The 144,179-nt window shown below is 46.4% G+C and overlaps 1 protein-coding gene across 1 annotated transcript; it reads right to left on the bottom strand.

Annotated features, from left to right (window-relative positions):
- Positions 1-43,235: 43,235 nt before the first annotated feature.
- OSGIN1 (oxidative stress induced growth inhibitor 1) lies at positions 43,236-110,099 on the bottom strand. The gene is made up of 6 exons (XM_086948893.1): positions 109,967-110,099; positions 78,407-78,509; positions 57,388-57,524; positions 49,782-49,973; positions 49,136-49,227; positions 43,236-45,550 (listed from the first exon to the last, which is right to left on the bottom strand). Exons 2-6 carry the CDS (start codon positions 78,471-78,473, stop codon positions 44,530-44,532), a joined length of 1,509 nt encoding a protein of 502 aa, XP_086805019.1. The 5' UTR covers positions 78,474-78,509; positions 109,967-110,099; the 3' UTR covers positions 43,236-44,529.
- Positions 110,100-144,179: the final 34,080 nt, after the last annotated feature.

Here is a 144,179-nt window from a genome sequence, read left to right as displayed (position 1 = left end):
GAGTTTGCCCTTCTCCCTCGCCACTCTCAAAGCAGTGTCTCTGTCGCGATAGTTGAGCAGTTTCGCGATTATAGGGCGAGGTGGCATGCCGGGTTGAGGCTGCGGGCCCAGTGTGCGGTGGGCGCGTTCCACAATGAACATGGGGGAATAGACTTCCTCACCCAAGAGTATTTTCAGGAGTTTCTCCACGTATAGTTCCATTTTCCCTGTTTGCGTGGATTCCGCCACTCCTGTGATACGTAGGTTGGATCTGCGAGAGCGCGCTTCCAGGTCCTCTGTCTTGTCCCTGATGACAGTCAGGAGTCTATCGAATTGCTTGCGTTCTTTGTCCCACTCCATTTGGGCTTCCTCAGCCTCAGTGAGCCGGCGCTCCGCCATGTCAAGGCGCTCCGCATGTTTGTCCACACGTTCTGCCATACGGTCCATGCGGTAGGACAGAGCGTCTATCTTGGTGCCCACCGCTGCAATACTATCTTGAATGCCTTTCTCCATGGCTGCTAACATGTCCCGGAGCTCTGTTGGCGCCTGGGTCGGCGCCGCCGTCGCATCCTTCGGCGACGCGTCCGGCGCTGGCACCTCCGATCCCTTCAGACGGCGCCGTTCAAAGGAGATCTTCCCCTGGGTTGCATCGTTCTTCCCCATGGTATTCTCCGATGAGTGACAGCACTGAGCAAGGAGGCTCACCGCTCAGGCCGTGTAAGGATCTGCTCCGTTTCTCGATACCTTGCCGCCAGTGGTCGGGTATCCGGTGCTCCGAAAATGGCGACAGCAATGGCGGGCAGTACTCCGTAGTCCACAAGTTTTCAGAACGTCCCCGTGCCAAAGGTGGCCAGGTCCTCATCAACAGCCCCAGGCAATCTGGCCCTCAACAGGATGAGGGCAGGTGGCAGAGCCTCATGCGACCGCTGCAAAACAGCCAGGCTGCGACACCGGGCTCGTTGTCGCCCCACCACGTGGCGCGGTGCTTCTGGTTAATGTGCTTCACCGCTCCGCCGCTTCTCCAGTCCCCTGTCCCACAGGGTCTGTGTAGAGTAGGAGGTAGAGGACTTTGCGATCCAAAAGTTGTCTCAATCGTGCATCGGCCTGCACGTCGTCCGACAGCCGCCGGTTTTGAGGCCGCACGTACAGTGACGTCGCCCGGCCTCTATTCCAGGATAGTGCGCTGCTTTCGGCCTAGTCCGCCACCGCCGCGCCACCAGGCACAATGCTCCGGAATGTTCAGGAATTCATGCCCTGCAGTCGGCCAAAAAGGTCTTCAATCGCAGCCCGGGGTGCCAGCAGAGGTTTCTGGGCGAGCTACAGCCAATACGAGCACATCAAGGATAGTTAAGCAGGATAATTCTGGAGCTTTGCGAGGAGCCGAAGGCTCACGCGTCCGCCATCGACGCCGGCTAGCTCCGCCCCCCTATGAACTGCCATTTAAGTGCTGCATGCAAGCTGCATGGTACAGGTTAGAAAGTTATGTTTTTTCCCAATCTTGATGTTTCTTAGAAAGGTTTGTTTCCATATAAATTAATTCTTGTTATCAAAGTCAGCCCTATGTTCTAAATTCTGAGTTATGCTTCTCCAAACCAAGCATTCTTAAAAAGTGCCGACCAGTATGGATAACATGAATCCTAAACAGTTGTTCTTGTGGGACAATGTTGTTGTTTCTTATTTAGGATGTATTAACCCCTCTCACGCTTGTGACGTCACCAACACAGCCCCTCGGGTAGGCTGTGTTGGTGACAGAACGGTTCCGTCACGGCCCGCTCGCCGCGCCTGCGCGGCGCGTTCTATTAAGTGGGCGGGGCCGTGACGGAACTGTTCCGTCACAAGCACAGCTCACCCGAGGGGCGTGACGGAGCGGTTCCGTCACTGGCGCGGGAGCGCCGCGCGGCCCCCCCCACCCCTTAGCACTGCGGCAGAATAGCCGCTGCAGTGAAAGGGTTAATTAAAGGTTAGGGAGAGGTTTTCGTTATTGTTTCTGGTTTTTCCCTGCGCTCCTCTCCCTACATTAACAACCACAGGGATCCTCTTTAGTTTTTCTAGTGACATGAATCCTACACCTTGCAGTCTGCTTTGCCTAATGTAATTTTTCCTACAGAAGCATTATTCATTGTCTCTGTATGCGTGTGTGATGGATTTTGAAAATGTGGAAAGTTTTGTTTTAGGAGCAGAGGCTAATGGAGTCATTTTTAAATGTAGGCTGTAACATCTGCATTTGTAAAGCAAGCGTTCCTGCATTTGGGCATCTGGCAGTTAGATAAGATGTTTGTTGCTAGTAAGATAAGTTCCACACAGGATTCCCTAATAGGCACACTATGTTATACTGTTTTTAATTCTGAACTGTTTTTGAGGCACCATATTTGTGTAGAGAGTAAGCTGTGGTGGTACAGGGCGTTACAAGGCAGGTGAGGCTGTGTCTGACAAAGGGCAGGGGTTTTCGAATTTTGAATGAATGCATGGTGATGCAGAAAGCGCAATAGTTCTTGAGATGCATGAAACCCTAGAGGGATGATGCTTAATGGACTAACTCCGGAATGTTATGTGGAGTGCATGTTGACAACTTACTAAATATTGGAGCGAAATAAATGTTGTACTTTAACTGAAAAGGAATGTGTATCAAGCAACAAAAGGGTGTACACTTCTTCTGAATAAGATGTCATTTTCTAGTATTAATAGTTTAAGAACTGCCAGAGTATAAAGAAACTGTAATCTGACTTATTTTGGCTGTATTTCCATGCTTTGGCTAGGATTCATTTGGTGGTCTGTGTTAGATTTTTTTTAAAGTGCATTGAGAGAGCATGAAGGAGGATCAATAGATGCACTGCATCAACATTGAGAAAAGCACAAGGAAGTATTTTTCTGCAGGACCCTGCTGACCCCCAAAGTCCAGGGCAAAGGTAGCCCACATGTGTACGGGTAGTAAGGGCCTCAGTATGGCTAGAGTAGGCAGGGCAATGAGACCGGCAGATTGGTCTGATGCCCTTTTACTGTAAAGTCGTGAAAGTAGAACAGAAGTTCAACAGACTACAAGTATATATTGGGAATGCTGGATGGTCACTTGCGTTTCACCTTTATTTAGCATGCACAGTGAGTGTACATTTGAAAGGAAGTAAAAAGAGCAGGTTGTGCTGTGAATCCATTAGATAGGGCTGTTGAATATCGTAGGTTAATGATGGAGCCTATGTAGCAAATGTTATCTTTGTGTGTCGGCACTGGCAATATATTGAGATTAACAGGACTTCTACTGTAAATGCAATGGGAAAAACAGGATTGGGTCAGCTTCCCATAAACCTGAGCCCGACATGAAAACCTGAGTAAGTATATGGGGTAGTCCATTCACATATATGAATTTTTTGCTAATATTAGTACCCGCTATTGCTTTATTACAATAACAATTTGAAAGCTAGAGAATATCTTTTAATTCAACCCAGAATACGAGGAAGTCACCACACTTTGGCTCTTTGTTCCATTTCAAAACATGACAAATCCCACTGAAAGACTCAATTGTGTCTGCCAGCTCAGAGTCAACACCACTTCGTATCTTCATCGATTTCGCTGATGTTGTGACCCAAAAGAAAGAAATAATTTACAAAAAGGGGGGGGGGGGGTGATGAACAGAGTGTCTGAGTTAAACAGACCACTCTTACCCAGTCCAAAGATCAGGGCTTGATCCATCACCGTTATTTATCTCACTGCCCCATCCCAGTTCAGAACCTGGCTATATGCAAATCAGTCTGTCCCTGGCCCAGTGCATCATGGGAACAGGGCAGACTAAACTACCAAGCCAATTCTTCACCAGAAAGGAGACAAGCTACCGGGGACCGGTTTCTGGCATTTCAGCCTTCTTCGGCCCGGCTTACTTGAATCCTGATGGAGCAGTGAGAAAGGGACTCATGTCTGAGTATACCCTGCCACACCTATAGTGGCCAAAAACAATTTACAAAAAGGGGGTGGTGATGAACAGAGTGTCTGAGTTAAACAGACCACTCTTACCCAGTCCAAAGATCAGGGCTTGATCCATCACCGTTATTTATCTCACTGCCCCATCCCAGTTCAGAACCTGGCTATATGCAAATCAGTCTGTCCCTGGCCCAGTGCATCATGGGAACAGGGCAGACTAAACTACCAAGCCAATTCTTCACCAGAAAGGAGACAAGCTACCGGGGACCGGTTTCTGGCATTTCAGCCTTCTTCGGCCCGGCTTGCTTGAATCCTGATGGAGCAGTGAGAAAGGGACTCATGTCTGAGTATACCCTGCCACACCTATAGTGGCCAAAAACAATTTACAAAAAGAGGGTGGTGATGAACAGAGTGTCTGAGTTAAACAGACCACTCTTACCCAGTCCAAAGATCAGGGCTTGATCCATCACCGTTATTTATCTCACTGCCCCATCCCAGTTCAGAACCTGGCTATATGCAAATCAGTCTGTCCCTGGCCCAGTGCATCATGGGAACAGGGCAGACTAAACTACCAAGCCAATTCTTCACCAGAAAGGAGACAAGCTACCGGGGACCGGTTTCTGGCATTTCAGCCTTCTTCGGCCCGGCTTGCTTGAATCCTGATGGAGCAGTGAGAAAGGGACTCATGTCTGAGTATACCCTGCCACACCTATAGTGGCCAAAAATAATTTACAAAAAGGGGGGTGGTGATGAACAGAGTGTCTGAGTTAAACAGACCACTCTTACCCAGTCCAAAGATCAGGGCTTGATCCATCACCGTTATTTATCTCACTGCCCCATCCCAGTTCAGAACCTGGCTATATGCAAATCAGTCTGTCCCTGGCCCAGTGCATCATGGGAACAGGGCAGACTAAACTACCAAGCCAATTCTTCACCAGAAAGGAGACAAGCTACCGGGGACCGGTTTCTGGCATTTCAGCCTTCTTCGGCCCGGCTTGCTTGAATCCTGATGGAGCAGTGAGAAAGGGACTCATGTCTGAGTATACCCTGCCACACCTATAGTGGCCAAAAACAATTTACAAAAAGGGGGTGGTGATGAACAGAGTGTCTGAGTTAAACAGACCACTCTTACCCAGTCCAAAGATCAGGGCTTGATCCATCACCGTTATTTATCTCACTGCCCCATCCCAGTTCAGAACCTGGCTATATGCAAATCAGTCTGTCCCTGGCCCAGTGCATCATGGGAACAGGGCAGACTAAACTACCAAGCCAATTCTTCACCAGAAAGGAGACAAGCTACCGGGGACCGGTTTCTGGCATTTCAGCCTTCTTCGGCCCGGCTTGCTTGAATCCTGATGGAGCAGTGAGAAAGGGACTCATGTCTGAGTATACCCTGCCACACCTATAGTGGCCAAAAACAATTTACAAAAAGGGGGTGGTGATGAACAGAGTGTCTGAGTTAAACAGACCACTCTTACCCAGTCCAAAGATCAGGGCTTGATCCATCACCGTTATTTATCTCACTGCCCCATCCCAGTTCAGAACCTGGCTATATGCAAATCAGTCTGTCCCTGGCCCAGTGGATCATGGGAACAGGGCAGACTAAACTACCAAGCCAATTCTTCACCAGAAAGGAGACAAGCTACCGGGGACCGGTTTCTGGCATTTCAGCCTTCTTCGGCCCGGCTTGCTTGAATCCTGATGGAGCAGTGAGAAAGGGACTCATGTCTGAGTATACCCTGCCACACCTATAGTGGCCAAAAACAATTTACAAAAAGGGGGTGGTGATGAACAGAGTGTCTGAGTTAAACAGACCACTCTTACCCAGTCCAAAGATCAGGGCTTGATCCATCACCGTTATTTATCTCACTGCCCCATCCCAGTTCAGAACCTGGCTATATGCAAATCAGTCTGTCCCTGGCCCAGTGCATCATGGGAACAGGGCAGACTAAACTACCAAGCCAATTCTTCACCAGAAAGGAGACAAGCTACCGGGGACCGGTTTCTGGCATTTCAGCCTTCTTCGGCCCGGCTTGCTTGAATCCTGATGGAGCAGTGAGAAAGGGACTCATGTCTGAGTATACCCTGCCACACCTATAGTGGCCAAAAACAAGAAATGGCACCTTTTGACACTCAAAAAGTAGAGGTGTGCTACAGTAACCATTGGCAGTCTGCATGGTTTTGTATACAATGTTATACAATGTTAACCTGCAGAAGATAATATATGCAATAAAACATCCCTTGTATACTATTTGTTAACAAAACGCCAGTTAAAAAAATCACATGCATGTGTTTGCAAAGTTCTCTGTATTTCCTCACTGTTATGTATAGTGTACCATGCCATGCCCTAACCCTTTTCTCTGTATTTGAGACATTTTAGTAGTAGAACTGGTGAGTTCAGCTCAAAAACAAGGAACTAAGACAAATATGCCTTTCCTTACTGGAAAACCCAAAGATCCAAAACAAAATTCAATATTGAACTTGTTCACTAAAAAAGGGAGTACGAGTACCAAAGACCCTCCGTCAGGTTCTAATTGAGGCAAGAGAGCAAAACAATTGTCTGATGCTGCTTTGTCTAGCAGTGAAGGCACATCTTCATATTTTTATGACATCCCTGCAACATCATCTACTGCCATTGCAGGTGCTTCTCCCTGTGCTGACGATAGTTCTGCCATTGTTGACATTAGTGATATTTCTTCACATGCTGACAGTGGTGAGTGTTCATTTCACACTGAGATTGAAGATTCATTTCCATGTGTTGGCAGCTTAAACAGTACTTCCCTCTTTTTGTGGGGGTGACATAATAGAGGCACAGTGAATCAAAGAAACTAAGCAGACACCAACATCAAAATCCCACCCGCAAGGGAATTCTTGGCAGGCGACTTGTGACTGAATCATCATGGAGACCCAATGCAACCAAAACTTCAAACATTCCCCTTACCTTCATGTCATAGATTTGATGGAGATTACAAAATTCATCCTTGGGTAGAGTATTCAGTCCTTAAAGATGCTGTTTATTGTTTTGCATGCAGGCATTTTAGTGTTGTTACTGTGGTAAGACGAGGACTTAAACCTGGCAATGTTGCATTCGTTGATATTGGCTTCAGTAAGTGGGAAAAGCTTACTCGTTCTGTGTCCAAACATTCATAGTCAGAGAAACATAAATCGTCAGTATTGCTTGGACCAACTTCAAACAATTACAGCAGCCTACAAACCTTCAGCAGTCAGTTTCTTCCATACTAGTAAGAGGTGTGGAGCAGGAAATTGAGGATAAAAAACAACATGTGGCGCATCTGCTGTTGCAGGGATTCTGCTTAAAAACAGAACTATGCCTGGGATCACAGAATGTAATCATGTAGCGTCTTAGTCCCCATAGCACACCAGTACCAATTTACCCAAATCCAGACTAACTCATAGTGCCTCACCTACCCTCCTAACCTTCCAGAGAGACAGGTAAATTAGAACCCCAGAACGCAACACTCTGAAATCTCTCAGTAGTCGCAGTAACAGATCATCACCTTTTGTTCTCTCACTCACACATGTCCATAATTTGAAGGAAGGTGACTCAAAGAAAGATTACAATGTTTATTGAAACTAGCTTGGTCTCTCATGAATAAACTGTGCTGCAATTGTAATGTTATGTTACGAGTTTGTTGAGGCGCGACAGCTGCCCCAGCAACAGGGCGTCCCGGCGCTGAGAAACCATAGCATAACCTACTGAGGGGGGAGGGGGGGGGGGGGGGGAGGCCGAAGGCTTAATGCAGTGGAAACAGGTGGGTTTTAATTGCCTTGCGGAAGGCGGACAGATTATCAAGGCGACGAATGTTCAGGGGAAACGAGTTCCAGAGTTTTGCTCCCAAAACTCTGAAGGAGCGGCCCCCGATACAGCAGAATTTCGTACGGGGGACCACTACCAGATGTTGTCCTAGGGAACGCAGATTGCGCTGGGGGGTATAGGGTAGTAGAAGTGGACGGAGAAGTACAGGGCCCTCTGTTTTGAGGATTGGAAGGCAGTGATGAGGGCCTTAAATTGGATTCTGGCTTCCACTGGGAGCCAGTGGAGTCTGTGTATGGTGGTTCTAGCAGAGCATCTTCTTGGGAGGCCGACTATAGCCCTGGCCGCAGAATACTGGATTCATTGAAGCCTTGTTGTCTCTGCTTTGTTAGCGCCAAACGGTAGGACACTAGCATAATCTAACCGGGAGAGAATGATAGATTGGACTATGAGCTGACGTGTTTTGGGATCGAAGAAGCCAAGAATGTGGTTGAGACTTCTCAGCAGGCCCACACACGTAGCTGCCACTCTTTTGGTGTGGGTTTGGTAGCTCAACGAGGAGTCCAGCCAAACTCCCAGATTTTTTACCAAGGTTTTGGGGGGAGGGATGGGGCCCAGCAAGGAAGGCCACCAATGGTCGCTCCAACAACTGGGGTTCTTACCAAGGAGCAGCACCTCGGTTTTCACTGCGTTCAATTGTAAGCAGTTCCCCGTCATCCATTGGGCGACTGGGGCCAGTCCATCCATGAATCTCGTGGCAGAGGTAGAGGGGGCCTCAGTAAGGGTAATCACCAGCTGTGTGTTGTCGGCGTACGACACCAGCGTGAGGTCCCATTCTCTGGCCACTGCCGCGAGGGGCTGCACATACAGGTTGAAAAGGGATTAACTGAGTGCCGAACCCTGCGGGACACCTTGGCCGATTGAGTGAGACCGGGAGGTGAACGGGGTGCTGAGACTCGGAAGGATCTGCCCGTCAGGAACGAGCGGAACCATTCGAGGGCCAGGTCACTAATCCCTATATCTTCCCGGCGTTTCAGCAGGATGTTATGGGAAACCGTGTCAAAGGCTGCGCTGAGATCGAGCAGTATCAGCGCAGCACTTTGACCGGCATCTAATGTCTTCCGAAGATGTTCGGTGGTGGATAAAAGGGCAGACTCCGTACTATGCCCTGGCCTGAACCCGTTCTGGGATGGGTCCAGGATATTATTTTGGGCCATATGGTCTGATAGAACGGTGTTAGCATGGGCTTCTGCTAGTTTGGACACCCAGGGGAGCAGTGAGATGGGCCTATAGTTCTCCGGCTTTGTGGGGTCGAAGGTCGGCTTTTTGATAATGGGGGTGACCCATGCTTGTTTCCAGCAAGTAGGAACAATTGCCGAGGAAAAGGAGAGGTTGAGAAGTGTGGCCAGGGATGGAAGAAAGAAGTCCAGTACCTCTAGAAATTGAGCTGGTCTCATGGGATCTGAGGGGGCACCGGATTTAACCTTTCTGCAAAGTTTGACTAGATCCCCATGGGAGATTTGCGGTAGGCATGAAAGTCTGGTGCCTTTAAAGGGAGAGTTGGAGGAACTAATGTAATCGGAAGGGTTCTGTGAGAAGGTGTTATAAATTTTCCTTACCTTTTCATTAAAAAAGGTGGCGAGGTCCTCACACTGCTGTGTGGAGGAGATACACGAGGCAGGATTGCCACAGTTTTGCAGCTTTTGAACTAGTTTAAAAATGGTTTTTGTGGGGTTGGGGCTGGAATCAATTTCTGTGGCGTAGAAGGATGCGCGGGCCGCGCGTATAGCTTTATGGTATGATTTTAGTTTGGACAGGTAAAGAGCTTTGTCCTTGTCCTTATAATCCTTTCTCCAGTTGCGTTCTGCTACTTTGCATTCCTTTCTTAAGAGTTTCAGACTTTCATTGTACCAAGGGTTAGACGGGGTGCTGCATCCTCTAGTCCATTTGGCTGGTATGAGGGTGTCAAGTCCTTTAATGATCCAGTCCTGAAAAGAGGCATAGGACGTATTAATGTCTTTAGTGGTTACGAGGTTGAGTTCCACTAGGATAGCGCAGAGATCCTTATTTTGGAGTTTGTGCCAGGGCCGCTTAAGACAGGAGGGAGGCGGATCATTATTGGGCTGGATGTCAGCCGTTATCACAAATTTAATGAGAAGGTGGTCGGTCCAACCCATGGGTTTGGGTGGATCGGCTCTGGCCTCCGGGATATTGGTAAAAACAGGGTCAAGAAGATGACCAGCAGATATGACATATGCAAGTCAATAATGTGATTAGCACAAATAATAAACGGTACACAATGAAAAGCCCTGTAATAGCAAATGACACATCAGCCTAAGCCTACCCTAACTATGAAAGCACAATGGTATACTAAAGATCCTGGGATTAGTGCTGGACCCTATACCTGACGGTCATAATCAGTTGGTCTACATCTCAGGCACGCAGCTCTTTCGTCTCAGGACCTTTTCTCTGCAAGTCTTGTTCTTCTCTGTTTTTAGAAGGGCAACTCTCGGCTTATATAAGAATTGTTCTATTTGAAAAACTGCAGCTGGATCTCTCTATTATGTCTAGGTGTTAGTGTCTGACAACAGAGAAAATCAGGCCACAATGTTTGGCCTTGCACAAGATGTGGAGACATAATCTCAGCAGAAAAGCTAAATAACAAAACATATGCAGCACATTTAGAAATTACCAGTGTGGCACAAAAACAAGTGTTTTACTTCATAACATGTGCAAAGCAAAGGAGAACTATTAGGTGTGTAGTTAGGCTAACATAAGAGAAAACTACAGTGGGTCCTATAGGGGGCTCACAACACCTCCCCTTTGGTCTAGGCAGTAACGCAATGACTAACTACATACTAAAAGACTCAAAACACTGCTTCAGGTAGAATATTTCTTAGGTCTTCAAGGTCTTGCATTCCGTGCCACGGATGAAATTGAGGATTCTTAAAATAGGGGAAATTTCATTGACCTGTTAGAGATGATTTCTTAAAAAGATCAGAGGTTGAAAGCAAAAATGTACAGGAAGTATGGGCACTGTACCTATCCTGATTACCAAAATGATATAATATCTGTGGTGGCAACGCTTGTCTGTGACCACATAGTCACAGAAGTGACAAAATATTTTGCGGTGCTAGTTGATGAAACCAAAGATGTTTCACATAAAGTGCAGCTGAGTTTTATTATCCACTTTGTTGATGGTGATGGAAATGTTCAGGAGACTGCACTAGGATGTTACCAGATGGAGACGTTAGATGCCTCCAGCCTTGCTGCAGCCATTGTTGAAGAAGTACAGAAAGCTGGACTTGACCGTAGGAAATGTGTTGCACAGTGCTAAGAAGGAACATCAGTATTGAGTGGCTGTTTTAATGGTGTCAAAGAAAAAATAAGAGAGATCGCATCACAAGCAATTTATATACACTGCCATGCCCATCGCCTAAACCTTGTGTTAGTGCAAACAGTATCTAACATACAACCAGTAAAACATTTCTTTTCAATATTGCAAGCAGGTTTTTTCCCACAAATTTCACTAAGGCATGAGCTCTTTATGAAAGCTCAGAAAGACAGCAATCTGTATATAACGGGGCTAGAAAAACTTTCAGGTACGAGGTGGGTTTACTGGTACTCTGGGATTAGAAAAGTAGAGATACAATTTGAGTCTATCATCATTGTTCTTCGTATATTAAAATCACAACAACATGACAAGGAGGCTAGTTCAGAAGCCAATGAAATTCTTAAGAACATTGAAACTTTGGTTTCTTACTTACATTGTAGTGTATGGAACTCATTCTCCAAATCTCCAAAAGACTCATAGTCTATCCGAAGAACTACAGAGAAAAGACCTTGACGTGCTTGAGAGCATGTGAGATAATTAAGTTAACAAGAAGTGATTTAGTGAAACTCCATCAAGGGGGAGCCTTACAGCTAGAGCAGTCGATCTCGAACCTGGGGAACAGTGTTCAAGTCTCGGCAACGACACTTAACATCCTGTGATTCTGGGCAAATCACATAATCTCCCCATGCCTACCAAAAAAGGTCTGTGTCCATCTGTAATGAAACAGGTGCTTATGTAAAGCGCTCTGATATCTGCAGGTCTAGTTTGTGCTATATAAAACTCTAAAAATACAATTTTTAAAAAGACAGTCAGTTGACCGAATTGTTAAGTCAGGCTAAGGACTTAACAGAGCAGTGTGGAATTGAGATCCAAGAAATAGGCAAACCTGTGAGAGACCATAAATTGAGTAACAAACATACAGATTATTATGTCAGTACATCTGTAGGGAAATATCCAGCCATTTTGATATCTCAGAAAGTCAAACTCCACTGTCTCAGCACTTACAGGAGGAAGTTTATTTCTCTACTTTAGGTACATTTGTAAATGATTTTGATACTCGATTCTATGGAGGAAAATGTATAGTAACAAAGCCTAATTAATTTTGGTGAAACAAAGTGTATAGGTGACTGACACAGCAAGTTTACAATTAACAACTATACATTTTCCTCCATAGAATTCGTATTTCCTAATTGAAATGGAGGGCTAATGTCTTCGGTTGTTACAGGTTGTATCGTATTCAACCACTTTTACTTTTTTACTTTTCCCACTTTGGTGGTGGTGGTGTTTCTTTTGTTTCACTACTACTAATGCAACTATTGAAAGAACAGAGGCCCTGACAAATGCCATGGGATTAAATACCCGATAGGCAGAAACATGTTGGCCCGTTACTAGACAGATATTTGTTGACTGTCTCTCTTGCACTGTTCTAGGTTTTTAATTAGGAGGTGTGATTCGTCCACAGAATAAAGTTATTAGTAGGAGGACACTGCATCCTATTTTAAAGTCACTATATTTTCAGTTGCATTGTTATTCACTTGACCATCAAAGATCAGCCATCACCGACGGTTCGTTTATGTTGGTGGACCAAATCCTTAACCAGCAACAAATGGTGCGGTGTTTGATGTCCCAATGATCAGGGGACCAGCATTATATGCACCTGGGTTTGGCCAAATGATAGGACTGATCATTGAGTCAATTTGATGGAAACCCTTTGCTAATTGCTCTGGATTTGTCAACCATGTATGAATGATCTGTACTGTGTCGGCTTTTCCTATACATATAGTGTTCACCTTTTATTGAAATATGCTGTCTTCATGTGATTCATACACCCCGAGATCCTGGTGACTCGGATTGACAGTGCAGCCACATAATTAAGCTGGTAGACCCCCTGTGTTTTTGTGTTAGGTATATACTATACCAAAATGAGGTATAGTGTGCACAGAGTCATGTGGAACCCCAAAGGTAAAAGTAGATAGCACCTTACTCTCGATTTGTGGTAGTGTGGGCGAGTAGTAAGGTTTTCTCAGAGGGTAGTGTTAAGCATTTGCTGTACACACTCAGGCAGGAAATTATGTCACACACTCAAAGACTGAACTCAGACCAGTTTGTTTGTATCAAAAATATTATTAAGTTATTTTATTTCTTAGAACCAAGCCAAACCTGATACAGGTAAGAGAAATACATGTTTTGCAAAATCTTATGCAATGTTTTACAATTGAATGCAGGTTCAAATTCAGTTGATTGAATTACAGGTAAGTCAATGTTTCAAAATTACTTTTCAGTTGCTTTTCAGATTACTATACATGTTATTTTTTAGATTACTTTTCAGATTACTTTTGCTAATCAGTGTGATATGCGTAGATATCACACAGAGACATCTCCTAGACAAAAGGTAAGTAATTCACTTTTAGTGCATAGGCAGTTTTTCAATGTTCCATACAAACCAACTCCACACTTAGAACAATTTTTAGGGAAAAGAAGTCAATGCAATCCTATGGAAGGAAATTGAGTTTGTGGGAGTTGGTATTCTGGCGTTTGAACCAGGGTTCCCCCAGCATCAAGGATGTACTCTTAAAACACCCTTAGCGGCACTAGGACAGCCGGGTGCGGAGTGTTGAGGCCCAATGTTATCCAATGTGAATAGGGGGCCTCCGGTTGGTGGCTGCTCATGAGCAGGCCACAATGTGGTGGGAGCAAAGCTCCTGGTGTTAGGCGCAGGGCAAAGAAGGATCAGAGTTAGCACCTAAAGTACACCCACAGCGGCGCAGGGGCAGCTGGGTGCAGGGTGCTGTTTTGGCATCAGGTGGCCTGTTGTTTTCAATGGGAATTCTCCGGTTGCAACAAGGACTGCAGGCTCGGGATGAAGATCTTCTGGACGTGACCACCTATTGGAGAGGTAAGTTGTGATGCCGAGGGATGCTGGGACACCATTGGTTGGGCCACCCAAGGCCGTGGGACGTTGGTGCAGGGGTGTCTTTAGGTGTCAGGGTTTCTTACTAGCTCCGGTCGTGGTCGGTGAATCCTCCAGAAAGAGGCTGCAGGCTTCGCTTGGAGATTCGAGGCAAATCATAAATCACCAGATCTCAGGTCACGAATGCCGGGGAGACCTCTTCGTGGTGTTGGGCCACTCAAACTCAGCCAGTGGGCGTCGGGTGCAGAGTGTTGTAGACTTGCTGTTTTGGCTGGGGCCTGAGTCTGTGCGTGAGTAAATCCGGTGTTCAAGGGAGACAAAGCCTTTGGCTTGGAAGGCAGGGCAGGTTCTTCGGGTTCCTGGGGCTGCTAGCTGCAGGACACACCGGGATTTTGCTGGAGCAGGTTCGAGGTGGGGACAGGTCGATAGGGTTGGGATCAAGTCAGTGGGCTTACTCCTCTTCTTAGTTTCAGCACAGCTTCTTCAGTCCTTCTTCTTAATTCTTGTCTGAGGAGGTAAGGTTCAGGTTTTCTCCTAAATACTATATTTAGGGCTGTTACAGGTAAGTAAAGGTTGAGACCAATGGGTCCCTTCCTTGGGGTGTGTACACCCCCTATTATGCCACCCTCCAATGGTAGGGGGCATATGCCTCACTCTGGTTGGCTGGGTTTCTCACATTTTCAAGATGGCGGGGACTGAGTTGTGCTTCACTTCTCCTCCCCCACCTGAGGGGTGGGGTTGGCAAAGGTGGCAACACCTCCCTTCCTTGCTTGGCTTTCCCTGCCGATTCTCCCACTCAAAGTGGGGGGTTAGAACCGGTGGGGGCCAGTTGTTGGAAGCAGCAAAGGCCTGGGGTAGATCACAATGGTGGCAAACCTTTGCAGCTTCCCCTTTGTGGATCCTGCCCATCCTGGGGGAGGAGGCTTGGCTCCTCGTCCCAGGATGTGCATTGTTTCAGACCCCTGAGACCAGCAGGCTCTCAACCCAGGGGTTCAGAAACATGTCTGGTTGGGGCAGCTGGCAAGCAGCCACTCAGCCTGGACACTAGTGTTAAGTTGTTTTTCAGGGGGCATCTCTAAGATGCCCTCTGAGTGCATTTTTCATTAAATCCCACACTGGCATCAGTGTGGGTTTAATTTGTTGAGAAGTTTGATACCAAACCCAGTTTTCAGTAATGCCATTATGGTGCTGGGCAGTTTGTTATGACAAACTCCCAGCACCATATACTCTTAATGGCATTACTGCACTTACAATGTCTATGAATTGGCTTAGAAAAATGTAGGGCTAAAGGGCTTATTCACCTGTACCCTCACCCTGGTATAGTGCACCCAGCTAGAGGGGTGGCTGGCCTATGCCAGGGCAGTGGGTTGTAGGCATGGCACACAGGGATGTGTGTCATGTTGACTCTTCACTTTGTTCTGCACCATGGCAATGGCAGTGTGTGTGTGTGTGTAAACGTACAGGGCTTCCAAGGGTGGCACAATAAGTGCTGCAGGCCACAGAAGTCTTACCTGGCCTCAGTGTTCTTGCTACCTATGGTACCATTTACAAGGGACTGACATGTGGCCAAAGAGTGCCAATTGAGTTTTGTTTTTAATGCAGTTTAGGGAAAGAAAATAGGCCCTGGGTACGTGTTTGGCAGGAACCCAGGGCACACTCAGTCAAAATGCATCTGCAGTTTGGCAAAAAAGTGGGGGCAACCATGCAAAAAGATGGCACTTTCTTACAGCCAGTGATCGCAGAAGTCAATAAACTATGCAGGAGCACACAGACATCAGTTACCATGCTGCCAAGCATATCCACCTCCTCAATATTGCCAGGCAAGCAACTGCTGCTCTCCAGTCAATCTGTTTTCACCTTGAACATTTAGTGTTTTTTTTCCAAAATATATTTCATTGATTTTATGAACATCAATACAAGATGAGTGTACGATAAAGTGTACGATAAAGGACATGTGAATAAAAACAGTTGTAAGCATAGAGAAGTGACATTTCACAGCATATCCAATATCAAAGGATGATATACTTTGCACATAAACGACAACAAAAACTGTATCAGAACCATTTAGTGTTTGAAAACATCAGCCAGTGATCACAGAAGAACGTATCTTCTGCTTTTGAAAGAAGACAGCATCTACCACTCTACCATGCAGTATTGCCCTTCTCCTGGTGGCCAGGCACACAATAGTTACTCCTATCCTAAATCAGAGTCTATTTTCCTTGAGGCCTATGCCACCTGAGGAAATCCACCAGTGATCCCAGAAGTCATTAACCTATGCAGGAGCAAGAAGAGAGCAGCCACCACGCTTCTAAGCACTATTGGCAAAGCACCAACCTGCTGTCCATTTCGTTTATTTCTGTCACAGTGGATATGCAGCCTCATCGCATTAGCTTGTCATCTGTATAAATATGGAAACTGTATTACAAACACTGTTAGCCACTTGGGGGCAGATGTTTCAAGCCTTTTGCGACTCGTAAAGCCGAAATTCGCAGAATTTCGGCCTTTGCGAATCGCAAAAGGTCTTTTTGCATGTTTTGGCATGCTTCAAGAATTTGCAAAATAAGAAATAGCAAAAATTTGCGATTCCTTATTTTGCCATAGCATTTAAGGAATCGCTATTTTGCGATTCCTTAAAGGCTATGTATGTAGCATTTTTGAATTGCGATTTTTGTTTAAGAATTCGCAAATTACCACCAAGTTGTAGTTGATGGTAATTTGCGAAGTCTATAAAAAATGCACAATTTAGCATTTTTGATGGTGGCATGTGACGCACACACATGCCCATAGGGCATGTATGTGCGCCATATGCACACACATGTACATTTCAGCGGTGCAGCAGGGTGTCTTTGAGACACCCCTGCACCCTTGAAATAATTCTCAAATTGCGATTAGCAAATTGCGAATTCGCAATTTGAGAATTACTTCACAATCATTCCAATGGGCCTCCTGGCCCATAGGAATGCATGGGAAATTATTCCTTATTTGCGAATCCGCAAATAAGGAAGATTAAGGAATCGCAAAAAAATAGCGATTTTTTTCATACATTCCATTTTGCGAATTCTAAATAGCGATTCCTTAAAAATCGCTATTTAGGAATCGCAAAATGGAATCTTGATACATCTTCCCCTTGATTTCCTGCAGCCAAGCACTTGCTGTCCACTTATTTTTCTCTCATTAAGACTGGCAATTATCAGTACAGCAACTATTCTTTCTACCAGACGGTATCCTATTCAGAGATCTGTATAAGGTATCTGCGGGATTCCGTTGTACAGGGGCCTGAATACTGATGACCCATGTGGAGGGGAGCACTGCGTACTACTCCATGCAAGCCTACGTCTGTCCTCTCAATTATGTTGCTAATTGTACACAACTATAGACATTTCCCTGAAAAAGTAGGTGGAATCAATGCTACGTTATCTTAATTGTATATCGGAAGATACGACCTGAATCAATGTATGTCGGTGCATTTTCAATAGCATTTGAAATATGTCTGTTTATGGGGTACTTCTTTTGCATCTGTAGATATTTTCCAGCCTTTGTGTGCGATGTGAGTAGCCAAAAGTTAGATGCATCACTTCCTGCTTTAAGTACCAAGCAAAAGGTCATGAAATATTGCATTATTTTATTTTATGGGGTGCAAAGTTCACATGATGTCACTTCCTAAGTTAAGGGCAATGGGTTGTATACATGGGGCACAACACTACACAGAAAAAGACAGGAAATTCACCAGTAACAACAGCACTGTGAGCTACATTTACACCTTTTCCCTGTAATGGAAAATAGATTTGAATGAAGTACTGAATGAGTATGTTGCATCCTGTTTCCCCTTCCATTATAATATTTTTACCATTAAGAGGGGTTTATTTGGTTTATAACCCAGTCTTCTTTTCAATACTACGCCAGTGGACCTACTGAATAAAGTTATTTTGCCCCCCTGCAGGTAGTTTTAACACAACACTGCATTTTCACTAGCACTCTATCCCTCACTGACCTCATTTCCATCGCTAATCTAAACACCTCCGCTCCTCCCAACTAAGGGAGTCGTAGCCCACACCATAGACCTCACGGTGCAGGTGTGAGGAGGGGACCCAATGATGAAGCATGTCACCCTCGGGTGAGTGAGGGTTCTCATCCTAAGAAGGATTTCTACCCTTCAATTATGCCATGGTGAGAAACCTTGCTTCAGCATAGCTCTGTCACTGATTTCTCCTCCACTCTCGCAACTCACAGCCTGACTTCCTCACTCACAGTCTACCCATAGGGGTTGCCCGAGCCTTGTGAATGATGCTGAGTCACAGTGAACCCAGTGCAGCAGGCAGGTCACAGGTCTGTGCTGCAATGGAGCACATGATCTACACTCAGCTCAGAGAAGGGTCCCTATAGGGTATTGTCTGCTATTAAACTCAATCCTCTTCTGTGATAGTATTCATAAAATTCCTCTTGGCTACATCACAGTGTGGATATATGGAGAGTACTGCATTTATTAGTGTTTATGGGGTCGGGCTATCCCTTTAATTCCCCTTCATTGTATCCTTATCTGCAGGGGTGATGCTCAAGTGGCCCTCTAAGAGGTTTAATCGGGTGATAGGGGAGGCATGCTATTTTAGCATGTGCTCTGTTGCTGGTCCGGACCGGTGCCTTGCTCCCACCTACATGTCCTCCAGTCTCATCTCATGTAAATGTCATCACCTCCAGACCCCACCACTGTGGGTGTTCTCTACTTAGCTGCTTCCAGCCTCGCCGAGGGCTGGTGTGGTCACAAAGCCTTAGTTCATCCCTAGATCTAGAGCCAACATGATTGCACTTACCACCTGTTGGGTGGCATCTCAACCTGGGTAGCCCACCTCAGCTGCTCATCGCCCACCACGGCACGTTATGCCACTTCCTGGCCTCTCTGCTCCACAGCTCCCATCTCCTCTGGACATCAGGCACTACTGCGTTGCCCCCTGAGCTAAAGTCGACCAGGTCTTTGCACCGCAGCACCACTTCACTCTGGGCAGTGTCTAAGCCCACCTCCGACTGCCTCCTCTTATGCATTAGGCCTTATGTTCGCTCCTAGATGGCTACCATCGTGTCTACCATCTCAGCCCCTCAGCCTCACTTAGGAAGCTGCCATGCTTGTTTCTCTCAAGGACAAGCATTCCTAAGGGGTCATGTAGATGCTCCAGCTTCAGTGGCGCCTCTCCAGAATTTGGTCGGGAAGACGGGGGGGATTCTGTTGTACAGGGGCCTGAATACTGATGTCCAATGTGGAGGAGAGCACTGTGTACTACTCCATGTAAGCCTACGTCTGTCCTCTCAAGACGGGAGTAGAGAAAGTACACTATGTCTGACCCCCAACCGAGCAGGCCCTGCAGTCCTACAGAGCAACCAGTGATCAGCAGATGAACCCCCAGATAAGCCATTGGGAGAGAGCAGTAGAGAATGGTAGGGAACAGGGACCACATACCCGCTGAGGCCCAAAACCACGTAAAACAGCCAGACACCCAGCAATATCAAGGGAGGGGAGTAACAGGCTGCCGGGCCCCACCGCAACACATCCAACCAGGAGACACCAAAAAGAGACAAGACACCACAGGTCACACAGGGGGGCACAGGAGGCAACCATCTTAAAACCGGACTACAGGAAGCCGCCAGGTTAACAGCAACAAGAAGGAGGGATGCAACAAGACCAAGACACAACAATATAAATAGTCTCAGTGACCCAGCACAATTCTGGTATATACCGGGAGGCACCCAAACAACGCATCCATGGCAGAAAGGTCTCACACCTGGTCCTTTTCCCTGCTTACTTCCCTAGACAGCTGAGACCTAGCTACTTTTGTATGATGCCCGGTGGAGCTACCTCGCGAGCTATAGGGGAGATTGACTTTGGACTCCCTCCTTTGACTATCACCTACCCAGCCGGACTTCGGGCAAACGCTCCTGCGTCTCTCCTGACTTTATCTTCCCCCTCTCCCTTCCCCCAACCCTCTTCCCTCTCCGCTTGTACTCTTTCCAGCTTCTGTCCTCTGCCCTCACCTGCCCCTGCCCTTTGTCCCCACACTGTTTTTCTGTGAACCTCTTCCCTCCACACTTGAGACCGAACTATTTTGTCTGATGCCCGATGGAGCTACCTGGTTTAGCTATAGGGGAGATGGGCCGTGGATTCCCTCCTTGGTCGTCACCTACCCAGTCGGTCTTTAGACAGACTTCCTTTCGTCTCTACGGTTACTCTTCCCTTATACTCCCTTTCTCACCTCCCCTGCCCCCTCCACTACTTTTCTCTCTCCTCTCCTAATTTGTTGAACTTTTTCTGTTACATTGTTGATTTTCATGTTAAGTGCTCTGATACCTTCGGGTCTAGCCAGCGCTATATAAAACTCTTTAAATAAATAAATAAATAATTGTACGCAACTATAGATATCTGCCTGAAAAAGTAGGTGGATAGTGGATATTTAAAAATAAGTACATGAATGAAACCATTTGAAATTGTAGACAAGATCAGTTAGGTTTGATGTAATGTTCATAGGTTAGTATTTTTTCCTCATATCAGTGTACGGAAAGGCTTGTAGTGTTAGATGGTGTTGTGTTACACATGTTTGCCATTTAAAAACATCTCTTTTCATCCATGTGTTTTTATTTTTAATGATATTTGAAATATTATTTGTTACGTATTACTGAGAAAACTGTGTTTAATGTTGGTAAGAGTGTGTGACAGGGTGATAGTTAAACACGCAGCAGTACCTTAACTAGTGATTTTGCCATCTTTCTAGGTGTTGTGTTATCCTCTTGTTGTCAACTCTAACTTCTCATTATCTCTAGTTTTTACGGGGAATGTTCTTTATTAGGTTGCAGCCTGCAAGACAGCACAGTTGTCTGTATGCAAAAGACTTATTGGGGACATGCTGATAGCTGACAGACAGCAACTCTGCCCCTTAGTTTCCATTGGCTTTTTGTTTTGTCACTCCTATTTTCTTGCTTACTATTCTAAAGTGCTATTTATTTTAGCCGGTCAGCCTAGTCTTGTCCCTCCTGTGGAGCATAGCCTGGTTACTACTTCTGATTGGCTCCTTTAATCCTTACATAAGTGCATGTGCTTCCCCCATTCTCTTTGTTTTTCCACTTCTCACATTACATTTCTTTTCAAATCGTTATAAAAATTTATTTTTTCACAAGCACAAGTTTATCCTCGGAGCTGCTCTTGCATATACTTTACCTTTAATATAACTTTGGCTGGAGTCCTGCTAGTCTCTCTGCTGGGTGAGGGGACATCCCCCAAGGAATCCAAAACACATGTTCCGGAGCCTGTAGCAACAGTGCCTGCCTGCATACCAAGGCCAGTGTACCCTGTGAGAAAGAAAGAACTGTTGGAGGGAGTTTGGGCCAGTGGGAATTCCTGTTGACTGGACTCTCATCGCAAGATGTGAGGAAACGGCTGTTGCACCGGTCAGGTCGTTGCCTGTGTGCAGGACATAGTCAGTGACCCCCGTATGCAAGGGGAGGGCCTGGGGCAAGAGTGAAGTGAACCGGGGTGAACGCTGTGCTCATCGGGCAGGAACCCCGTGCAGCTAAAGATCGGCAACCCTGAACGCCAGGAGGGGCTTGTGCATGCGAACTTTGCTGAATGCTGTGCCGATTGGACCGGAGCGTGTGTGCAGCTAAGGATCGCAAATCCTGTATGCCAGGATCCACCGTGCCCACACCTAACATGCCAAGTGAGCGGGTGCCCATGTACAGTTGAGACAAACTGACCCCTTATGCCAAAGAGGGGTGACTGGATCTAACCCAAAGTATACTTACTCATATCGTCAGAGGAGTGCACCAGCCATGGGAAACTCCTCCCCGTGCATCTACCTTCAGATGAGGAATCAGCACCAGTAACGTCTTATCATCCCCCCCACCCCTCCTCATAGAGGGAGAGACCATAAAGACCTACTTTCAACAAAGAGCCGCGCGAGGAACCTCCAGCCACCACAGGATTGTGACTGCATGTGAGGAGTTCAGGGATCAGTGAGTGCAGCTTGCATCGCCAGATCCGTTGAATTCACCTAGATCTGCCGTCACGCCCTCAGAGAGGGTGTACTACGGATCTCCGGACCCTCCGAGCCTACAGGTGCTGATAGATGGCATTCGGGGAAGTGGGCCCCGGGTAACGTGTTGGCTAGACATTACTTCAGCACTGGAACTCATTTGACTTTAGAACAGATTCAGATTGGTTTCTGGAGACTGGCTACTAGTGGGGCATACCATGGATATTGCCAATAGTGCATGGGGTATAACTACAATCACTACAGCAAGACGAAAGTGGGGCAGGGAACCGGCAAGGAAACACTAGAGCCCCGACCTCAGGAGGATTGTGTAGTTGTTTGTGAATGTCGTACTTTTCCTTTGTGTTCATAAGCATTAGAAATAAATATATCTCTTTTTTCACAAAACTTACTATCTGGCTGGGCAATGATTTTTTGCACTGTAGGCAATTTGAGTTGTGAGTCTGTGTTCACTACCCTCAACCTTCACCCCCACACACCCAACGAGGGAGCGTTGGAATGCTCGACTACATTACCACTGAGACTCAAGTTTAGAAGGGATACTTGCCCGAGATGCATATTAGGTCAGGCACCTGGACATAAGTATTAATATGCCTCAATCTCCACAGTTGGGCCCATGGCTCTCTAAAATGGCTTCTGACAGTTTCCTTTGCTGGTTGCTTCATCTGGTCAGCTCTCCTGTCAGTTTCGCCTACTCTTGCTCCTGTCCTACCTCACTCCGGCTGCCTGCCTTCTGTCCTTTCTCTTCCTGTGTTTCTCACTGTGGGACGAAAGTGAGTCCTTTTCTATCCATGTGTTTTTCCTGGTTTCCGCATATGTCCCTTCCCACTTTTTATTGGGTCCGTTTTCTTTTAGGAGTTGGCGTCAAGGATTCAGCCTTTGCTAGTGCTGGAATCGCCGGTAAATATGTAACCTCTTCCTGTTCCTGCTACCTCCCACGTTTTAGGGTTTTTAGGTCTCAGCCTAGCGTACACTGCGCAGCAGTGTCGCACAGCTGAGATTTTATGTTTACAGTATAGGGGGCTTGAACCCGCCCCTCTTCTTCATTGGCTGGCTTCCTAAACGGAGGCCAGCCAATGGAGGAGAGGGGCATCACTCCGTTCAAGCCCTGTCTTTTTGGGATAGAGGGGTGTGTTTTTGCTGTTCTTTCTCTACCTATCGGTAGAGAGCACGCCCCTCATCACGCTGCCTGCAAGCGCAAGTCGGCTCTCTGATTGGTGTTCCTTATTAACCAATCAGAGGGCCGACTGGCGCATGCAGACAGCGTGAGCAGACCCGTGTCCCTCGTGTGATGTTCACTCATTAAGGAGCATTCAGGGATAGACGTGGCGTGGCATGAGATCGCTTTTATCTGTTAGTCGGTCCTTCTGTCCTTCTGTCTTGAAAGTTGTCTTTTTAGTGGTGAGATAGTTAGATATGCATGCACAAATGACTTTGAATCAAACCCCCTTCACATTCGCTTCCTAAAGTCTCACTCTAATATTATGCACTTTAATAATCTAAGGAAAGTCATTTTAATTTTGTGAGGAATCTAAAATCTCTGATACCCTTATGCAAGGCATTGTACCAGCAGCTAGTCGGGAAACAGCATCTAAAGCCCTGAAGCGCCTAGAAAGCAGAATTGTAACTTCAAGGTGCCCCACATGTTGCTTCAATCAGTATGCAGTGTCGCTCGTCTCAGCCACAAGTATCTTAAGGAGGTTCCGAAACGTGCAGGTGAGGGTCTTAAAATCTGCAACGCGCTGCCACCTTAAAACTTTATTGTAGATTTACCAAGCCTTCCTTACCTCGAGGCAGGAAGTCCACGGGTGAAGTCCCCAGAGGTGTGGACGCGGGCTCCTACAGTGCACGCAGTGCCCCTACTCGCGCATAGGTGTGCACGTTGTGCTGGTACTTGTGCAGAGGTGTGCACGCTGTGCTGGTACTTGTGCATAGGTGTGCACGAGGTGCCGGGACTCGTGCATAGGTGTGCCCGTGGACTGCTGCAGCTCTGCTGGTGTGTTTGTTGTTTTGGGTCCAGTGTTGCGGTCTGGAGCGCAGCAGCAGACGGGGGTGCGAGGAAGCAGTGTGCACACATATTTCAAATATTCCTGTGGTTCGGGGCTCGGCTTTCCAGGCCTTTCCTTCTGGCCTCTGCGCGTTAACACTGTCACCGCTGAGGGCGCCGCGGTGGGGGGAGGACGGAAGGAGAGTGTGTGCCTGCCAACTGTGGCACGAGGGAGGCCGGAGGGGGCTGGCCGCTGGCAGAGTCTCATAATCAAGAAGGGGAAAGGATCACTAGTCCCGCTTAAACCAAGGTTTTGCAGGTCGGTAGTCGGTATCTCCCAAAAATGACCCTCATACATGTGTATGTTGGAAGTATCTCATAGCGGTATATAATGTGTCCCCGCTTTAATTTACACGTGCATGCGTAATCTTTGGGTCGTTTCTTGTGTGTGCACCCTCCACCAGGAGGTTTTACCTTCGGTTTAAGGCAGTAGTGATCATAGAACAGTGGTGAGATGGGTGGTGATTTAAAAAAAAGTCCAGACAGCCAGAGAGGGAATTTTAATAATTCTGGATTCGGACAATAGTTAAAATTATGCGTGCAGCTTTAGAATGAGTTAGGAATTCGAGCGCACTACATTTGTGAATTAAAAAAGGTCAACATGTTTCAGCCTTACGTTGCCAAAAGGTCAATAGGCCTCACACGTACATCCCCTTAATGTCATCCGTGCCCTCTTCCAACCCTACCATCCTCCCTCCACCACTCGTGTCAGTCACCCCTGTCTTTCTGTGCCCTCTGCCAACCCTAGCATCCGCCACACTCGCCTGGAGCGTGGGTGCCAGTCTCCGCTGTCCTTTCTGTGCCCTCTGCCAACCTTAATGAATGAATGAATGAAATCCATCTTATATTGCGCAACTTAGCCCAAAGGGCGTCAAGGCGCCTAATCAAAAAGATATCCACATAGCAAGCTTATTGGTAAGCCTTAATAAAACACCACGTTTTTAATGCTTTTCTAAAAAGAGACAACGAAGGTTGCATCTTTATGTCGGAGGGGAGGGCATTCCACAGGCGGCAGGCCACGGTGGCAAAGGCCCTGCCTCCCCATCTGACTTTCTTACTACGCGGGATGCACAAAAGATTCCTGTTGGAAGAACGAAGGTTCCTGCTAGGGGAGTAGGAGGTTAACAGAGAGCCTAAGGCGTCTGAAGGTCCTGCCAGAAGCGCTCCAAAAACCAGACAGAGGATTTTGAACACAATTCTTTGCTGGATCGGGATCCAATGGAGGTTCTTCCTGGCTAGAGTAGCAGAGAAAGACTTGGGGGCGTCCAACATAAATCTCGCTGCAGCATTCTGCACGCTCTGAAGGCGTTGAATATGGCCCTTATTATTATCTGCATACAGAGCGTTGTAGTAATCTAGTCGAGAAGACACCAACACGACTACAATCTGTTTACGTGCCTGAAGGGAGATATAGTGGACGATTCTCCTCAGAATCCTGATGACTCCCCAACAGGTAGCCACAATTCGATTTACCTGCAGGTTCATAGCCAACGAGGTATCAAAGATGACTCCAAGGTTCCTGGCAGAAGGCGATGGTGTAGGGCAAGCTCCCAATGATGGAGGCCACCACTCACTGGACCAGACATCCTGGTCCTTACCAAAGATCAACACCTCAGTTTTATTGCCATTCAGCTCAGGGAATTACGAATCATCCATTCTGCAACTACTTGCATGCAGTTCCTGAAGCTGGACGCAGTGGTGCTGACCGAGTGGGTCAGGGACACCATAATCTGTGTATCATCTGCGTATGATACAGCCTCCATCCCCTGCGATTTAACTAACCTTGCAAGAGGGGCCACATGGATATTAAACAGGGTCGGACTTAACGCCGACCCTTGACGGACCCCACATTGCAACGGTTTAGCAGAGGAGAGGAACTCTCCAAGCTTAACCCTCTGCTCCCTGAGTTATAAAAAGGAAGACAGCAGGCTCAGCGCTGGGCCCTGCAACCCTACCTCCCTCAGACAACACCCCCTCCACTCGCTTGGAGCGTGGTTGCCAGTCACCTCTGTCCTTTCTGTGTCCTCTGCCAACCTTAACACCCCCCTCCACTCGCTTGTGTGTGTGGCTCTGTGTGTGTGTGGGTGGCTCTGTGTGTGTGGGTGGCTCGGTGTGGGTGGCTCTGTATGTGTGTGTGGGTGGCTCTGTGTGTGTGGGTGGCTCTGTGTGTGTGTGGGTGGGTGGCTCGGTGTGTGTGTGGGTGGCTCTGTGTGTGTGGGGGTGGCTCTGTGTGGGTGGCTCTGTGTTGTCGGCTCTGTATGTGTGTGGGTGGCTCTGTGTGTGTGGCTCTGTGTGTGTGTGGGTGGCTCGGTGTGTGTGTGGGTGGCTCTGTGTCTGTGGGTGGCTCTGTCTGTGTGGGTGGCTCTGTCTGTGTGTGGGTGGCTCTGTCTGTGTGTGGGTGGCTCTGTCTGTGTGTGGGTGGCGCTGTGTGTGTGGCTCTGTGTGTGTGGCTCTGTGGGTAGCTTTTTTTGTAGGTGGCTCTGTGTGTGTGGGTGGCTCTGTGTGTGTGTGTGGGTGGACCTGTGTGTGTTGGTGGCTCTGTGTGTGTGTGGGTGGGTGGCTCTGTGTATGGGTGGGTGGCTCTGTGTATGGGTGGGTGGCTCTGTGTGTGGGTGGGTGGCTCTGTGTGTGTGTGGGGGTGGCTCTGTGTGTGGGTGGGTGGCTTTATGTGAATGACTGTGTGGGTGGCTCTCTTTGTGTGGGTGGGTGGCTTTGTGTGTGTTTGGCTCTGTGTGAGTGCAAATGCAATAGGTCTCACTTTTGCGAGCGATTCAGCTATTGGCATTGTAAATGACAATGCCATTTATTTATGTTTTAAAAACAAAAACATAAATAAAAATAATGTCATGAGCAATGCCAATAGCTCTAACTTTATGCCGAGACCATTGCATTGTAAATGCTTGTTCTATCTTGCATCGTTTGTTTCCTCTGCCAACATGAAGTCTTATCTAGTCTGCTTTTTACTTAACTCCTGGTACAGCAGTTCAGGCAGGAGTTGTGTTACAAAGCATAATAGCAACCATTTTCTTCCAACAAAGAGGACACATGCTGTGTTGCCAAGAAAAACTGTGCTTGAAAGTATCATGATTACCTTGCAATGACGTCACTTAGGACAAGTAACATTCTACCCAGATATCCAAGATGGCTGTTGCATCTCCAAACTACCTTAGACTGTCATTCCAGACAGCGCCAACTCTGCAAGGACCGACAGCCTTCACTTCCCTGAGATGGTTGGAAGTATTGCTCCCCCATAAACAGTAGTCTTAAGCAGTAAGCCATGCCTTTTGATACGCTTCCTGACAAGGTTGTATGCAGCTGGGCTTGGATGACTGAGGTTTGGGTGCAGGATCTGAACTCAGGCAAGTTGCAGTTGGTATGTAGCAAATTCCGTGCACATGGATGTGCGCTTTGATGCTTGGATGCCCACGTGGATGTTTTTGGCACACAGTCTCGCTGAAGACCAGGTCCTAAGGCTATCCCCTGCAAGTGGATTCCACCACCCCTGTATACCCACACTGACACCTCTCCTCAACTCCTGCTCATCTGCATACAGACATAAATACTCTGAAAGTCTCAAACCAGACACCCATTCTAAAACATCACTGGCAGTAGCAGGACTTCTACTTTGAGGCACACAGACTTGCAGAAGATTCGACTTCAGTCATTCATACAAAAGAGAGCATTAGGTATAGAAAAATACATGTATTGTGCATTCTGCAGCACCATTCAAAGAGGAAAGTGCCTCAAAGGAATGGTTTTCGGCAGGAAGGTAGTCCTTCCTGCGCAAATACTATCCTCACCAGGACGCAGACACCCTTGCACTATGGGGACAGGGTGCCTGTGCTGGGGCTAGGCAGCCAAAAGTGTGCCAGTCCACTGAGAGGACAGAACTGTGCAATTTCTTCATTTCTTTTAAGATGTGGCACAGTTCTGCTCCCTCCAGCTGACGCATGCAGCGCAGTGCCGCAACCGCGTTTCGCCACTTCTTTGTAAATGTGCCCCAGAATATATAGCAGCCCTCCTGAGAAGTGTTCATAGGTAAAATGTAACAGCCCTGTTTAGAAAACAGCATACAAGCACAATTAAACTATTCTCCGACTATGACGTGCTAACAGTGCACAATTAAACCTCCAGCAGCTTTGTTTCGAAGTGCTAATTTTGTACCATTCCGTGCCAGTCAGCCCTTTTGGAAGTGTCCGTCCTGTTCCATTACATAAACACCAGCCCTGCTAAGAAGTGTTAGTTTTGTTCAATATAAAGTACAATAGCAAAGTTGAAAAGTCATGGCTTGGTTCTATTCAAAGTGCAGCTGCCTTGGTATTGCTGTGTAGGGTTGTAACTGCCATATTACACTACAGGCACAGAACACTCCTGTCGTCAATGACATGCCCGCAGAATGAATACTCCTCTTTACACCCTCATCTTTCTATCACCCGTTCATCCTCGTCTGATGATAACTTTGCCACTTACTTTTCCACAAAGGCCTAATTGGGATGTACGTTGTTACAACGCATTCGTTTACCATGCATGCCTTTACAACGCAGGTTTTTCAACGCAAGTCGTTACAACGACTTGCGTTGGGGGGTGCTGTATAGTGAATAGTTTAATTTACTATTCCAACTTTAGTCCCCGTGGAAAGTAGGGAAGGTGTTGGATAGTAAATTAAACTATTACCTATCCTACAGCGCCCCCCAGCGCAATTCGTTGTAATGACTTGCGTTGAAAAACCTGCATTGTAAAGGCACTGCGTGGTAAAAGTTGCGTCGTGAAGGATGTTTCCCGCCTAATTGTGCAGCAATACTACCAAATCTCGCTTCTCTCTCCTGTATTTCCCCATTCTTCTTACTCATCCCGCTACACTCCCTTCCTTCTCTTATACATCTCCCTGGGAATTAATTTCTGGTCTACAATCTTCCAGGTTCTACTGTGCACCATCTGACCTTTTCAGTCCCCAAATGACCACATTAATGGCACACTCTAATGTACTACTTTCTGACATCTCTCTTCAATATTCTTTCCACAAAAGGAACCAACCTTCCTTGTTTTAAGAATGCAGTTGTTTCATCCATACTAAAAAAAAAAAGCAAAATGCAGATCCTTCAACTCCATGCAAGTACTGCCAGCCCTGGCTGCTCCCTTTTTAGCAGTTCTGGAATGATCAATCTATTACCGTCTCACTCCTTCCTCTATACTCACAATGTACTTGATCAGGTGTGTTGCACTCCACAAAAACTGGTTTCGGATCCTGTTGGAGCGACTCATTGGCAGGATCCTCTTGGAGAGACTCTCAAACTGGGCACAGGAGCATAATATCCTGTCTGACCTGCAATATGGCTCAGGTCGGGACGGGGGCGCTGTTGAGCAAAATTTGAACCTCTATTTGCAGATTTGCAAGTATACCAAGGCCAAGAGGGAGGCAATCCATCTGGCCTTCATGCACCTCAGCTCAGCCTTCGATAGAGGTAACCATTCCAAGCTGTGGTCCATGATGGCTCAGATCAGGGCCGGACTGGGAACCACAACTGCCCCTGGCAAAGTGCTCATCCGGCCCCCCTCCCCACTCGGGGGGGGGGGGGGATGGAGGTGCCGCCGAGCTCCTTGCCAGGGCTCGTCCGGCCCTGTACCAAAATCGGCCCCCAGGGGCCCAAAACCGGCCCCCACCCATGCAGCGGATCGGGGGATTGCCCGGTGCCCGTTATGGCCAGTCCGGGCCTGGCTCAGATGGACATAGAGCCCACCCTAGTATATTTTTTGGGCAATTTGCACCGGGACCTCACAGCATCTACCAGATATGACCCCAATGGGGAATGCACACCGCACTTTAAATTGAACCAAGGGGTTCACCAGGGTTGTATACATGCGCTATTTTTATTTTTTATATTAATCAATTAGAATCATCTCTTACAGACCCTCACCTGGACGCACCTATGGCTGGTGGCCGCTTGCTCCCTGCTCTGCGTTATGCAGACGACACACTATTAAATTGCTCCGATTGCCAGGGGGCTACAGAAACTTCTAGATTTGTTGATTATATTAACAGAATTGACGTGTCCACCAATTTCTTAAGATCACACGTGATGAAGTTTGGCCCGCCCAAGACAAAAACATGAAATTCATAGTAGATGGTCACCATATTAGCCAAGTTGATATGTTTCGTTATTTGGGTGTCCAATCAGACTCTGGTCTCAGCTGACATCTTTTTATAAATCATAACGAGGCAGCTTTCAATAGGGCAATGTTTAGTATCAGAGACTTCTCCCGGTGGCTGGGACTCAACCACATAAAAACTGTTTGACATATTCCAGGCAAAGTGCATCCCAATAGCTAGCTATGGGTGCGGTATTTGAGGATATGGGCCAGGTACTCTGATTCAAGTGGCCGAAAACAAATTCCTCAGGGGCCTCTTAGGGGTCCCACTAAGTACATCTTCTGAGTTGGGCATAGGCCATGTGATTGATTTTATCCGGCTCTGCCCTCTGTTGCTTTGGCTTTCAGTCTGGTGCAAGGAGAAGCTAGGCCTCAGATTGAGCATGCAAGATTGCATGAATTTGGATAACTCTTTTTGGATCCCTTGACTAACCTGTCTCCTTCACAACGAAAAATTAGAAAGACCAGAACTCGATCATGATCCAAGTGGCATTGTCCAAACTGATAAAAGATGAGTTAAAGAAGCGTTTAGAGATAAGATGGAGGCAGATCGTGGAGCTTCAGCACTGAAGCAGATTTTAGAATGTCATTCACTTTTAGTGAAAACTGTAAGTGGCTTGGAGCCATACCTTACCTTGGACATGCCCTGTCACCAGCAACGACTGCTGACATTTTTCAGCCTTAATGTATTCCCGATTTTAATCATGGTTGCTTTCAATCAATCAATGACATTTATAGAGCGCGCTACATACCCGTAGGGTCTCAAGGCGCTGGGGGGGGGGGGGGGGGGGGGTGCCGCTACTGCTCGAACAGCCAGGTCTTCAGCTTCTTCCTGAAGGAGAGGTGGTCTTGGGTCAGGCGCAGGTCGGTTGGGAGGGAGTTCCAGGTCTTGGCGGCCAGGTAGGAGAAGGACCTTCCTCCTGTAGTCGCTCTTCGGATGCGGGGGACGGCGGCGAGGGCGTGGTTGGCTGATCGGAGGTGGCGTTTGGGAGCGTAGAAGTTGATCCGGCTGTTGAGGTAGCGCGGGCCTTGGTCGTGTAGGGCTTTGTGTGCGTGGGTGAGGAGGCGGAAGGTGATTCTTTTGTTGACGGGGAGCCAGTGAAGGTCTCTCAGATGTCGGGTGATGTGGCTGGTTCGTGGGATGTCGAGGATGAGTCTGGCTGAGGCATTCTGGATCCGCTGGAGTCTCTTCTGGAGCTTGGCGGTGGTACTGGCGTAGAGGGCGTTGCCGTAGTCCAGTCGGCTGGTGACGAGGGCCTGGGTGACGGTCTTCCTGGTCTCGGTGGGGATCCACCGGAAGATCTTCCGTAGCATGCGTAGGATGTTGAAGCACGCCCAGGAGACGTTGTTGACCTGCCTGGTCATGGAGAGGGAGGAGTCCAGGATGAAGCCCAGGTTGCGTGCATGGTCTGTCAGTTTGGGTGCGGTGCCCAGGGCGGGAGGCCACCAGGAGTCGTCCCAGGCGGAGGGGGAAGAGCCCAGGATGAGGACCTCCGTCTTATCCGAGTTCAGTTTCAGGCGGCTGGTCGTCATCCACTCGGCTACCTCTTTCATCCCTTCGTGCAGGTTGGCTCTGGCGGAGGCGGGGTCGTTGGTCAGGGAGAGGATCAGCTGGGTGTCGTCGGCGTAGGAGATTATGCTGAGGTTGTGTTTGCGTACGATGGCCGCGAGGGGGCTCATGTAGACGTTGAAGAGGGTGGGTCTCAGATGATCCTTGAGGGACGCCGCAGATGACTTCGGAGGCCTCTGACTTGTACGGTGGTAGGCGGACTCTCTGTGTTCTTCCGTCGAGGAAGGAGATGATCCATTCCAGCGCCTTGTCCTGGATTCCGATGTTGCTGAGGCGCTGTACTAGGGTGCGGTGGCAGACCGTGTCGAATGCCGCGGAGAGGTCTAGGAGGATGAGGGCCGCTGTTTCTCCATTGTCCATCAGGGCTCGGATGTCATCGGTGGCGGCGATGAGGGCGGTCTCGGTGCTGTGATTGGCTCGGAAGCCGGACTGTGAGGGGTCGAGGGATCCGTTCGTCTCGAGGAAGGCAGCCATCTGCTTGTTGACGGTCTTCTCGATGACTTTGGCTGGAAACGGGAGGAGCGAGATGGGGCGGTAGTTCTTGAGTTCGGTGGGGTCCGCTGTTGGTTTCTTGAGTAGAGCGCTGAGTTCGGCGTGTTTCCAGCTCTCAGGGAAGGTGGCGGTGTCGAAGGATGTGTTGATGATGTCTCGCAGGTGGGGAGCGATGACAGCGTCGGCCTTGTTGAAGACGTGGTGAGGGCAGGGGTCGGTCGGTGATCCGGAGTGGATGGAGTTCATCGTGCGGATGGTGTCTTCGGTGCTGATCGGGGTCCAGTCGTGGAGTGTGGTGGTGGGGGGTGATTGTTCGGTCATGGTGTGCGTTGGTTGGTTGTTGAAGCTGTTGTGTATGTCCGCGATCTTGTTGTGGAAGTATGAAGCGAGTGAGTTGCAGAGGTCTTGCGATGGGGTGATGTCGTTGTTTCCTGCACTGGGGTTGGAAAGCTCTTTCACGATGTTGAAGAGTTCCTTGCAGTTGTGTGCGTTGTTGTCCAGCCGTTCCTTGAATGCTGTTTTCTTGGCGGCGCGGATCAGCTGGTGGTGCTTCCGGGTGGCAAGCTTGAAGGAGGTCCTGTTGTCCGGTGTAGGTTCCCTTCTCCAGACTTTCTCGAGGGCTCGGCAGTTCTTCTTGGAGCTCTTGAGTTCGTCGGTGAACCATGGGGCTTTCTTGCTGCCGGGTCTGCTGGGTGGGGTCCTCAGCGGGGCGAGCTCATCCGCGCAGCTGCTGATCCACTTCGTGAGGTTGTCGGCGGCCTGGCTGGGGTCCTCTGAGCTGGCAGGAGGGTGCTGGCTCAGGGAGGTGGCGAGCTGGTCTGCTGTGACCTTGTTCCAGCTTCTGCGGGCGGTCTGTTGCTGGTGGTGGTGGTGGGTCGTCGTTCTCTTGAAGGTGAAGTGGACGCAGCTGTGGTCCGTCCATTGAAGCTCTGTGGCGTGGCTGAAGTCGATGTCTGTGCTGGAAGAGAAGACTGCGTCGAGTGTGTGTCCGGCGAGGTGGGTGGGGGTGCTCACCAGCTGCTTGAGTCCAAGGTTGGCGAGGTTTTCGAGCAGGGTGCTGGTGTTGCGGTCGTTGTTGTTCTCCAGGTGGAAGTTGAGGTCCCCCAGGAGGATGTAGTCAGAGGAGGGGAGGGCAAGTGGGCTGACGAAGTCGGCGATGTCCTCGCTGAATTGTGTGCGTGGTCCAGGGGGTCGGTAGATCAGGGTGCCTCTGAGGGTGGTGTTCGGGTTGGTGTGGATCTGGAAATGCAGGTGTTCGGCGGTGGTCAGGGTGTTGTCGGTGCTGGTCGTGAGACGGATGGTGTTCCTGTGGATGATGGCGATGCCTCCTCCCATCTGGTTGGCGTTGCGGTCCCTCCGGACGATCTTGTAGCCCTCTGGGATAGCGATGGCGATGTCGGGAGCTGAAGAGGCGTTCATCCAGGTCTCCGTGAGGAAGGCAACGTCAGGGGCTGTGGCGTCAAGGAGGTTCCAGAGTTCGATGGCGTGTCTGTGGACATAGCGGGTGTTGAGCAGGATGCACTTGAGGTGGGTGCTGCTGGTGTTCGGTTTGGCGGGTGCTGGTGTGAGGCAGGTCCGGATGCAGGTGAATTTGCAGGCGTGGCAGCTGAAAGGTCCGTGGGTACCTCGTGGAGTGGCTTGGTGGCATTCTGGGGGTCGGACGGTGTTGAGTTCGTTGAGGGTGGCGGCGGAGTACGTCAGGCGGGTCGGTCGGGGTCCTCGTGGGCCAGGGGTCCTGGCGCTGGTCGCGATCCGGTCGCGGACGGGCGCAGACGGGCTTACCTTTGGCGCGCCTTCGGCGCACAATCGGCGCGTCCGCTGCGCGTTCGCACGGTCGCCATTTAAGGCGAAGTGCGCGGGTGGGCGGAGCAGCTGGGAGGCGGGAGCGAGGAGGTAACAGAAGAGAAAGGGGCGGGGCTAATGGCGGTGGCGGGAAGCGGGAGCGGGGAGGGAGAGCGGGGGCGGCGAGGTAGGCGGGCAAACAGGAAGGAGACAAGCACAAATGCAGCGATGGAGGGCAAAACACGAAGAAAAACGGCGAAAAAATACAGGCACAAATGCAGGTCAAAACGGAGAAAAAAACAGATTAACAAACGCTCATACGGCACACAGAGAAACAAGCACAAATGTAGGTCAAAACCAAGGGGAGCGATCAGGCGGCAGCGAGGCCGGCGCTGAGGCAGAGGCAGGCACTGGGGCACACGCAGCAGTTGTTGGTGATAGTCGCAAAAAGATCTAGTTGAAGTTGAAGATTCGGAGCCTTTATGAGATAATCATCCAGGTATGGATAAAATGGTATGCCTCGTAGGCGTAGAAAGGCAGCTACCGGGGCCATGATCTTGGTAAAGACCCTCGGTGCTGAAAGGAGGCCGAATGGTAGGACCTTGAATTGGAAGTGCAGGTGTCCGACTGTGAAGCATAGAAACTTCCTGTGTCTGGGGTGAATTGGTACATGGAAATATGCGTCCTGGAGGTCGATCGTTGAGAAGAATTCCCCTGGATTGAGGTCATTCAGGATTTGAATCAGAGTTAACATCTGAAAGGTTTTGCAAAAGATGAATTTGTTCAGGGCCCGTAAATCCAAGATTGGACGCCATTCTCCCGACTTTTTCTTTACTAAGAAAAACCGGGAATAGAATCCCTTGCCGCGTTGACCTAGCGGCACTACCTCGATGGCCCCTTTTTTGATCATTAATTTTACCTCGGCCAAAAGTTCTCTGAGGTGGGGGGAGGGAGGCCCCGAAGGTGGATGAGTGGGAGGAAATTTTGTGAACTCCAGGGTATGACCTTTGGAGATAACGTCCAGGACCCATTGGTCGGAGGTGATTTCGGACCAATTGCATAAGTATTTTGAGATGCGACCTCCAAGATGCAGTCGGCAGACAAAAGGAACTGAGACTGTCAATGTTTCTTGTTGTTTGCGCCACCTCTAGAAGTTGTTTTCCGTTGGTATGGTCTGGAGGAAGACTGACGATTCTGGTTTTTGTAAGAACCTCTCTGCCGATTATCGCCGTAGGTATTGTATGAGCGATACTGGCCTGATCCACGAAAAGTAGAGGAACCACTGCCTCTACCTTGTGCCCCCCGAAAGGGCCGCTTTTTGTATTGGAGAGTAGCCAAGGACTTTGCGGTGTCAGTGTCCTTTTTGATCGCCTCAAGAGCATCGTCTACATGCTTGCCAAATAAAAACTCTCCATCGTAAGGCAAGTCGAGGACTTTTGCTTGTACTTCTGGGCGAAATGTTGTAGATTTCAGCCAGCCTTGACGCCTCAAGACTGCAGCCCCAGCTAATTGGCGAAAGCCTGTGGATGAAATGTCAAGCGCACATTCGATAATTTCAGACGAAATTACCTCTCCCTCTTGGATAATTGCCTGCGCTTCTGCACGGATGGCCTCAGGCATTTGAGGAATCAGTGCGGCAATCTCGGACCACATTTGGCGGTCGTAACGGCCCAGAATTGCCAAGGTGTTTGCCGCTCTGTCAGTAGTGGCCGCCATGGTAGTAAACTTTTTTCCTTTAGAGTCCAACTTGCGGCCTTCCTGATCAGGAGGAGACGTGAGTGGTGTAGCTGGATTACGAGATCTTTTCTGTGCTGCCTGAGTAATAACCAACTCTGCTTTTGGCTGGGACACTAAACAGGCTGGAGCGGACGCTGGAGCCTTATATTTTTTGTCTAATCTGGGCAAGACTGCAGGTACTGAGTTAGGATGTTCCATGAGTTTAAGACCCTCTGACCAAATAAAGTCAATAATTGGAATTGTGTGGGATTGTCTTTGTGAAACGTCCTTAAAATCATAAAAGAAGCATACACTTTCATGTTGCTGTTTCTCGACAGTGAGATGAAAGCGTTTCGCTGTACGCACCATTAAATTATGGAAGTTTGCAATGTCCACTGGAGGCGATGCAAGAGGTGAGATGTTTGAGCCCTGTAATTGTCCCACTCATTCATATCGACATCGTCATCATCAGTGTCGTGAGGAGCAGGATCCTCGTTGTCAGTGTCAGGTCGAGTTCTTTCCTGTGACGCGGGTGGAACCGGAACAGGTGCTTGTAGGGGTTGAGGTTGAGGCTGGGGAGGAGGGTGTGATGCTGGGGAGGCAGGTGTAGATGGAGGAAACCTGTGGTTATAGTCATCAAGCATGTGCTGTAAATATTTGACTAAAGATAAAGGTATTTGTGTAACAGGTTCTGAAGTTACTGTCTCTGCTTCGTCAACAGGAAATAAATCATTCCCACTTTTGACGTATTCCTCTTCGTCACCCTCATCACTGTACTCCTGGCACTTAATGTGCAAGTCAGATGGACTGGTTGCCTGTCCAAACAGTTGTTCCATCTCCAATTCATGGCCAGATTCTTCTCCACCTGATTGAAACCATTTTTCAGGAAGACGTGCTCCACTCCTTATTGGACTTATTTGAATGAGAGGCACAGTCCACAAGGTAGAAGCAGTAATCACTGTAAAAGTGGTAGCTGAGGCCGGAGGAGGATGAGATGCTAGTTCTAGAGGGAACTGCAGCCTGATTGGCTGGAATTTGGACCAAAACATAATGACACTGATATGTTACCAAGTTGAGTTTTTCTCCCCTAGGCTTTCTATGGGCCTATGCAGTTCTATGGTACTTTTCAGTTTACTGTATATATATATATATTTTTTTTTTTATAATTATAATAATTTTACTTATATATGCATATATTACTGCTATTTTATGTACCGTGGGACTCCCACTTCGACAACGGGGAATATTCAAGCATGTGAATCTATGAAAGACACCCTTAATACTGGAGAAATATACTTTCACGCCTGAAGTCGAGTTTTAACCAAGCGAGATATGCATTATTGTTCCTTCAGTTTTTAACCACCCCACAGTGTGCTATTTTTTATATCTCGGTTTCTTTCTGCCATTTTAACACCTTGGCTGCTAAGGGTTTTCCCCTCCGGTGCTGACTTTTTTGAAAGCTCATTTATTCATGACGAGCTCAGCTCGTCATAAGCACAGCTCAACTGTGCCTCATGACGAGCTGAGCTCGTCATGAGCATCGAAGGGGTTAAAGTCAATCTAATTGTAATGTATTTGATTTTCATGAAATGCATTTTACTGTGCAGGGCTTTTATGATTTTATCTTTCAAAATCGAATAAAGAATATGTTGATTTAACTGCTTTCTCACATTTAGATCAACATAATCTCAGCCCATCACAATCGCCACTTTTACTTCCACAGCAGCCCACTAATTAGCCCCAACCATCCTTAGAACCACAGATGTTTGGGTCAGCTGGTTTTCATGTTCGACTGGTCCTTTGCTGCTTCGTTAGGCTTCTTGTTTTCCACATTCATGCCTCTACCCACAAGGCTCAGTCCTTTGTCTGCACTTCACCCTTGTTCATATTTTGATCTCCTTTAAATCATCATGTCATCTCCATGAAGAGGATACATGAATCTTTCTTTCAATTCCCACCTTGATTACTGATCTCCAAACAAGATTCTAACTGCCTCATGGCCACTACATACTTTATGGCAGTGTGTTCACTCATGTTAAATTCACGCACAATTGAATTTATCTATTTTCCTGCTGCATCGTCCCCTTCCTCTCTGCATAGCCTATCCATTGTCCGCGAGACATAGATCATTACAGCCGCAGGCAGAAACCCTGTGGTATCCTGGAATCCCTCAATGAACCTTGAAACTTTCATAGCCAACACAGTCACATCAGCCAGCATAAAAATACTAAACATAGGGAACATTTCACACGGGCACTGAACTCCCCACTAATTTTTTCTAACCTGCAACAGTATATTAATATGAGGTCTTCCCTTCTATTCGTTCACTCCCCTTCACAGGGTTCTACATTTTATGTCACTGACCCTATACAATCTTACGCTACACCCTCCCACCTCTCAAGTGTTGGCTTCAAAACATTTTGCTGCCGCCAAAAAACAGAGCTCTTCACAGACTACTCATCATAGTGTTCATAAAAACGAATGGCTCTTCTTCAAGTTACCTACCAATAACCTGAGCAGACACATCCATACTCACAAGTGAAGCTCCGCCACGAAAAGCCTCCTAGACCTGCCCAAACCTCTATGCAGAATCAAGATTCTGACCTTCTCACTGATCAGTTCCACTGCACCAGTAAGTTCTTCTTCCAGAACTGTTTAATCCGTCAAAACTACTCTCAAAGAAGTTCCCTTCTTACAAGGTGCACACTAAATAACTTGACTCCACACTAGTTCTGTATGTATATATATGTACATAGCTTACATGTATGTATTACCATGTTATAGTTTCAAAATTCACCGTACTTTAAATCTGATCACCTTCTCCATGAATCCACGCGCAGCTGGGAATATCACATGTACCAAGATACGTTTTTCTATGTAAAGCTTTTCTTGTGAAAGTGTTACGTTTGAGACTCTAAATACTTTCTCTTTACAAGAAGCACCTTTGTGGCATTGCAACCACATGGATACGCTGGATCCAAAAAATGGAGACATGTATTTGGAAGAGAGATATCCAAAGATATATTTAGAGGACTGCTAGTTGTTGATATAGAAGATGCAATTGGGAATTTGTGCTGTGCAAAAGCAAGCTCAGATGTATGCAAAAGTTCCGCTCTCAGATCCTATGCCAGACCTTGCCTTTTATATCTGGAAGGCCAGTTTAGTCTTTTTTTTGCTTGTTAAGAGGTACCCTGCTTCCTGTGTTGGTTCTTGTGGTTGCTAGTGGTGCTTTCCAAGGCATTTTGCTGTTTGGGTCATGAGGGTTTCTGTTGGCGAAATCTTGATACATCAAAAAGATTTTTAATGGTACCATTTGTTAGTTAATGCCAGCTTTGTTGCTCATTTAACTAGTGGCAGCCAGTCAGCCTGAACCAATATTCTCAAGTACATTTTAAAGACAAGGTTATTCCCTGACTGCACTAAAGCTGTGAGAGTTTCTTTGACTTTTCATTCTGGTTAACATAGTACTGCCATGTTTTTAATTGCAGGGTGTTTCCTGGAAACATCTGTAGTCCAAATAATCCATCTGCTGGGGGCCATGGCTCGGCTTGAACAGTGTCCGTTCAACTTTACTGTCCTGGACCTTAACACCTGTTCTGTGTGGATATGGGATGAGTCATGAATGGAAAAGTGAGTGCACTAACTGACTGTAGGACCCCCTGCTGCTGTCATTGAGAACAAGGCCATGATATTGTACTTCACTGAAAAGAGTGTGTGTGTCTTAAATCACGTAAGGCTGTGTTTCTACTAAAAGGTGTACCAAAAGAAGCCAACTTTTCTGGCCACTGAGAACAGTGACCTCACCGATGCAAAAAAAAGCAGTGGGTTAGCAGAAGTTAGATCACACATCATTTGAACACTTTCTGATGCCATTACAGTGTTGTGTTTGTTCCTTGGACCCTTAATAACATCCTACTTCCTGCAGAGGGTCTAGGACAAAACAGTAAGTAAACAAAGCTCTTGGAGCAAGAATTACTTCCTTCTCCGACCCCTCCGTTCATGACTCCAGAGATCAGGAATGGCAAGAGCAGTGCTATTGTAGAAGGGAGCAAGTCCGAGGTAGCAACTGCTACTCACGACTGCCCCGATTAATGTACATGGAGCTACTTGGCTTAAACTCCCCAGGTTTCTGGACCATGAATAGCTCAGTGTGTACGTGGTCTATTGCAACAGCAATTGATGGCCTGTTAGGACAACCATATGACATGGATGACCGGCTAAAGAATGGATATTTTCATTTCTCACCTCACACGTCTACGCTTAAATGGTCTGGGTTTCATCTAACCACATTTGTCGATCCCCCCCCCTCTGTTACCATCGGCCCTCCCATCTTGTCATACCATTTTCTCCATTCTGTTGGTTCTTTTCCTTTGTCACCTCAAGAAAAAGAAAGTACATATTTTCTCTGCATGCTATCACAGACCTCGAAAGTGTTGGCACAAGACGGATGTCATTTTGTAAAATGTAATGCATTTTAAAAACATGTTTACATGACTTCTCTTGGTTTCTTAGTAAAATCAATGCTCCTCTGAATGATGTATTCCATTTATTTTTGCCAAAAGTAGCTTGCGTCATAGTAGGCTACATTGGAACCAGCAAATAGGCTAAAACTAAATTTACATTTACAGGACACATATTGCTGCAAGTTCTCTTTTTCTTTTTTGCAACTCTACTAAATACTCTAGCTAAATCCTTGAAGATTACAAGTGTAAAAACACTGCTCAGAACAAAAAAGTCCAAACCTTAGAATAAGTTAAACATATATTTATTTTAAAAATAGGTATATAAAAGTACACACAATAAATGTATAAAATAATAAAATACAGTCACTTAGCTTTCGTAGAATTGACAAACATATACTGTAACATTCAGATTCATAATACGGACTTTATAATCTCTTTGAGCGCAAGTAGTATCAAATTGTAACAATGACTTATTTTACATGCGGTTTACCAAGTCGTCTCTATATAAAAGGTGCCTTGGCATCTCTGTAGTGCATTTTGCAGAATAAATTCTGGCGCAACAGGTACAGCAAGAACTGCAAGTACAGCCGAAACTTGGAATGAAATACCCAGCAAGAAGTAAAATTTGGAAAAGCACTGAGATTTTTGGATCTGCACAAAGGATTATTAATGGGATTACAAATCAAATAACGGAGAGTATGTAGCCTGGAATCTGAAGTATGCTGGTCTTGGACCTAACGGGTGGGGGTGGACAAGTGGCAACAGTTTGCAGGGAAAGTGGCAACAGTTTGCAAAACAACTTTACAGTAAAGAGTTCCCTCCCTGGGGCTTCAGAACTTTGAAAGAAAGTACCTGGGCAGCCCCCGAAGCTGGAGGAAAGGGGGTCAGGCAGAAAGATAGCAATCAGCAACACCTCTTATTTTGGGCGTTTTGGGTGTGCAGGCTTGACAAAGGATTTACATAGCTATGTGGGGTGTAAGAAGAAGCACTGAGAGTGGTGTTTTAAAGGCCATTTCAAAGGATAAGCTTTGAACCTGCCTAGTAATAAGCATATTCGCTTAACCATGATACACACTACTGTCACTGAAGGCGGAGGTTTTCCACTTTAACCCCTTCCATGCTCATGACGGAACGGTTCCGTCATGAGCGTCGGTTGAGCTGTGCTCATGACGGAACCGTTCCGTCATGGTTCTATTGGTTCTTTAGAACCTTCAGCACAGCGCGAAAATTCGCGCCGCGCTGAAGGGGTTAAAAAGAGGGTTAGGCCACAGTGCGGAGATTCAAAACACTCAATTGTCGGTGTTTTAATGCTTATTATAAGTTCTAGTGTAGGCGGAGGACAATTGTAGAAACATGTTCGTCCGATCATCCAAGGCCCTGAATTCAATAATAACCACTGTAGGGCAGAGCAGGGACAGTTTTCTGCTAGCAGCTAAATCCCTCTGACCCCAAAAGAACAATTGCAATAGTTTGATTCCTTTCTTTCACCAAGAAAGGGGGTCATTTAAAATAAAAAGGCATTTTAGCAACAAAAAAATTCAACTTTAATAGGACGTATTTCAAAAGGTAAACTCCAACCAAGCCACAATGCACAAAAAAACAAAATCAAGCATGCCAGTTTTCAGAGGAATGTTTTACATAGAGGTCGGTAAGGTGGCATGCTGCTGCTCTATTTGCATCAAATAAACTATGCAACTCGCAAAGTATTCTAGAAAAACTGTTTCAAATAGGTTTATCCAACTTAACAGAAATGCTCTACTACTATAAACAAAAATGCACTGTTTCCAGTCTTGTCATTAAGGCGTTCTAAGCTTACAGTTCAAAACAAAAAGGAAATCAGAACGTTTGCTATCCCACTAGAAACATACTCTTTGGGTGTTTAGTTTGAAAGCCATCTAAAGATCATAAATGGTTCCATCTGGTGGTAACCTTCCGATTAAGTGTCCTATAGGTTCTAAAATGAAGGTGTCATCCTGCAAGACAGGTTGTAGCTTTGTTACTTTTTTTTTTGTTGCAAAAAGTTTGATTTTTTTTGTGTGGTTAATACAATATTTGATTGATTCCCTAGTTGCAGACACGTATTCTTTATGCTCATAAAAAGTTTAGAACAGTCTCATTAGTTTCATTTAAGAATCAACGCTACAGTTCAAACTGTCCTTTTCGTCACAATAGTAAAATTTTCTTTGGATATTGCACTCGTCGATGTAAGAGATAGTAGAATGCAGGTAAAGGCATGCCCATCTGGGAACCCTGGTACCCAGAACACACCCTGGGTGGATCACTTTGCTGGAGTATCTCTACCATCTTTTGTGCACTATCAGTCTTTCTACGAATGAAGGCCAGAGTTCAAATCTTGAGGATTTAGAAGCTGTCCTACATGGACTCACTGTAGCAGTGGAGAGAACTATGGGGATTTTGTAGATGTTATGATCCACTCTAGGATGATGAGTAGTTTTTCCGGCCCACCATCTAGGCTACGGACTACAGCACCAAGATGCTCCTTGGAGCGATAGAATGAGCTTTACAAAAGCTGTTTTACATTTACATTTACATAGCGGAAGCTATAATAATAACTCGCTCATCTTCTAGTGATTTACCTGAAAGCCAAGGCTTGGCAAGTCACGTAGGGAAGTCACCTGGTATCTCAAGGGCTCCTCTGCGGACATCTTTTATGAGAAAATTCAAGGAAACAGACAGTTATTATGGGATTAGCCCACGGTGTCTGCCAGCATAAAGTGTCTGCACAGGCAGTATATATAAATATTTGTTGATTCCATCTGGTGCAACCCCATTGTATTACATGTGTTGCTCTATGATGTGTGAGGGGAATGGGAGGGGGTAGATATGGAAGCAGGGCCCCAAATTTTAACTCAGAAATCCACTGTAAACTTGTAGACACAGAAATCACCTCCCATAGGCCAAGCACTAGCCTATCAGTAGATGGCTAAGTTACCTGTACTGTACAAAGAATTTTCTATACAAGAGCATAGATATCAAAATGAATTTCAGCTCACACATCTAAGGTGTAGAAAAATGTAACCAGCATCTTAAGATGAAGATTGAATAAAAGTACCCGTCTACTACAAAGCAAGAACTTTAATACAGGTTCTGGGGATAACTACAGACCCACTCAGATCCCTGTTGCACCGAAGAATGAGGTAAGGGCACAGCAGCATTTGTCCCGCTAAAGAGGGGACTCAAATAGGCACTCATGTGTGCATGCTAGGAAAACCCTTGGAATATCCAGCAGTAGCTGTGGAACATGGAACTGACAATGTTTACTTTGTCATAGAAATAAATTATACATTACAAATATTTTATATTTGAATGTCAAATACAATAAACATATGCAATTTGTCTTACCACATTTTTAAAACATAGCAGTATTTTTACAAAAACTACAATTCTTTTCAAGCATCATTTAGGATCTCTCTGCTCTATACAGTTTTAGTTTCAGGTTAGTGCAGTAAGTGCAATGAGATAAAGTTTGGGCAAAGTGGAAATGATAAAAAGACATGGAAGTGTGGGAATAAGAGGACTAACAATCGTAAACCGCATTGGTTGAAAAGTTGTGTCTGTTCTGCCTTTGCCATAAGCTGAGATTTGGCAAGTGAACAACCCTGCCATCTTGTCCTTTGCTCTTTTTTTCCATTGCAGTTTTTAGGCCTCGTGTTTTTCCAATTATAGGGCTCCCATTATATCAAGATTGGCCGGGCATGGGACTTCTCACCCTACCACCTAGCTTATATACTTTCTTGGGGTCAGTCATGAGCACAACTGAAGCTCTGGTAAAATAGGAAATCCATAACAAACCCAAGCCCAGGAAATTCTTGCATTATTGAAAATGGTTAGCCTAGTCTGTAGATTATCAACGCCAGCAGTGTTTGGAATGTCAGACATTTGGCAATATGTGGCGGGTACGAGGTCATGACAGCCCTGAGGTAGTCTGGGGTAGGATAGCGTTTCGGTACCAAAAAGTAAGAGCCATTTGAAAGCCGTCGGCTACAAAAAGGTCAAAGGGCACTCACGTGCTGTGGGATAGCACTGTCCTGGAGTACTGCAAGGCATATTAGCTCTTATGTACCATGGAATAGGTGAGGCCTAGTGCAGCGGATTTGAAAGCCTTGGAATACCATCTGCTGTAAGAGCAGAACAGTACTTGCATATACTGGGATCTCGTGGTGCATGAGAGCCTCCAGCAGTAGTGATGGTCTAGGTCTTGGGTGCCTCGGAGCACTTGGGTAGCGTGCGATACAATAGCTTGGAATATGGCATAGAATTATGCCCCCCGAGAAAGGCAGGGCACTGAACCAATTTCTTGCTTTGTTTCTTACAGAGAATAAATATCACTGGATTGTACATGAGCCCGCTTTGTTAAGGTGGTTTCTTGTTCGATTTTCTTAACAAAGAGCTGGCAGCAGCCAGAGCCCCTCCCTGGACAAAACGAACAAAATAATCTCCAGCCAAGGGTCCCACAGCATAAAGTCCTTCTTCCTGAGTGCATTCATATGTGAACTGGTCAATGTCAATAGGGTTTCTTTTGGAGATGGACGATTTCTCATTATCTACTGCCAAGTGGACACCATTGTTGGGCAAGAAGGAAAGATTTGGGTTGGATCCAATCAGAACCAGTGCCATGGAAATGTTATAGACCACTTGATGCCCACTTTTGTCCTGAAAGACACACTTCTTGTCATCTTCAAAACGCACAACAAAATGTTCGGGAAGGCTGATATAGCCTTTATACTGCCCAGAGTCCAAGATAGACTGTTCCTTCATCATCTGGTGAACTTTGTGATATTCTGGATACATCATTTGAGGCAGCTGATTAAATATGAGGCCTGGGTCATTCACCTTTCTGCGGAAGGCATGGACCACAGGAATGTTGCAGTGGTGTGCAAAGAGAACAGCATCAGCTGCAGTCAGCCCTGCACCGATTATCAGGACAGGGTCCGAGTTTGGATCAACATTTTGCTTCCTCACAGCTTCTTCCAGGTCAGAGATTTGATGCGAGATAAAAGGAAGGTCCTCTCCTTTGACACCGAGCCATGAGGGACTGTCAAACATGCCAGTTGCCAAGACCACATTCTCCGCATGTATGGAGAAGGGTTGCAGTCGGTCACTCTCCATCTTCAGGAACCCATTAACCTGAAAGATTTCCTTGTTCTTGTTGGCAATGGATGTATTGTTCAGTTGTTCCTCCAGATCAAATGTGGAGCCGAGCTCTGTGGGAGCATCTTCGTTCTTGTACATGAAGTTAGTACCAGTGTGGACTTTCCTAACCGACGTCACCACGCTTCCTGAGATGAAGTTTTGCTGCAGGCTTTTCTTCTTAACATAATGCTGATAATACTGAGCAATGTCTCTTGCTGTGGCTCTGTCATTTCTCAGGTGCCTGTTTGAAAAAAGAGACAAGATAAAGTACACTGTAAGTACCACACAAGAACACCCTATGATCCAACAAATTGACAATCAAATAGCACTGAATTATACTGTCCAAAAGAGTAGTTGGCGCTTTGATCACTTTTTTGGGTCTCAGAAGACAAAATAGTTTTTAAATGCAAATGAAAGCCAAACATTCAAATCAGTATGGAACTAGAATCTCCATTTTATTTTACACTTGGGAGCAAAGTTCAACTTTCAAAGCACTAACCTATGGTAACAGCTGAAATGAAGTGGAAAAGGCTGATCAAAAATGCAAGACCCTACAGGGCCAGTTTTTTTAAGACTGACATATTTCACACCTAAAGAGGTCTATTGCAGAAAGGGTTGAATATGAAGTGGCGTTTTGGATGGCCAGAAGAAACACGTTATGTCCTATTATATTTTTGCATAGAGACCCCGTCATGAATCTGGTTATATATCCAAAATATAGACAGTTTAGTTCACAGTTGTGGAAGAGAAGACATTTAGAGAATTGCCAAGAATGCATACTATCATCTATTCTGTGATCTATATGCTGCTGTATATTAAGAAAAGTCCTATACTCTCTGGCATGAATGCATATTCATAGACCCAGAACACTGGATTCGAACCATACCCAACTCAGGTCAGACATTTTTATTTGACATTAAAACAAATGCACAACACATTTTATCTAGTTGACAATGGGGACTTTATTTTTAACATGCGCGTCAATGAGCAGGAAGGGCGTAATATACTGCTTTGTGTGAAGTCTCTTAAAGAGACTAAATCTTGGAGAGATGTACTACATATTGCTGAAATCTTATTCAGCTACTTTCAGAGCAGTGAAATGGTTGCAGAACTGTACCGCTTCAAATAAATTACGACTTGTAAAAGCCGGCACACACTTCATGTGTGATGGCGTTTTAGAATCTTTCAATATAATCGTGGTAGGTGGATGTGCACTGCCGATTTGATTATTGTCTATACTTATTTTACGTGCTCCAAGGTATCACTCACTACTCTAGAGTGTGTATAATAATGTCTAGGTAAGCAGAACATGGGACTTTGATCTGTCTCCCTGGGCACAGTATGTGCTGTTAATCCAGCTGGGTATTAAAAATTGTATTAACAATCTTGTTTTTTCATCTTTCCCTTTACTCCCAATGCATTTTGGCACACAGCGCCTTTATCAAGGGATTGATCTGTCAAAAGAACGATAATACATATTATTAAGTAATGTGCTTTGCTTACTTAGAATCTTTCCCACTGGCATGAACATCTTAAGGATTTTGGAGGCCCTGGGCGAAACATATTTTGGTGGCCCGTGTTGGGAAAAGCTTTGAATTTATGATCTAGTTTGTAGAAACAGGAGAGTGAGGAATAGGTAAAGGGAAACGTCCTCTTCCCCAATAGACCAGTAGCAACAACGTGGACGACCCACAGGTAAGTGTTTACACTTGTGATGACTCAATATGATGTAACAGAGTATCGACATCCAATAGATTTATAAAAAAGACCCCTCACCCACCAACCTAGTTGGTGGCATACTTCATCATTGGGGTCCCAACTGGGCAGACGAATGCAAGCCAGCTGTGCTTCGACACCAGACTACAGCGGAGCAGGTTTTTGTTGTTTAGTGAGGTGTGCCCTCAGAGGGTGGGGAGGGGAAAAATGTCTCTAAGGAATACCCAAATGAAAAAATCCGGTCAAGAACACAAGTTAGTATGGTGGGAGACCATCCTTGAAGAATGTCTGACTACAGGAGGCTCCCCCTTGCAGAATCCATCGGATCCTTTTTAGCTTGGCTGATATTTCAACTATTAAGTGGGTCCCAAGTACGGTTCTTCCACTACATACTCAGCACACCTTAGCGTGTGTGCTGATATTTAACTCACGTGACTACCTTCACTTTTGTAGCCACCTCACTATTTTCCAGGCTACCTTGGTCCTGAAGAAAGCCTTATGATTACCGGAAAAGGCTGAAACATTTTTTGACCTACACTTCAGGGATATTGAAGTACCATGCTTATCTTTGCTGTATCCCTGCCTTAGTTTTTAATCATGTCCTAAGGCACTAAAAATAAAGTTTTTCCATTTGGGTATTCCTTAAAGACATTTTACACTTACCACCCTCTGAGCACACACCGCACTAAACAAAAACCCGCTCCGCTGTAGTCAGGCGTCGAAGCACAGCTGGGTTGCATTCGGCTGCCCAGCTGGGATCCCAATAATGAAGCATGCCAACATCTAGGTTGGCCAGTTTCAGGTCATTCATGGCCTTTTTGGCCAGTCGACTGACCGTGCACAGGCACACACTTCGAAATGTGTTTACATCTAATATCCAGGAATAGTTGTGTGTTTTTTCAATATTGTAACACAGCAGCAGCTCACTAGTATAACTGCATGTAATCTCTGTGACACCCTCTCATTTCGCATGTGGAAGATCCTGTTTTGATCTTAAAGTAAACTTTTTATGGATTTTGCATGAAACACCAACACATTTCTCTGCAAAAGGTCTATAATAGATTCTCACACGTCACTCACATTAAAAAATAAATTACAGGAAAGTGGTATTTAAAACAGTCTGCTTAAGAGTTATTCATGGTCTTCAGGGTCATCAGAGTAAGTCTTCAGAACAGAGCTGGCTCTATCAGGGGGCCACTGAAAGGCTTGGACACTGGGCCAGATCTCACTTTGCCCGGGCCTTAAAATGTCTCTGCCCACTGGTACCAATGTGAGGTCCAGAAATTAAATAACTCAGGTGCACCGGCTAACCAAAACCCCACAAGTTTTGGTTAATACTGAAAATGTATGAATATATGCTCAGTTTTCTTCGAAATAAGGCGTTCAACTATGCTGCAGTAAAAGGGGGTAAAACCTACGTAATGGTTTACCCCCTTTCACTCCCAAATCTCCTTTGCCTGAAAGCAGCAGCCTGTATTAGCCTGGGCCCCACCACCACCATACTACAGGAAGTCTCACAGAGTAACTTGTACAGAAAGCGGTCCCTGCACCTGCTGATGTACAGTCTCAATCCCTTCCTTCCAGATGTCTTTCTAGATCCCTCAGCTCAGCTATTGGAGTATTTGGAGCAATAGCATTACCCTATGTTCAATGTACTATGTGGTATCACATCAGCATGAAAATTGTTCTAAGAGGCAGCATTTCCAGGATGGTAACTTTAAGGAGTTTATCATTGTGGATTATTGTGATATGTCTACCCTGCAGGCCGTCCAGAGACAGCTCCGCTTTCTCCATGGCCCAAGTCTCTGGGGCCTGCAAGCGACTGGATACCCTATCAGGTGATTAGCCTGGTTTTATTGATCCTGATTGATATGGACTCCTGCTCATCATTAGACTGGTAGATTTTTACTCCTTGTGTATTCTATGCTTGAAGTTGTAGCCCTTGCTTCCATCTTAGAAATATTTGGCTCTCCTACGCTCCTCCACACTGGAACGTTGTAAGTGCCTCAAAGAAACAATCAATTCTTGTATCCAGAAAGAGTAAATCATGCTATGGCACACCATGCGCTTCACGTTTTAATCAGATGAAACATTTAAAGTGAGATGTCACCTTCTCTTTCTTCTGACCCAGTCCTTAAAGGGGAGATCGGGTAGGCCCATCCAATCGCCACGGCTGAGTGTGATCATGGATCCTTCAATGGACTAAAATAAAACAGAAATATCACAAATCAGGCTCTCAGCAACAATCCCATCAGGTCTGTCCTCGGTAGCTTGGACAGTGCTTTATGGGGTTCTCAAATAACCTCTCTTGCAAGGGTTTTAGTAGCATGCTCACAAGGAACGAAAACAGACAATCGAGATTTCATTTCCAAAATGTAAAATAACACATATACAAATATAGGAATATGGCGACTAAAACAAAGCAATGCAACTCTGAAGAACTAGGAGAGGTGTTTGCAAAGACAAACTGGGCCAGGAATGGATAGTGATAAGAAAAATGGAGCAAACGTAAATAATCAACAATTTGAGGATCTTTCGGCGTTGTATTCCTGAAGCAAGCTATACAGAAATGATTAGAGGAGAATCAATTGGGAGAATCTAACAGTGTGCTAAATAAACATGATGTAAACGCGGTCATGTCATTCAAATTATTTGTGGCAAATACCAATAAGCATATCGAAGGACAAAACAACAGCGACCCATGGACCTTCCAACAGAATAGGTAGGGGCTACGACAGGCCCATAGTGTTACTTACGTTCCAAGCCCCGCCTGGAGGGCTTTGGCCCAGGACTAGGTGTGGAACTGCCCGCTCAGGCTCATGCCACCAGGTCAGCATGGACTCCGCGCTGCTACCCATATCAGTGTCCGGCCTCAACAGGGTGTCAAACAGAAGAGCAACCGGGCTGGAAGATCGTCCCTCCAGGCCTTCCGAGAGATGCTGCAGATCCTGGAAAACAAACAGGAGTCACGGTAAGAAGCCGAGCCTACAAGATTCAGTGCATTGATTCACATGGACATTCTGAATAGGTGGGCCAGAAAAGAAAGAGATTTTGAACCAGAAGCTAAACCGACACCTGTGCGGCATCCATGCACTGAGTGGCAACGTATACAGCATAAGATACTTACTCTGCACAGCCAAGCTATGTGGGACCGGAAAAACTGAATGTGCCCCAAGAGTCAAGATACTAGTATAAAATTACATTCATCAAGTGTCAAGAAGTTTCCTGGTGCTCCGTATACAGGGAACTGTTTTAACAGCTTGTTCTTCGTGCCACTATGTATGATCTTATGTACTGAATTGTGCCCTTTTCATCTATGCAATATGTGATCAAATGGGGATTCGAACATATGGATGAAAATGTGTGTAAATAAATTGAACCTTGGGAGATTTTTTTTGGTGTAAGGGATGTGAATTCATTGGCAATTGGTAACGTAGAAGTGCCTAAAAATGATTTGGCGTTCAGCAGTTTACCCAGACCTTTGTCTAAAGAGGTCTTACTGGATGGAAACTGTTATTGGTTCATTTTAAAACAGCCTCAATGAACCAGCGCCACCCCTCTGGGGATATACTTATAAAGCACATGTTCCATCAGATGAAATTGGTGCAGGAAGTAAAAGTGATGCCAGAGTCTAAAGTGAAACAGCATACAACAATGTCTCAACAGGTAGTACTATAGTAATAATTCGTACAAAGTAAACTAATTGCGAAGCCCCACTAAGTCTCTATAAAGAGCTCATGCCAAAAAACAAAATTATATAAAAAAATAAAAAAAAGCTGAACAAACTTGAACTTTAGTTAATAAAACAGCAAAAACTGGACTGGACCCTAGCAAAGATTAATGGAAGCTCTAATAGATCATGGCACAACTTTTAAGTTTCCAAAGCCAGAGTTTTACAATTGGCAACAGTCGGGTAACTCCGAGGCACAAGTACTTTCACAAACCGCTACAACTGCTCAAAAACAACTTTAAAAGCTTCTGAATGGTCAAAAAAAGAGAAGTAAAACTGTCTTTTAAAGTCGTGTCTGCTGAACAGATACTAGCACGAAGTTTTGCTTCACAACTTTGGAACTATAAATATAAACCGCCCGGTTCTCTCAAGTTACTCCTGCTGTGTCTGGCATCCCGAGGTTTCTAGAACTTTCTTGTCATCAAATGCAACTTTCATTTGGAAATGTACATACGGGTGGTCCAACAGAGTCTTGGACTGTTGCACTGCAAGGGGTCTGTGAAAGATTGAAATTGTAGGAGAATATGTTTTCTGGCCATTTGACAACATTCAATGCACAATTATCTTCCTTTTCAGCGGCAACTTGTCCAGAAAGTTGCATCGCGTTCTCAACATGGCTTGAGCTGCCACCAAATGATATGCACTTCCTGTTTTATATTGGGCTTGGCACAGTCAGCGCGGGAGCAGGATGCTTTAGACTCAGCTGCTCTGCCTACTTCAACAGAAGGAGATTTTTTGTCAAGTCATTCTTACATAAGAGTAACTTTGCCTCGTCATTCTGTCGGCCAAATATTGCATGTGAACTATTGCAAGCTAGAAGAGCCCGTTTCCAAGAATGCTGCCAGCTGGATCACTGATCGTAAATGTCTTCCTTTACCGTAAATGAACCATCCACATTTTTATAATTCCTTCATACACCAGAATGTTTATTTTAGTCACCTCTCCACACCTCAAGGCACGCACATCGGGCGCACCTTCCCAAAATCTGTATTCATTGTGTGTCATTCAAAGGATGAATAATTAAGTATTTAATAAAGTACGTTTTATAGCTAGGTTGTTTAAATTAACTAGGTTTCTGAGAAGATTATAACAAAGAAAGGTGGCTGGCACACTTGCGCAAGCTTATTACTGACGACTTTGATCAAATTGTAGGTCATACATATTTTGGTCTGATCAGCAATTTTACCTGATGAAACAGATGCCCACTGGAGATAGTGTGATTTATTCTAGATGTGAAGGTGAGCTTGGCCATCAATGTGCAATTTGAAAACTACTCACACATCTGGCTGTACCAGTGTCTTTTGCTGTACATGGTGACTCCTTTCTTAATTCTGCACGTTCTATTAAAGATTTTCTATTGAGAGAAAAGTAATGGGTATAGATACTATCTTTGTTATAAGTGATGTTGTTTCAATGAACATATGGATCTTCCCTCTATCATAATTCCTATACACCAGGGTGTTTGGTGAAGGAATTATATAATGTATATAGAGGAGCTTCGGCTCTTCGTTTGTTTATTTATAGCCCTGATGAAGTCAGTGATGTAAGAACATAGTTTTCTGACGAAAAACGTGTTGGCTCATTTTGAAGGCAATAACTGAAGATGAGAGACTTTGAAAACGAAGAATATTGAAGAAATAAATCAAATTTGAATACAACAGGAATTGGATACATCTTTTCTTCACATGTTGGTGCTCGGAAAATTGTGTTGGTAGGTTTCTGAGAAGGTTGTACCTTAGAATGGAGCGAAAGGGGGAGATGGCCTCGAATAATTCCATTTAACAAAAAGGTACACTGGCCATGAACTTCACCCTGGAAAAAGCACCCCTTGGACCTGCTGAAGGAACATGATAAACTCGGAAGTGGATGGGTGCCCACCGCTTCTAAGTGCTATCTCAAATTTACACTTGTAAGTCTTCGGGGCTTGTGTTTTGTGTTTGTGGTTTCGTACATTGTCAGTAAATGTTACTCTTTTGGTGTGTTTTCTTTTTGTGGGTGATGTGATGTTATCAAGGAAACATTTTAGAAAGTCTAAATACATAAACACACCCTTCGCAAAACTCGTGTTATGCATATTTTAGACAGAATGATGCAGAAGTGTTAATATTGTAGCCCACTGTAGGGTTACATGTCATGTGGGTAAATAAATGAGGTCAGAAGTGTAAAAAAGCATCTCTAAGTGCATGGGCGGCAGTGCCAGTAATGCACAAATAGGCCTTTCAGTACTTGAAGTATGAATATTGGGAAGATAACCAATCATGTGAACCATTATAGGAAACAATGGCACATATGCACTACTAGTAGTTTTTTAAAAATATATAGCAATAACGAGGAGGACCAATTTTTCCCTTGGTCTTTCGAAGCAAGACCAATGGTGATTTGGCGTCATTAAAAGACATTATGACACTGAATTCAATTTATTGTTTGTAATTTCATAGGCAGGAACAGAAAACTAATTGGTAAAACACACCTTTTTCAATATCTGACTGATAGGTCACCACACAAAAACACTGCATGTTTGAATTTTGCACTTTTTAGGATAAACTCGTATTTGACCTAATTTCAGTGGGTACATTATTTTTTTCAGGTGATACTTTTTCCTGTAATGAGGAGTTTCCTGGCAGTAGGGTCGGACTCTTATTCTTTTCATACTTTTGCTAGAACCGTGTAAAGTCTCAGGAATTCCAAGTTAATCCCAGATTTTAAAAAATTATTTTAGGAGTGTTTTCCCTGAAACCTCTTCCCCATTGAACCTATGTCACCTGCCCTCGTGTTCATTACTAAAAATGGTTACATTATTGCTAACTCTTAATACTTACTGCAACTTTCCCTATTTGTTTTAAAATTTTCGAGTGTATGGACTGAAAATAACAAAGGTCACACCCTCGGATGAATCATAAACGAGCAATAACAGAGGTCTAAATCAGAACTCCTGCTATTGTTAGGAGAGGCTGCAAGGGCTTCTTTGGCTTATGTTGTTGTAATACTTTATTCGATATTTCATATCATAAAAGTGGCTTATGAGGTTTAATACTGGAGAAGAAAGAAAATACATTCTACAACAATAGCCGCGAGATTTATGGATCACAAACTGATGTGAGAGGAGATATAAGGTCCAAAGCTTGAGGGCATGCGTTTATCAGGTCTTTCAACGCATGGCCTTGAAAGAATGGCTGGAGCTAGCGCAGGTCTGCGATCTGTTAAACGCGAAGGACAGCCCCACTGATGCTATTAAAGAGATTGCTTCTCACTCTTAGGTCTCAGTGAGAATTGACAAATTAAAGGAATAGTTTGAACATATATTACAATTTAGAAAATTCTGTAAGAGATTTTTTTACAGTGCCAAAGTTGTCACCTCTACCCAAGAGGAACTGACGGATTTCACTACCATCCATCTACCTTAATGGCATGGGATTACACTGTACTTTTTGACAACACTCTTAAGAACCGGCATTGTGGAAACTCACAGAAGCTATATCTGTATCGTTTCAAGAGGAGGGGTCTAGCAGGACACATATGAGGACGTGGCCTAGCATTAAGAGCTGTCTACTGTGGAACTGGTAACCCAGGCTTGAATCCTGGCCTCAGCTCAGCATTTTGGGCAAGTTACTTAATCTCCCTCTGCCTAAAGAAGTGTAACTGTCGGACTGTCTAGTAAATCACTCTAATGCCCCTGGGCCAGGTTTGTGGTACATAAAACTACAAAAAAAGGTAAATGTAAACAGCCTCCTGCCTGCTCCAGTTCTCAGTTATACAAATGCTACAAAGTCCAGTTTCCAGGAAAGTTTTGTTTCAAAAACATGCAGAGCGGCAAGTCAGTTGGATTAAAAGTCTGGTGATGCAGCACCGTGTGATTGCAAAGGAATGCGACATCATTTTCGCTTCCACTATTGTTTAGGTGCAATGACCTCTTTGCACCAAAATGCCATTGCGTCATGCAGTCAGAATGAAAGCTAACAATAATCTCCGTTCTATTCCGGTTCATGGGTACTGAGTAGCTTGCTGGGAGGTTTGCCAAGTCCTGCGGCGAGTCATCGTTACTAGCTTCTTCACAGAGAACAGCAGCTCACTCCTCAATGCCCAGTCTTACCGATGAACAATGCAATCATTTTAACATAGTTAAGTGCACGATTCTTGCATTGATTACTCTAGATCACTCTTCTAACCACTTTGAACAATGCCCTAACTTTTTTTAAACTCTGGCGTAAAAACGGAGCTAAAGAGACACAAAACTACTCTATGTGTGCTCTATTCCTGGCTGTTTTCGGTCATCCAAATGTTGCTTTCCTGCATAAATAAATGTCAGAATAAAACATGGCCAATGTTTGCACAGACATCAGAAACTGGCAGACACCATAAGCTTTTGTCAATTTCAATTTGTAAAGCTTTATTCGACATTTGTCATAAAAGCATCCTTCCTATCCCTAATACAATAAATACTATATTTAAAAATAATTTTAAAACACATATTAAACATTTTGACAGCCGAATATTACATGATAAATACAATACAGTTAAAATTCAGATCATTTCTATAAAAAGAGACAATTCATACAATGCAATAGGAAAATTTAAGACAACACTATTTCATAATACATTAACATTTGTCTTTAAAGTACGTGTGCGTATTGACCATGCCCAGGCAAGAAATTTGGCTACGGCAACTACAAAAAGTGTTGAGCTATCCGTTTCAAGTTTTTGTCATACCAATCCTTCTATACAAAGCCTTCACTAAACCTACAATCCTGAGTGGACTGCAGTGGTACTCAAGGGTGCACTCTGCCGTCTCAAGGCGCGGTTGAAGATGCTTGTGTGAAGCTCTACAGTTTGCGCCAGAATCTGGAATCCAAACTTGATTTCGCACCTTGGACAGGGAGACAAACGCACAACACAACCAGGGTATCCACCATGCCAAGGTGCATAACTTTACAGGAGAAAGGGGTCCCAGTAAGAACATACGATAATAACAAACAATTCAAGACAATCAATTCACAAGAAAGAAAGGAGAAATCATAAATTATTAAGGTGAGAGATGTCGTTTAATCACATCCTCATCTATGCATGAATGTTGTAGATTCACTTCATTACAATTGCATATCAAAACGTATTGTGCCCAGAAAGGGGGGGAATGGGGGTGGGAAGGTGTTTAGTGAGGAATAAAGGTAAAGTGAAAAGTTTCAAAGATTATAGTGTGGTCACAGCATAAATAGTTGACGTCACACAGGTAAGTTAATAAAGTACATGAAAAAAATAGTTCGGATCCTATCCCATATGTCAGAACACAGTAACAATGATTCAGTTTGTTCATGGGTAGGAGGGAATGTAGACAGTCGACGTTTCGACCTCTTGAAACACGTAGGTTATGTTGCACCTTACACTGGGGTCTTCATCAGGACGGGAAAGGTGTGGTGGGGACGGGTGGGGCACCGAAAACCAGCCACAAGGTGGCGTTAATTGCACAATGATGATTGGGCCCGTGGGCTCCTCACAGTGTTTGAATCCGGTAGCTTGGTAGCTGTACACGAAATTGATGCACGTGTTACAGGCCAACTAACACATCTTTTTTAACAAAATACTACAAGGCTTGAATATTTATCGTTTCAACACTGTGCGGAGCCCACGGGCCCAATCATCATTCTGCAATTCACGCCACCTTGTGGCTGGTTTTCGGTGCCCCCACCCGTCCCCACCGCACCTTTCCCGTCCTGATGAAGACCCCATTGTAAGGTGCAACATAACCTACGTGTTTCAAGGGGTCGAAACGTCGACTGTCTACATTCCCTCCTACCTATGAACAAACTGAATCATTGTTACTGTGTTCTGACATATGGGATAGGATCCGAACTATTTTTTTCATGTACTTTATTAACTTACCTGTGTGACGTCAAATATTTATGCTGTGACCACACTATAATCTTTGAAACTTTTCACTTTACCTTTATTCCTCACTAAACACCTTCCCACCCCCATTCCCCCCCTTTCTGGGCACAATACGTTTTAATATGCAATTGTAATGAAGTGAATCTACAACATTCATGCATAGATGAGGATGTGATTAAACAACATCTCTCACCTTAATAATTTATGATTTTTCCCTTCTTTCTTGTGAATTGATGGTCTTGAACTGTTTGTTTTTATTGTATGTTCTTACTGGGACCCCTTTCTCCTGTAACGCTAAGTACCCAGGTCTCAGTACAACCGGGTTAACCCTTTTATGTAACTAAGGTGAATAACTTGGTACGATGCAGAAACACTGGTGCTGGTACATACCCGCACACCCATGGTTTTTCGTATTCCTAGGCGAGATACTCCCACATTAAAAGAGTATGCGGTTTAAAATGAGCCGGTAAATGGCTTTGCTTACAATCTAGTTACGCAAATGAGGCCTAGAGCTACAGAGCAAAGGTGTGTCACGTGGGGGAGGCAATTCTAATCTTATGACCATTAAACCTCAAAATGAATAAAGTTCCCTCCCTCCCCAGTAAGCCACAGACTCTGCCACTAACACCCAGACCTAGGCACACTCAACCCCACATGTAAATCAGACTTTGTTCATTAACAGAAACATATCTTGAGGAGAGAGGCTGAGGAAGAAGTGCTGCTCAATGTCCATCACCCTTTTTTCCACCCACCTGGTCTGTAATTGGGCGCTCCGGAGCCTCCTCCAGTTTCCGCTGCAAGATGGGGTTCGAGTGAGTTGCCTCCTCTTTGATGTAGGGTGTGTAGCCAGACAGAAGGTAGGAAAGGCAAATTCCTGAGGGCCCATTTCCTGCAACACAAAAGAAAACAGATTTATTAGTGTTCAATTCTTAAGCATCTGTCTAAATCCTGGGTATCCAATTTAGATCCAGGAGGGTCGGCTACTGTCAGAATTCCAGAGTATTCTTAAAAGATAAATTACATACAACAAATCTCAGTGTATTTGTTACAACGTCACTGGTTATCCTGAAAATCCGGCATGGATTCTGCCCTTGAGGACGTAGTTGGAGGCTCTGGTTCCAACTCATCAAGTGGATAACAGGTGGTTGGTTAATATACAAATCCCTTTTAGTAACCCAGGGCCCAATGAAAGAAAGCATGCCTCTTCGCGGAATTTACTTTTACTCTGGCAGCTACAAATCATACATTCTTTAAGATTCCACTAACAATGAAATATTAAAAGTTGGCGCTACGGGACATTTATAGTTCACAAAAAATATTGCCAGTATACATGTATACAATCAGTGAATATCGATTCAAGTAGGGGCAAGAGATACTCCACTGTAGAAAAAATGTGAAGTTGGAGGGCAGTGACCGTGGATAATAGCAACAATACTTTAAATGCTCTTAAAGCAAGGCAGTGATGGCACACCAATATATTTTTTAAAATATTCAAAGATCTAGCCTCACAGTGCTTTGCTGCCCTCTGCTGTTCGTCTTTAAGGTTGTATAAGATGTGTCACTGATTAATGCACTGATAAATGCACTGATTCTAGCCATCCGGTAGTCTTTGGAGAGGAATCTAGCAGTGGCTGCTGTCGGTTGACCAACTTTTCTTTGAAGGCAGGAATTCGAGAAGTTTGGCAGATATGTCTCAGATCACAGGAGCCTACAGTCTGCACGCTTCTGCTCAACCGCAGTACATTTCTACATATATACCCCTTTTAGTCTCTAAAACATTTCAGCTTAAGATACAAACCAATCACAATACTGTGGCTTGTAAAAATAATACTTAAGACAGCCACCGTGGTACGCAACAATAGAAACATTCATTTCATTTGAACATAAACAGTTACATTTAAAAAACAAAACCTTAGAAACCGTTACGCTTTAAGGCAGCGAGTGTTTGAAAAAAGCTTTTAGACGAAAACGAACTGGTCATAAATGCGTGTCTAACATTTACAGACTGTCGTGAATGCTGTTCGGGAGCTGTCGGTGTCACAAATACTTTGATTTACAAAAGGGGGTGGTGATGAACAGAGTGTCTGAATTGAGCAGACCACTCTTACCCAGTCCAAAGATCACGGCTTGATCCATCACCGTTATTTATCTCACTGCCCCATCCCAGCTCAGAACCTGGCTATATGCAAATCAGTCTGTCCCTGGCCCAGTGCATCATGGGAACAGGGCAGACTAAACTACCAAGCCAATTCTTTACCAGAAAGGAGACAAGCTACCGGGGACCGGTTTCTGGCATTTCAGCCGTCTTCGGCCCGGCTTGCTTGAATCCTGATGGAGCAGTGAGAAAGGGACTCATGTCTGAGTATACCCTGCCACACCTATAGTGGCCAAAATCGATTTACAAAAGGGGGTGGTGATGAACAGAGTGTCTGAATTGAGCAGACCACTCTTACCCAGTCCAAAGATCACGGCTTGATCCATCACCGTTATTTATCTCACTGCCCCATCCCAGCTCAGAACCTGGCTATATGCAAATCAGTCTGTCCCTGGCCCAGTGCATCATGGGAACAGGGCAGACTAAACTACCAAGCCAATTCTTTACCAGAAAGGAGACAAGCTACCGGGGACCGGTTTCTGGCATTTCAGCCGTCTTCGGCCCGGCTTGCTTGAATCCTGATGGAGCAGTGAGAAAGGGACTCATGTCTGAGTATACCCTGCCACACCTATAGTGGCCAAAATCGATTTACAAAAGGGGGTGGTGATGAACAGAGTGTCTGAATTGAGCAGACCACTCTTACCCAGTCCAAAGATCACGGCTTGATCCATCACCGTTATTTATCTCACTGCCCCATCCCAGCTCAGAACCTGGCTATATGCAAATCAGTCTGTCCCTGGCCCAGTGCATCATGGGAACAGGGTAGACTAAACTACCAAGCCAATTCTTTACCAGAAAGGAGACAAGCTACCGGGGACCGGTTTCTGGCATTTCAGCCGTCTTCGGCCCGGCTTGCTTGAATCCTGATGGAGCAGTGAGAAAGGGACTCATGTCTGAGTATACCCTGCCACACCTATAGTGGCCAAAATCGATTTACAAAAGGGGGTGGTGATGAACAGAGTGTCTGAATTGAGCAGACCACTCTTACCCAGTCCAAAGATCACGGCTTGATCCATCACCGTTATTTATCTCACTGCCCCATCCCAGCTCAGAACCTGGCTATATGCAAATCAGTCTGTCCCTGGCCCAGTGCATCATGGGAACAGGGCAGACTAAACTACCAAGCCAATTCTTTACCAGAAAGGAGACAAGCTACCGGGGACCGGTTTCTGGCATTTCAGCCGTCTTCGGCCCGGCTTGCTTGAATCCTGATGGAGCAGTGAGAAAGGGACTCATGTCTGAGTATACCCTGCCACACCTATAGTGGCCAAAATCGATTTACAAAAGGGGGTGGTGATGAACAGAGTGTCTGAATTGAGCAGACCACTCTTACCCAGTCCAAAGATCACGGCTTGATCCATCACCGTTATTTATCTCACTGCCCCATCCCAGCTCAGAACCTGGCTATATGCAAATCAGTCTGTCCCTGGCCCAGTGCATCATGGGAACAGGGCAGACTAAACTACCAAGCCAATTCTTTACCAGAAAGGAGACAAGCTACCGGGGACCGGTTTCTGGCATTTCAGCCGTCTTCGGCCCGGCTTGCTTGAATCCTGATGGAGCAGTGAGAAAGGGACTCATGTCTGAGTATACCCTGCCACACCTATAGTGGCCAAAATCGATTTACAAAAGGGGGTGGTGATGAACAGAGTGTCTGAATTGAGCAGACCACTCTTACCCAGTCCAAAGATCACGGCTTGATCCATCACCGTTATTTATCTCACTGCCCCATCCCAGCTCAGAACCTGGCTATATGCAAATCAGTCTGTCCCTGGCCCAGTGCATCATGGGAACAGGGCAGACTAAACTACCAAGCCAATTCTTTACCAGAAAGGAGACAAGCTACCGGGGACCGGTTTCTGGCATTTCAGCCGTCTTCGGCCCGGCTTGCTTGAATCCTGATGGAGCAGTGAGAAAGGGACTCATGTCTGAGTATACCCTGCCACACCTATAGTGGCCAAAATCGATTTACAAAAGGGGGTGGTGATGAACAGAGTGTCTGAATTGAGCAGACCACTCTTACCCAGTCCAAAGATCACGGCTTGATCCATCACCGTTATTTATCTCACTGCCCCATCCCAGCTCAGAACCTGGCTATATGCAAATCAGTCTGTCCCTGGCCCAGTGCATCATGGGAACAGGGCAGACTAAACTACCAAGCCAATTCTTTACCAGAAAGGAGACAAGCTACCGGGGACCGGTTTCTGGCATTTCAGCCGTCTTCGGCCCGGCTTGCTTGAATCCTGATGGAGCAGTGAGAAAGGGACTCATGTCTGAGTATACCCTGCCACACCTATAGTGGCCAAAATCGATTTACAAAACGGTGTTGGATCTAGCCCTGATCTTTTGACTGGGTGAGAGCTTTCTGTTTAATTCAGAGACTCTGTCCCTCACCACCCCTTTTTGTAAATATTTTTGTCCACCCTAAGCGTGGAAGGGTATTCTCAGATGTGAGACCCTTGCTCATTGCACCATCAGGATTCAAGCAAACCGGGCCGAAGACGGCTGTAATGCCAGAAACCGGTCCCCGGGAGCTTGTTTCCTTCCCAGTGTAAGAATTGGCTTCTGTAGTTTGGTTTGTCCTGTTCCCATCATGCACTGGGACAGGAACAGACTAATTTGCATACAGTCAGGTTCTGAAACTGGGATGGTGCAGTGAGCTAAAAAACGGTGTTGGATCTAGCCCTGATCTTTTGACTGGGTGAGAGCTTTCTGTTTAATTCAGAGACTCTGTCCCTCACCACCCCTTTTTGTAAATATTTTTGTCCACCCTAAGCGTGGAAGGGTATTCTCAGATGTGAGACCCTTGCTCATTGCACCATCAGGATTCAAGCAAACCGGGCCGAAGACGGCTGTAATGCCAGAAACCGGTCCCCGGGAGCTTGTTTCCTTCCCAGTGTAAGAATTGGCTTCTGTAGTTTGGTTTGTCCTGTTCCCATCATGCACTGGGACAGGAACAGACTAATTTGCATACAGTCAGGTTCTGAAACTGGGATGGTGCAGTGAGCTAAAAAACGGTGTTGGATCTAGCCCTGATCTTTTGACTGGGTGAGAGCTTTCTGTTTAATTCAGAGACTCTGTCCCTCACCACCCCTTTTTGTAAATATTTTTGTCCACCCTAAGCGTGGAAGGGTATTCTCAGATGTGAGACCCTTGCTCATTGCACCATCAGGATTCAAGCAAACCGGGCCGAAGACGGCTGTAATGCCAGAAACCGGTCCCCGGGAGCTTGTTTCCTTCCCAGTGTAAGAATTGGCTTCTGTAGTTTGGTTTGTCCTGTTCCCATCATGCACTGGGACAGGAACAGACTAATTTGCATACAGTCAGGTTCTGAAACTGGGATGGTGCAGTGAGCTAAAAAACGGTGTTGGATCTAGCCCTGATCTTTTGACTGGGTGAGAGCTTTCTGTTTAATTCAGAGACTCTGTCCCTCACCACCCCTTTTTGTAAATATTTTTGTCCACCCTAAGCGTGGAAGGGTATTCTCAGATGTGAGACCCTTGCTCATTGCACCATCAGGATTCAAGCAAACCGGGCCGAAGACGGCTGTAATGCCAGAAACCGGTCCCCGGGAGCTTGTTTCCTTCCCAGTGTAAGAATTGGCTTCTGTAGTTTGGTTTGTCCTGTTCCCATCATGCACTGGGACAGGAACAGACTAATTTGCATACAGTCAGGTTCTGAAACTGGGATGGTGCAGTGAGCTAAAAAACGGTGTTGGATCTAGCCCTGATCTTTTGACTGGGTGAGAGCTTTCTGTTTAATTCAGAGACTCTGTCCCTCACCACCCCTTTTTGTAAATACAAATACTTTGAGGCAGCTGGGACGGAATCCTCAAGCAAGACTCCTTCAGGGGCGTGGCGCAGGGGGGACCATCATTCATGGTATCCCCCTTTCACCCCGACACATATGAGTATCTGTGAGATATGGGAGACTCGAGAGCAAATAAACATTCTGCAGGGAGGCCGCGCCATTTTGAGCTATGGCCCTGTGCCCCTTCCGTACTGGTGTCCTAACTCCATCCCTAGTCACAATTAAGTGTGACTTCCGGATACACACGATAACTGGGTTTAGTGTACAAAGTTCTTAATCAGTACTTTTGCAGGATGAGTGACAGAATGATATGATGGGAATCAAAGCAAAATGTGGATTTGGGGTTTTGATAGCAGAAACACAGAAAAGCAGAATATGTAGTTAGCCAGAAGCGGCGAATATCACCGAAATGAAATGGGGGTCAATGTCACTGCCAGACTGGTAGAATGAAAAAAAAGGACTTCATTCAAAAGCAACTGTTAGTTTTTATAGCGGATGGCGCATTCATGGGACTGGAGAGGCAGGATTTGAACATTGCTTTTTGGGCCTCTCAACAAGGTTGGGGGTGTAATGACGGACACGCTTATCCGGAAAATGATGGCCGAAGTATGTTGTCAGGCATCTATCTTAACTACATTCCGCTTTTCAGGCATAATTAGGGACCCTGCTGCAAAGAGCAATCTTCAGGCTTAATTATGGTCGGAAGTGAAGTGAGCTTAACCTGAAGGGGCGGCCCAGGCCCGGCGGACAGGTGAGGGCCTCACCTGCAGCTCAGCAAAGGTCACTGAACAGCAGAAAGGTCACTGTAATTTGCACGGTCGCCTCTGACCCACGTGATCTGCCGAGTTCGAATCCAGGCAAAGGGTCGAAGCGGCCTTCCACGTTTTCGAGGTTGGTAAATCGAACACCATTAGATCGAGCAACAGTGACAGCGCACAGAAAGAGCAGGTCTCATATGAAGCGCTATATATGAAACAAGTTGTTCCAAAAAGACGGCAGGTGAAATAGACATGTGGGCAGGTTAGGGCCGTCTGTAAGTGGCACACGCCAGAGTTAGAGCAGGTGTTAGGGACCAGGCCGTACACTCTGGTTTGCATAGGGAGGCAGTGGGGAGCGTTCCGGGCGGAACAGACATTCACTCCTTTTGATGTCGTGTTTTTTGCCAGCCCATTCATTCATGGACTTTACGCTTCCAATCAGCTACATCACATACCCACTGTTACGTAAACTGGCCTCCTGGCCTATTTTATTGCTATTTCTGTTAATCACGTTCGCGAAAAGCAAAGCTGTGATTCGCGCTCAGCCTGTGGAGGTGTTGTGTTTGCTGGCTGTAAAATATTAAACACGCTGGAAAATCTCCACCAGAAAACTTTCCACACACAGACATCACCGCGAAGAATGCCGCGACTGTTTAAAACAAACAGAATTGGCGCCTGCGTCGCAATGCTGGGAAGTGGCTCCCTCCCCAGTCACCACGGCCTACGGCCTACTCCCCCCCCCACCCCCCCACCCCCAAACTCAACATTCGTTTCCGGCCAAAGACTACCAAAATCGCGGTCTTTAGTTTGTAGAGCGAAACATGCCTGATGGCGGGAAACTGAGGAAGTAAAGTGGATGAGGAGTCAAACCATGCCACAGGGATGGGAGTTAAAAGCTGCCCAGGCAATATTTAAAATACCAGCCCCTTAATGAAAAGGATGCGGGGGGAGTTAAGCGACTTTCCCTCTCCAATAGGGTTTGGTATGTGCCGCCGCCCCCCCCCCCATCGGAAGTTTAGCAAAAAAATAAAATAAAAAAATAAGCGAATTCATATGATTCATTCCATATCACAATCAGTGATTGTCACAGCAGCAACCAATTGCAAATTAAGCATGTGGTAAGCCTATCGGAAAATTGTGCGATGCTCCCCCCTCGGCGGTTTTCATAACTGGTTGGCCTGGGGAATCTTCACACCATTCAGTCCTAAAAGAAACACACAAGCCCTTAGGAGACACTTTTCTCCGTTGTGCACAATTTGGCCTGTCCACCGCACAAAATAGAAATTGCAATAAACAAGTTGCACAAAGTGGACGCTCGTTGTCGGTTCCACTTACTTAAGAATAGGAACTAGTTTTGTATATAGCTAGTGCTTGAAATGAAAAAAAAAATGCAAGTATACCAGAGTACCTGCTTGTTCCGAGAAGTGCAGGTACTCTTCAATGAAAAGTATTACATCTCTCCTAAGTGCAGGTACTCTCCATCTCAAAATAAACAAGCATTGGAAATGCAATAGGGCTCGCATTAGGAAAGTTTGAGCTATTGGTGTTATAAATGATTTTTTTTTATTTATGTTTTTTTTTTAAAATAGCTAAATTAATGGCTTTGTCATTTACAATGCCAATAGTTATAACTTTCGCAAATGTGACACCTATAGCATTTGTAATGCAACATGTTTTGTATTTACGTGACTTAGATGTATTGATATTACAAATAACAATGGCTTTTAATTTTTTTAAATAATTAATACTTAAATAATTTATTTAATTTGTAATGGCAATAGCTTAAACTTTTGTAAATAACATTTGTGAAGATTATGTTCAGTGTTTTTTATTGTGGCGAAAATCCAAGAACAGAATGAAATATTAACATCTTTTTGTGATTTGTAATAAAGCGTGAAAGCTTGAAAACAGCTTGAAACATTGAAAGAACATATTTGAACCAGTGATGCTGTGGTTGCGCTGAGTGATGGTGTGGTTGCGCTGAGTGATGGTGTGGTTGTGCTGAGTGATGCTGTGGTTGCGCTGAGTGATGCTGTGGTTGCGCTGAGTGATGCTGTGGTTGCGCTGAGTGGTGGGTGCATTGGTGGAGCTTAGTTGGAGCATCGGTGGAGCTGTGTGGTGGGTGCATCGGTGGAGCTGTGTGGTGGGTGCATCAGTGGAGCTGTGTGGTGGGTGCATCGGTGGAGCTGTGTGGTGGGTGCATTGGTGGAGCTGTGTCAGTGGAGCTGTGTGGTGGCTGCATCGCTGGAGCTGTGTGGTGGGTGCATCGGTGAAGATGTGTGGTGGGTGGGGTGCATCGGTGGAGCAGTTTGGTGGGTGCATTGGTGGAGCTTAGTTGGAGCTGTGTGGTGGGTGCATCAGTGTAGTTGTGTGGTGGGTGCATCGGTGGAGCTGTGTGGTGGGTGCATTGGTGGAACTGTGTCGGTGGAGCTGTGTGGTGGCTGCATCGCTGGAGCTGTGTGGTGGGTGCATCTGTGAAGATGTGTGGTGGGTGCATCGGTGAAGATGTGTGGTGGTTGCCTCGGTGGAGCTGTGTGGTGGGTGCCTCGGTGGAGCTGTGTGGTGGGTGCATCGGTGGAGCTGTGTGGTGGGTGCATCGGTGGAGCTGTGTGGTGGGTGCATCTGTGGAGCTGTGTGGTGGGTGCCTCTGTGGAGCTGTGTGGTGGGTGCATCTGTTGAGCTGTGTGGTGGGTGCCTCGGTGGAGCTGTGTGGTGGGTGCCTCGGTGGAGCTGTGTGGTGGGTGTCTCGGTGGAGCTGTGTGGTGGGTGCATCGGTGGAGCTGTGTGGTAAGTGCCTCGGTGGAGCTGTGTGGTGGGTGCCTCGGTGGAGCTGTGTGGTGGGTGCATCAGTGGAGCTTTGTGGTGGGGTCATCTGTGGAGCTCTGTGGTGGGTGCATCGGTGGAGCTGTGTTGGTAGAGCTGTGTGGTGGTTGCATCAGTGGAGCTGTGTGGTGGGTGCATCGGTAGAGCTGTGTCGATGGAGCTGTGTGGTGGTTGCATCAGTGGAGCTGTGTGGTGGGTGCATCGGTGGAGCTGTGTTGGTGGAGCTGTGTGGTGGGTGCATCGGTGGAGCTGGATGGTGGGTGCATCAGTGGAGCTGTGTGTTGGGTGCATCGGTGCTGCAGTCTGTGTAACATTGGAGATAATTATGAAACTACCACATGGGCTGGTTGTAGCAGTCTGTCCTCATAGGGAGCCTGCATGCATTCCTTAATCTTAGACACTGGTTTTCTGTACCCCTCTCTGTAGCTGTGTAACTTAAGATATAACTATTAAGCAAAGCACACGCCCCTATGGTCCGCACAGAGTCTTTTGGGCCTCTCTGGTAACAGATGGCTTGCACAAAGCTAAATAAATGTCAGGATTCCTGGTAGCTGCCACAGTGATATTTCTAAAATATTGTTTACTGCTAACTCAACCAGTCCTGGTTTCCTCAAGCACCACCCCCCTGCATGTGGTTTCAGATCTCCATTTTGAGCTTCCCCCAAACGTATTTTGATTTAATTGTGTTCCCATGAGTTGCTTTTATTGCTAAACTTGACCACTTGCTGTGTGGTGGGTGCCTCTGTGGAGCTGTGTGGTGGGTGCATCTGTTGAGCTGTGTGGTGGGTGCATCTGTTGAGCTGTGTGGTGGGTGCCTCGGTGGAGCTGTGTGGTGGGTGCCTCGGTGGAGCTGTGTGGTGGGTGCATCGGTGGAGCTGTGTGGTAAGTGCCTCGGTGGAGCTGTGTGGTGGGTGCCTCGGTGGAGCTGTGTGGTGGGTGCATCAGTGGAGCTTTGTGGTGGGGTCATCTGTGGAGCTCTGTGGTGGGTGCATCAGTGGAGCTGTGTTGGTAGAGCTTTGTGGTGGTTGCATCAGTGGAGCTGTGTGGTGGGTGCATCGGTGGAGCTGTGTCGATGGAGCTGTGTGGTGGTTGCATCAGTGGAGCTGTGTGGTGGGTGCATCGGTGGAGCTGTGTTGGTGGAGCTGTGTGGTGGGTGCATCGGTGGAGCTGTGTCGATGGAGCTGTGTGGTGGTTGCATCAGTGGAGCTGTGTGGTGGGTGCATTGGTGGAACTGTGTCGGTGGAGCTGTGTGGTGGCTGCATCGCTGGAGCTGTGTGGTGGGTGCATCGGTGAAGATGTGTGGTGGGTGCATCGGTGGAGCTGTGTGGTGGGTGCCTCGGTGGAGCTGTGTGGTGGGTGCCTCGGTGGAGCTGTGTGGTGGGTGCATCGGAGGAGATGTGTGGTGGGTGCATCGGTGGAGCTGTGTGGTGGGTGCATCTGTGGAGCTGTGTGGTGGGTGCATCTGTGGAGCTGTGTGGTGGGTGCATCTGTTGAGCTGTGTGGTGGGTGCATCTGTTGAGCTGTGTGGTGGGTGCCTCGGTGGAGCTGTGTGGTGGGTGCCTCGGTGGAGCTGTGTGGTGGGTGCCGCGGTGGAGCTGTGTGGTGGGTGCATCGGTGGAGCTGTGTGGTAAGTGCCTCGGTGGAGCTGTGTGGTGGGTGCCTCGGTGGAGCTGTGTGGTGGGTGCATCAGTGGAGCTTTGTGGTGGGGTCATCTGTGGAGCTCTGTGGTGGGTGCATTGGTGGAGCTGTGTTGGTAGAGCTGTGTGGTGGTTGCATCAGTGGAGCTGTGTGGTGGGTGCATCGGTGGAGCTGTGTCGATGGAGCTGTGTGGTGGTTGCATCAGTGGAGCTGTGTGGTGGGTGCATCGGTGGAGCTGTGTTGGTGGAGCTGTGTGGTGGGTGCATCGGTGGAGCTGGATGGTGGGTGCATCAGTGGAGCTGTGTGTTGGGTGCATCGGTGCTGCAGTCTGTGTAACATTGGAGATAATTATGAAACTACCACATGTGCTGGTTGTAGCAGTCTGTCCTCATAGGGAGCCTGCATGCATTCCTTAATCTTAGACACTGGTTTTCTGTACCCCTCTCTGTAGCTGTGTAACTTAAGATATAACTATTAAGCAAAGCGCACACCTCTATGGTCCGCACAGAGTCTTTTGGGCCTCTCTGGTAACAGATGGCTTGCACAAAGCTAAATAAATGTCAGGATTCTTGGTAGCTGCCACAGTGATATTTCTAATATATTGTTTACTGCTAACTCAACCAGTCCTGGTTTCCTCAAGCACCACCCCCCTGCATGTGGTTTCAGATCTCTATTTTGAGCTTCCCCCAAACGTATTTTGATTTAATTGTGTTCCCATGAGTTGCTTTTATTGCTAAACTTGACCCCTTGCTGTGTGGTGGGTGCCTCTGTGGAGCTGTGTGGTGGGTGCATCTGTTGAGCTGTGTGGTGGGTGCCTCGGTGGAGCTGTGTGGTAAGTGCCTCGGTGGAGCTGTGTGGTAAGTGCCTCGGTGGAGCTGTGTGGTAAGTGCCTCGGTGGAGCGGTGTGGTGGGTGCCTCGGTGGAGCTGTGTGGTGGGTGCATCAGTGGAGCTTTGTGGTGGGGTCATCTGTGGAGCTCTGTGGTGGGTGCATCAGTGGAGCTGTGTGGTGGTGCATCGGTGGAGCTGTGTTGGTGGAGCTATGTGGTGGGTGCATCGGTGGAGCTGGATGGTGGGTGCATCAGTGGAGCTGTGTGTTGGGTGCATCGGTGCTGCAGTCTGTGTAACATTGGAGATAATTATGAAACTACCACATGTGCTGGTTGTAGCAGTCTGTCCTCATAGGGAGCCTGCATGCATTCCTTAATCTTAGACACTGGTTTTCTGTACCCCTCTCTGTAGCTGTGTAACTTAAGATATAACTATTAAGCAAAGCGCACACCTCTATGGTCCGCACAGAGTCTTTTGGGCCTCTCTGGTAACAGATGGCTTGCACAAAGCTAAATAAATGTCAGGATTCCTGGTAGCTGCCACAGTGATATTTCTAATATATTGTTTACTGCTAACTCAACCAGTCCTGGTTTCCTCAAGCACCACCCCCCTGCATGTGGTTTCAGATCTCCATTTTGAGCTTCCCCCAAACGTATTTTGATTTAATTGTGTTCCCATGAGTTGCTTTTATTGCTAAACTTGACCACTTGCTGTGTGGTGGGTGCCTCTGTGGAGCTGTGTGGTGGATGCATCTGTTGAGCTGTGTGGTGGGTGCATCTGTTGAGCTGTGTGGTGGGTGCCTCGGTGGAGCTGTGTGGTGGGTGCCTCGGTGGAGCTGTGTGGTGGGTGCCTCGGTGGAGCTGTGTGGTGGGTGCCGCGGTGGAGCTGTGTGGTGGGTGCATCGGTGGAGCTGTGTGGTAAGTGCCTCGGTGGAGCTGTGTGGTGGGTGCCTCGGTGGAGCTGTGTGGTGGGTGCATCAGTGGAGCTTTGTGGTGGGGTCATCTGTGGAGCTCTGTGGTGGGTGCATTGGTGGAGCTGTGTTGGTAGAGCTGTGTGGTGGTTGCATCAGTGGAGCTGTGTGGTGGGTGCATCGGTGGAGCTGTGTCGATGGAGCTGTGTGGTGGTTGCATCAGTGGAGCTGTGTGGTGGGTGCATCGGTGGAGCTGTGTTGGTGGAGCTGTGTGGTGGGTGCATCGGTGGAGCTGGATGGTGGGTGCATCAGTGGAGCTGTGTGTTGGGTGCATCGGTGCTGCAGTCTGTGTAACATTGGAGATAATTATGAAACTACCACATGTGCTGGTTGTAGCAGTCTGTCCTCATAGGGAGCCTGCATGCATTCCTTAATCTTAGACACTGGTTTTCTGTACCCCTCTCTGTAGCTGTGTAACTTAAGATATAACTATTAAGCAAAGCGCACACCTCTATGGTCCGCACAGAGTCTTTTGGGCCTCTCTGGTAACAGATGGCTTGCACAAAGCTAAATAAATGTCAGGATTCTTGGTAGCTGCCACAGTGATATTTCTAATATATTGTTTACTGCTAACTCAACCAGTCCTGGTTTCCTCAAGCACCACCCCCCTGCATGTGGTTTCAGATCTCTATTTTGAGCTTCCCCCAAACGTATTTTGATTTAATTGTGTTCCCATGAGTTGCTTTTATTGCTAAACTTGACCCCTTGCTGTGTGGTGGGTGCCTCTGTGGAGCTGTGTGGTGGGTGCATCTGTTGAGCTGTGTGGTGGGTGCCTCGGTGGAGCTGTGTGGTAAGTGCCTCGGTGGAGCTGTGTGGTAAGTGCCTCGGTGGAGCTGTGTGGTAAGTGCCTCGGTGGAGCGGTGTGGTGGGTGCCTCGGTGGAGCTGTGTGGTGGGTGCATCAGTGGAGCTTTGTGGTGGGGTCATCTGTGGAGCTCTGTGGTGGGTGCATCAGTGGAGCTGTGTGGTGGTGCATCGGTGGAGCTGTGTTGGTGGAGCTATGTGGTGGGTGCATCGGTGGAGCTGGATGGTGGGTGCATCAGTGGAGCTGTGTGTTGGGTGCATCGGTGCTGCAGTCTGTGTAACATTGGAGATAATTATGAAACTACCACATGTGCTGGTTGTAGCAGTCTGTCCTCATAGGGAGCCTGCATGCATTCCTTAATCTTAGACACTGGTTTTCTGTACCCCTCTCTGTAGCTGTGTAACTTAAGATATAACTATTAAGCAAAGCGCACACCTCTATGGTCCGCACAGAGTCTTTTGGGCCTCTCTGGTAACAGATGGCTTGCACAAAGCTAAATAAATGTCAGGATTCCTGGTAGCTGCCACAGTGATATTTCTAATATATTGTTTACTGCTAACTCAACCAGTCCTGGTTTCCTCAAGCACCACCCCCCTGCATGTGGTTTCAGATCTCCATTTTGAGCTTCCCCCAAACGTATTTTGATTTAATTGTGTTCCCATGAGTTGCTTTTATTGCTAAACTTGACCACTTGCTGTGTGGTGGGTGCCTCTGTGGAGCTGTGTGGTGGATGCATCTGTTGAGCTGTGTGGTGGGTGCATCTGTTGAGCTGTGTGGTGGGTGCCTCGGTGGAGCTGTGTGGTGGGTGCCTCGGTGGAGCTGTGTGGGGGGTGCATCGGTGGAGCTGTGTGGGGGGTGCATCGGTGGAGCTGTGTGGTGGGTGCCTCGGTGGAGCTGTGTGGTGGGTGCATCAGTGGAGCTTTGTGGTGGGGTCATCTGTGGAGCTCTGTGGTGGGTGCATCAGTGGAGCTGTGTTGGTAGAGCTGTGTGGTGGTTGCATCAGTGGAGCTGTGTGGTGGGTGCATCGGTGGAGCTGTGTCGATGGAGCTGTGTGGTGGTTGCATCAGTGGAGCTGTGTGGTGGGTGCATCGGTGGAGCTGTGTTGGTGGAGCTGTGTGGTGGGTGCATCGGTGGAGCTGGATGGTGGGTGCATCAGTGGAGCTGTGTGTTGGGTGCATCGGTGCTGCAGTCTGTGTAACGTTGGAGATAATTATGAAACTACCACATGTGCTGGTTGTAGCAGTCTGTCCTCATAGGGAGCCTGCATGCATTCCTTAATCTTAGACACTGGTTTTCTGTACCCCTCTCTGTAGCTGTGTAGCTTAAGATATAACTATTAAGCAAAGCGCACACCTCTATGGTCCGCACAGAGTCTTTTGGGCCTCTCTGGTAACAGATGGCTTGCACAAAGCTAAATAAATGTCAGGATTCCTGGTAGCTGCCACAGTGATATTTCTAATATATTGTTTACTGCTAACTCAACCAGTCCTGGTTTCCTCAAGCACCACCCCCCTGCATGTGGTTTCAGATCTCCATTTTGAGCTTCCCCCAAACGTATTTTGATTTAATTGTGTTCCCATGAGTTGCTTTTATTGCTAAACTTGACCACTTGCTGTGTGGTGGGTGCCTCTGTGGAGCTGTGTGGTGGGTGCATCTGTTGAGCTGTGTGGTGGGTGCATCTGTTGAGCTGTGTGGTGGGTGCCTCGGTGGAGCTGTGTGGTGGGTGCCTCGGTGGAGCTGTGTGGGGGGTGCATCGGTGGAGCTGTGTGGTAAGTGCCTCGGTGGAGCTGTGTGGTGGGTGCCTCGGTGGAGCTGTGTGGTGGGTGCATCAGTGGAGCTTTGTGGTGGGGTCATCTGTGGAGCTCTGTGGTGGGTGCATCAGTGGAGCTGTGTTGGTAGAGCTGTGTGGTGGTTGCATCAGTGGAGCTGTGTGGTGGGTGCATCGGTGGAGCTGGGTGGTGGGTGCATCGGTGGAGATGTGTCGGTGGAGCTGTGTGGTGGCTGCATCGGTGGAGCTGTGTGGGGGGTGCATCGGTGAAGCTGTGTGGTGGCTGCATCGGTGGAGCTGTGTGGTGGGTGCATCGGTGGAGCTGGATGGTGGGTGCATCAGTGGAGCTGTGTGTTGGGTGCATCGGTGCTGCAGTCTGTGTAACGTTGGAGATAATTATGAAACTACCACATGTGCTGGTTGTAGCAGTCTGTCCTCATAGGGAGCCTGCATGCATTCCTTAATCTTAGACACTGGTTTTCTGTACCCCTCTCTGTAGCTGTGTAGCTTAAGATATAACTATTAAGCAAAGCGCACACCTCTATGGTCCGCACAGAGTCTTTTGGGCCTCTCTGGTAACAGATGGCTTGCACAAAGCTAAATAAATGTCAGGATTCCTGGTAGCTGCCACAGTGATATTTCTAATATATTGTTTACTGCTAACTCAACCAGTCCTGGTTTCCTCAAGCACCACCCCCCTGCATGTGGTTTCAGATCTCCATTTTGAGCTTCCCCCAAACGTATTTTGATTTAATTGTGTTCCCATGAGTTGCTTTTATTGCTAAACTTGACCACTTGCTGTGTGGTGGGTGCCTCTGTGGAGCTGTGTGGTGGGTGCATCTGTTGAGCTGTGTGGTGGGTGCATCTGTTGAGCTGTGTGGTGGGTGCCTCGGTGGAGCTGTGTGGTGGGTGCCTCGGTGGAGCTGTGTGGGGGGTGCATCGGTGGAGCTGTGTGGTAAGTGCCTCGGTGGAGCTGTGTGGTGGGTGCCTCGGTGGAGCTGTGTGGTGGGTGCATCAGTGGAGCTTTGTGGTGGGGTCATCTGTGGAGCTCTGTGGTGGGTGCATCAGTGGAGCTGTGTTGGTAGAGCTGTGTGGTGGTTGCATCAGTGGAGCTGTGTGGTGGGTGCATCGGTGGAGCTGGGTGGTGGGTGCATCGGTGGAGATGTGTCGGTGGAGCTGTGTGGTGGCTGCATCGGTGGAGCTGTGTGGGGGGTGCATCGGTGAAGCTGTGTGGTGGCTGCATCGGTGGAGCTGTGTGGTGGGTGCATCGGTGGAGCTGGATGGTGGGTGCATCAGTGGAGCTGTGTGTTGGGTGCATCGGTGCTGCAGTCTGTGTAACGTTGGAGATAATTATGAAACTACCAAATGTGCTGGTTGTAGCAGTCTGTCCTCATAGGGAGCCTGCATGCATTCCTTAATCTTAGACACTGGTTTTCTGTACCCCTCTCTGTAGCTGTGTAGCTTAAGATATAACTATTAAGCAAAGTGCACACCTCTATGGTCCGCACAGAGTCTTTTGGGCCTCTCTGGTAACAGATGGCTTGCACAAAGCTAAATAAATGTCAGGATTCATGGTAGCTGCCACAGTGATATTTCGAATATATTGTTTACTGCTAACTCAACCAGTCCTGGTTTCCTCAAGCACCACCCCCCTGCATGTAGTTTCAGATCTCCATTTTGAGCTTCCCCCAAACGTATTTTGATTTAATTGTGTTCCCATGAGTTGCTTTTATTGCTAAACTTGACCACTTACTGGCCTTCCAGCTTCTGTCAATGAAGCCATATCGGTTGGAGGGATTTTTAAAGGGCTGTAGTAAATTGTCACCTCCCTGGGCATGTTTGGGTCCTGAGTGCCTTGCGTTTTCTGCACCATCACTGGATAGAGTTCCGTTTCACCTACTGCATGGTTTGCTCCCTTTTAGCCTGTAAATTAAGTGGTTCCAGAGGAGTTATATAGAATTTGTCATCTTGCTACATACATACGGTCCGTTTTACAGTTACTAAATGAACTCCATGTGCTGTGTAGTTAACGGTGTTTTATTATATTTAGAAAATATTACCGATCCACAGTGTGGACTTGGCATGTATTCGGAGGGTCGAATGTAGAAATGCTGCTAGTCCTTATTTGTCTGTTAAATTAGTACCTGTAATGAATGTATTTTTGATTACTTTGGTAATGACATATTGCGTTACCTTATTCTACATTAGCGTTTTGACTGTAAAGCCTCCATTCAAGATTGAATGTCTTAATGCCCTTCATTGAGTGCGCTGCTTTTGTGCCTCCATCCTTAATGTGTCTGTCAGTGATCACTGTGATAAGCTGCCTACTTTAGTGTGCCTCTCCATGATCACTGCGAGGAGTTGCCTTCTTCTTTAATGTGCCAGTCATCAGGTGTGGGAAGCTGCCTCCTTCCTTTCGTGTATTTCTTTCACCGCACAAACCCCTAACAGACTTCACAAACACACCACACACACAGAAGCACCACATTACACACATGAGGAATCCCACACAGATTGGGGGGGGGTGCAATATTACCTACAGACATACAGCAATGAGGCGCGCGTGGTACTTTGGGGCAATCAAGCACGACACCCTGGTTTCAGAAAAGGATTAAAAGCAACGCAAAGATTTCGTGTTGAGGAAAAGGGGAAATCTGCAACAGCGGGGGACCCATTTTCACTTCCTCGTGAGTCTTAAGAACTGCAGCTGCAGAGAGGAGCCGGGCAGTGCGGGCAGACCAGACAGACGGTGGCAGCAGTCATGAGCAACTGGATTGTGAACGAGGGGATCTCCATCGTTGTGATTGTGAGTACACCAGTGGTTCCCTTTTAATTACTGCCTTTCAGGGCTGGTGCAAAATTCATAATAGCAGGTTTGTTGATGACGTTTAGCTGTAACTGTTGCCAGTGTTCAAACTTTTGCGTGAAATGGTGGGAATGACGTGGCAGGGTCACAGTGGTGCACGTTTTTAATTATTTGATTCACGTATGTGTAAAAATGTCTCAGCAGTGACCTCGAGGCAATGAATATATATGTTTCTGTGCCTGCAATATCAGTTAGAGAGAAGGGGTAAAAAAATACTTTGAGTGCAGGTGAAATGTTGCACTACCGAGTGAATGCCCTGTGCCGAAATACGTAATGTATTTTGATGCACATGAGAAAGTATAGAAAAGGAAAAGTGTGCGCATTCGACGCACACTTGCCATGATCTGATTTGAAGCATGTAGCCAGAAAGCATGTTCCATCATGGCGTGTCAGACGACTGTATTAGTGTCAGCAGTGTCGAGTCAGGTGTGAGAAGATGTAAGCTTCTCGTAGGGCGAGCCGAGCATCTACGAGTTATTCTGAGGTTGTCATTCAATTCTGCCCTCTAAATGAAGCCCCTAGTTTCTATAAGAGTGCTTTGACAATACTGTGTTATGTTGTGTCAGATTAGCATACCTCTACCGCACGCACCCCGGGGAAACCCTTCTCTGCTTGCTATTTCTACTTCTGGCAAATCAAATGCACAAATTAAGCAACTTGATTGTTGAACTGCAATCAAATAGAATGTTTGGCCTCCCAATCTCCATAAACCTGTAATCTTGTACTGGACACATTAGGAGTGCTTAGAAACAGACGGGGCTAACATAGCAAGAGCTATAAACAAGTTAAACACGTTTTAAAAGGAGACACGGCCTCCGGCCGTGAAACTGAAAGTACGGCCGGCCGGCCGTGAATAATTAGCGGGTGAGAAATGCGCTGGGAGGGCTGCCTTTGATGTGGTAATGCGAGGCAGGCAGGCAGGCGGCTGGTGGCATTGTGCACGCGCTTTTTAGGGCTTGCGCTTGCGCAATGACCTAAAAAGCACATGCACTCAAAGAAATCGCCAGTGGAATCGCCAGTGGTGGATAAAGACTGGATAAGCCCCCATAGAGCTTCCAGCTGTGCACATGTGCACAGCAGGCGAGCCCTAAAAAGTGCTGGTACTCTGTACCGGACATACCAGCCCATTTAAAGCACTGTATATAGCGCTTCACCTCACACGTCTGACATTTCGAAGAGCTGTAAATAATGTAACCAGGAGTCATGGAATTGCCAGGACAATTCTGCATTTTCCCTGTTGGGCCCAGCAAATTTCAGTGAATTTAGCAGGTTTCGGTACTTAGGGACGGTCTATGGAACAGACAGGGAAGAAAGTTTTAATGTGTTTCAGTGGAAAAGCAAACACAAAGAGATGATGGACGGAGCGCTGAAACTTTTTAGACACTTACTCCCAGTCACAGATCCGGGTTGAATCCATCATCATTCTTTAGCTCACTATGCTACCCCAGTTCAGACACAGTTATATGCAAACCAGTCTTGGCCCTGTGCCTCATGGGAACAGTCCAGCCCGAACTGCCAAGCCATGCCTTCCCTGTTTGCTTTGTTCGCCCTAAGTTGGCTGTGTATGCCCGGACGTGGGTCCCTTGCTCACCTTGCCACTGGATTCAAGCTAGCCTGGCTGACGAGGGGCGTTACCCCGAAACCAGTCCCAGGATGCTTGTTTCCGGTTCAGGGAAGACATGGCTTGGCAGTTCGGGCTGGGCTATTCCCATGAGGCACAGGGTCAAGACTGATTTGCATATGGCTGGGACTGAACTGGGGTGGCGAAGTGAGCTAAAGAACGATGATGGATTCAACCCAGATCTGTGACTGGGGGTGCATGTCTGAAAAGTTTCAGCACTCCATCCATCATCTCTTCGTGGTTGCTTTCAGTGCAAAACACAGCAGTAAGCAATTTAGTTAACAGACAATAATATGTGCGAAAGGTGTCGTCAATTTCCCAGAGCACATTATGGTCTATGTTTTCATCTTTGGTGATGACAAATTAATTTATGCCCTTCAGTTGATTCGGATTTGTAGTCCTACTTCCATGTTCACGAGATGTCCTGGTTTGTGGTTTTCAAAATCTAGTTAACGTAGTTGTAAATATCAAGTATTACCAGGGCACAAGTCGTAAAAAAAGAAGTGGGGGGGGGGGACGCTGTCACCAGAAGTGAAGTCACAACATGAAGTGACGTCACAAAAGGTGGCTTGCACCATCGGGCTCATTGCCTCCCCTCGCTCACCCCTTAGATGCGATTGCATCTACGAAGCCTGCACGCGTGCAGCGTCCTGTGAGCTCTAATCTAGTCCCAGAGAGGCAAATAGTGAAGTCCAGCTGTTTGGCAGGGGGGCCTGCATCCACCTGGTAAAATAAGTGGGGTGCCGGCCTCCACCCGGTAAAATAAGTGGGGGGACGCCATCCACCCGAGTGGTAACCCGACTCGAGCCCTGAGTATTACCATTACTCATTTTAAAATTAGAAGATTTATGAACCTCAAAAGTGTGAAAGGCTGAGTCAACTACTGAATTCCAACTGCTGATCATCACCTATGTCAGCGACAAACACTCAACGTAACAAGCCGTTAAGCTGGCTGGTGACCCTGTGTTTGCTCTATAGTTGAGGTTTCCACCTGTCTGCAGATCCTATGGGTGATACAGAGGCTGTACCTCCAACTTTAGTCTTTAAACCTGTCCATTGCTCTTTGCAACAAGGTAGCTCATTATACCTGTAAAGCGGAATGTGGATTAAGATCGACGGCTGATAACATTCTTTGGTCATGCTTTTCGGGATAAGGATCTCACTTGTACTCTCAATCTAGTTAAGACGCCAAAAGAAGTCGATGTTGAAATCCCGCCTGTCAGGTCCCACGATAGTAACAAACTTGTTCTCACAAATTTCAATTTTGGAACATTAAATACGGGATGAATATTGATTTGTCACTGTGAGAGCAAGGGCATATTATTGTTTTCTTTAAACAAGTGCAACAGAGCTAAAGTGAAAATGGATAGACTTGTGCTAGCGGCTGGATGCTGTTCAGTCTGCCTTCTTGGTGCTGTTCGCTAACTTACTGCTCCTTTACATGGTGCGATATGTTATTATCACCTTTATAAACTTAATCTACTCATGAAGGGTATCTCCCATTTTCTTAATCTTTTGTCATTATTTGTTTTTTAGTCACAACACCCCCTGCTATTGTTGGAGGTTGTCACTTACAAAAGAAAGCGGATGTTGCCAATTATTTACGATATCGAGGTTTACCACAAGTATCATCTTTTTGCAAAGTTTCTACAGAGGAAAGGTTGGTGTGATATTTGTAAAAAATAAGTGACTTCCAGAACTTCAGGTCACTTTTCAGAAAAAAGGCTTACCTATTATAACGACAGGAAGTGGCTTGTATTCACTAAATGCTGGGTACTCCTGGACAGATGACCACATGCTGATTCCAGAGGAGTTGTCAGCCTATGTACAGTTCTGCAAAGACAAAATGACACAATCACTTATAATGTTCAGCCGGAGAAAGTATTCCGTGCTACAAGTAAATACTACAGTAAGTGTTCTATCAAACAAACAATACAATGACACTGCTTTAACACGCGCCGTTCCTTAATTTATATGCCAACCAATATATTTATTGGAGGAACTTCACTTGCATACTTTTCCACGAAGACAACTATACAGCAAAGGGGTCACACCGGGGGAGCAGCTTGAGAGTACCTACAAATAGTTTTTATCTATGATGTTTTGACTTCAAGATTGACAGATTGTACCACCAGTGAGCTAAAAGACATTGAAAGGATATAGACCTGCCAACCATAAAATAACTTTCATTTTGTGAGCCTGCAGGAAGATGGGGTCAGGGTATAAAGTCTTAGGCTGTGGACCTCCTGCACTGCCTACAGATCACACCTGCCCTCCCCCACAACAACAAAGACATCACCCAGAGCAGCCTCCCACACGCTTGGAAGGGGTTAAATGGAGCCCAGCTCTGCAGACCATTCACCCCGAGCGAGGCATGTGCTTCCAGCTCATGTGTTAATGGATGGCCAGTGGATTGCCATGCGATGAGTGGTGTAATCATGGGCAACACGGCTGTGTGATGAGAGTTGGCAGGTCTGACAGTATTTTCAATGGTAGCCAGTGTGCAGAGTGTACGAATGAGCATTCCTAAAGTTTCTTGAATCTTTGGGTCAGTCACATTGAGGACAGCATAAGACTGACATGTTCACTTGTTGGTTCCCAATCAATTACACATCATGAGCAAATTAGTAATGTTAAAAATGGAAGCAGTAGGGTAACCTTATTGAACGTACACTTCTAAAGGAACAAGAGGCTTTTATTAATTGAAAATCATGGATATGGACCTATTATCGATATTAGTATTAAAAAGCAAACGTGCAGCAAGGGTTACTTACCCGAATGCCAAATTTATGGTACTTTTTATATGCCAAACTGGCCTCACTAAATCAAGGAAGATAATCCATATTTAACTGATATATAAAGTGATACAATGTTCACCAAGAATTCATCAGAAGAGTAAAAACCATGGCAACTGCCAGAGCAAGTAACATCTAATTTAGGCGTGGTGCTTAGGTGGGATAATATGCGCAGCAAGGTTAGTTTCTAGAAGACCACTTCATCAGATACAAATGCTAGCAAACCAAATGTGGTTCACCTAGCCTCGAAGGTGCAGCGAAGCCTTAAGACATTCCACCATGAACGTATAGGGTGAGGCTTATTTAGAGCAGAGCCTCAGTTGCGACCTCCAATATCTACTTCTATTTTTAACTCGACGGCTCAAGTGCAACTGTACTGCGAATTTCGATGCAGGTGTGTCAACTTACAAGAAAGGTAAGATGAGTGAACCAGGATCATGTTGCACCATTAACTTAATTCATTCTGTGGTCAGGCTGCTTGGGAGAGAAAATAAGCTTTTCCCTGGTCAGTTGAGACAGGTGTCTCAGTCAAAGACTTTGGAAGTAGCATGTGAGGCAAGGAGAAGACATATTTCTGGCCATATTGAAAACTACATTATCCACTGAATTAAAATTAGGTCAAAACTGTGGAGCTTCCAAAACATTCGACTAGAAGCTTTAGCCACAGCTTGCAGCCTCTACTCAGTGATCAACATCTGAACACTGCTAAGGGCAGTGTGGTGAGAAAAGGATTCAATTTTAGCTGAATTGAAGAGTTAAGGGTTGTGCAGGTGCCCCAGCATGGTCCAACTCTTTCATTGGACGCAGTTCCTCAAATCTAGCACTATCCAGACAAGTTAACGAGTTATGGAAAAGGCGGGGTTCACAAGCACAAATTCACAAAGTTTCTTAGACCAGCTTTTCAGATTATTGCCAATCCAACAGCCTAGCAGTTGATGGGATCACCTGAAAAATAATGGGTCAAAGAAAAACAGCAGAAGATTATTTTAAATCCAACAAGAATGCCGTGAAGAAGTGCAGTGCTATGATTATCAAGAGGTCTGATTTCTGAAAAGTGTTATTTGGCCCACAACATTTCAGAAAAAAATATATCTGTTGCAGCCAATGAGAGCTGATATGCTTTAGTGGTGGATCTGGATGGTTAGTTTTACAGCCAAGCCTTATGCCGTAAAGATTGTGGAAGCAGCATTACAATAACTTACTGACGCGAGGAATAGTGAAACAGTGTTTACTTAAGGACATGCTTGGTCTGCTCCAAAGTCAATGTTGAAGCAGGAGCAAGGGGTAGGGTGCATTTATGACAAGATAGAGCTTACGCCAAGTGACCTCTAGGAGAGGTGCAAAACTGGAAAACTCTAACATTCTTGCCTTAGGTCATTATTAAATATTTATCTCACGAGAGCATCTCACAGTGCGTGTGGAGGACCTTTTTACGACATGTTTGCTCTTCTTTTAACATTATCAAAAGGCCTAGGGTAACGCCGGCCTAAAATGGATTAAAATAGCCACGCACTTACTTATTACTTCTCGGAGGCCTAGCATGGATTTCGAATTTCATAGTTTTAAAGGTATGGTGTGTGTGTTACCATTATTCATATAGTGCACCTCTGTAAATTGTGTGGCTTCTTAACCCTTGAGGGCTGTCTGGAATGTGCATTCATACTGGTACCTGGGATATCGGTGTGTATGCACTGATGAGTCGCTCTCGAAGGTGTCAAGAATCAGTCTTGCGGTGGTAAAGTAGCTCGGATTATGGATGCGCCTGAACATACAAGGCACACACTATATTTGCTCAATATGCAAGTGATCGTACACAACATGCTTCTTTGAGCCCAGTTGAAGATGTGCTGCAGCTCAGACCAAGCAAGAAGTCCTATTTTTAATATGGGTCCTTGGGCCATATTAGGATGCCATGATTTGTGCTGCCCCAATGCAGACGGGGTCTGTATATTTCTTTTTATGGTTTACTGCACATATACCGACTGGAAATGTATCCAAGTTAGTGTATGGGCTGCAATCAGCATACCTCGAAAAGACGAATAGCAGAGCTTCTAATGGGCATGTCCTGTTAGGTACAGAGAACCAGCACTTCTCAGTACTGGTGCAATACTTCTAATACTTCTAATGGGAGCGTAATGGCACTTCTCAGTAGCAAATAGGTACTCTGGGATAGCGAGTACCTGCACTTCTACTCTTCAAGTTACAACACTGACAAAGAGGAAATTACTGCCCTCTGTGTCAGAGCTGTGCAGAGAACAGGTTAAAAATGCAGCCAATGTTATGTGATCTCCTCCTCTTTTGCACAAGGGTGGGGCGCGCTCTGAATGTGTGAAGTGCTATTTGAAGGAAGAGGTTCATAGCAAGTCCTTTGCCCCCATCTTGGTTATATTAAAGTGTGATGTTGGCACCATTAGTGGGTTCTGTTTTACTGGTAGTGTTGGGTGTTGGAATGCAGAACTGATGTTTAAAGGCCATCAAAGCAATATGTATGGTTTTACCAGGTGCTACCTTAGATTTTATTAAAAGTGACAAAAAGTTTGCTTTACTTCATTGCGTGATTTCTTAAAAAACCTATGCAACAGTATACAAAGACAGAGGTTCAGTGTAAGTGCTCAACTTTAACAATAAAGTTAAAAACATCATTATGTCCTTAAGTACTGACTTTGACGGTGAAGTTAACATCATTAAGAACTAAAACCTAAAAGTTCAATAAGTTTGGCTTAAACAGTTGGGAATTAAAAAAGACTAAAAGAGGAATCATTATGACATGAAGCCTCTGTTGTCTGATGCACAGACCATGATATTTTTTAGATTATATTCGATTAGAGAAGAGAGTTTAGCATCTTCCTAAATTAAAAGTGACAGTAGATGGCCTTAGGCACCGTTTTCAGAGCATGAGAATGTGGGCGTTGGTGCAACTGTGATGTGGGATTGATGGACTCCTATGCGATAAAGCATTAATGTTTATCAAGCTCATACACTACATTTATTACACCTAGGTTATACATTACTTTGTAGTAAGATATACCCTGTTAAGTGAATATTGCATGTGCACACGCCAATGAGCTACCTTACTTGAGTAAATTGTAAATGCTCCTTTTTTAACCTAGTGACCCTAGAAACATGGCCTAAGTAGCTGCAATCCGTGCTTTCCATGGGCTTGTGAATACCTGCTTTTAATTTTGAATCAGACAGTAGCAGCACTTGCCACCACTTGTGCAATTCTTTTAATAGGAGAGTACCAGTACCAGAAAAGCTGGGCCTAGAGGCTTAGTGGGCTCATGCGTCCCCTGTAGGGGCCTGTGATTGGCCTCATTGTCACAGGTTCAAATCCCTGCCTGTTCACTCAGCCTTTAATCCTCCTGAAGTCGATAAAATGAGTACCCTTGAGTTGGGTAACAAACATCTGTTACTCGGCGTCAAGGTGCCCTTCTGGGGGAACGTGCTTTACAAATACACGTTCTGTTCTCAGCAGCGTACAGGTACTCTGGGGTAGTGAGTACCTGCACCTCTGGATTTCCATTGAAAACACCGGTCGCAGCTTTGCAAACAGTAATGTAAAAAACAAACAGCAGGTGTTGTTAAAACAGGGGTAAATAAAGAGGGGGGTGTCGCTGCTTGGGCTGAGGGAAGTCTTTTGAAGAATGCTTTTTGGTTTCTAGTAAATGTCTAAAAGTTGGTTGAGCGACCTCAGACATTAAAATGCAGGTCTCGAGAAAACAGCAGAGGGTATGGGGCCAAAAGGGGCTTTCAGTAATGTAAATGTCTTATGAGTTCACTGTAACGTGCTATACTGTGAGCCTTGCTGTCAATGCGATAGTGACGAAGACATATACTCGCCGGTCTTTGGTTTACTGCTGTAGGTGGACTGACTAGTATATCTACAAACTATGTTTATTGATTTGTGTTTGCCTTGGTTCACTTGTAAAGCGCTCTGAGGGCCAAGTTCGCGCAATATAAAGCTTTCCAAATTAAATAAATGTTTTCTATTCCTTTTTAACATTCCCAGCCAGGGAAGCGAATAAAATTATTTTTTCCACTAGCCAGGGAATTTTTAACTTTTTTAATCACATCTTTAGGTCCCTACACCTCACCACCTCCACTGTCACTGCACAAACACATAGTCTTTCACCACAAAATTATAGTGCTCCCGCGCAGCTCGTAGGTCGCAGCACGCCCCGCCCCGTAGAGGGACGGGAAGACCCCCATGATGAAGCATGACACTAAGGGACTCTTAGTGTGTGAGGGGTATTTTAAAAGCACATAGTGCCTTCATCCCACTGGTTCGATGAAGAGCCAACCTCCCTTTCAAAAATATATTTATGAAAACCCTTAAAAATAAACACTTGCACTTTTTCTTGATAGAATCTCTTTGTTTATATGTGATTTACAACTGACCTATAAAGAATGGCAAATAACTTCAATCATCAGTTTTCACTGAAACTTTCAATGCACAACAGGGAAACTTTGCAACCTGGACCGAGAATGCGAGAGTCTTTGAAAAGGGACCTGGCTCTTGCATTGATGCACATGGAATCTTAAGACATTCTATTGCGTCTTTACATGGAAACACATTGCAGTTTCACCCATCCGCCCCTGTCGGAAGCAGTGCTGCCCCTGTGAAGACGGAATGTCTATAGTGCTTGCATCACCCCCAGAGTATGGGTTGTCGAATGCCTTGCTATTTATGGCGGGGGAAGTGTGATTGGCATTAAAAACGTGTGTGTGTGTGGGGGGGGGGGGGGGGTGGGGGGCTAGGGGGAGAAGGGGAGAGAAAATAGTGTGGTGGTCAAAGTTCAACGCCTGAAGAGCAACCTTTTCTACAGGTGAGTTCGCAGTGACTGGTATTTTTGGGAGGTTCTGTGTGCACAAAGGCGAGTGGGGTTTAGGAGTGACCAAAATAAACAAATCACAATGCATTCAGATCTTGTTCGTGCTATATAAAACTGGAAAAAAAATGTGCTATGGGGAGGGAACTTGTTTCCAGTCCTGGGCTTTTCACTTGCAAATGATCAAACATGCTCGTTCAATTAAAGCAAAGCAAGCCTACACCACCCAGAATGCACTGGGCTATCCAGAGTCGACCTATGTCTAGATACTCCCTGGGGCAGAAATACAATTGGCGTCCTCCCTGCTGGTGAATACAATGAGACTGTGGGGAGCCCCTTTTGTGTTCAGAGGGCAATCCCTGGCTGATTTAATCAGAGCAGTGAGTGTCCTCTGAACACCTCTCTGCATCCCCTCATCTGAATTTTGCACAGATTCGCATCTCACGCTGGGGCCAAATTGTTTGTTGGGAGGGGGGTTAGTAGTGTGCGCCATAAGGGGTTAGAGTTGATAGGAGTGCAAATAAGCAGGCCGATGGGGTGCTAAATAAAGCGCCTGCAGCACTGGAGCCAAGTGACAAAGACTCTGCTGTGTGCATGAACTTAATACAGACAGCTCCTTACGCCTGTCTGAAAAGTGGCGCCCTGGGCCCAGCACGCCCATGCCAACAGCCGAGCCTGGGGCTATCAAAGAAATCTTGGGACTGGAGCTTTGGAGCATGTGGCAACCCTTCGAAATGAAGAGACCATGAAGAGGGCCCCGTTCACACCGCTGTAAAGCTTCCTCGCGGCGCCTTTAAGATGACTCAGCGCCTCTCCGAAATGACCACGTTACATAACCTGCGGTCCTTCTTGTGACAGGCAACAAGGATGCTTTTGTGACACCGACAGCTGCACAATGGGAACTTGGGCCTAAGCCAAACATTACCGGCCCCATCTCAGTTTACGGGATAGTTCGGGCGCTTTGTTATTTCAGGGGTGGCTTGGATTAGTTATAGATGAGAATGGCACGCAGAATGCGTAACTTCGCGCGTAAAACGATGCGTGCAGCGTTAACCATGGAGGAGGCCATGGTCTCGAGGGGGCGTGGCGCACGCGACACCGGCAGAACTGCATAGGGCATACGCTACCTAAAACTTTTCATGTATGAAATGGAGCCGGCATTACGAGGGATGCCGGCTTGGATTTCAGATGTGGGCGGTGGCAACATGCACACCATACCGTGCTGCCCTTCTAGGGTAATGCCAACCCCTTCTCATAACCGGAGCTGGGAATGGGTGCGGCCGAGGAGGGAGGAGCCTCCTTCACTGTAGCTCGGAGGGAGCAGCTGATGGCGCGCGCACAGCCAGCTGCCGGGCGACAGAAGAAGCGTGCGTCACGCGGGTCCCTCCAACACAATGGCCGCTCTGCTGAACACAATGCAGGGCGTGCGTGAGATTTCAAACCTCATTCAAAGACACCGAGACCTTTGTTTGGTCATGGACTTGAGTTTTACGGATTTCTGTACTTGATGGTTGAGGGCGGCGTAGTGCGCCACAAAATGGTGCCCCTCTAGACAAAATTTACTGAAATATTAAAGTTTCACTCACATGGCAGGCTCGTAAATATTTAACAAAGCCAGGTTGACCAGGGGTGGCCCCCTGCATCGCGGAAGCTGCAGGGGTCTGCATTCCACCCTTGATGAGGCCACGCCATCCTGAAGGGGCCGGACAGCTGCCGGCTGCTAGGGTTGTAATGAGATGCGACTATGATGACGTGATGACCCAAAGCCATGGTCATCTGGCAGGTGCACTTAGGAGTCAACGGCGTCAGTTATCAGGTTACTTTGTGGTACCAATGACACTGGTGCCACAATAGCTACAGCCTATTTAGAATAGTGGTAGACAAATGAAGGTGCTGGTCCGTGTGGAGATTTGTCCTCCCATCACCTCGCTGGCTTGAGCTGTGCACAGGCAGGCAGTGTTGGGGGGGACTCCTACTTGTCTTTGCTTGGTTCAGACCAGCGCTATGCAGCCAGGAAGGATTTACAAGACAACAATGACTCTCTCTACAAGTGATATCACTCACTTGGGCCAGGCTACACAATTATGGCCATAATCTATTATATGAACAAGTGAAAAGCACGATTCATCACCTGGCAGATACACACACACACGTGTTGTGAAATCTGACAAATTCGATGTACATAGACAGCATTCATTCCCCTTCTTCTCCCACTCCTCTCCTTGTGAGCACCATGGATACTGTAGATTATTGACTATATCACCCTGCCAGTAAGAACCCGTACCCCTATGCATATGTACAGCCATTCTAGGCACCATGACCTTTTTACCCATTAGAATCCCTAGCCTCCCTCCTGTGCGTATCTTGCACCCCCTCTCTCATGTATAGACCACCACACCCTTTCCCTTTGCGCGACCCTGATGTGAAAGGTAACCCTCCTGCTTGACCCAGGCCTTCTCCATTTCCCTCTCGAAGAAGCATCCTTCGCCTCAGCTGACATGGCCCCCCCCCCCCCCAGTTGTATCTGGCTGCCCCTGTTCCCCCATGTACAGGTCGTAAGATCTCACTCTCTCTCTCCCTCTCAGCGCGGCTCTGGTCCTGCACGCACCCCGTCCCCCCTCCTTCTCCTCACATGAACAAGTCATAAACCCTCTTCTTACGCAAAGCCCTGTCTTTGAGGGTCACGGCCGCGCCTGACCAGCACCTCCTTCCCTTCCATGAATGTCCCTCTGTTGACAAGCCTTCCCTCTGCGCTCGATTGTCCACGCAGACATGAATACCCCTCCTTTGATGACCCCTACCCCCGAGTCCGGCTGACCACACATGTCCGAGGCCATCGCCTAAGCCAGGGGATACCATTTACTGCCCTTATTGTATGCCTAGCCACCCCACCCCCCCTGGGCCATGATCAGGCGTACATCCTACCAAAACACTCAGCTGCGTGATTGCCCTCCCCTCTTATCAGCAGGTCAAAGGTCCCCATTGTGAACGTATGTGGAGTAGGATCGTCACGAGGATTATAGGAATGTTTTCCTTTTGCGACACACTGACCTGATTGTATCATCAAATGTCCTGCAAATGTATAAAAACCAGAGTCTCACGCTCACTTGTTAGAGCACCTCCCGAAAGACACTGTGTTTCGTGTCCGAAATGACATGCTCTCCTCATGAGAAATAAACTCTGTTCTTGATTCCTGCTCCCAGCGCCCGTCTCTTTATTTGATAATTATTCAGAATGGGAACTGAGAGGCGGTTTGCGCCAGCAGCCTGGGCATCGTTAGAATTATGGGCTCACTTTCCACAATTGGCGTCCCAACGCGGGGTCCATCAGTGACATAGGGTTCGGTAAGAGAGATCCAGACGAAGAAGTGAACATCTAAATGATCGGGGTATGCCTGCCTTGAGAGGGCCCTCGCCCGGCTGCCGATCGACAGAACTTCACCAATTCTGAACGGACCTCTCTTGAGTGACCTATTGTCCTGACTGGAAACCCACAGGAATGCCACATGGAGTAAGAGAACGATCGGGCGCTGGAGGAAGGAGTCGAAGAACTGTCCGTATGGTCCGGTCCGGGTAAGATTAAGTAGGGTGTTTTTACGCCTGATTGGTAGGGTGTTTTTACGCCTGATTGGTAGGGTGGCTCTGTCCACCTGATTGATTGATTGTTTGTATTGAAAACCGGTATTTGTATACTGGCATTGTTGGTATTGGTTCATTTAGCTTTGAGGGCTACTTGACATATTGGTTCTCTTCTGAGAACGAGACATTCTCTGTTTTCAAACAGCGGCGAAAAGGAACGTCGCCCCTCTTTGCAGATAGAGAAGGGTAGGTAATACAGACTTTTGTCCCCGGTATTGATCCGTCATGCCTACTTTTCTCCCCACTGTTTGAAGTCGATTGATAACCGATGTTATTCTTTAAGAATTGTTGAAGTCGGTTGATAGTCGATGGTTGCTCTTTGAGATCTTCCCTGTCTACAAACTGAGACGAGTAGAAATATTCTGTCTTCCTTTCTGGATAGCGAAGGGCAGGTAATTTAGACATTTGTCCCCGTTGTAATCCGTCATGCCTGTTTTTCTCCCCACTGATTGATTGAAAACCTGGACATTGTTGTTCCAGGCATTGTTTCGTTTGAGGTATTTTCTGCCTGCAAACAACGTGGAATAGGGACATTCTATCTAGTCTTTGCAAGTAGAAAAGGGTAGGTTATGCCCCTTTGTGAATTCGTCAGTCCTACCCACTCCCCACTGGTTGGTTATTGTGGGGTAGCTCGCATGGTCCGCCCAGGAGACTACTCTTATGGAGGACATATGCTCTCTACTCATGGGCCATTTAATAGAAATAGACCGACTGGTCCGTCCAGGAGGCTACCCTAGTAAGTGGAAGTACATCGCTCGGTCTGTCCAGGATGATACCCTAATGAAGGAATATATGTTCCCCTTTTGATCGATAATCTCGTTCCACCCCGGACCATTTATTGGAGGGGACTCGTCTGGTCCGTCCAGATGTACCCCCCTAGTGAAAAGGACACATAAAAATATGAAGTGATCACCGTTCCCTACTAACAAAAAGCTTTAGCTCGAAACACGCTAAGGAAGAGAAAGAAAAATAAAAGGAAATCAGGCTAAGTCAGTAACCCCCTGATGAGCTTTTGACTTCACCAAAAATAAGAAACATTAGAAGTAGTTCGTAATAAGAAATGTAAAATGGCGAAAAGATTCGATATCAGAACATAGCCACGAGGTAGCTAGGCTTCACTGCCTGTTCCTGTTCCCAACATGTCTGCCTCATTGCCCGCCCCGCCCAAATAACGGTCACATGAAATAGAAACAACTCAATAGGTACCTACCCCCATTCCGGAAGCTCCCGAAGTGCAACAGGTCCGCGGTTACGCCCATCCGGAAGGCGAGGCCTGGAGGCACGAGGGACTCGCCTGCCCATGGTCAGAAGGAGACGATGTTGGGCAGGCGGTCCAAAAAGGATGACAAGGACCTCTCCGTCTTCTCCCTTCTGCCGCCCTGCAGGCCGCGGGGAGAGAGGGGGCTGTCTTGCCTCGGCCACCGACCACCTCTCTCTCTCACCCGATCCGGCCTTTGCCAAAGGCCAACGCCAAGGCGACAACGGCGGCGAATCAAGTAGTCCCGCCACATTTCAAATTCGCCGCATGCCATCATCTGCTGGTCCAGAGCCGAAGCCAAGGCAAGAACGGCGGCGAATCAAGTAGTCCCGCCACATTTCAAATTCGCCGCATGCCATCATCTGCTGGTCCAGAGCCGAAGCCAAGGCAAGAACGGCGGCAAATCAGATAGTCCCGCCACATGCCAAATTCACCGCCTGCCTTCATAGGTATAGGCAGTCCTGCCACATTCCACGCTCCCTGGAGAGTCGAAGGTAGTCCCGCCACATGTCGCCGAGGGAAGGGGGGGGGCTGTCTTGCCTCAGCCGCCGACCACCCCCCCCCCCCCATCATCAATGGCTGGCACGGCCGATGTCGAAAACTATGGAGCCGGGGAACGGCGCGGGGTCGCTGGAAGGGGGAGGTGCCGCGAACGACCCTCCCCCACCTCCCTCCAGGTGGAGGCTTCCAGCGACACCCCAACACTCTTCGCTTAAGGGTCAACATCAAAAAGAGGTCCTCTGCCCAGGACGGGCACACGCTCCATATCGCCTCTCCTCGACCTTGAAGATTCTATAAGAGCCGGGGGACCCCCGACCCTCTGCATGGGTGCCCCCGTCCCCTTCGCCGGGAACCACGACAGCGGTGCTGCTCCTGCCGGCACCAGACTTGGATCGGAAATGGCTAAGATGCCGCCACGGCACAGGCTTGTTCAGTTCCGGAGGAACACCAGAATGACCCGGTAGGAAAATTGTTGCCGCCCTTCCCACTCTTTGACTCATGGTCCATATTGTTAGACTGTTAACCACACTGCACGAGACTTTCTGAACTGCCAATGGAAAGTTCTGGGCCAACCTTGCGAGACTAGAGACACTCTGACTGTGCTAGAACTCGCCTGACCCCACCCAAAATGGCGCCGACGCAAAATGTGACGTTTTTAATGAACTTTGTTGCACCCTGATCGCGCAAGCTTTTTGCACCGAGATATATATAACGTTTGGATAATGAAAGTAAATATGAAGGGTATTGAGTATGTGCTTGAACAATGAATTGACTTAAGGGTGGGTACTGTTTATGAGTTGGGAAATGAATTGGTATAAATGAATGATCATTGGACAATGTATTTATGAACGTATTTAAGATGAATTACTGACATGCATCATACTTGCTCTGTAGGAGAGTTTAATATGATTTTATTGCACTGCCGCACTTTATACAATGAACTGCCACCAGCTTCGTTCTTCCCATGCACAGTCCCAATCTGCTCCGTGGCTAGCCCACCGGGTTGTAGGCCTGTATTTATGTGTCAACCCTCTTTATTAAAGGTATTTTGGAAACGAAAGCATCATTGTAGCGGATTGCATTAATGAGTTTTGAATGAATTACTACTATGAGCAACGAGAAAGTATGATGAAGGCTAAAGGTTAAAAAGGACCCGATATTTGGCAACCACACTATGTGTGACAGGCAGCCGGAAAGGTGCTCTAGAAGCCCTAAAAACGACACCACAGAAATGCCACCTGACCGCCACCCTTGTACCCGATGAAAAGAGGTTACGACCAAGTAGCTCATGTCGCACAGATCGTCAATGATTATCTGTCTGACCTTTCTGGTCCATCTGGGCTTAAACGCCGTGATGGTAGGGAAATGCACTACGTGAAAATAGGTCGAGTATGTGGTAGGTAAAGCGTTTCCGGATTACTGCACGTTGATGAGGTTTTGAATGTTGCCCCCACCCCTTCTTTTCCCTCCCTTCTGCAGGTCACGTCGGAACACTGGCTGATGTATGGATGGACGACGACCGAACCGCCGACGAGAGGGGGAGAAGGGGAATGTGAGCATGGTCCTTAGGACAAATAAAAGTTTTTTTTTAAAGGACGTAGACTTAAACATGACTGTTCCTCCTTAGAGCATAGCAATGGGAGGATGGACTGACATAGAGACTGGACAGGTACTGAGTGACAAAAATAAAATCGACTAGAAAAGATGCGTTAGATGAAATGACTGGACGTTTTGACTAGGTAGGGAAAGGACAAAAAGAAAAATTGTACGGGTAAGGGTTGCCACAGCACCATCCGCCTAGGAAGTTAGAAATGTCGCCGATGTTCAAAATGCACTACTCCCTTTCTCACACTCTTGCAGATATAGCCAAGCTGTCCGACTGTTTTCCCGATCAATACTTGCCGTTGCCTCAGCCTGGAGAACTTCCCACCACAGGAGGGAACAGAAAAATGGTTTAAGATCCAACCATGGGTAACTAGCATGACCAGGTTAATTTCCGATCAGCCAACGGAGGTGTGAGTATTGGTAATTGGGAACGCTCACAGGCGTGACAAACGAGAAGAAAAAGGGGGGAAAGGCAGAAAGAGCTAAGCACGTAGATAAATAGGATAGTAAAGATATGTAGGATATATATATAAAAAACAGATGTTGTAGACTAACAATTGTTTCCCGTCTTGTTGTGAATGTCTTGTCTATGTGTAATACATGTGCCGTCTTCCCTGTCTGAGTTTGTGTGTGTGTAACGTACGAATATATGTCTCCCCTCTGTCTATATCTGCATGTTACCTGACCTTTGCTGTTCCGTGTTGTGAACGCACTAAATGACCTATTTTCGTACACGTCTCTCTCTCCACCCTTCTTCCTCTCTCTCTCCTTACATGTCATACGTGTACCGAATGGCTCGTTTAGACTGCGGACGACTCTCACTCTCTTTGAGAGCCTCCCTATTTTCTGTCCATCTTTTTGGTAAAATTGTGCCCCACCGGCACCACTCCGATTTGATACGTATTTGAACACGAAGGTGTTCAGCGAAATTGACCAAAACTAAAATGACTGTATCTTGCCATGTTACTGCCTCTCCTTTCTGCAAAATGAATGAACTTGAATTGGCTAAGAAGGAAAGGACAGGTAAGACGACTAAAGTCCCCCAAATCAGGCCATTTCTAGGGGAACTGTATGTCAATGGCATCCTATGTCTGTTCTTCAGAGACGAACGCCAACGTCTAGATTGACACCCAATACCCAGATTGCCCCACCCCTTTGCACCCAAGCGCAAGCGCCTGAAGCATCCCCGCCCCATTTTTGATAGAACCGCTTCCGTTGTCCCCGGTATAAACATAATGACCATGGGTAGCTGCTGACCCTTGAGGATATCTTGTTTTGCCCGACACTCGACGATAGCACCCCCGCCCTGTCTGAAAATGTTAGCCGGTTCTGAAGGGAAATGCTGCGCTAATGTTGAAAATGATGTAATGCACAGTTGATGGAAATATTATCTTGTCCTTACTTGAATCATAAATGGGCCAATGAATATACCTGCCATAAACTCAGTAGGAATGCTGACACATGCACTGCTTGGTAATAGACCTCTGACTGTGACCAATGACCATAAGGACTCAAATGCGAAAAATTGAGGGAGGAATTCACATGCGTAGATATCTTCTTCTGCCATTTCTCTAAAACACTGTCTTGTACTCATTCAAAGATGCACGATCACCGAAGGAGATGGGTCGGATGTGACGTACAGCCTGGCTACAGATCCTGGGACACGTGTGACCTCGACCAAAGGTGGAGCTGCAGAGCAACAAGATACGGACGAGACAGCACTTTCAACGTGGAAAATGAAAAATGACGGGCCGACCTGAAGCCCTCCGTCTGCTAACCCACGTGTGCCTGGAGTCTCCGTCCCCCTTCTCTGGGCCTGATTGATGGGCCTGCCTGCTTGTTATCCTTTGCTCCCTTGGTCCCTTTTGTGTGTCCCAGGAACTCTGACCCAACTCCGCTCACTCTTTCTCCCATTGACTGTTTGAACGACATCCACCCACCTTCCCACGTGACTTTTTGCCAAAGGAAAGAGCTGCAATTATGTGGGAAGAGGGTGTTGCAACAGAACTATAGGTGCCGAGCATAAGGCGCCACCAAACGGACTGTTTAGGGAACAGGACTGTGGTCTAACAGCAGAGGACTGACCGCACCCTGCGACGCGTAAGGATGGAACTGAGCTGGACCTATAGCTCCACCGCCGGTGCTCAACAGCGCCAACGAAAATACTCGGATTAGAGCCTACCAGTGATGGCTCGCTGATAAAAAGACACTGGGACGAAGAGATCTTGTGTATTGAGCTGAATTCCGCTCTCAACTACCTGGTCAAACTGTCCATTGGTCACATTTTTTTTTTACGTTTTCACGTTTAACTGTCAGGAACACACCGAAAATGTAATTTCGTATGTACTGCATTCTTCCCTTCACCTTAACTGTCTATGATTGTACGCCACATGTTAGTATCGACAAAGTGCTAATTCGTCATCGATGCTTGCCTGCCTGTAATGTCATCAGCTGTAAAAATGATTGCTGCTATGTAAAAAGGGGCGACTGTGAAATCTGACAAATTCGATGTACATAGACAGCATTCATTCCCCTTCTTCTCCCACTCCTCTCCTTGTGAGCACCATGGATACTGTAGATTATTGACTATATCACCCTGCCAGTAAGAACCCGTACCCCTATGCATATGTACAGCCATTCTAGGCACCATGACCTTTTTACCCATTAGAATCCCTAGCCTCCCTCCTGTGCGTATCTTGCACCCCCTCTCTCATGTATAGACCACCACACCCTTTCCCTTTGCGCGACCCTGATGTGAAAGGTAACCCTCCTGCTTGACCCAGGCCTTCTCCATTTCCCTCTCGAAGAAGCATCCTTCGCCTCAGCTGACATGGCCCCCCCCCCCCAGTTGTATCTGGCTGCCCCTGTTCCCCCATGTACAGGTCGTAAGATCTCACTCTCTCTCTCCCTCTCAGCGCGGCTCTGGTCCTGCACGCACCCCGTCCCCCCTCCTTCTCCTCACATGAACAAGTCATAAACCCTCTTCTTACGCAAAGCCCTGTCTTTGAGGGTCACGGCCGCGCCTGACCAGCACCTCCTTCCCTTCCATGAATGTCCCTCTGTTGACAAGCCTTCCCTCTGCGCTCGATTGTCCACGCAGACATGAATACCCCTCCTTTGATGACCCCTACCCCCGAGTCCGGCTGACCACACATGTCCGAGGCCATCGCCTAAGCCAGGGGATACCATTTACTGCCCTTATTGTATGCCTAGCCACCCCACCCCCCCTGGGCCATGATCAGGCGTACATCCTACCAAAACACTCAGCTGCGTGATTGCCCTCCCCTCTTATCAGCAGGTCAAAGGTCCCCATTGTGAACGTATGTGGAGTAGGATCGTCACGAGGATTATAGGAATGTTTTCCTTTTGCGACACACTGACCTGATTGTATCATCAAAAGTCCTGCAAATGTATAAAAACCAGAGTCTCACGCTCACTTGTTAGAGCACCTCCCGAAAGACACTGTGTTTCGTGTCCGAAATGACATGCTCTCCTCATGAGAAATAAACTCTGTTCTTGATTCCTGCTCCCAGCGCCCGTCTCTTTATTTGATAATTATTCAGAATGGGAACTGAGAGGCGGTTTGCGCCAGCAGCCTGGGCATCGTTAGAATTATGGGCTCACTTTCCACAGTGTTATGCCCAACACTTATGTCAGCAAGAGCCTGGTTTGAGGGCATACTCCTATCTATCAATAGATGTGGCGTGGTGGTGTGATCTTTAAAAATTAAACATCACACCACTGAAAAAATTTGCAGATAACAAAAAAAAATATGGTTTCTAGCTCAACCTTATCAAACCTTACCAACAACGTTGCCCATGTTTTGTGGCACACCCTTTTCAAAGGTTACATTTTCACCTTTCAGTTGCTGCATTTAGGTGCTAAACTCCTAGTAACGAGGTGAAACCTAAGCCCAGACAACGTTAACGTGTAAAAATCTCAAAATAGGGAAGTAATATTTCCACAAGATGTGTCATACTACACTGCACAATTTGCCTTTTCTTGCTGCAAAATGTAATCCACTCTACTGCATAATCCCAGTAGCCGTTTGCTACATCAACATCTGTACGTCACACAGCTGTATGCCTAGAGTAGCTGACGAAAACCGAGCTATGTACAAATAAACGACATAGCAGACATGCCAAATCGTTGGGCTTCAACGTGCTTACAACAGCACTGCACACCAAGACAAACTACACACCACCTGACAACAGTAACCATTAAGAAGGAACTCTGAACATATACCCGACTCTGCTTGAATATGAAAATAACTGGATATGAAGGTTTCCTACAGAATATTCAACCATCAACTACTCTCTACACAAAAGCATTTGCCGGGCAACTAGCACCTGTATAAACAGACTGACAGCAATCTGGTTTTACCCACCAAAAAATGTACAACTAATTAAACACACCCTACTAGCAGCACATCGGCACAAAGACGAATCAGATGCCGGGTTCCGGAAAGAAAAGTTGGGAAATCATACCCCAAACCATCGAAAGGTGATGCAGTGCTATAGTAATGGCAGGTTGAGTGCCATACAATTGCTAATTAGCAATGACTACTGTGTAACAGGAGATCTCAGAATTTCCTGGGACAGATATATCCCATCGACAGATATATCCCATCGACGTGACGGTGGATCAGGCATGGCCGATAGCGACTATTACTGGACTGAACAGCTGCCAGACAAAGGATTGGATCTTGGGGTCCTGAAAGAATCGGTTAATTTGTCTAGAATGGAACTCTGAGGGTTTTCCCTGATAGGCTTCTTATATGCTTTGCAGGTCCCCAACTCCATCCCTCAGCCATTAAAGGGGCACTCAGTTGAGAGGAAAAGATGTAGAGCTGGATCGGTTGGCAGGGCCGGCTGACATGCAAGATACCCTTGAGCAGGGTACATGGCTGACACGGGGACGTCACTGAATGGTTCAGTTAGTGGTACCTCATCAGTACTTACAAGTTGGACGATACTTGGGGACCCACAATCTACTCACAGATCTGCTGGTCGCTAATAAATGCACTAGTCGGTTCGTGACTGAGGGCTCAATAAAGGAAGGAAGTTAGAAATTTGGCAGACAAGGAGTTGACAAAGGCCAAGATGGCCCCCACAACTTGCAATTTAGACTTGCCTCCCATCTAATTTATGCTGCATATACTATTATGCTCCCAGTCAACTGCAGAACATGGGGGCTGGGGTGGAGGCTCACTCGCCTGCTTGCCTGAGATGCGGGGAGGATGGGTTTGACTCAGTTGCCTTGTGATTGGTCGGTATTGACAGTCAACAGAATGGTCCCTGGCACAGTCCTTGAATTCCCTGTGAAGCACAACCCGCAGATCAGCTTCTGGGTGTCATGAGGGATTGGAAGGGTACATGCCACACCCGTACCCTTGTGGGACTAACATGCCTCTTAGCTCCAAGGGGCATTGCATGCTATTGACACTGACACACACACACACACCCTCCCTCCCAGAAGGCATGTTCGAACAAACACAGAAAGATGAAGGCGGGAGCACCTTGGTCTTGATAGGGAATAATCCTATTGACATGCCTACTGCACTCTGTGCTTTCAGCACTATACACCAATGGGTGTGTTAACCCGTATCTTATTACTGCTGTACTTTACAGCTTATAAGTGTAGCCCCTTCTGCCTGTTCCTAAATTGAAAAAACTAAAAGTGTTTATTAAAAACAATGACACAAAGATATCCATTTAACTTTCTTCTATTGCCAGTTCCTGGGGAATCTTCTAGTAGCGATCTATGGCAAGGCAACACATTCTCTACAGCACACTCTGGCTCCAAAGGAGGGTAAACAATTCTTTCTTTCCGCAAATGTTATGACTGGATTAAGACTGTATCGGTCCTTGGTAATATCTGTAGTACAAACATGATTCCCACAGCTGAGACCTCCCCCGGTGAAGCTTTGGTTTTAAATAATCTAGAGACGCTGTAATGAGTTTCCTTTAAAAAAAAATACTATAATAATTATTGAGCAGAAAAATAGAGAAAATATCATTATATCACAGTAAATACAGAATAAGTCCTAATATTACTTAGACTGTAAAGGGTTTCCACCAGAAGCTAGTTATTTGGGCACAATAAGAGGAAATGTTCCCTTGGAGGTAATTGAATAGAGTGAGGCAGCGGTCCATAACACATGAAAAGTTCTGTGCCTAGTCACTCCCAGATATACAGTACAAGTAGAAACAGCTGAGTGGAATAGAGCTTGGCATGTAATGCGAGAGGACTGAAGCGCTGTGTCATTCTCACTTCACTATCAGTTCCCCACAAGACTCTTGGCGAACCTCTCGGTGGGAGAGTTCTCTTATCTAGCAGGGTGTGGCGAAATTAATGAAAAGCACATTTATTTGCCCTGATGAACAGGGCACATTGTATACATAAGCAGCATGCATAGCGGAGCGCGCCTTTGGTGCGTGCTTATCGGCAGGACTCAGTCATTAAGATGCACACATTGGACACAGTAGAGTCCCTGCTCCCAACTAGTCCCTTGTAGTGAAGCGGACGTGCAGCATTCTTTGTCGGGTTATCAGACATTTTAACGGGAGAAGTGGAACTGCAAGTCATGCTTTGGTTTGGGATTTTGCTTGAAAAGACACTTCTGGGCCAAGGTGGCCCTAACGGCAGTGGGCAAAGTTATAGATGTGTATATTTGGGCATGCGCATTCAACTACTCCCACCTACCACAGGCTTGCCACACTGATAAAAACTGAATTGACACTTGTCACTGGCCATATCATCCGCTGGCTTCGAATTTTAGGCCACATAATTGGCATGGGTCTGCATATCCCTGTCTGCAACATTCATGGTTGGCTTTAGGGGCCACACAATAAAACAGTGCCCCTTGGTAGCTGTGTGACTACTTTTCGAAACAGAATGATTAGAGCGGCAGACCCTGATGCAGAGGTCTGGCCCGGGACCAGGGTTCAATTCCCCGCCTCAGCGGGTCTTAGGCTAAAAAATTCTACGGATCGGATAATTCTCGCCTCAGTGCCTATTCCAATCATGGAGTCCCTCTCTGCAACTCTGGGCAATAGCTTGCTTAATCTCCACAACGGCCCCCACAACGCTAAGGATGCCTGGCCTCCACCTTGGGGGTGCCCAGGAGTGGACGCCTCACAGGGAAAGCCAGGATGGGTTCCACAGCGGTATTCGTACAAGCGCCTTGAGACCCTTGCGGGTGAGTAGTGCGCTATACAAGTATCAATTTACATTTTACTTTCACCCCCACCTTTCACTGCTGCTCGCTGCCTTTGATCCTGTGCACTGCTCTGCTGTCTTTTGGGAATATTTGCGTTATGCAAACACCACACATGTACACACAGTAAAAGAGGCATACAGTAATGAGGACAGCAGTACCTGGTAAGCCTCAGCTCACCAGATCTGGTGTACTCCATTTAAGGGTTGAATTTATAAATAAGTGCAGGGGTCTAAAGACTTTTTAAGAGCCCGCCATTGGCACTTACAAATGCCATGTTTGAAAAATACCAAGGCTGTCTAAACTGGATTCCACCTCACACCTCTTTCTCCAGCACGCCACACTGCCTGTCTCTTCATCTCCCTTTGCAGTTTATTTTCCATCCATGCTTTCTCATTTATCACTGTTTTCCTAATTTTTCTCTTCCTCCTTTCTTCCTCTCCATCCTGTCTCTCCTACTCTAGGTGAAATCTGAGGATAAAAAACAAGTTTTGGTACTTATAAATGAGTGACAGTGTCCACCACCTGTTTAAAAAAAACCCCTTCTTTTTATTTTAAATAGTGGGTGCAACTCGCTGCTGCTTAAAGCCCTGCCGATTGCCTCGCAGTGCACCAGACGGCGCTCCACATAATTAATAAATTAATTGTCAAGGACTTTCTATTGTCCTCACCCTGCATCAAAGGTCAGCCAACAAGTGGTAACTGGGTGTCCCAATCTCCAGGCTTAGGATCTACTCTGCCAACACATTTGCCCATTATTTACTTTGGCATAAGTTAATCAGGTGAAAGGCAACCCGATTCTCTTATACACTCATTCCTACTGTTAAAATGCAGAAACAAATATACAGGATAGCTCTATACATGGTCGACCCTTAGTTCTTTTTTGCATAATGAGTGAAACCTTAAAAAGACTCTTCTGTGTCTAGTATATTTAAGAGCATCTGCCTAACTTTTTTCACACAACAGCCCACTTGGCTTGAATACCTTATTTCGAGATCTTGGAATTTGACAATTTGAAGTTTATTCGATTAGATGGGATGTAGTGGTATTGTCTTAACAGTTGCAAGGCTTTGCGGCCACCCACAAACTGTGGAAAGGCATGACCAATTGGTACAGAAAGCAGGGCACATAGTGTGCCTACTTCCAGATATTTCTGAAAACATGCACTTTAGCTGGGAAATTGGTCGATTTTTAAAAAGAAATATGAGGTTTAGGCGGCAAAGAAATTTCCCAGGTGCCCTTAGCGCTGCAACAGAAATATTGTTTCACAGAACCTTGAAGTTCCATGTTTGGAGCCTCATACACGAAATACTGAAGAACCATGGCTGTGACTCCAAGAAGAAACACACATAGGCATGTCTAGAATAGAATATATTATATATTATATTTAACAAAGAAGGGAGGTAGAGTATCAAGTAGGATTCCTACTCCACGGGCACTGATATATAAACAAGGAGAATCCTACCATTAGTTGGAAAGAAGAGTGAAGAGAAAGGGGGAACACTCAGTGTTGTGTAAAATACCCCTCACACACCAACAGGCCCCTTGGTGTCATGCTTCATCATCGGGGTCTTCGCACCCCGCTAAGGGGATGCGGCACGCTACGACCTGCGACTACGCGGGAGCGTTGACAAATCAGACTATGTGTGGTGTGTGTTGAGTGCAAGTGAAAGGAATAAGATGTGAGTGGGAAGTGTAGTGAAAAAATTAAAAAGTACCTGGCCAGTGGGTAAAAAGAAAAAACTTTATTCTGTACCTCTGGCTGGTGCTGTTAAAAAAAGTGCTAGATGGCGAGGTTTTGTGTCTTATTAAGGGACAGAACCTCTGGTGTGCGTCGACATGTTTCGGTACATGCGTACCTTCTTCAGGACGGGGCACAACTCCCAACCCTACTCACGTTTCTCTACAAAACAAGATTTTTGTTCTAATTTTTCTAAAAAGTGATTACACTCACTAGAGACAAATACAATGTGCCTACAGCGGATTTTTTTGGAACATGTAGTTACATGTCCTGAAAAAGAAAGAAAAACATTAGGTTTGGTTACCATATAGGTAGGCTCAGACAGGTGCAGTCACCTGGAGCCCCAAACGGTTGATTTGACCTGTAAAGGAAAAAACAGACATACAGAACACACAACACAAACACATACACACTTATGACAGACTTAGGATTTAGTGTTTTTAGACATACTTATTGTATGAGCTGATTAAAGCATCATGAGCAAATCCTGAACATCAGGGTAGGTCGGTGGATCCACAATCTATAGGAATAGAAGAGTGGGATCAGTGTTGTTATTCCTACTCACTTGTTTGACTCTGTGATGTACCTACAGAGCTCGAACTCTGTTTAGTGAATACTCACGAAATCCGCCTTAGTCGGCCTCCTTCCACCACCCTGTGCTGCTCCGCCGTAAGTGATGTACGGGTGAGCTTGATGGTATTTAAAGGTGGATGAAGTGAGTTCTCATTGGTTAATTAGCGGAAAGGCTAATGACCATATAAGGGTGATGACCTTGTTGCCGCCTCCTCCATGCGTGTGGTTTTGTCACATGTAACATGAAAACCACCGTCATTTGTTAATTACCGGGTTTTGCCTGTCCATATAAGGACTTTCCGCTTGCTAGCCACTCACACTCCGATGTTTTCGCTCGCGCTGGGGGAGCGCCTGTGTGATGCAGCCGTCGCTGGATCACATTCGACCTAGACGCATGCGCAATGGAAACCCGGAGACCCGGCAGCACACATGCGCAATGGAACACTGGAGACCGGGCAGCGCGCATGCGCGAACGAGAGACAGCGACGGCTGCATCACACAGGCGCTCCCCCAGCGCGAGCGAAAACATCGGAGTGTGAGTGGCTAGCAAGCGGAAAGTCCTTATATGGACAGGCAAAACCCGGTAATTAACAAATGACGGTGGTTTTCATGTTACATGTGACAAAACCACACGCATGGAGGAGGCGGCAACAAGGTCATCACCCTTATATGGTCATTAGCCTTTCCGCTAATTAACCAATGAGAACTCACTTCATCCACCTTTAAATACCATCAAGCTCACCCGTACATCACTTACGGCGGAGCAGCACAGGGTGGTGGAAGGAGGCCGACTAAGGCGGATTTCGTGAGTATTCACTAAACAGAGTTCGAGCTCTGTAGGTACATCACAGAGTCAAACAAGTGAGTAGGAATAACAACACTGATCCCACTCTTCTATTCCTATAGATTGTGGATCCACCGACCTACCCTGATGTTCAGGATTTGCTCATGATGCTTTAATCAGCTCATACAATAAGTATGTCTAAAAACACTAAATCCTAAGTCTGTCATAAGTGTGTATGTGTTTGTGTTGTGTGTTCTGTATGTCTGTTTTTTCCTTTACAGGTCAAATCAACCGTTTGGGGCTCCAGGTGACTGCACCTGTCTGAGCCTACCTATATGGTAACCAAACCTAATGTTTTTCTTTCTTTTTCAGGACATGTAACTACATGTTCCAAAAAAATCCGCTGTAGGCACATTGTATTTGTCTCTAGTGAGTGTAATCACTTTTTAGAAAAATTAGAACAAAAATCTTGTTTTGTAGAGAAACGTGAGTAGGGTTGGGAGTTGTGCCCCGTCCTGAAGAAGGTACGCATGTACCGAAACATGTCGACGCACACCAGAGGTTCTGTCCCTTAATAAGACACAAAACCTCGCCATCTAGCACTTTTTTTAACAGCACCAGCCAGAGGTACAGAATAAAGTTTTTTCTTTTTACCCACTGGCCAGGTACTTTTTAATTTTTTCACTACACTTCCCACTCACATCTTATTCCTTTCACTTGCACTCAACACACACCACACATAGTCTGATTTGTCAACGCTCCCGCGTAGTCGCAGGTCGTAGCGTGCCGCATCCCCTTAGCGGGGTGCGAAGACCCCGATGATGAAGCATGACACCAAGGGGCCTGTTGGTGCGTGAGGGGTATTTTACACAACACTGAGTGTTCCCCCTTTCTCTTCACTCTTCTTTCCAACTAATGGTAGGATTCTCCTTGTTTATAGAATAGAATATAACCAGGGACTCAGGAAATATCTGGAAGCAAAGGAACAAATTATGTGGTTGAGCGTGCAGGAAAAGGCAAAGAATGTGACATTATAGGCCACATTCTGTGTGGTTATTAAGCATTATTTTGACATTTTAACAATGTTGCACTACTTGAGCCAAATTACCACCCAGGTTAATGCCCAATTACAGTAATTCACAGCTATAAAATGTCCAATTAACTTTGGCAAAGTGTTTGGTGTGGTGTTGCATCCTGTGTGCAGCAATTTCAATAACTTGGGAACCAACTGAGTTACAGCCATTTTTTATTATCTGCAAATTACGCTTCAGTATGTGGCAACTGTGGTAAATTAATAACTATGCAGGATACCATTCTGTTTATGAATGGCATGCAATTGGGGAGTCTGAAAATACCACGGCAAAAAAAAAGCAATAACGTGGCAAATAAAATAATGAGGCAATGAACGGGTATACTGTGGTAAAAGCGGACATACAATGAAAAATAACGGTGTGGAAAAGGGTGTTTGATAAGGAGTCAAAGAAAGCAATACCATGGCATAACAAGCATTGGCATAGCCAATAGGTCTCGCATTTGGGACCTTATAAGTGTTTAGCACAATATCCTTGGTGCTACAACATCAACTGTTGCATGGCTGAACACTTATAAGGTCCCAAAGGCGCGACCTATTGCATTGCAAATGCTTGTTGCATTTGGGGCCAAGATCAGATAATAGATTATTCAAACATGATTTGGATCATTATTGCTCATCTTTGAGTAAAATATGGCATCATACATGTTTTCTTATTTTAAATCATAAATTCGCCAAGTGTGCTTTATCCCAGTATTGTGAATAGGGAGGGGGGGGGGGGTCAATGTCAATTGTGGTGCTTGCATTAAGAAATGTCTGATTTGTGTGGCATTGTATTGTATGTATATTGGATTTATATAGCGCTTATCACCCAGGGGTCTCTAAGCGCTTGCCTTGGGAACGCGTCCTGGCTTTTCCCTGTGAGATAGCCCCTACAGGGCATCCCCAAGGTGAAAGCCAGGCTTCCCGCCGCAGGGGGCCGTTGTGGAGATTAAGCAAGCTTAATGCCCAGAGTTGCAGAGTGTGAACCCATGATTAGGTCAGGCACCGAAGCGAGAATTATCGAGTCCGTGGACATTTGAGCTCAAGACCCTGCCGTGTCGGGAATTGAACCCTGGTCCCGGGTCTGACCTCTGCTTCAGGGTCTGCCTGCTCTAACCAGGCATTCAGCCTTATCCTATGGCGCAAAGGCCTACCAGCGTTGTATAGTGTCAGATTTGTACTTAATCTACATCGTCTAGTAGTCAAGTTTCTATGTGAACACAAACACACAGGGGTTGCCTGACAAAGGGTTTTTATATCTCAGAGTAGCACCTGGAAGCTCTGCCTAAAGTGGATGCAATAATTATTAGGGCTATCTTAGTGTCTGTGGTGCACCAGGCGAGCGGAGAAGACCCTCTAACCTCTCAACTGTATGTCAGACTAAACCAACATACGAAAACAATATATACAGAAATGCCTTATGCGCACACAAGCAATATCTCTTACAGTCGTGTCTATGTCCAAAACACAGTTCTAATAAGCCAAAGTCAACAAAAACAATCAAATTTCTCAGCACAGTATCGCTGTAGTTTCAGTGGTTCCACAACCAGCCGACACGTGTTTCGTCGCGTTAGGAACAGTGTTCCTAACGCGACGAAACACGTGTTGGCTGGTTGTGGAACCATTAAACCATTGAAACTACAGAGATACTGTGCTCTGAAATACTCGGGTGGGGCTGTGTGCGCGCCCAGGAAGCGTCTCAGCCCGGGTTACCACACACACGAGTGGGGGGGCGCTAAAGCCCTTTGAGTCCTATGGGTGTTGCATGCCTGATTGCCCCCATAATTTGCACCTTTTAGTGTTGCGTCTGTTTGCAAACTGTCGCTTCATCATATCTTATGAGTTACGTAAACTCAAAATATCAAGCATTTCCTGAACCCAAGTCTTAGTTTAGTATTAACATACATGCAAAGTTGTACAGCAAGAAAAACAACCAGCATTCTACCCTGAAATCAGTTCTTGTTTAGAGCTAACAATGTCCCTGAGAGCAGGATGGTTTATTTTCAAAAGGAGGTGGGTGCATCGGAGCCAGTTAACAGATCAGGGCCCTAAACAGAAGCACAGTGGCAGGGGCGGTCAGGTGTGGGCTGTGCACAGTGAAACACTAATGAGGGTTGAGGCGAGGGTCCGGCCGGAAGCTGCGGGTAACTAAAGTCCGACTGATAGCAGGACATGACGCATGCCTTAATGCTGGGTGAGCTTCTGTCATTAGTCACAAGTGTGCACCCTGCACACGAACTGATAGTTAAACACCACAAACTGTGTGCAACAGCAACCCGTGAAACATATCAGAGTTAGAACTTTTTTGCCATATTGCCCCCTCAGCAGAAGACCGGTGATGTCATCTGAGCTGCCTCTGCAGATATATAGTCTTGGCGCGAGAGGCGGAAGTGCCCGTCCAGATGTACACGTGTCCACGTGAAACGGAGGCTGCTAAAAACATCCAACAGTACAATTTGGTATTCTTTTTAAAACAAGACAAGCAATGGCCGCGTAAGGGACAAGGCCGCGAAAGTGAAAGTAATGGCCAGCAATGCGAAGGAAGAGATAAAAAAGGCAGATGGCGGCTGCGCGTGTGCACGCAAGCTTGAGCCAGGAAAAGCTTGTGGGTAGCACTTTGAAAACCCCCTTACTAAAATTCGAGCAAGCAGCGCATGCGCTGCTCTAGGCTCGACCTAAAAAACGGTGCTGCCATGGCAGAGATAACAGCATGCCAAATATTAGATTTAATGTGGAAAAAAATTATATGGTATGGTGATATCTAGCACACAGTGGGAAAGGTGGTTTGTACTAAAGCAAAGAGTAGCATCCCGTGATTATACAGTGGAGTGAGTTTGTGATGGGTGCTGTATCACTGCAATAACTGCCCTGCTGTTATGCAAAAACAGTGCACTGCCATAAAGGTTAAGAAGGGGTTTACTGCAACTTGCGATACAATGTTGCAAATGATAGGCACACTGTCTTAAAGGATATATTATTGAGGAAAAGAACTGACTATGAGAAAATATGTGTTTGCCTAGCCTAATATGCCACAGACCTCACATACTGTGGGGTCCAGGACGGACTAATCTGGCAATGAAACAAAGGAAATAATAATGTGGCAAAGAATTGGATTCTGTGTAAAGGATAGTAAACGTTAGTAGAGAATGGGGTAAATGTGGTAAACAAGGTTGTGGAACACTGCAGCAAAGAATGAAACAACGCGGCAAAGAATAAGACCTGTACTGGAATGTTAAATAGTGATAAATAAAATGAATGCCCTGCAAAGGCTGAAATACTGTGGCAAATGATTCATGTTGTCTGAGAAAGAACAGTAGCAGCAGGAATCTGAGCAAAGTGGAGACGGGGTGGGGGGCAGGGTCAGGATTGGCCGGCGCGCTGTGGATTTGCACTCCTAGGTAGACTGAGAGCCTCTGTCTGCTCTCTCCAACCAAGCAAGGCAGCTGTGGTTGGAGAGAGCTTCAGTGCGCAGAGCAGTTTGGCCGTCCTGAGACAGCCGGCCAAACAGTCATGCGTGCTGATTACAGTGCAAAACACTCCTCCAACATTCTGTCATCTCTGGCCCTACCCCTCAAGCCTCGGCTCCGACAACAAAAACAATAATAAACAAGTGTTTATTTTATTTATTTTTTTGGGCTGTTGGTGAGGGGTGGATGTTCCTCCACCACAGCGGAGGAGCCGCCGCTAAAAAAGGATGGTACAGATTGGCAAAGACTAAGGGCTTAATTTAGCACTGCAGGTAGGGAACTCAGTCGAAAACGTGATAGAGTATATATATACTTCTTCAAACAGCCATATGGGCCGTCAGAGGAAGGGCATTACTCAATCCACCCCATGTAGGGTAGACTGTGTAATTCCTTACTTTCCCCCCTGGTCCTATACAGCAGGAAAAAACATGATTATTCAACAGGAAATAATTAATAATGGTTGTATGTTGTTACAACGAATTCTGCTGCAACGCATGCCTTTACCACACATGCGTTACAATGGAATTCGTTTTCTTTGCATAGCCTTTACAATTAATATTCCTTTACCACGCATAGATTAACAACGTTTTTCGTTGTTAATTTATGCATGGTGAGGGCATACTCTTGTTAAAGGTTATACCTCGCCCCTTACACGCCCCCAGCCTCCACTCTTTAAAATTACCCCTGCCCTTAACCCTTACATTTTTTTAAAAAATTACATTTCCCCTTACCTTTTTAAGTCTCCTCTCCACTACGCCAGTTGTACGTCATAAAGAGGAAGCGGAAGTTTAATTCTGTTTCCTATCTAACAACGCTGATTGCTTGATCTTGGGCACTTCAGATTCGGTTTTGGGGGGGGGGGACCGCCCCAACCCCCCTTTTGAATCCCACGCCTTTTTAGCTTTTGGGGGGAGACACCCCAAACCACCCTTTTTTTTTCATTTACCACACATACCTTTCCTACGTATTCCGTAGTAAAGGTATGCGTGGTAAAGCCTCTCGTTGTTACCATGCATGCGTTGTAATGCATGCGTGGTAAAGGTTTTCGTGGAAACGGCCGCGATGTAGTGGCCGTTTCCCGTTAATAGTGACCCCAACACCCTGGGAGAAAACTGAACATCTCGAAATTTGGCTGGTTAGATGTAATTCAGGGCCACAGAGTAAAGTACTCCATGGCCTTGACGGCCATTCATCTGTCTGCCAAACTCCAACTCTGGCCCTAGGTCTCCTGTGGAACAGAATGAGAATAAGTGGCAATAAATGGGTCATTTGTGGCAACAAAGACTAATATCATAATGGGGTGGACTCTGGTAGTGGAAGGTATACAGATATAAAGGATGGAACACAGCGGCAGAGTTAACTATGTTCATGATATTGTGGAACATGTACTATACTCCTCAGTAAATCTATTATCTTATTTATTATAAAATGCAACTGGTTTCCCTTCTTTAGACCTCTGCCTAACATATATATCATATGGGGAAATGCAGAGCTAACCAGAACTGCCGGCGTACATACCACACATCTACAGGTGTGCTTTTAACTCTCACATTCCATTCCATCACAATGTCAAGCACACGATCCTTAATAACTCGATAACTGCACTTTGGTACTCATCCTGCACAACATACAACTAGTTCCCACAAAGGCTCAAAACAAGGAACGCACCCTCCCAGCTGCATTCCCACATGGTGTAGCTTACCATCCGTGCCAGTAAGGGCTTCAGCACTCCACGGAAGGCTAGTAAGTGCTACACAAATGTTACAATACAATAGCACTTACTAACGTAAGCTGCACAAAAACACGACTTGGACGACTAAGGCATGTTGGCCATTTTTGAGTTTTTACACCTTCATCAGGGATGAATGCTCTAGGTACACATCAGTCGAAGTATAGGGACAATGTGGCTCCAGGGGTCACTATGAAAACCCTCACAGCTTTTAAGGCGTGAACAGGCCAGGGACATGAACACTGTGGGGTTAGAAATGCCTGGGGCCTCTCTGCCCCAGTTCTGAAAAACCATGTTATCTCTAAGATCCTGCTTGCCTCAGTGCTCTTTCTGCCAGGGGTTGGCCACTGAAGTGTGGCAAAGGCAAAGAGGCCTTAGATAACCTTACATTTAACTCTTGTCCTTTTATCTCCCCGTTTTAAGATGTGCCTCAAAGAAAGACAACGTCCTTCCAGACAATGTATTTCACAAAAACAGAACTGTGCTTAGAAGCATTAGGGAGCCAAGTGAAGCATTCGGCTTTTGTGATCTTCAGTGACACAGCATCTCCTCGTTTTTAATCCGATGTGTGCTTGTACTGACCACATTTTGATATAATTAAAAGTAGAAGCAAAAATGTAAACTCACTAAATATGTAAAAGATGATAATATATATTACGATATGAACGAATGGTCTTCTATTCGACATGATAGCCAAGGGGCAGTTAATGAGATAGCCATCTGAATGATGTACCTTCTGCAGGTGTCTGTAGTCAGTAAACTGAGCCTTACAACCTTCCGACAACACCACCAGTCCAATTTAATTCTAATGAGTGCTACTTGCAACACTGACAAAACCGGGATGTGCAAGTACTTTAAGCACAACACAAAGAATAGGTAATTTACATTCCTTGACCTTAAGCACTCCTGTGGCTCTGAGGTAATATTGACACTGAGGATTTACGCAGACAGAGCTCTGGGCTAGTTGAACCTGTCGGCCTTCGGTTATCTACATCTGTGACTGTAATACTCTTTACAACTGCAAGAAAGAGATTATTCCATCCTGCCACCATATGAACCTTTGAGCACAGGATAAACCAAGTAAGCGACCTTCGGGTTAATCAGACCGCAACCATGAAGTTATCCCATTTTGAAATCCTGATGTTATTTAGTTTTATCGCCATGGAGTTTATACCAACTTGTCACAGTGAAGTTATTTGCACCTGCATGAAACCTGCAACTTTCTGGTAATTCAAATCGCATGCCTGAGCTCCCCCACGCTCCCTCCCTCCACCCACCACCAAAATTCCCTAGGTGTTCGCCTCACTCAGTCTAGAACTTTTACCTACATATCATTGCTATCTCATTCATTTAACGGGAGCTCAACAAGACGACATCACTCAGAATTATTTCCACACGAAAGCAGATGTCCGTGATGAGAAATAAATATTTTAGCAAAGAGATTTAAAAATCACAAACGTGTGGAGGAATTAAAATATCGATCTTTAGGTGTTGTAGATTTACTAAAATATTTCACGATTGTTTTTTTGCTACCAGTGGCGTTTGTTTGCCTACACATTTTCATATTTCAATTTTTTATTGAGAACTTAGCTGGACATTTTCATACGTCAACTTTCCTACTTAAGCCTGAGTAAGCGACAACTTGCAATAAAGGGTTTGGATGTTGAGTGTCTCAACGATTGTTGACTAATGTCTTATGGAGACACAGGAATAAAATAGTTATTTACAGTTTTCTATATTGAAATAGGTTTCCCTGATTTTTTTTTTATAAGAGTATACTCCCTCAGGCTTCATTTAAAAAATAAATCGTATTCTCGCAACCCGCCCCCATAGCTAGATCGAAGAACTGTTTAACCGGCTTCTGCTGTCCTGGATGAATGAAAGTGAGTTACAAACCCCGGACTGGATTCTACTTGAACCGCACACAGCAAAGCTCCACTTGCATCATCCAAATTCGACGAAGGCTGGATCCGGTGTCCTGCCTCCCTGGGAACTCACAGCTCAACCGGCAAAGGCAAGGCACTGCTTCGCAGGCCTTAAAGAGAAAGGCCGAGCACTCGGATTGCAGTTTTCCCTTACCTTACAACCACTGCGAGGACAGGGAAATCTTCGCGAGAGCGCGTGGTGCAGTCCGTCCAGAGCTCGCGCCGCCGGCATCCGGTGCTGAAACACGCTCTGTGAACTCCGCCGCGCGTGGTTAAGTACGGCCGTGACAGGTACTGTAGTTTATAGAGGAGGGGGCGTGGCCCGGCTAGGAAAATTACGCACATAAGCATGACTCAGCAGCAAACGTGTTACCAAGCCGACGAATGAGCTGGGGACGGATTACTCTGACATAATGCACACACTGAATGAGAAGGCAATCTGAGAGCTGCCAGCCTGTATTAAGAAAAACTACAAACAGTGGAACAAAAGCTCAAACTTTCACTGGGTTGGCAGACATGGTGTCCTCAAACTGTCCCCTTAAAAAACAATGCCCAGGATTAGTTGTTGGATCGGCCGTGCCCGTGATGCATAAAGTTTTCCACCAATACAAGAATGAAATTAAAATCACGTTGCACATTTGCTGTACGTGAGTAAGGAAGTTCGGAGCAAAAATGCATGCATTTAATTTTTTTATTGGGAAAAAACCAGGTGAAAAAAAGCTTCGAAGCAGTACAGCACACTGACGGGATCATAATTATAGCCTACGGAGGGAGGGTCTCGAGTGTGTACGGATAAATATGGAGTAACTGAATAAATAAACTGTGACGCTGGCATGAGGCAAAATAAACGCGGAAAGCAATTAGCAGAAACTCATAAAGGTGATGGGAAACACGGTATGGTGGGGGAATAACGAGCAGAGCGAATAAGTAACCATCAGCGGTCGTTTCATGGGAACAAGTGAGGGCTACAACGGGTAACGAAATTAATAAAATAAGTACCAACCAAGAAAACAAAATAGGCGTGAGTACAAACAAGAAACAAGCATTGGCATAGCCAATAGGTCTCGCATTTGGGACCTTATAAGTGTTCAGGCATGCAACAGTTGGTGTTTTTGCACCAAGGATATTCTGCTGCATAACAGTCAGTGGACCTCCATAGGTGTCTCCAGATAATATTTTGAGGTCCCCTGGCTCGGCCCCAAAAATGAATACCCTCAGTTTAAACATACAGTGAGATCCCAAATAATAATCTGTAGATCTTTAACGGTGGAAGAATGTGTAAAAACAGCATGTAGAAAACTGCACAGGATCAATACCATTTGCAACCAGGGGGACTTGGAGATTCCCTCAGAGGAAATTTTAGGCAAATTAGTGGCAAATGGTATATTTTGGGGGCCTTTTTGGCTAAAAGTGTCCAAACACTGGATCAGGTGGAAATCGTCAGTGCCTGTTTGTGTTTCTACAGGGTTGCCAGTGTTTTCAGTTTTGCATGTTCAGTAAAGGGCGCCTTCACTCTTGCTTCCTATCAGTGGCTTATTCAAATGCACTCTTAAAACAGTCTCTCTTTATTATATAGTCGGGCCACTGTAATTATACTGCAAAATGCAGAATTTTTAAAAATAGTTTTACTTCATTATTTTATAATTGTGGCCATGCTATTACTGTCTTGGCAAAGATTTCACCTAATTATTAACAATTTAACAACCAAATATAGAAATAAGCAACTGGAATATCACCAGTTAACCTTTGCAAAGTGCGCAAACACATGTTGCCCCATTTTCAGTAACTTTTGATCTATTTGAGCTAAAAACAAAAAAAATCTTAATTTGTAGATGATGTAGCAGATGATGAATTATATGGCAAATCCATAATTATGCTAAAAAAAAAAGCTGCAGCCGCAGAATAGCATAATTCCAGTGGCCCTGTTTTTTCTTTTTAGAGTTTTATATAGCAGAACTAAACCTGAGACATCGGGTATCAGAGCGCTTTACATGAGCACCAGTTTCGTTACAGACTGACACATTCATTTATGTTAGGCACAGGAGATTAAGGGGCCCATTACGATGTCGGGCGGATCGCTACCGCCATGGTGGCGGTGGCGATCCGCCCGACATGAATGCCCGCCCGCCACCCATTTTCCCCCCCATATTACTATGGCGGGGGGACCGCGGCGTACGGAAAGACCGTCCGCCGCTTTTCCGCCCCGGTCGTCTTGCGGCCGGGGCGGAAAATGTTTAATATGGTGGCAGTGTCTATGACACACCGCCAGCCATAATATGATGCCCTTCCTGACATGCTTTTCCGTGGCGGCAATGCCGCCACGGAAAGGCATGCGGAGACTCCCTGCGGAGGCCGGTTGCGGGCCCCCTGGGAGTCCGGGGGGGTGGGGGTGCACATGGGGTGACCTATGGTACCCAACCGCATTTCAAAGTGCAACATGGCAGGCACCGCGCGGTGCCTGTCATGTTGTGCTTTGAAATGCACAACGTGCATTTTTACCATTTTGACCGGCGGCGCTTTCTGCACCGCCCGCCGAAATGGTAAAAATACAGGATGCGCCCGCCTGTGTGGCGGGCGCCACCTAATGCTCAAGGTGGGACCGCCGCTCCTATGGCGGGCGGTCCCGTTTTACACGAGGATGGCGGACGGGCAAAGTCCGCCCGCCATCCTACTGGGGGCCTAAGTGATTTGCCCAGAATCACAGGATGTTGAGTGTCCTTGCCTAGGCTCGAACCCGGTTCCCCGCTCTAGCCGTAAGGCTACATCCTCTCCTGTTTAAAGACTTTCACACAATCACACATATGATAACACGCACTGCCTCAGACTGTTATTCACTCTTACCTGCACACATTCTCACTCAAGCTACCACACACTCATTTACACCGTTATACAAATCCAATCACTTCATCACACTCACTCAACTTAAAAAAGCACTGACACAAGCTCTGAGACGCTGTCACGACATCAAATACACCACATTTTACACATTTTCGGTTACATTCAACCCATCAGATGCTGTCGCTTCTCTATAATGCTTTCACACATACAATAGCTCATACATATTTGGTGACATACACTTACACACTCACTGTATCACGTAGTCACATGCACACTGTCATGCACTAACACACATTCAGCAATCAACACATTGTCGCACGTGTGCACATACACATATAACACACACATGCCCACAAAGGCTCTCCTACTCAGTCATTTCCGACACACTGCATCAGACACTTTCAATCTCACACAATCACAAGCACACACAGAATTGCAATATCTCTCTCACACACAACAGGAGTACGTGAGAACATAAGACAGTGATAAACAATGCCTCTCCCGGTGCTCCTTGTGTGGAGAGTGTAGGAGAGTAGGGTCTGCTATCCTATGGTCACCCCAAATTTTTGCTTTTTGCTTCACTGGTTTCTGACTTAATGTGGCTGTGGGCCTGCTAATCAGACCCACAGCCTGCTGTTCTCTCTCTAAATTACTGCCAATGCACTCTAGGTGCATTACGAATTGGAACTGGTTCACCTTATGAGCCCCTGTATAAGTGCACCCTAGGTGCCCAGGGCATAGGTGTATCCAAGGCCTACCAGGGGCTGCAGCATGTATTGTGCCACCCCTGGCCTGGCCTCCATATTTGACACAACTGGCTGATCACTCAGCTGGGGTAAGTCGGTGTAACCACCTCTTACTTGGGTACAGTATGTCTGTGCCTAACCCTAAACTGGACACATATGTTCCTATCAGCCACTCCTATGGAAGGCCTCATCAATCCTGGAGGCAGAGTGCTTGGAAATATGTGAGATGGTGCTCTGGCATGAGCTGAGCCTGTCTGCAGCTGTCGGGAACCACTCCCTAAGCTGTTCCGGGATATTGCCATACCATATACTCTTAAGTGCATTATAATCCTCGCGGTTAAATGCTATCTTTGGTTTGGCTTTATCAAAACATGTTGAGTAAGGTGTCATACGAATTGGAATACTATCCCCTCGCCAATTCTGGCGACGGGGATAGCATTCCACCCTTCTAGAGGGATACGACATGTGTGTAACCTCAACCCCGGTTAAAGTTAAACAGAGCCTCAGCATCACAAAATGGACGCTGCCACCACAGACACAAGTCTGGCCTCCTGCTGCTGACCGAAACTCGGCAGATGGTGGCCTGGACAAAGGGTTTCCTGCCTTGGGAGGTGCGAGCACCACCCCAGACAGGATTTTGTGTATTGGGTAGGACAGGGCTGAATAGAATCAGACATGCCCGGGGCACACAAGGTGTCCCCGTGCATAGGCCAGTCCAAACCGGTCCTGGGACTTTCCAGACCCAGGCCTGGCGCGGAACTGGACAAAGGAAAGGGGGTGTAACCGCCCCCCTTCCTGGTTCCTCCCAGAGGAGGGACCTAGTAGGTGATCCACCCCTCAGATTGGGAATAAGAGCGGGAGCAGTGCCATTGCACAGCAGATCATCCTGAAATCAACTTTAAACAAAGAAGAAGACTGGACTTCGACATTCTGCTGCACAGAAGACTGAAGAGAATCTCCCTTGTGGCCTAGGAGTGGCCACCCTGTGAACACAGGTACCAACCAGCAACTCGACGTCTGCTTTGCCGCCGCCTCCCGCCGGAGACCGAGCCCAGAGCCCGACAAGAACCAGACTCCCAGACCTCTCAGAGCCCGATCCACAGTCCCTGCAAAGAAGGGACCCGTGGAGGCACCGAGTGACGTGGGACCGGACCTCTTGGAAGACACTCGAAAAGCTGACTGCGCAGCTTCTGAGGCATCCTCGACGTTGTGCTTTGGGGATTGAGAACCCCCACCACCGAGCAGCCCTTGCACCGAAGATCAGCCCTTCAGCATCTCCACGATCTGCGTGGGGCCCTTTTGCATTGTGCCACTCGACGCGCCATCCCGGCCACTAGCCACGTGGTCAGCGGCCATCTTGGCGACGAACCCGAAGATTTACACAGCAGGTCTGGTTGCTCCAGACCTACCCAAGCTCCTGTGAAAAGGAGCACCCGCTCTGACCTTGCTGGTCCGAGTGTTAAGCATCTTTCACCTTCTGCCTGGCTTGCCTTTGCCAAGGCCTGTTTGCTCCGATCGAGGTGCCGACACCGCCAACAGCGAGAAGCCTGCGTGGGACAGCTCGTGACCGACTCCTGGACGTCCTCGACCCCGGGTATCCACGTGGCTACAGAAAGAAGCTACCCAACAACGCCTGTTTGCACCCGACATCGCCTGGTTCCGATCTGGTTCCACGGTAGTCACTGGCTAGTGACTTTGAACATTGTCCCCTCTGCTTTCAGGTCTTCACATCTTCAGATCCACCCTTGGATCCACCGGAACTCTTCTCATCGAGCCGCCTGCAGCATCTTCAGCTCCAAGCACCATCGACCAGCGTGACGAAACCCGACACTACTTCGACCCTGTGCACCCGCTTCCTGTGGGTGAGGTAACTCAGCTCCGCCGGTGCTCCTGCACTGGTACACATCCCAAGGGCCTGTGTTTTAAGTTTCAGCTCCGTAGGTCACTCGGAAGGTTCCTAACTTTCTAACTTTGTGCTTTTTACGCACCATAGACTTTGTATTGAAAAGTGCGTGCACTTTGAACACTGCACCCGAGTCCCGTGGGCCTTTCCCGACTTAGTTATTTCCAGTCTCGAATAGCTCCAGCGATTCCCAAGACCCTAGGCCTCTTCACTTTCCTATTGGTATCTCTTATACCACTTTCTTAGTATATGGTTTAGGTGGCCCCTAGGGCTCATCCATATTGTGCAACTTTTGTGTATTTTAAACTGTCTTGTGATTTAACGCTTGTGCTTCTGTGCTCATAAAGAGTCCAGGGGATTTTATAGTTAATAAATCAATATATATTTTCAATATATATCTGTGTGGTGTCCCTTTCATTTGGTATTCAAGGGGGTTGTGTATGGTATAACAGCTGGCTTCACATGCCTTTCAGAGTTTAGCCTAAGACTGCTTTGTCCACGTTACCACTAGGATAACTGGTCTACAAGGTTGAATTACAACCATCATCATAAGGGTTGCTTGGCATGGTACAAAGTGATCACTAGAATTAGTGAGCATTATATACCAGGCCAACTTCTCACATTGGTGAGCAGCGGATTGGGATCTGAGCTTGCTGTTGTTTTACCATTACAATCTTTGAGATTATCATTTGAAAGATCATACAGGTACCTGCTAGGTACATATAAAACAAGACTAGTATACTTAAGTTCTACTGAACTTAGTTGTTGTAGAGCAAAGGGAGTAGCACACCCTAGCTACAACTACTAGATAGGTTTAGTAGGTAAACACCAGTGTAGGTAGATTGCAACACATCCACCCACACTAGAGCAATGTCTGGAGCAGAGGGGTCCAGTGGACTTACTCCTGTTGAGAGTGACCCTCCAAGGGCACCATCCAAATTTGCTATTTTTTCCTTTAAGGAATTAAGACAGCTTTGTGTCTTAAGGGGTCTGATGACAGGGCCTTCCCCTACTACAGACCACCTAAGAGAGCTCTTAGACCAGTCTGAGACTCTAAAGCCCTCTAAAGCAAACCCCACAGGGAATGCTGAAGGAGGCCATCCTTCAGAGGATGACACTGTAGACACCCCTGCCCCTATCATCCTGGTAGATGAGGAAGCCTCCACCACTGGAGCTCCTCAGGTAGATGTAGAGGAAGAAGAAGAGGAGGAGGAGGTGGAAAGCAGTGAGTCAGATGATGACAGAGATAGTCAGGTGCTGGTCAGTAGGCTGAACCAGGCTAACTTAAGCTTACTTGGGAATGAATCAGGTAACAACCCATTCAGACCCCCAGGTGGACTTAACCAGGGACATAGGAGGAGGAAGAGTCACTCAGGTGAATCCAATACCTCCCATGTCTCTAGAGGCTCTCATGGTCACTCCAGGAAGGAGATGACTAGCCCTCAGAGAAGGGAACATGAGGCCAAGATGAGAGAGGCTGAGCTTAGGATCCAGAGGCAAGAGTTAGAGGTTGCCCTGGCCAAGGAGAAACTTGCTAGAGCAAGACAGCCTAGAGAGAGTGGGGTAATAGAACCCACTGGTGGCAGCAATATCCACAAGGATAAAGACAGGTCTTTTGATAATAGAAACCTGAGTAAGATTGTGCCCCCCTACAAAGCTGGGGATGATATCCATAAATGGATTACTGCAATGGAGAGAGCCTGCAGAGTACAGCAGATCCCTCAGGAGCAGTGGGCAGCAATCTTGTGGCTCTCCTTTGAAGGTAGAGGCCGAGACAGACTCCTCACAGTTAGTGATGGGGATTCTAGAAACTACCTGGTCCTGAAGAGTGCTCTGATTGATGGGTTAGGCTTAACCACTGAACAGTACAGGTTAATGTTCAGAGATACCCAGAAGACACAGACTCAGGACTGGTCTGAATTTGTTGAGTGTGCCACTAAGGCTCTGGAGGGATGGTTGCTGGGAAGCAAGGTTACAGACTATGAAGGATTGTATAATTTGCTGATGAGAGAACAAATTTTAAATAATTGTCAGAACCAGCAGTTGCATCAACATTTGGTTGACTCAGATTTGACCTCTCCCCAAGAATTGGGAAAGAGGGCAGATAAATGGGTAAGAACCAGAGTTAAGCAAAAGAACCAGAACCAGAACCAGGGTGGTGACCAGAAGAAAACAGACCAGAAGGGTGGGGAGCAGAAAGCTAAAGACCAGAAGTCTTCAACAGGGCCCCAAACTGAGACAGAGGGTGGGTCCCAAACTTCCAAGAAGAAGAAGAAAGAAGGTCAGAAGAAACCCTGGTGTAAAACTTGTAAGAACACCTCTCACTGGACAAGTGAGTGTAAAAAGGGTGGAGCCCCCAGCACTGCAGCCCCTAAGGCACCTGCACCCACTAGTACAGTTAGCAGTGCTGGTCCTCAAGCCAAGGGATTAGTGGGTATCACTTTGGGAACTGAAGGAGATTCTGACCTAGTCAGAACCCTTACACAGGCTGTTCTGATTTGTGAAGGGGACATAGATTTGACCCCTGACATAAGTCCCAGTAATCTGGGCAAATACAGACAGACACCTTTGATCAACAATAAAGTGGCTCAAGCTTACAGGGACACATGTGCCAGTGTCACTATGGTGACACCTAACTTTGTGGACCCTGGACAATACATGCCAGGAGATGATTACCTGGTGACCAATGCCAGCAATGTCACTACTACACATAGTGTAGCACTTGTTAATTTTTCCTGGGGAGGGGTAACTGGCCTAAAGAAAGTTGTGGTTAGTGCTGATCTCCCAGTAGAATGTTTGTTGGGCAATGACCTGGAGAACTCTCTATGGTCAGAAGTTGAGTACAGGACTCATGCAGAGATGTTAGGGATATCATCACATGTCCTTGCTGTGACCAGGTCACAGGCCAAAAAGTGCCTCTCTGAACCTCAGGTCTTGGATCCTGGAACAATGGACCAAGTACCTTCCAAGAAGAAGAACAGGAGGGTTAAGGCTGCGCCTTCCCAACTGCCTACAAGTGAGGATCAGGCTTCACAGGAAACTGATCTTGAGACCCCTGAAGGAACTGTCTCTGAAGAACTTGAACCTGATCAGGTTGAGTTTCTGGGGACAGGGGGACCTTCTAGGGCAGACTTGGGGCAGGCTCAGTTAACCTGTCCTTCTCTTGAACCCCTCAGAAAGCAGGCTGCTGCTGAGGCTGCTGGGAATGCCCAAGGTGCCCATAAAGTATATTGGGACGATGGACTCCTTTATTCAGAGGCTAGAGACCCCAAGCCTGGTGCTACCAGGAGGTTGGTTATACCTCTGCAATTTAGGGGCTTCCTACTCACCTTGGCCCATGATATTCCTTTAGCAGGACACTTAGGCCAGAACAAGACCTGGGACAGGCTTGTCCCTCACTTTCACTGGCCTCACATGTCTGAAGACACCAAGGAGTTTTGTCGCTCCTGTCAAACCTGCCAAGCCAGTGGTAAAGCAGGTGGAACAACAAAGGCCCCCCTAATACCACTACCTTTACTGGGGGTTCCCTTTGAAAGAGTGGGGATTGATATTGTTGGTCCAATGGATCCCCCTACAGCATCTGGGCACAGATTCATACTGGTGGTAGTGGATCATGCCACCAGGTACCCAGAGGCAATTCCCCTTAGGACCACAACAGCTCCTGTTGTGGCCAGGGCCTTACTTGGAGTTTTCTCCAGAGTGGGGTTTCCTAAGGAGGTAATATCAGATAGAGGTGCCAACTTCATGTCTGGATATTTGACGGCTATGTGGAAGGAATGTGGTGTCAACTACAAGTTCACCACTCCTTATCACCCACAATGCAATGGGCTTGTTGAGAGATTTAACAAGACCCTAAAGGGCATGATTAAAGGATTACCTGAAAAGCTCAGGCGAAGATGGGACATCCTTCTGCCCTGCCTTTTGTTCGCTTACAGAGAGGTCCCTCAAAAGGGGGTTGGCTTCAGCCCCTTTGAATTGTTGTTTGGGCACCCTGTAAGAGGACCCCTGTGTCTAGTGAAGGAAGGATGGGAGTTACCTCTCAAAAAGCCTAAACAGGACATAGTGGACTATGTACTTGGTCTCCGCTCCAGGATGGCAGAGTACATGGAGAAGGCATCCAAAAACCTTGAGGCTAGCCAAGAATTACAAAAAGCTTGGCATGACCAAAAGGCTGTCCTTGTTGAATTTCAGCCTGGACAGAAGGTATGGGTGTTGCAGCCAGTGGCCCCAGCTGCACTCCAAGACAAATGGTCTGGACCCCATACAATTCTGGAGAAGAAGGGAGAGGTTACCTACTTGGTGGACCTAGGAACTCCCAGGAGCCCCCACAGGGTGCTCCATGTGAACAGATTGAAGGCATATGTCAGCAGGGCAGACATGGGCTTGCTCATGGCTACAGATGAGGGACAGGAGGAAGAGAGTGACCCTCTCCCAGACCTGCTCACTCAGAACCCTGAGGATGGCTCAGTTGATGGTGTGACCTTAGGTGGCAGCCTCACTGAACATCAGCAACATGACTGCAGACAAGTTCTACAGGCATACAGGCATATGTTCTCATTGACACCCAGTCAGACTAACTGGTGTACACATGTGGTGGACGCTGGTGACAGTCTTCCTGTAAAGAGCAAGATTTACAGGCAACCTGACCACGTCAGGGACTGTATAAAGACTGAGGTGCAAAAGATGCTGGAATTAGGTGTCATTGAGCCTTCAGAGAGCCCCTGGGCTAGCCCAGTGGTTCTGGTCCCCAAACCTCACACCAAAGATGGCAAGAGAGAGATGAGGTTCTGTGTGGATTACAGAGGACTCAATGCTGTCACCAGGACAGATGCACACCCTATTCCAAGGGCAGATGAGCTCATTGACAAGTTGGCTTCTGCCAAATATTTGAGCACATTTGACTTGACAGCTGGCTACTGGCAAATCAGGTTAGCTGAGGAGTCTAAAGCCAAGACAGCATTTTCTACCCCTAGTGGGCATTATCAGTTTGTGGTGATGCCCTTTGGTTTGAAAAATGCACCTGCCACCTTCCAAAGGTTGGTGAATCAAGTCCTCACTGGGTTGGATGACTTTTGTGCAGCTTATCTGGACGATATTGCTGTCTTTAGCTCCACCTGGGAGGATCACCTGGTCCACCTGAAGGAAGTGCTTGAGGCTCTGCAGAAGGCAGGCCTCACTATCAAGGCAACAAAGTGCCAGATAGGGCAGAGCAAGGTTGTATACCTGGGCCACCTTGTAGGTGGAGGCCAAGTTCAACCACTGGAGAGTAAGATCCAGACCATCAAGGACTGGTCCCCTCCAACTACCCAGACTCAGGTCAGAGCTTTCTTGGGCCTGACTGGGTACTACAGGAAGTTTGTTAAGAACTATGGGTCCATTGTGACTCCTCTTAGTGATCTGACATCTAAGAAGATGCCCAAAAAGGTTCAGTGGACAGAAATCTGTCAAAAGGCATTTGATGACCTGAAGAAGGCCATGTGCTCTGCACCTATCCTGAAGAGTCCTGACTACTCAAGAGAGTTCATTGTCCAAACAGATGCTTCTGATTTGGGAGTGGGAGCAGTGCTTTCACAGCTTAATGTAGATGGCCAGGACCAGCCCATTGCTTTCATTAGCAGAAGGCTGACCCCCAGAGAGAAACGTTGGTCAGCTATAGAGAGGGAGGCCTTTGCTGTGGTGTGGGCCCTGAAGAAGTTGAGGCCATACTTGTTTGGTACTCACTTCAAGATTCAGACCGACCATAAGCCCCTCCTATGGCTTAATCAGATGAAGGGTGAAAACCCCAAACTACTCAGGTGGTCCATTTCCCTACAGGGGATGGACTTTACAGTGGAGCACCGCCCAGGGACTGACCATGGCAATGCAGATGGTCTCTCCAGGTACTTCCACTTAGAACATGAAGACACAACTGGTCAAGGTTAGTCTAATGTCCCTGCGTTTGGGGGGGGGGTTATGTAGGAGAGTAGGGTCTGCTATCCTATGGTCACCCCAAATGTTTGCTTTTTGCTTCACTGGTTTCTGACTTAATGTGGCTGTGGGCCTGCTAATCAGACCCACAGCCTGCTGTTCTCTCTCTAAATTACTGCCAATGCACTCTAGGTGCATTACGAATTGGAACTGGTTCACCTTATGAGCCCCTGTATAAGTGCACCCTAGGTGCCCAGGGCATAGGTGTATCCAAGGCCTACCAGGGGCTGCAGCATGTATTGTGCCACCCCTGGCCTGGCCTCCATATTTGACACAACTGGCTGATCACTCAGCTGGGGTAAGTCGGTGTAACCACCTCTTACTTGGGTACAGTATGTCTGTGCCTAACCCTAAACTGGACACATATGTTCCTATCAGCCACTCCTATGGAAGGCCTCATCAATCCTGGAGGCAGAGTGCTTGGAAATATGTGAGATGGTGCTCTGGCATGAGCTGAGCCTGTCTGCAGCTGTCGGGAACCACTCCCTAAGCTGTTCCGGGATATTGCCATACCATATACTCTTAAGTGCATTATAATCCTCGCGGTTAAATGCTATCTTTGGTTTGGCTTTATCAAAACATGTTGAGTAAGGTGTCATACGAATTGGAATACTATCCCCTCGCCAATTCTGGCGACGGGGATAGCATTCCACCCTTCTAGAGGGATACGACATGTGTGTAACCTCAACCCCGGTTAAAGTTAAACAGAGCCTCAGCATCACAAAATGGACGCTGCCACCACAGACACAAGTCTGGCCTCCTGCTGCTGACCGAAACTCGGCAGATGGTGGCCTGGACAAAGGGTTTCCTGCCTTGGGAGGTGCAAGCACCACCCCAGACAGGATTTTGTGTATTGGGTAGGACAGGGCTGAATAGAATCAGACATGCCCGGGGCACACAAGGTGTCCCCGTGCATAGGCCAGTCCAAACCGGTCCTGGGACTTTCCAGACCCAGGCCTGGCGCGGAACTGGACAAAGGAAAGGGGGTGTAACCGCCCCCCTTCCTGGTTCCTCCCAGAGGAGGGACCTAGTAGGTGATCCACCCCTCAGATTGGGAATAAGAGCGGGAGCAGTGCCATTGCACAGCAGATTATCCTGAAATCAACTTTAAACAAAGAAGAAGACTGGACTTCGACATTCTGCTGCACAGAAGACTGAAGAGAATCTCCCTTGTGGCCTAGGAGTGGCCACCCTGTGAACACAGGTACCAACCAGCAACTCGACGTCTGCTTTGCCGCCGCCTCCCGCCGGAGACCGAGCCCAGAGCCCGACAAGAACCAGACTCCCAGACCTCTCAGAGCCCGATCCACAGTCCCTGCAAAGAAGGGACCCGTGGAGGCACCGAGTGACGTGGGACCGGACCTCTTGGAAGACACTCGAAAAGCTGACTGCGCAGCTTCTGAGGCATCCTCGACGTTGTGCTTTGAGGATTGAGAACCCCCACCACCGAGCAGCCCTTGCACCGAAGATCAGCCCTCCAGCATCTCCACGATCTGCGTGGGGCCCTTTTGCATTGTGCCACTCGACGCGCCATCCCGGCCACTAGCCACGTGGTCAGCGGCCATCTTGGCGACGAACCCGAAGATTTACACAGCAGGTCTTGTGCTCCAGACCTACCCAAGCTCCTGTGAAAAGGAGCACCCGCTCTGACCTTGCTGGTCCGAGTGTTAAGCATCTTTCACCTTCTGCCTGGCTTGCCTTTGCCAAGGCCTGTTTGCTCCGATCGAGGTGCCGACACCGCCAACAGCGAGAAGCCTGCGTGGGACAGCTCGTGACCGACTCCTGGACGTCCTCGACCCCGGGTATCCACGTGGCTACAGAAAGAAGCTACCCGACAACGCCTGTTTGCACCCGACATCGTCTGGTTCCGATCTGGTTCCACGGTAGTCACTGGCTAGTGACTTTGAACATTGTCCCCTCTGCTTTCAGGTCTTCACATCTTCAGATCCACCCTTGGATCCACCGGAACTCTTCTCATCGAGCCGCCTGCAGCATCTTCAGCTCCAAGCACCATCGACCAGCGTGACGAAACCCGACACTACTTCGACCCTGTGCACCCGCTTCCTGTGGGTGAGGTAACTCAGCTCCGCCGGTGCTCCTGCACTGGTACACATCCCAAGGGCCTGTGTTTTAAGTTTCAGCTCCGTAGGTCACTCGGAAGGTTCCTAACTTTCTAACTTTGTGCTTTTTACGCACCATAGACTTTGTATTGAAAAGTGCGTGCACTTTGAACATTGCACCCGAGTCCCGTGGGCCTTTCCCGACTTAGTTATTTCCAGTCTCGAATAGCTCCAGCGATTCCCAAGGCCCTAGGCCTCTTCACTTTCCTATTGGTATCTCTTATACCACTTTCTTAGTATATGGTTTAGGTGGCCCCTAGGGCTCATCCATATTGTGCAACTTTTGTGTATTTTAAACTGTCTTGTGATTTAACGCTTGTGCTTCTGTGCTCATAAAGAGTCCAGGGGATTTTATAGTTAATAAATCAATATATATTTTCAATATATATCTGTGTGGTGTCCCTTTCATTTGGTATTCAAGGGGGTTGTGTATGGTATAACAGCTGGCTTCACATGCCTTTCAGAGTTTAGCCTAAGACTGCTTTGTCCACGTTACCACTAGGATAACTGGTCTACAAGGTTGAATTACAACCATCATCATAAGGGTTGCTTGGCATGGTACAAAGTGATCACTAGAATTAGTGAGCATTATATACCAGGCCAACTTCTCACAGAGAGGCAGGGGGTGATTACACCTGACAGGGAGGCAGTAATTATAGTGAGATGAAAAGGGCGGGAGCTTGAAGGTCTCACAAGGCGGCTCAGCCTCAGAAGCACAACTTTAAATAAAAAAAAATGGGTATGACAAAATAAAAAATAGACCTCCCCCATATCAATAAGAGACGTCGCCACGCGACAGGGTATATAACTCTTTTTATTTAGCACCATTTTGTTGCCCGCTGCGCAGCATACGAGTTAAAACCGTTATTCCTCTCGAATTTTCTAGGTCCGTGCCTGAATATCTGATCTGTTCCAAGATTTTTCATTGCATTCTGGTGTTTGCAGTCCCTTTATCCCATTATATATCCGGGAACCCAAATATCTAAGTGCAACGCAAAAAAACTGCAAAGCGTATTAGCGCGTGAAACTGTAAAAGTGGAGACCCCATAACTAGCAGTCACGTGCACAATTAAGCAACGAAAAGATGTGATGTTCATGACTCGGCGATGTGTGAAATGCAACGTAACAAACCAGTGCTTTAAATGGGCAGGAACCGTCCGGGGCTGAGTACCTACACTTGTTTAATTTGGTAGGCAGAGTGCCTGCACTTTTTAGGACTGCTCCAATGTTTTTTATTGGGAGAGTACTGACTCTCCTTTAGGAGCAATCTGGTGCTGTCGATAGTGAGTACCAGCACTTCTATATTTTCATTAAAAGCACTGATATAAAGGTGACCTATTATGTACCAATTGTAACAAATTAGCTGTTAAAACAGAAAAGCGGAAATCAGTGGGCATCATGCATTTTAAAAGAACTAGCTGTGGGCAAGCAGCTCTTGACCCTAGAACAGTACTGCTAGGGGTGTCGTGAACACCCACTTTAGCAGCTACAGTGGGGTGGAATTCTTGAAGGGCCTCTTCTGTCTGCAGCTGGCAGACACAGGCTCATACGAAATGTGAAAGGTAGGACGGGAATGTCCGTGGTTGGGTAAATGAGTGAAGGAATGGATGTGTGAAAGGGTGGATGGCTGGATGAGTGAAAGGGTAAATGGGGAGATGGATGAATGTGTGAAAGGATGGATGAGTGAAAGAATTGAAAGGATGTGTGAAAAGTAGGGTGGATGGATAGGAGGATGAAAGAATAGAAAGATGAGTGAAAGAAAGAATGGGTGAGTGAAAGAGAGGATGGATGGATGAAAGGGTGGGTGGATGGATGATTGAGTGAAAGGGTGCATGGATGATGAGAGAAAGGGTGAATGTATGAGTGCATGAAAGGATGGATGGCTGAGTGAATAGGTGGATGGATTAGTGAAAGGGAGAATGGACGGAAGTTTGCAAGAGTGGACCGCATGAAAGGGTGGATGGATGACCTAAAAGATGGACGGATGAGTGAGGAAATGAATGGAGTGGCATTGTGAACCCCCAGCATTAGCAGTTACAGTGGGGTTGAAGTTCTTCATGGGCAACTCAGCAGACAAAGGCTCACAAATAATGTAAAAATGAGTGAGTGAAAGGATGGATGTGTGAGAGAACAGGTGGATGGATGGAGTGAAGGGATGGATGGGCAAATGGTTGGATAAATGAGTGAAAAGATGGATGTAAGGATGGATGAGTGAAAGGGTTGCTGGATGAAGGAGTGAAAGAATAGATGGATGAGTGAAATGGAGGATGGACCTATGGGTGGATGGTGTAAAAGGGTGGTTGGATGGATGAGCGAAAGAGTGTGGGTGAAAAGATGTATGGGTCTATGAAAGGATGGATGCAAGGGTAGGCAGACAAAATTTAGATTTTTTAATATCGACGTACCATAATATCAATGTTTTAATATAGAAGGTGAGTAATATCGATTTTTTTAATATCAAAGGGACAGAATTTCGGAGGTAAGTAATATCGATTTTGTTAATATCGATGTAAGTAATATCGATGTTTATAATATCGATGTTAGTAATATCGATGTTACTAATATCGATTTTTATGTATATTGTCATGTATTTAATATGTATTCTTTTATTTTAAATGTAATTTAAGTAAATTTTGTATTTTAGAACCGTAGCGGGTTGTGGGTTTATAGGGGAATTCGGTGGGAAGTAATTTAAATATACTAAATTAATTATTATTATTTTAGGAATTATAAATTAATTTTAATTAATTGGTAATTCATTTTTATTAATTGGTAATTTATTTTAATTAATTGATTAATTGATAATTATGTTCTGTAGCGGGTTGTGGGTTTATAGGGGAATAGGGTGGGAAGTAATTTAATTATACTAAATTAATTATTAATTTTTTAGGAATTATAAATTAATTTGAATTAATTGGTAATTAATTTGAATTAATTGGTAAATTATTTTAATGAATTGATTGATTGATAATTATGTTCTGTAGCGGGTTTTGGGTTTATAGGGGAATAGGGTGGGAAGTAATTTAATTATACTAAATTAATTATTAATTTTCTATGAATTATAAATTAATTTTAATTAAGTGGTAATTAACTTCTATTAATTGGTAATTTATTTTAATTGATTAATTGATGATTATGTTCTGTAGTGGGTTTTGGGTTTATAGGGGAATAGGGTGGGAAGTAATTTAAATGTAATTAAGTAGTAATTTATTTTCATTAATTGTTTTTGCTAATTATATTATTGGTAATTAATTAATTGCTAATTCATTTTTATTAGTTGGTAATTAATTTTAATAATTGATTAATTGATAATTATGTAAAGTATATTATTTTATTATTGGCGTTTGCTGTGTGTTAATAAGGGAATAGTGTGTAAAGTAATTGATATGTAATTAAGTAGTTATTACAATTATAGTTAGGTATTGATAATTAATTTTTTGGATATTAATAATTAATTGGTAATTATTTTTTTAGTAATATTTATTGGTATTTGTAAATAGTTTAGATTAATTTAATAAATATTTTTTTAAATATTTTAAAATATTAATTTCTTTTCAAGAATGTTATTTTTAACTTCTACGCTATCCAACACTTTTCCTACTGTTGCACTCTCTGTAGTGGGAATAGTAGTTTTTGCCCCTACGCTATCCAACACTTTCCCTACTGTTGCACTCTCCGGAGTTGAAATAGTAATTTTTACCCCTACGCTATCCAACACTTTCCATACTGTTGCACTCCCTGGAGTGGTAATAGTAATTTTTACCCCTACGCTATCCAACACTTTCCCTACTGTTGCACTCTCTGAAGTGGGAATAGTAATTCTTACCCCTACGCTATCCAACACTTTCCCTACCGTTTCACTCTCTGGAGTGAGAATAGTAATTTTTACCCCTACGCTATCCAACCTTTTTTCTTACTGTCGTTTTTTTGGGAGTTGGAATAGTATTTTATTCCCTCGGTTACTTAATATTTTTTGTATTGTTTTAGTTAATGTAGTATAAAATTAATTTTAAAAATATTAAAAGTAAATTTACTTTTTTTTATTTGTTTTGCATAATTATTTAATTTGTATTTATGTTATTATTTTATGTGTATAGATGAATTTGTAAGTTATAATATTTTTAATTATTTATAAGGTATTACAATAAATATTAAAACTGATTAGTAAGTATATTATATGTACATATTTAAGTAGTTTTTTAAATTAAATTGTGTATATTACTTATTAATTTTAAATATTATAAAATATGTTTAGTATGTTTATTATATTTTAAAGTAGTTTTTAATTAATTTTACATATTTTTCTTAATTTAAAAAAACATATATTTTTTAAAACGATATTTTTGACATCTATATATTTTTTCTCAATATTTATGTACTTACCTTGTTGTAGATAGGATGTCGATATTGTTGACATCGATATTATTGATCCTATAGTTTTGTATTTCGATATTTTGTGTTTCAATATTTTGTCAGACATTCGGATGCAAGTATGGATGAGGGAAATACTGGATAGATGGGTGAAAGGATGGATGCATGAAAGCGAAAGGGAGGTGGATGGATAAAAGGGTGGATGGATGAGTGGATGGATGGGTGGCAGGGGCGTTGCTACAGCAGTGGTGGAGGTGGGGTTCTTCATGTGCCTCTTCTGTGTTCAACTTGGCAGACCAAACTTCACAATCAATTAGAAAATGAAAGTGGGTGGAAGAATGAGTGAAGGGATAGATGGAGGGATGTGTGAGTGAAAGGGTGGATGAATGGGTGACTGAAAGGATAGATGGGTAGAGGATGGAGGAGTGAAAGGGAGGGTGGATGGATGGATCAGTGAAAAAGGTGGATGAATGAGTAAAAGCGAGGATGGATGGAGTGGAAGGGTGGATGGAGGGGCCGAGTAAAAGGATGGATGAGTGAAAGGATATATGTAAGGACTGATGAGTGAAAGGGAGGGCAAATGGATGGACGGATGAGAGAAAGCGTGGATGGATGAGGTAAGTGTAAATGGATAGATTGGTGGGTGTAAGGGTTGATGATGAGTCAAAGGATGGACGGCTGACTGAAAGGGCGGATGAATGGATGGAGTGAAATGGTGGAAGGATGGAATCAAAAGATGGATGGATGAGTGAAGGGATAGAAGAGTGAAAGGCTGGATGTATGGATGGATGTATTGGTTCGATGAATAGATTTGGAGATAGATGGATAGGTTTGACTATGGATAGGCAGACGAACAAAATAGCGAAAGACTGACTGATGGATGAAATAATAAATGAATACCGAAATGTAACTGTGAAAATGTGGATATCACAATTGGATGGAAGGATGAAAGGATGAATAGGTAGATACTTGGGTGAAAGAGACAAAAGAACGCCTCTGGTAAGGGCCACAATGACTAGCTTCACTTGCCTGGTGCCATAAGAGCTTTGGTTCGAAGTGGGGGGGAGGGGTATTTAAATTCTTTTGCTAATCCCTTGAGTACTTTCGTATTTCCCAGGTCGATGTGTGATTAGCTGCTCCAATATAGCTGGGATTTTTTGCATTCTGGGACTAGAGTGTTATTTAGCTCATTATTATAGCACAAATGAAATTGCAGAATTAAATGAAACAAGTTGGCTTGGAGAAGGTGGTCATAAATGGACAAGAAAAAACATGTTTTAACTATGTGTCCGGCAAGATTGGTTCTGAAAAAAAGGCTCCAGTGTAACACGTTTCTTTTTTTCTTTTTTGCATTTTCTTGAGTCTCCTCAATATGTTGTCTCCGGAATTACGTGTGAAGAATGCAATCCCCAGAGTTCAAAGCGAAAAGCTGGACTGGAGTAGCAAATCACACATGGTCCTAAGAAACTTCGAACTGCTGCCACTACATACCTATACACAGGACTTTAAGTGGGATGAAAAAACTGGGCAGTCTCTCAAAGGGGTTTGGCCGATGTAATTAAAGGCGTGGCTTGAAGACATTTAAGCTAAAAATCTGTGCTTAGCTTGCTGCTTCTGTCATTGCATCCAGATATATAACCCACGTAACATTACACATACAACAAGTCAGGACTATTGGCTTTGTTAATGGTTGTTAGTTGCATTAGATAAATAAGCAACAACTATGGCGTCATTGTACACAATATTGAAAATACTGCAGTTCTGACATGATGAGACTGCGAAAGAACTATACCCAGTCTCTTTGAAGTTACATCAAATGCAGTGAAGGGGGGCACTGCTGCAGAGTTAACATGTATTTTTTTCATTCTGAGGATGAAGACAAAACTGGAGAGTCTAATAGGGTCCTGTCTCAGTACCTGCTTTTATAACTGCTGGCGCTGATTACTGGCAGGACCCGGTCCACTTAAAACCCTGCCTATACACTTAAAAGGGTTTGTGAAACAAGTTGACTCTTAGACTGGGCTAAGGTTAACAGCAGAGCAGCCTTCATGAACCAATAAGACACATTATTTCAGGGGTGAGTGTTAAAAAATTCAGAAATTGTGCTGGTTGTGTGAGTTCTTTGCTGTCACTCCTGGGACCGTGACCATAGCAGAAGTGAGCTGTGGAGTGCACCATTGCAAGTCTGTGGTAATCACCGAGATGGGCTAACCACAGTGCAGTGTTAAAGTGCAGGGCAGCAGTAACTAGTATTATACAGTACTGAAAGGCTGGCAAGCAGTGGCATAACGCAAAATGATTGGGCCCTCCTTCAGAATGTGATGATGGGCTACAGACTCTCCCATATTTCACAGATGTTCATTGGCTGTGAGCTGAGTGGTCACCCCTGAAGGACTGTGAGTCCCCCAGTACTGAAGGGATCTTTTTTATGCACCTGCTGGCAAGCCACATAAGATGACCACCCGCAGCGGTTAAGTACAGTTCATGTTTACAGTATAAAGATTTGCTCGCTGCATTTCTGGACTTAAGCTGAAAATTAATATGCTACCTGTTAATAATGGTGAAAAGAAAAATAAATATGGTTATTAGGACCCTGGGTCTGTCAGGAAGGGGCCACAGTTTCCTTGTGCCAGTTCCCACAGTTCATATTTAGTTTAAAATAAGAATACTGCGGCCCCCACAGCTTTTTACTGAACACCTTTTTTTGTTTCGATGCAGGTTCGAGGTGAGAAAAAGAGCGGTCAGTCGGGGGCAATTTCAATATCCTTTTTAGGCCTCGCCTACCAGATAGCTTTTAGTTCTGTGTAGGCGAAACTCTTGTGGACGTGGGAAAAGAAACTGAAATCCCATCTCCACATTAATGTAAAAATGCAAAACCTTACATTAGTGTCAATTGCAATACAGTAACTCTGGGTTATCGTGTTCTAGTCAGACTTGGGTACCCCCTACACATTGGTCAAGACAGGCTCCATGAACGCACACCAGACAGCCACGCAGCCCACAAGCACGCCACCCGCAAACATCACCACCTCATCCGATTAGCCAAGAGATCCTCCTTCAAAGACCGCTTGGACAACAAAGCACACAACAGCAAAGAGCTCTTCAGCATCGTAAAGGAACTCTCCAACCCCAGCGCCAACGCCAACGACATCCCGCCCTCACAAGAACTGTGAGACTTACTAGCCATCTTCTTCCACCACAAGATCGCTGACATCCACGACAGCTTCAACACATCGACCGCCCCGACTACGCCAGACTCCACCTCCCCTGTGAACACCACCAGCGCCAACTGCCTGACCTCCTGGTTCAACGTCAACAACGACGAAACACGCAAGGTCATGAACTCCATCCACTCAGTATCTCCGTCAGACCCGTACCCACACCACGTATTCAACAAAGCAGACGCAGCCATCGCACCCCAACTACGGAAGGCCATCAACATCTGCTTAGAAACAGCCACATTCCCAGAAAGCTGGAAGCACGCCGAAATCAACGCCCTCCTCGAGAAGCCTAAAGCGGACCCCAAGGACCTCAAGAACTTCCGGCCCATCTCCCTGCTCCAGTTCCCGGCAAAGGTCATCGAGAAAATCATCAACATGCAATTGGCCCGCCACCTGCAAGACAACAACATCTTGGACCCGTCCCAGTCCGGATTCAGAAGCAACCACAGCACCGGGACAGCACTCATCGCCTTCACAGGCGACATCAGGCGCCAACTAGACAATGGCAAAACATCAGCCCTCATCCTCCTGGAACTGTCAGCCGCCTTCTGCCATCGCACTCTAAAGACACGCCTCCTAGAAGCAGGAATCCAAGAGAAGGCCCTTGACTGGACCACGTCCTTCCTCTCAGGCAGAACCCAGAGAGTCTGCCTCCCACCCTTCCGATCCGAAGCCACCGACATCATCTGCGGTGTCCCCCAGGGCTTATCCCTCAGCCCGACGCTGTTCAACGTCTACATGGCCCCCCTCGCACAAGTGGCCCTCCACCACAACCTCAACATCATCTCCTACGCCAACGACACTCAGCTCATCCTTTCCCTCACCTAGGTCCCACACACCGCTAAAACCAACCTCCACGAGGGAATGAAGGCCGTCGCCGACTGGATGAGGAGCAGCCGTCTGAAGTTGAACTCGGATAAGACGGAGGTCCTCATCCTCGGACCCACCCCCTCAGCCTGGGATGACTCCGGGTGGCCGACCATACTGGGAACAGCCCCAACACCCACGACCATGCACGCATCCTAGGATTCATCCTTGACTCCTCCCTCTCCATGTCGAAGCAGGTCAACGCCGTCTCCTCCTCCTGCTACAACACCCTCCGCATGCTCCGCAGGATCTACAAGTGGATTGCGACCGAAACAAGAAGAACGGTGACACAGGCCCTCGTCAGCAGCAGACTGGACTACAGGCAACACACTCTATGCAGGAATCCCAGCCAAACACCTACTACAACGCTTCCAAAACACCTCCGCCCGACTGATCGTCAACGTCCCCCGCCGCAGCCACATCACCCCCCACCTGAGAGACCTACACTGGCTCCCCATTGACAAAAGGATCACCTTCAAGCTCCTCACCCATGCACACAAAGCACTCCACAACGCCGGACCAGCCTGCCTGAACAGCAGACTCAGCTTCCACACCCCCACCCGCCAGCTCCGCTCCGCCAGCCTCGCTCTCACTGCTGTCCCCCGCATCCAACGTATGACCTACGGTGGCAGATCCTTCTCCTACCTCGCCACCAAGACCTGGAACATCCTCCCTACTCACATACGGCAGACCCAAAACCTACTCGCCTTCAGAAGACTCCTCAAGACCTGATTCTTCGAACAGTAGCAGCATCCCCCCTCTCCTCAGCGCCTTGAGACCCTCAAGGGTAAATAGCGCGCTTTACAAGTACTCTGATTGATTGATTGATTGAAGAGTGTAGCAGAATTTCAGTTTCCTGTACCACAAATGCACGTATAAGATAGAAAAATTACAAGAGATAGGGATCCTTGAAGCCCCGATGAATGCACCTGACCAGTTTTGGCACAAGTAAGGGCAGAAACATGTTGGCCCTAACAGGATGAGCTGGCCATTAACCCAAGGTACTATCCATCTATGTTTTTAAAGAATCCTAAGGTACCTATTAATAAAGGAAATTTGTTAGAAATGAGGTAGCGTGGTGCAGAGCGGGCGGGCCAAACTCCAGAGGACATGTGTATGACATCCACACAGCACACACAGACGACACACAAGGCACACTACAAAAAAAGAGACCACACCAGTTTAGGTGAAAAACAGCATATGTATTATGCACAACACAGCAAGAGGTAATCATAGGCGAGAACACGGTGCCAACTGGCACCCAATAGTCAGGTACAGAAGGGGACTATTTACAGGGCAGGGCCACTCAGGCCGCTGCCAGAACCATCACAAGAGTATGTGGAATAAAGGTAGGTGCAAGGAATAAATGTAGAGTCCATCAGCTGTAGCCTTAGGGGAAAAACACTTTCAGCATAACTGTAACAACATTAGCACCACAGTATTGTCATAAGGCCTAAACCTGTGGCATGATTCACATTAGTATGACGCATTAGGCAGGAACATCCCATTAGCATCAATGATGAACGCTGAGCAGCCCGTACCTACTGGTGAATAACGGAGCTCAGCTCAGCACAGTAGCATGAATTTTGCTAGCATAAATCCGGCATAACAGTAGGCATGAACACAAAGCAGTACAACTCTAGGCTCAGGCGTCACTCACCCTTGCCGTAGACCTGGGATGAAAACATTAGGTTAGGCGTAATAATGCAAAATGCATAAACATATCACCGTTGGCATAAAATGCAACCTTAGGCCTACATTCATACTAGGCATAAAAATAGGAAACATTATAAGTAGACATATAAGCATTAGACATAACCAACATTAACAGTGGGCATGACCCTCGAACATCAGGGTGATACCATAAGGCCACATCACATTCGGTAGTACCCTGGGCCTAATCCTAGGAGCATAGGGCACATTCACCTGCAATGTAAGCATTAGGGGAGAAGCATTGGGCAGGATCACGGCATCCCCAGGGGTGTGAGACACATAGTGCAGCCTCTCAGCAAGCAGGCATAATCATGTGGTCATCCGCTTAAGGAGACAGGGATACATTGGTATAACAGCACTTGATGCAGACCCTGCTTCGGCACAGTATCAGCCACGCAACCCTTTGGAAAAAGGCAATGGATATCCTTGTTAGCCTAAATGTGCTCCACGCAACATCAGTAGGGTAAACCTGCGAGCATTGAGACCTAAACCATGAGCCTGGGAACATAAGGGCATGGAGGCATAACATTAGGCATGAACCTCAACCTGAAAGGCAACATCACATTGGCACAGCTCCCAGTAGGCCTGCAACATGAACAATACATTAGGTCAGACATAGCAATGCGTCAGGCAGTAACCAGGAGGCAGACAACCCATGGCGCGTAAAACCAGCAGGGGAGCTACATCTTACATGAGATCAGCATTCAACACCCTTAAGCTGTACATCAAATGGGGCCTCGCAAATATAAACTCTGTGTGCCCCCGTCGTTGCCACTGCCCACTGTCCAGCGGGGAAGGGGTGTCTAGTAAAGTTGGGCCAGTCCGTTGGAGCCTCCAAAACAACCCTGGGCCATGGGAGCCTCCTCCTCTGGGCTCTGGAGTCAAAACTAATGCCCAGCAAGACTTAAACAACGTTCTGCCCTCGGGACAGCTGCCCGCTTCTGCGGCGCAGCTGGTGCTGTCTGTGGAATTATGCAGGTGCCGGGGGCAGCAGCTCGCCACGGAATGCTGGCACAGGGGGAGGGCACCGGCAATGTGCCCCGACACCCCCCCAACCGCTGGCAGACAGAGCCCCACTCACTGGCAGACCGGGGCCTCTCACTCCGGCTTCTCCTGACTCTGCTCCTGCCTCTCGGCTGCCCCGCTCTTCTGGCCGGTCTCCTGCGGGGTCTCACGTACTTCAATGCGGAGGGGGCAGGCACCGACAATGGGCCTCGAGGCCCCCTTCCGTACTCTCCAGGTAGCCCTCTTCACCGGCGGAGGCTTGGTAGGCTCCCGCCCTCCTTTCTGCCCTCACCACACGTGGCTTCACCCTGGTCCCTCTCGGCAGGCGGGACTTCCTGGCAAGCATCAGCCGGCGCCAATCGCTCTGCGGCTCCCTTGACCCGGCCGGACTGGGGAGAAGTTCCGCCCCTGTCCCGACCGGGCTGCCTGACTTCCGTGTCGCGTCTGTGGGGCGGGTCCTTCCCGGGCCGCAGCAGTGATCCTGGCAGTAGTATGCGGGGTAGGCTCCCACTTTTGAAATGAGCCTAAGGGCGGCTCCACTCCTTCCTAGGCGGCAATGCGGGGTGGGCTTCTAGAAGCATCTGGGAAAACTGGTTCTAACTGGTCTAGGGGGAGGAATAGAGCTTTTCCTCCAAAAGCTGGGATGGCTGGGAACCGAACAACTAGACTGCTATCCCACCACAGTCAGGTGGCACCACACACAGCCATAGCATCCATTTTAAAAGCGATATTTCACCAAGGTGCATTCTTTCAATGGGGGGATTACAGGTGCGCACACCATTGCATCACATTTACTATGGCATCTCACACCACACATGGCCTATACATTTCTATACCATGAGGGAGACATCCTCAAATAGGGGGGGGTGAAAAGCGAAACATTTCGGGAAATAGGGCCAATTCCAACAAAATTCCATAGATTTATCTGGAGGTACCTTTAGCTATTCTTTTCGGGATCCCTCCTGTATACAGCATCTTATATAAAGAACTCCCCCACACTGATGTTGAGTCTGCCCTGGTAGTACATCTTATCATGGTGGGGTGAAAAAGTTGACAATGAAAGATCTAAAAAAACCTGGGTGAGACATCCTTATCCGGATAACTGATGCACTTACTTATCACTTGAAAAGGTTGGTCCCCTTTTGTGCTGGGAGCTGACCCAGATCACTATCCCTTTATGTGTGATTACATAGGAATGGTTGTACTTCCGCCTCTCTCTGGATGTTAGACTTCAATGATGGCGTGCCTGCTCCTACCTGAACTGTTCCATCAGCATTTAAAGCACATGGTGGCTTTCCACTCAATTGATGCCAAACCAAGGGTCCGGGACTTAAGGGGCACCTTTTGGGGATCAGGAACTGACTCCAACAGAGGCCAATTGTGCTCAGGCAGTTCCAGTTGCAGGTCCAGGCAGGAGGTGTCATGGTCCCAGCCGGGGGTGCTCTGACGTATGTATGTTGGTTTCTGCTATCCGGAGCACACACCGCTGACAGGTCAGCAATCTAGTGCTCGAAACCTCGAAGAAGCACTTCCAGGTGAGGCCGCATTTATCCACGGCGCTCATTCCCGTCAGTGCTTCCAGTACTGAACCCTTGCTGCTGCCTGCCACATTCACCACACCTCGGATCATCGCCACCAGCTCCCCCTGCATCTTTGCCCAGTAGAGACACACGGAGGCGTCAACCTATTGGACGGACTCCCGCAGGAGCACTATTGCAGGTGCGTACCACGACTCGCCTTGGGAAGCGTGGTTGCGGCTTTAGCCTGATTTTCACGGCGCTGGAGCGCCGATACTTACTATTCGTGACACGCTTGGGGAAGCGTGGTTGCGACTTACTTCTTGTTCTTTCCCGGCACAGGAGCACCTAAAAGTCTGATTTTGCCGTAACACGCACAGGAAGCGTGGTTACAAACATTTCTTGTTCCTTCCCAGCGCAGGAGCGCCTAGAAAGCCTGATAGTCCCGTAACACGCACAGGAAGCGTGTTTACAGACATTTCTTGTTCTTTCCCGGCACAGGAGCGTCTACACACATTGTTTTACATGACACGCACAGGGAAGCGTGGTCATGATTCATTCCCATTGCTTTCTTCGGCGCAGGAGCGCCTGAACATCTTGTTGTCCCTGACACGCACAGGGAAGTGTGTTCACTGCTAGTTCTTGTTTTTTCCCGGCGCAGGAGCGCCTTTACACCTTGTTTTTGTGACACGCACAGGAAAGCGTGTTCTCGCTTTTCCTTGCTTGGGTATAACCGCGCAGGAGCGCCTTTGTTTTGTTTCACTGCCTACTGCCATCATGCAAGTATGCGTGACATTCCTCCACCTTCTTCACACAAGACGTCAAGAGTCCTGATACAGCCCTCTACCTGAGAAACCCCTATCGGAGCTCAACCTTCATGTGCCAGGTGACTATTGGATTTTGATATCAGCTCTCCATACTGTATGGTTGTTGCGTATGTATGTGTGCTCCAGTAAGAAGGGAGGGCAGATGCGCTAATTACTTATTGTTGCTCTATTTAGCTGGCAATACCCAGGAGAGCACCCCCAGTCTAGTGAGATCCCTCATCTGGTCTTCACCGACGATGTCTTTCCCGACACCATTAGGCACCTTCCCCTGGTCCCATCCTTGCCTGGGTCTGTCTTTTCACCTTGATCAGGTAGGGAGGGGAACGGTGGAGGTTGTTCACGTCGTCCCCGCGAGATAGCTCCATGACTGAACCAGGTAAGACTTGTGGGGTCATGACAGGAGGTCAGCCAGGCAGATGCAGGGAGGCCTCTGGAGCTTGCTATGCCCCTGTAGCCCAGAACAGGAGCTGATTCAGTTGACCTTTGGGGTCACTTTAGCCTCGGATGAAGGGTGCAGGGCCCGTCTTCCTTGTCAGCAAGTAGGGCAGGGCTTAAGCCGCAGGGCAGCAGGCCTTCTTTTTTCTGTAGTATCCACAGGTCTAGGAGTGTACTAAAAAGTTAGTTTTGAGGGTCCAAGATATATACTCGATTCCAGCTTTGAAGTATGAGAATTTCTTAGAGGTCACTTCCCCCCCAAAGGTATTTGGAATTTCCTTCCTTTCTGCCCTGGCCCCAGCTTCTCAAAGGGCACAAAAGAATAATGTGAAACCCTTTGTGAGTGCGTCCCAGGAGCCCTGAACAGGAGGTGATTCAGCTGACTCTTGGAGTCACTTTAGCCTGGAAAGAAGGGTGCACGGCCAGTCTTCCTTCTCAGCAAGCAGGGCAGGTCTTAAGCAGTAAGGCAACCGGTATTCCTTTTTTCTGTAGTATCTACAGGTCCAGGAGTGTAATAAAAAGTTAGGTCTGAGGGTCCAATATATATACTTGGAGTCAGCTTTGAAGTACGAGAATTTCCTAGCGGGCCCCCCATCTGAAGGTATTTGGAATTTCCTTCCTTTCTTTCTTTCTGCCCTGGCCCCAGCTTCTCTAGGGGCACAAAAGACTAATGTGAAACGCTTTGTGAGTGTGATGGGGCAGAGTCTTTGTGATATTCAAGTGTGGTAGGTTACAGCTCTGCCCTGCCATCTGGTCAGTGATGGCCCATCCTGCCAACACCTATTACCCTTTGTCTCACTACCTGGGAGTAATACAAAAGGACCAAATGCCAGCTACACCTAGCCATGTTTCCCAGGCAGTGGTTGAAGTGGGGGGGGAAAAAGTAGGGGAACTGTGGGAGGCGAATCAGAGAACGGGAATAACCTGAGGATTGAGTCAGTCGGCGGAATCAGACGTGTGGCCAGAAAGAGCAAAACATCCCAATTTTTAGTATTTGTTGGGAATCTCATTGACCAGTTACAGCTTATTACGTTATTTATTTCAGCCAATTGATGCACATGTTTATTTAAAGTTTAATAGAAGTTATTGACATTAAAATACATTCACAAAGTGGGATATGTTTTCAACCACAGAATGTCCTAAATACACTTAAAAGTGGAATCACAAGCCATTTGTCGCTGAGCCATGCAGTTTCTGTCATCAGAACTTCTCTTTTTCCACAAGAGCAGTAAAAACATGAATGGCAAAACATCCTAGTTTGCAAATGTTTCCACATAATTATGGCTCAGCCATATTTGCAATATAACTGAAACACTAAGGGAGCTCAATGTTGGTTCCCCTTCGAGCAGCACAGCCAAAAATGCTTGAATGAATCCAATCAATCAAATCCTTTTTTTAAAATCTTCAACTTATTCCTTTTTTATCCAATTTCCTCTTCATCCCTTTAGTTTAATTGCTTCAATTCATTTTATCCATTCGAATACAATGTGAAGGTGTTTTATACAAACACAGGAGGCAAGGGGGTTTCCACATGTCACGTCTTTTATTTAAAAATCACCCAATGCATTTCGGGATTAACCCTTCTTCGGGGGTATCGTGACATGTTGTCTGTATCCATTATTTCAAAACCCAGACTCTCAACGTGCCGGCTCGTTTTTCACAAGCCCCAAATCTTTGTGTCATGTTAATATTTCTACACAGCCGCAGCTCACAACTCCTTCCTCGTAAATATATTTGCCACATAACACATCATCTGCTGCATAATCTAAATATTTTAACAAAAAAATAGTTAGTAGCAGAAATGGATCAAAAGTTACTAAAAATGTGACTTGTGTTGCTGCAAAGTGGAGGGCCCTTTGCAAACGTTGACTGATCACCTTTCTCAAAGCTGTATTTGCATAATACACAGGTACTAATGAGGCAAAATATTTGCAGAGATGGTTAGTATGTGTAATAATGTAAAAATAATAAGGTATAAGAAAATGTACCTCATTACACTGCAGCCTTTTTTGCTGCATAATTTAGTCAACACTGCAACATAATTTGTCCTCCGTTGCTGCATAATTCCAGTGGCCCCAAAGCAGGCAGCACACTTTAAAAGTGCTTGTGTATGAAGCAGAGAGACCGTGAAGTTTGCAAACTTAGTTTGGTGTGCGTGCAAATCCTGCACCGCCGTTCTCTGGTGAGTTGCACTACCACTGCTGAAACAAGGCCAATGGAGGTACCAATAGGTGAGGCGGACTGGCCTCCAGGGTCATGTGACCTCAATGACAGAGTCACTGTTGCTGTAGGGTGAGCTGCTTTCTAGGCCTGCCCACAATACTCAATGTGAATTTTAGTATGGATTGTGGTGGACAGGCCTTTAAGGTTAACCCACACTTGCCACCGCTAGGATACACCTGCTCGTGCTAAGACCCCAGGGCTTCTAAGGTCTAGCCTGGGAATGTGTTCCCTTAGGATTGGTCATGAAGTCTGAACCTGGTTTCCCAGGTCTAAATTTTGCATCTCTGTCCATAATGCCACATCCTCTCCCCCACTGAACACCGTACTGCCCCACTGAGAGAAACTCGCGCTGCTTTCAGCTACAACTCAATTGTGCCCTGCTAGAAACACCTCAAATGACCTCAATTCAAATTATGCACTAGAAAAGAGTAATATGCTGCCTGAAAAAAAAAGTAATAACATCCTGGTTAAAGCAAACACTTGTTAGAAATGGGGGTCTCTAGCTGGCAATGGCTGGTCACTGTCCAAGTAGGGACCCTTCATCCTAAGTCAGAGTGAGGGGGCTACACCCTTTGATAACCCCTGCTCAACCCTGTGGTAACGTAGCACGAGCAGCTAGGCTTATCTCAGAGGCAGTGTGTAAAGCATTTATGATCACACACAGTAACACAGTGAAGGACACTACAAAGGGACACCACACAAGTAGTTATAAAAAATAAGTATCTTTATATATAGACTTAACACAAGACCAATAACGGTAAAAAGCCACAATACTGACAAAGGGGGTACTCTTGAAAAGCTGGAAAAAGAGTTCAAAGTGTTCAAATAGGGGTTCAGTTCAAAGCAGGGGTCTCTGCGACCCTTTTACTTACAAAGTACCTGGATTTTGTAGCAAAACAATCAAAATGTCACAAACGAGCTGTAGCGATGATTTTCCCCACGCTAGGTCGGCGATGCGTTGAATCCTTGCCGCAAGGGAGGATTTTGCGCCGGTCTGTGGGTGAGTGCAGGACAAAGTGACAGACTTCTTCACACTAGGCTAGTGATGCATTGAATCCTTGCCGCAAGGGAGTATGATGCGCTGATCCTGTGGCATGTGCGATCTTGTTGCGATGAAAGAAAATGTCGCCCGCGAGGGAGCGACGATCCGGGTGCGATGCAAGGAAAATGGCAGACGCGCGGCGTCCGCTCTGCGAGGTCGTGATGCGATGATCTCGATACGATGATCTGGGGTTAGCGAGCCTGCGAAAAACCCGCAACCGTGCGATGCGACGATCTCTGGGGTTAGCGAGCCCTTTGTGGCCCGCAAGCGTGTTATGCAATGATCTTTGGTTTGTGAGCGCTCTGCGGTAGCAGCGCAATGATTTTTCTTATGCTCTTCAGCTGTGGCAGCTCGCAAACAGGCGTTAGCAACGATTTCAGCACTCTCTTCTCTGTAGTAGAACTAGAGGCCCTGGAACTCACAGGGGCCTCACCTGCAGATAGAAATCCTCACTGGGAGGAATCAGGAGGCTGGTGGAAGAGTCAGATGTGCCTGTGACTCCAGCAGGAGGAAAGCTCTATTCTAGCCCTTGGGTGATTGCTTAGCAAAATTAAAGTCTCTCAAAAGTCCTTTTCCTTCTTCTTCCAAGTCCAAGGGGAACTACTGCAGGCCAATCCAAGAAATAGCACACAAGCACAAGGACAGTCCTCTCCTGCAGATTCCTTCAGTGAAACGGACAGAGGTTCTTCTTGACATCCAGGAGCAATACAAAAATCAGGGGTTTGGGCACAGATATTTATACCCCAAAAGTCTTTGTTCTCAAAAGTCTCTAGTCACTGAACCCAGCCAGAACCAGTTCTGCTCAGGCCTGGATCACTTTGTTTACCAGGCTGCATCCCTCCTTTCAGAAAGAGGGGGTCTGCCATCAGAGGCACAGTAGGAGGTGGAGCCAGCATTCACCTTGCCAGGCACAGCCCTATTCAGGTCAAGGAGCTACCCCTCCCCAGTACTCAATGCATATCTCTCTATTCAACCCAGGTCTGACTCAGCCTGCCTTGCTCCTCTAAACCCAGACAGCCAATACACATAACAGCAGAGCACACGGGAAGCCGTAGGCAAGAAAATACCTACTTTCTAAAAGTGGTATTTTAAAACACAGAATATTAAAACCAACTTTGCTAAAAGATGTATTTTATTATTCTGAGCTCAGGCATACTAAACTCGAATTTCTACCATGTTCCCTGGGACAGTTAGGACTATAATATGTAATAGCCAGACTGCCCATTCTAACCTATGGAGAACAGGTATACTTGTAGCAGTGTAAAACAAAATGGAGGGTAATTCACTACCATGACATGCTACACACATCAAGCCATGTCTTGCCTTATACATACAATGCACCTACCATAGGGGTGACTGACATGATGCTAAGGGAAGGTTCAGGGACTGGGAAGTTTGGGTACTTCACAGCCAAGATGGCAGTTCTGGACAGCATACAGACACTGCAGTGGCAGGTATGAGGTACCATTTACAAGCTGCTTCTGTGGGTGGCGCAAACTAGCGCTGCAGGCCCACCAGCAGCATTTGGGTTACCAGCCCTGGGCACGCATAGGCCACACTACTAGCAACTAACAGGTAACCCAAATAAGCCAATCAGGGTTATACCAATTCACAGTTACATTTACACTGAATGGCAGTGGCACAGCGCCCAGAGCATCTAATACCAGCAAAAATAGAGGAGACAACAGCAAAATATGGAAGGGAGACCCACGCCAATGGTGCCAGGTCTAACAACACTCATGGGGAATGCAAGATTAAGTAAAGCATGGGAAATGTAAGCAGCAACAACATTATTACCTTAATGCTTTTACTTTAATTATTCAGAAATCAATTTGTGTTTTTGCCCGAAAAGTTAAGGACATGACTACAGGGCCCAGAAGGAACCTGTTTCAAAGTCCATTGCTTATATCCTTCCAAAACATAAGCAGTGTGATTTAAAAAGACCACATCCCTGAAGAGAACGCTGCTGTACACATTTTATAACTAAAATAAGGAAAACAGCTGATAAGGATAACAATAATATGTTTGCCACTCCATGCATCAACCAGGTTTTGCAATACCTCCAGGAATACTGCACTTCCCGGCCTGGGTAAAACAACGTTGTTCAATGAAAGACAAGAAAACAAAAGTAGTGCTTCTCTGACAAACTCTTTAAAATAGTGCTAATTTGTTTGGGTGTGAATAAAACCAATCTTCCCACTTTACGACCAATCTGTCTTGCTTTATTTACTTTTCATATTTTGGCTGCATTTTAGAATAGAAAAATGTCAGAAAACAACAACATTTCCAGCAAAAGTGTTTCATTCAGTTTTGGTTCCATTCACAGGGGAACGAATGAAGGAAAGAAGAGGAAAGAGAGGGAAGAGCTGTTTCTTGAAGTCACGGTTTTCATTCATCAAGTGAGGAGGTGCAATAAAGAGACAGAAAGAGAAGGATGATGAGAGAGAAAGAGAGAGAGGGGAGGCAGCTGAAAATGGCAGAGCAGGAGAAGTTGACACAGTCCTTGTCTTCTCTGGGCAAGAAGTAAGAGACAAAGTCCATTCCTTCCCTGCAAACCCCGCCCGTCCCTGAATGGCCTCAAATGGACGAGCCTTAACTATAGGCCTTAACTATTTCTGGCATCCTGGGGTGCATTTTTTTAAATGAAAAAAGATGGGGAATAGATTCTAATAAATGTCAAAAGTAGGAGCATTTAATGCCTGCCGATCCTGCCTACTTCAACCACTGGATGCAGGATACAGGCTGCAGGCAACAGTTGGGGCAAGAAAATGCTAACTTTCTCAAAAGTGGCTTTAGCAGAAGTTTGACTTAAAACCCAATGTTACCTTTAAAGACAGCTTTAAATTGCGATTCTTTAGACACCACACTCGATCTCCCGATCTGCTCCTCATTTAAAGTTATCATCTATTAAATATAATAGGGTATCTCCAATGTTATCCTGTGGGAGCAGTAGTGCTCTCAATAGTGAAAGAACAAATGTTAGAGTTTTTCACTTCCAGGACATGTAAAACTTAAAAGTAAATGCCGAACTTTTTAAAATGCGTTGCAACCTGGTCCATGGACTATGTAGGGCCTACCCTAGGAGTGATTTATACATATTTAAAAGGAATGTTTTAGCCTGGCCAGGTCAAAATTGCAGTTTACAACTGCACCCAAAGGCTGCAGTGGCAGGCCCGAGACATGTTTGACAGGGCTACTGAAGTGGGGGCACAATTTATTGCTGCAAGTCCACTAATAGCATTTCATCTACAGGCCCCAGGTACATGTAGTACCTCTTTATTAGAGACTTACAAGTACATACAATGTGCCAATTGAGTGTAAGCCAATGTCTTCATGTTTAAAGGAGAGAGCACAAGCACTTTAGCACTGGTTAGCAGTGGTAAAGTGTGCAGAGTCCTAAAAGCAGCAAAAACGGGTTCAGAAATCAATATTCTGGATAGAAAACGTTTTTAGGATGACCCTGAAGAGAGGGCCAAGTCTAACAGTATTATATATGCATATAACACATGTTTTACAATCTCTATTTTGGTTTGTCAGTTACATGCAAAGATACCAGGCATGTTTGATCTTAT

This window comes from Lissotriton vulgaris, unplaced genomic scaffold (genome assembly GCF_964263255.1).
Source record: "Lissotriton vulgaris unplaced genomic scaffold, aLisVul1.2 SCAFFOLD_1262, whole genome shotgun sequence".
Classification (NCBI taxonomy): Eukaryota; Metazoa; Chordata; class Amphibia; order Caudata; family Salamandridae; genus Lissotriton; species Lissotriton vulgaris.
Note: the sequence above shows the minus strand (reverse complement) of the source record. Positions and strands in the feature narration are given on the sequence as shown.

Excerpts from the sequence above, each read along its gene's own strand:
- OSGIN1 (XM_086948893.1), bottom strand. The coding sequence starts at position 78,473 with ATGTGGTCATCTGTCCAGGAGTACCCAGCATTTAGTGAATACAAGCCA. Across the intron at positions 57,525-78,406 it reads ACTTCCTGTCGTTATAATAG|GAAATGGGCCCTCAGGAATT; the intron begins GTAAGCCTTTTT and ends TTTGTGTTGCAG. Across the intron at positions 49,228-49,781 it reads CTCCAGGCGGGGCTTGGAAC|TCCATTGAAGGATCCATGAT; the intron begins GTAAGTAACACT and ends GTTTTATTTTAG.